General features: G+C 41.1%; 2 protein-coding genes across 7 annotated transcripts in view; one reads left to right on the top strand and one right to left on the bottom strand.

Moving 5' to 3' along the window:
• Positions 1–2,719, top strand: part of LOC143292041 (ependymin-related protein 2-like) — a 9,237-nt gene extending 6,518 nt beyond the window's left edge. For both annotated transcript variants that reach the window (XM_076602212.1, XM_076602211.1), the window contains one exon: positions 969–2,719. In XM_076602212.1, the coding sequence (XP_076458327.1) occupies positions 969–1,063 (95 nt within the window). In that variant the 3' untranslated portion in view covers positions 1,064–2,719. The remainder of the gene's footprint in view (positions 1–968) is intronic.
• Positions 2,720–7,189: 4,470 nt separating this feature from the next.
• Positions 7,190–103,362, bottom strand: LOC143292871 (protein pangolin, isoforms A/H/I/S-like). Of its 5 annotated transcripts, none has more exons than XM_076603517.1 (11): positions 86,370–87,294; positions 86,156–86,225; positions 66,207–66,295; positions 42,058–42,175; positions 36,471–36,561; positions 34,233–34,421; positions 33,045–33,222; positions 26,658–26,841; positions 24,109–24,181; positions 23,446–23,526; positions 12,230–12,368 (listed from the first exon to the last, which is right to left on the bottom strand). In XM_076603517.1, coding segments are annotated over exons 1-11 (1,224 nt in total). In that variant the 5' UTR covers positions 86,520–87,294; the 3' UTR covers positions 12,230–12,367. The 5 variants fall into 5 exon arrangements, with proteins under 5 accessions (XP_076459630.1, XP_076459629.1, XP_076459631.1 ...); XM_076603518.1 differs by having other exon boundaries at positions 12,233–12,368; positions 23,441–23,526; XM_076603515.1 differs by lacking the exons at positions 23,446–23,526; positions 86,370–87,294 and adding an exon at positions 103,083–103,362 and having other exon boundaries at positions 7,190–12,368.
• Positions 103,363–128,479: the final 25,117 nt, after the last annotated feature.

The raw sequence follows: 128,479 nt of genomic DNA, 5'->3' as shown, positions 1-128,479 counted from the left end.
CTTTGTTGTTGTTGTGTTGATTTTTAAGCTGCTTTGTTGTTCTTACTCCCTGCTTTTCTGCCATTCTGTCCTACACTTCTTTTTTTTGGGGGGGCGGGGGGGGGGGGGGGGGGGTGGTGGTAAGGGGGGGGGGGGGGGGGTCTCGTCTTCTGCCTTTCTGTTTGCTCTCATCTTCTCTCAAGCAGTTCCTCTGCATGTCTGTCCTGTTTCCCTGTGTTCTGTCTTCATCTTTCTCGGTGTAGTTTGTATGGTCACCATTTCACTGTACACCGCTTCAGACTCAGTAGAGTGGTGTTTTTCGTGCTTGTGTATAAGATAAGATAAGAATAACTTTATTGTCTCAAATTAGAGATATGTCTCATCAGTATTCTTTTGATGTTGCCGGTGAAATCGCAGTCTGTGTATGGAGTGGTGGACTAGCAGTAACACGTCCACCTAGACCGGCCTTGAGTGCCGGGTGGTCTTGACGCTAGTCATTCGGATGAGGCTTTGATAGGAAAACAAAAACCACTTGCAGGCAGAGAGAAAAAAAAAAAGGAGAAGAAAAAAATGGCAGTGGCGCTGCACTGTGGCGATGCGCTCTTCCTGTGGAGAAGAGAGAATAAAATGTACTGACAGGATGACGATGAAGAAAACAATCAGTAAAGAGCAATAGCTGCAGCAACAGCAACAACAACAACTATGAATGACATTGCTGTTTACAACAAGAGCAACAACGACTAACAGCGATAATAATAGATAATGATGATGACAACGGCATAATGATTGAAATAATGTGATACTTGTTCAATTTGAAATAATGAAATACTTGTTCAGTTTGAAATAATGTAATACTTGTTCAGTTTGAAATAATTGTTCGATTTGAAATATGAAATACTTGTTCAATCTGAAATAATGTAATAATCTGAAATAATGTAATACTTGTTCAGTCTGAAATAAAGTAACACATGTTCAACGTCAATGTGCAGCGTCTGTGGACACCATGGCGACCTTTACCAGCTTCACAGAGCTACAGAACCTGGACATCTTTGATGTACCGCCCAGCTGTTCAGTTCTCATGTGACACTGCTTTGCTGTCTTTTGGTGCTGTCGACACTGATTCCACCACCAACCACTGACTGTTATTCCTCATTGCTTGGGCATTGGGATCTCTCCCAGTTCAATGTTCAACGTGTTCTGCACAGACAGACACATGCACACACAGATACATACGCACTCAGACAAGCACGCGCACATTCACACGCACGCAGACAGGCACACACACTCACACGATTAACCTAATAGCAGGGGAGGTCAATTTTGTAAAACTGATGTCAATTTTTTTTTTAAGAGTTGTTTCCCGTAGATCGCTCAACTGCAGTTTCGATACCGGGGCATCTCTGTCACACAACGCGCATGCGCGCACGCACACGTATGCACATGTTCGCACGCACACAGACACACATACATGTTCGTACAGATACTCACACACACACGCACACAGACAGACACACCTAAACACACACACACGCACACACACACAAGTTCAATCAAATAATATCAAAGGGATCACTGTTTTAAACAAACTGAATACTCAAATTATAGTTGTTTCCCGTAGACCGCTCATCTGCATTTCAGATACTGGACACCTCTGTCACACACATACACACACACAATAAGCACGCGCACGCAAACTCCCTCTCTCCTTCACACACACACACAAAGGCAAAAAAAGAAAAGCATGCACCCAGACATACACGCAAATTATCTCTCTCCTTCACACACACACACAAAGGCAACAAAAAGAAAAGCATGCACACAAACATAGATGCAAACTCTCTCTCTCCTTTATACACACACACACACTCCTTGGAGGAGACTAGCATCGATAAACTTAAAGAATAATTATTTTTAGAGGTGTTTCCAGAAGATTGCAAAGTTATTTCTCAGATTATTGCTAATTTCGTATGCCGATGATACAGTAATATTAATGTGCACAACAGTTAGAAAATGTTATCAAGGGAGACTAATACTATTACTCATGATTCTGAAGAGTTGGTTCCCGTAGACTGAATCATCCGGTCTCCATCTCCATTTCTCTCTGACATGCACATGCATATATATATGAATTTCTTATTTTATATACATACATACACATATATATATATATATATATATATATATACACATATATATATACAAGCATGTACACAAACGCACATACATGTATGCACACACACACACTCCCACATTCAATGCCACACACGTCTGCACACATGCATATGCACACTCAGTGAAGTACAGTCACACACACACACACACACATTTTCTTAAAGTTCATTTCACAGTCCAGTTGGACATTTGCCTCGATGTTTTTTCAGTGCTTAAATTTTTAATAAATGTTAAACTGAAGAACATATTTGCATGTACGCACACACACATTCACACACACAGTCAAATAAATGCATGCATTAATGAAAAACGCTCAGCCAATCTCACAGAAACGCACAGTTACACACTTGACACACTCCTTAAGATATGTACATGCACGCTTTTGTATCTACTCACTCTGACATAAATACACACACATTGACAGACAAGTGCATGCACAGATGTGTGTGTGTGTGTGTGTGTGATGCACATGTCATAATGTGTTGGATGTATGCTTGCATGTGGTTCAGTGTGTCTGCATATACATGCATGTTCCTTTTTTTGTCACCAAGTATGAATCTACAAACACTGCGCCTTGGTTTACCATATGGCTGTCTGTATATATGTTTCGTGTGTGTATGCGTTCATTCTCCGGTTAAAAGTCTCTTGACAAAGCTTGATAACAGATGATGTTCACACACACACACACACACGGATATACATGCATGCGCCAGCACCCTCCACATACACACAAGAATTTGAGCAACTTCATGAAGGTACTTTCTTTTTTTAATTTTTTGTTCAAGTACACATGGTTTGAAAAACAGAAGTGTGATACACAATGAGACATGAAGCCAGTGTTTACAAGCCAACACAGAGAATACCCGCTTGACAGAGTCTGTCATCACTCACACTCCAAAACAAAATCATTGCAAATGATAAGTGGGGCACAAACACACACACCAGATTACACATGACACAGACAAATGATATCTCAACAAAAGCTTTCTCATGGTAAAAGAACCTTCTCTATTAAAGACTGTAACCATCCTTCAAATCTGAAATAGGATGCATGAAAAGAAAAAAAGAAAGAAAAATCACAGAACTTATTACACTTTCCAAAGGGCATCTGAAGTCTGTGGACCTGGAATTAATTTCAATCTTGAAATGTGAGGCAATTCATATTAATCTACATCAAAATTCAAATCAAATCAGACCTGTAGACAAGTACAGATGTCCAACAGCCACTACACTCCTCCAATGAACCGATATAGCTGACACTGTCATAGGTGTAAGACATGTCAAGGCAGTGAAATCATCCAGTGTACACCAATGTTGTTTTTTTTATCTTTTCAAATGACGTTGACAAACCTACTGATTAAAAACAACAACAAAAAAAACAAAACAACTAGACCACAACCATTACATTATCTAAATCAAAACTAAAATATAAAAAAAAGATCTGATATGCCCAGAACTGCCAAGACGTGTGATTGAAGAATGCACCTTGAACCATAATGCATTTAAAGTCCAAATGCTAAATTAAGCCTAAAAAATTAAAAACCTAAATTTAAACATGAATAAATTCATCAGTTTTAAAAAAAGGGAGGTGGGTGTCGGCTCAGAGCAGACAGGAACTGGAAATCCACCACTGTAATGGTGTCACTGCAACACTGCAGAAAAACAAAAAAAATTTATTTCGTCTAACAAACTGTTTTTAAATCAGGTTTACAGGGGATCCACTGCTCAAGATACCTGGCATAACTTGTAAAGAAAAAAGTTCATCAAATGATGAGTGCTTACATCAGCTGGAAGTCTGCCTTCTGTGGAAGCCAACATACCTACAGAATGTTTCAGCACACACACACACACACTGGAATTAGACATCATACTTGGAAATTTGACTCCTGCAAATTTTGACACATGTATACAAATGTACACAAACACATATACTGTACCAGTTCTTGTCAAAAACAGGCCACTAAAATAATATCAAACGGAGGAGGATGAAACAAACTGAAAAAGACAGGTAAGCGTACAAAATGCAGTTCACTCGCTCTTCTATTATGTGACTTGTAAACAAAGGCAGCATTTAAACAAAAATCCATGTATCATATACATCATGTATAATGCACATCACAATCAAATAGATCTTCAACAAATCAAATCGAGTCTTAATCAGTTGGCAAAGAGTTCACAGATTGTCACATCATTTCAAGCATGACCCAGTCAAACAGTCCTTAAAAACAAAAATGACAACAAAAGCACCAAGTCCCTCAAACAAGACACAAGAGGCAGAATAAGAGAGGACCAGTATGTTCAAATGCACACACTTTGAAACTGGATGAACAGATAAATGTACACCACACCAGGTATACACACTGTTATCGCAAGGATCATTCTGGACCCTGTGCTATTTCAATCAATAGGAAAAACTTTTTTTTCCCCTTTTGTATATAACGGGTCACCTCTGACCCAGTGGGTTTTTTTGTGAATTGGAAGGAACAGTATGCAACCTGAACGACCGGGTCATCTTAAACCCAGTAGTATTTTTAGCAAGGTGATCCATCATTACACTGACAGTGGAATTGGAACAATTCAACCTTTCACTTCATTACAACACCAATCAACACACTAGTTTGTATTTCCCTAAATTTTTCCATGGCTGCCGTTTCAAAATCCCAGACCTCTCTGAAACACCAGTGTCTCTGTGTTTCAGACAGTTCCACTGCCCCTAGATAATGCAGTCAGCTTTCTTCTACATCTCCCCCCCCCCCACTTTTTTTTCTCCATTAGTTAATCCTGCACAGCTGACAGGGCTGGTCACCTTAACTGTAAAAATGATAAAATGCACGACACAGCTCCCAAATCATTCACTGTTCTCTCCAGTTCTGATAACTGGAATAGTGGCAAAACACAAGGACTGCTCAACAGTTAAAGCAGCTGTAAAAATGACATAAAAAAGGACTGTACTTCTGATATAATCTATTCAGCTACAGCGAACTATGGCCAGTGTATTTGCAGGGTATCACAAAAATCATTAGTCACCTGCACCCACCAGCCAGTGAGAGAGTCCACATCATATTGCCCAAGGCTGGATACGCCACAATGACGAGGTGAAAACTTACACATTATTTGACAACTTTCATCATAATGTATTAACTGTACATACATAGCAAAGACAAGATCAGAGCAAATGAGTAACCTCTAGGGTTACTTGTGTAAAGCGTCAACATCATAATGCTGATTTGTCAGATATCAACACACTGGCTCACAGACCTACATTACATTACTTTTTACTATGAACAACCTTATATAATCAAATCAATCAATTTTCATATATATAAACATCCTCTTCACATTTCTTCTCTTCTTCCTAACCCACACACTGTTCAGAGATTCATGTTCATTCCAGCTTGTATTTATTAATAATTGTTTAAAACTAAAAACTAAAAGGTCTATCACTAATCAGGAAGTATTGGATTTACGGTAAACTTCTTTGTAATTAATTTCACTTCTGCACACATTTATAACCCATTTATCTATTTTCAATCTAACTGTTTATGAATCAGTTACATATCTATGGATTCTGGAGGGGAGAGGGCATAAATGTGAAATAATATCATATAAACTCTGAACTGCCAACAGCAGCTGAACTGAAGATGTGATAGAAATAAACAGACCACTGCCAGTGAAATTCACCATGCAAATGATAGAGAAGAAGAACTAACACCAGTGTATTTTGGCAAACACGCATAAGTGTTGGTCATTTTGACTTCTAAAGGAACAATTGTTAAGTGAACAGTATAAATTATCTTTCTTCACATTAACAATCCAATATTGTTGTCATCTGTATTGCTATTTCAATATTTGGCCAGCAAATCAAAAGTTTGACATCACTAAATCAAACCAGTGTCAGACTGCTAAACATTTCCGTCAATAATTAGTTTATTGAAAGTTAAGAACCTTTTATCTTTTGACCACCACCAACAACAAAAAACAAAAGATAAATAACTGCTGATCAACCACTTGACCTCTGACCTTGTAACAAGTGTAGGAATATAAATATCTTGTTATCCAAAGAGAAAAGTATAAAAAGTATAAAGCTATACTATGTCTATACCTTTAACTCTCCAGTTTACTGATGAAAGCAAGGTACAGCATGCTTAATAAGTACATAAAATTGTACATGTGGATCTCAAACGTTTGCTTTTAGCAATTTGCAGTTCCACTGCTCCATGGCAGATTTCACACTAAACATAGCTGACACAATTTGGGTCACATGTAAGCTGGTCTATTAATGAGCACAACTCATATACGACTGCAAAAGTGCAAACCTTACAAAATTACCGTGATTCACTGAACAATAAAAACCCTCTAAATACTAACAAGTAAAAAAAAAAAAAGAAGGAACAGTTTCTTTATACAATGTCTTTTATACAACGCATAGCAAAGTTCTAAAAAATCTTATTTTTAAACATTCAAATAATTCTTTTAAAGCAAAAAGATGCTAATGGAAAACTTGTTTCAAATACTTTTGATTTAGGAGGTTTTTTTTTTTTTAAAAAGAGGTCTTAAACACTGTATTCTACTACATATAATGGAAATGATGCAATCAACTCAGTAAGAAATCAACATCTCAAGGAAAGCAAGTAAGTGTCCGCTTTCTTTTGTGTAGGCTCTGGAAGCATGCAGCATGTGGGCACAATGTGCTGTGATACAATCACACCCAAAACTGCCTCCACATGACATGAAACTTTTAGCACCTGTGCCCATTTGACAGACATACGTTGTACCTGAAAATTCTTGGTGATGAAAGTAAAACTCTTAACTATGAAAACCAGTCTGATTCTGTCAGGTAACATATTTTTCTTCCGAACACATAATGCACAGATTACATTTTATTCAAAGACACTTACATATTCAAAGACACTTGTCATATAAGTTATAAGAATAATATACTTGCATTTTTCCTTAACTCACTTCGGACGATGGAACGCTATAGCGTTCCTGATGTAAGACGCGGTTCCCGAAGATGGAACGCTACAGTGGTTTCGACAATTTTTTTTTTTTTTTTTACATTTTCCTCATGGGGTAGCATAACAACCACAGCTACACCAGACGAATGTGTCAAGGGCTGAACTGAAAGTTTCATCGTGAGATTCCGTAACAACACACTCACCAGCAAGCCATTGAGTTTGGCACCCCACATGACAAGCTGATCTGCTTACGCATCGAAAATGGTGTCGCAGGCAATACAAGTGGAAATTTTTGGAGCAAAATAGATCACGACAGTGGCTTTTTTACTGCTACTGAAGTGACTGAAATGCTTCAAACTGAAGGTTTTGACATTGGTGAGGATGATGAAGACTCTGAATAACGAATCTGCAGTGAAGAAAGCTACCAGCAAGAAGGTAGTGACAGTGACTCAGCTTATGAAGGCAGTGAAGAGGGAGGGGGGTAGGCGTACACATGACATGAGGAGAGAGGTCAGTGGGTCAAGTACAGCGAATTTCATTCAGTTACTTTATGTTTTATATATTTTTTGTGATTGTTTTTCCTAACCCTAACAAATGGGTCGTCTGTAGGGAACAGCAAGGGAGAAAACTGTTCGTCCCAGGTGAGGTAAAAGCTATCCTCTTGAAAACTTGCGTTTTTTCTTTTGAAAGCTATCCTCTTGAAAACATGTACGAGTAAAGTAACAACTCCATTTACAACATAAATTTACACTGCTAAACATTAAAAGTGTAAAAACCTAAAAGCAAACTGGTAAAGTACAAAAGTTCAGTAATTGTTCCTCTTAAACAAACACTTCATTAGAAGGAGAATAAAGAATCAAGCTTCTTATCCTTCTTGTTCAAATATGAAAATAAAAGTCCAATTATTCACAGCAATTCAAAGATTTTGGAATACTTCTCAACCCCTGATACTATTCCTTGAAAAAAACCCCAAAAAAAAACAACCCAAACAACAAAAAAACATTCATCAAAACAAAAAGTCAGTTCCCATTTTCAAAGATGGAAAATCACATTTCATTTATTCAGACTGATTATCTTAAGATCATTGCTACTAGTAATCTGATGGCTGAAAAGAATGGCTATCTCAAAAAGAGCTGAATGTTTCCTGGTATGAGACAAAAAGAAAAAAAAAAGTCTAAAGTCTATCATCAACACAAGTTCCTGAGAAAATGTCAATATATAAACTGTACTGTGGACACACTTGCAAACAGAACCAGGACTACACATACAAATCCCATAAGACAGAACAAAGAGACAAATAAGAGTAATACACAACACTGACAATCTGCCTTTTATTTCTGGTGGTCATGGTTTAACTGAAGACAGACTGAATACCTAGAACAATTGGATGCTATTTCCACATCACTGACCTTTCTCCCAACATAATCAACAGTCGCCCAAATTGTGCATTTAAATGTCGGAAGAAACTGCACCACTGTGATCATCATCCTCACTTCTGCTGATGATCAGTTCTCCTTCCTTTGAATGCCAGAATAAAGAAAACAACTTTCTTGTTGTGTGCCTTTTTGCATTATCTATTAAATATCTTATCTGAATTACAACCTTTAAAAAAACCCATACCACCACCAGTACTGATTTTCACATCACCAGTGACTATGTTTGCATCATCAGACGTGGTAGTGATAATTGTTTTCAGTCAGGTTATGTCATAATCTTTATCAATAAATGAACAGGATACATAACATTCTTTAACTAAAACAACCAAAGATCTTCCTCAACTCCCACCCTCCACTAAAATAGCAATAAAAAAAAAATCAGATTACATAAAAGTTGAAACCGGTCTTCACTTTCATCCTAAATTACAATATGCTGCTAGACAACGTACTGGAAGGAGATACTGTATAAATGAATTTCCTTTTACCAAGTAACTTTTAACAGAAAAGACACACAGACACAGACATTGACATACATGCGCAACACATGCATGGACACCATGGATGTGATGATAAGGGTACTTTTCTAATATTTTCTTTTTTCCCAACACAAAAAGTTTGTATTCACACTCATGCACAGTTTTACACACACACACACACACTGTAGCTTAGCACATGAGCAATGCATGCATGTAAGGAGAAGGGCTTAATCTGTCTTAAGAGAGGTCAAGACTTTGACCCCATCACTTTTCTTCTCCTTCAATTCATCTTACCGTATGTATTTTAGCCAAAAAGAACTGATCAAGATGAAAACCTCTGAAAACAGGCAATGTTTATTAAGGGGAATGCCCCCTGGACAATTTTTCTCAGATACAACTATACAGATCTGTGTATCTCTAAAAGTCATAAGCAATGTTTAGGGTACGAGACATTCCACAAAGCCAGAATGATTAATTCTATAGAAGTGGGCACCAATCCATTCATCTGGTTCTCACTGAGTCTTTATAAGCTGTAAGTATTACAGAATACAGAATACTTAATCTTCTCAACAAGAGAAATTCATTCCCAATGGTTCAAGATCCCTTCCTAACTGATATACTCTCCACAACATTCAGTTCTCAGCAATGATGACACTGTCAGTTGTTGAAATGATGACAACAAAATGGTGGTGGCAGCTCTAGCAGAAACAGGGTATAGCAAAGACAGTGGCTGACACAGGTCTGGAGTGGCTTTCTTGATACCTAACCTCCACTTCAGTGAATATTTTCACCTCAAACATGTAATCCCAAATTCTCTTACATCATCAGAATTAGGACAAATTCCCATGATGTGTGTGTGTGTGTGTGTGTGTGTGTGTGTGTGTGTGTGTGTGTTTTGGAAGTTTACTTCAATAGAGATGAGACCCCCTAAGTATCATCTGCACAGTATGCACTCACCACTAGGGAAGCCAACAGTGAGGCAGAAAGGAATGCATTGCAACAAGAGTCATTTCTGGTTAAATTCTCTTCTCAGACCTATTTGCACAGGCACAAGCAATACAAGTAGATGGCGAAAAAAAAAGAAAGAAAAAAAAGAGCTGTACAGAGAATACAGGGTCATCACAACACAACAGTACAGAACAGACCTCATGCAGAAAATTCATGACATGGTACAAAAAATATATGTAACATACACCTATACACTTTCTTTATATCTTAGCTCTTTTCTCATCCATCTGCCATTCTCTGTGATAGTGATGCACACACAATAGTCCTTTAAACTGACATAGTTATCCACAGGCCATGGCCATACCTTAGATTAAAAAAAACAGAACAAAAAAACCCAACAGTAATTAAAAAAAATTACCACACACTTATCTTGACCAAGACTTGATGGCCAGGTAATTGTTAGATAATACAAACTAAAGGAGCTACACTACCATGGTCACTGTATTTCTCTGTTTAAATTTACAAAAGTATGCATTATCAGTCTTCAATCTTCAATAAAGTTTTATATCAACGAGTGCAGTGATTTCACAATGTTTTTCTTACAAAATAAAAACAGATTTTGTATGTGTGTGCAAATCATTTGTTTTTCACAGCACTACTGGTCATCCCATTTTTAACAGTTTATTAATTTCAATAACTAATCAGAAGAAATCAATTGGGGTGTGGGGGGGGGGGGGGGATGGTTTAACTTCACTGAACACTGGAAAATAAATTTTCACCCTTCTAAACTGGAAAATATTATAAAACATTTGCAGCGGTAACTACAATGAACATCAGAGCTGTATTTTACCTCCCCAATATCAAATTTCCACAAATACTCATGCATACACACACTCACACAAAACACATACAAACACAATCAAATGTGCCACCCCAGCAGTAAAATGATGAAAATAAAAATACCAAGAAAAGTAAATAACTTCCACTTCCAGTGGCTATAGAAAAAAAAAATGTAAAAAGCACATGGAAAAAATGCATGAGAATAATGAGGTTAAAATTAGGGGCAGAATGCACAAACTGTATACTCAGTTTTCAGCACACTATGATACATTAACTCCATCATCAGAGTTTGTGAATGTTGATTGCTGTGCCAAGTGTTCATTCACATTGCCAGTGCTGTGAATGTCATTAACAAGTGGATGCAGACTCCAACTCTGCAGGAAGTTTTCTTTTTTTGGTTGTTAAGAAGTTAGCTGTGCAGTCCACAATCCACTTTGCAGAAGTAACACTCACACACACCTCCGTACCGGGATTCGCTCATTTGTCTTTTCTTTGCCTCGCACACTGACTGCAGTCACTCCAGAGAAACAGACTTCCAACACACACTGGCGATTCCTGAATGGATACTCTCAGCACATCACTGCATCACATGCTGAACAACTCCATGTCCTGGAGGACACTGGCCAACAGACACTGCCAGCACTGTTCAAAGTTTGCCTCATCACCGCTCATGTCCCCACCCCCCCATCTCTTAACCACGCCCCCCACCCCACCCCCACCTTTCTTACGCACATACCCACTTCCCTCCCCCCTGAGCCCCTTCCCTCCCCATACCAGTCAACAAGCACAGACAAACGTCTCCACAAATGGGGAACATACTTCAGCCCATGCTATGTCTAAAACTGCGATGTTCCACCAGTCAGAAAAGCTTGCTTTCCATTTCACTGGGCCATTTGTTTAAAAAAAACAAAAAAAACAACAAAAAAAACACACACACAAAAAAAAGAAACACACACACACAGAAGGGACTGCATATTATGCTGGATACTCATGTGTGGTCCTTTTGTCATCACCAACTCCCTGGACCCACAGCACCACACCCACCCCAATCCCCCATCTTTCCCTCCCACAACACATCTCTTGCAGTGGCTCCACCTTCCCCTCCCTAATTCCCCCTCCCCGAACAGCCCCACCATCAGGGTTACGTGCTGGCCAGACCGGGAGAGGACATCGTCAGAGACAGTGCAGCCTGTTCATTCTTCACCTTCACCGGTGTTGACACAGCTGAAGGGGAGGGTAGTGAGGGGGCGGAGGGGTCCATAGAGAGGGTGGAGGAGTGGAAGCTGGGGACGGAAGAGGTGACGGGAAAGGGGAGGTCCATTTTGTTGGTCAGGTCCACCCCCACCTCCTCCTCCCTCTGGATGATGGGGGAGAGGGGGGAGTGCTGCTGGCTGAAGGACAGGTGCCTGTCCGGTTGAGGGCTGTCGACATCCATGTCGTGGGTGGAGTCCGTGTCACAGTTGGACTGATGGGACCCCATCCGTGACGAGCTTTCATCGCAGTCCTCATCTGAGCTAGCCCCATCTTCCCGTAGATACCGGATGCACTTCTTCTTTCGCCTGCAGGACACAAAAAAGACCAACCATCAGAATATAGTTTGCTACATCAGTAATGATATGTACCATGTCAGTCCTGAGTGATATTCAATGTAGAAATGCAAGTGTTGTCTTCTGCTAAAACACTCACGGCAGGATTTTCATTTTCATTCACTCACACACACAGACTTGCAACCAAGAAAAAACAACATAAGCCAAAAAGGCTTCAATCAAAAAAAGAAAAGAAAAAAAAAGAAGAGAAAAAAAGCCCCACTGAATAAAATGGGAAAAAAAAGGAAATAAAGAAAAAACAACAAAAAGCAATTTACTGCAAACAACTGCACTGAAGTCATGAAGATATCACAGTACACCAAAACTATGAAACAGAGTTCAGCCTTTCAAATGTACCTCTGTCACCATTCACTTATTCAAGAGTGTTTACAACTTTTGACAGCAGTGTGACGATTCTGTAAGGACCAATTTTTTTGTGAAAGCAAACAGAAACAGTTGTTTTTAACAATAGTAGTGTCTTCAGCACTGAAATGTTTGATTTCAGAGTAAATTTCTTGGATATATCCTGCATCAGTATAGAAGATTTTCTGAGAAATCGCTACCTTGTCATTCATTTTATTACAACAGGAATCAACTTGAACACTTTCCTGATTCACTGTTAATCTACTTCATCATTTCACAAAAGCAGTAACAGTGATGGACAGTGAAACTCCGTGTATGCATATGCATGTACAAGACAGGCAGAGAGACAGAGACAGAGACAGAGACGAGAGCATGTGCTTTCAAGGCTCTGGTAATGAAATGATCAAGTAAATCAGGTTTCAGTATTTGTTCATCTTACCCTTTTCTCTCTCTCACACAGTGTATCATATGATCAAACACACACACACACACACACACAGAGAAAGACCCAGGTACATCACGATGCAAGGTAAAAGTGAACCTTCACGGATGGAAAAAGAATGGGAAAATGTGAAGCACCACAACCATAAAACATTCAAGCATTTCTGACAAAAGCCGATGCAAAAATGGGTAAAAAAAAAAAAAGAAAAAAAGAAAAAAAAAAGAGATACCATTTCAACAACATTACCAGGTCACAAAACTCAAAAACACACTGTCATAGTGTCAATATCCTCTGGTAAATCGATCTCTCCCCCTCTCTCTATCACAGTGGATTTTTTTTTTTTAATATGAAACAAACATCCACAAAAACACTTTTTCACAGCTTGCAAAACAATGGCTTTGCTGAACACATGATGACACAATGACAAAGCAACACATTGTGATTAACGTGTGCAAGGCAGACAATAGTCAGTCTAGGATACAATCATGTGACAGCAAGCAGAACAATGCCTGGGAGTGGAATGAGGGCACTTCTGTCAGCATATACCTACCCACAATCACACTTCTGACTTGTACACATCTCTTCCCCCCCAACCCCCTCTCCCTTTCCAATCACATTCACCATCCCCTTTTGTTCAGTTCACATTCACCTAGTCACTTTTGCCACAGGACTGCAAAAAGGGAAGGGGTCTACGATAGAAGGGGGAGGTGCTGAGAATACTAATGCTAATACTGCAAATAATTGTGATGGTAACGAGGTGTTCCTTGGTTGTCTAACTTTCTTGCTTGTTTGTGAGATGCTTTTGGAAACTCCTCGGCATCTCCTATAAAGATAATGAAACATCACCAATGAAGAAGTGTGAAACAGACGAACCATCGGATCCTATGAAGATCTAACCACAATGAAGAAACAAAAACTGAAGTGGTATGGGAATGTCTCACGATCAACAGGACTTACCAAGACTATCCTGCAAGGTATTGTACAAGAAAGGAGGAGAGGCAGACAGAAAGAGATGGGTGGACAAGGTCCCTGAACGGACAGGCCTGAGACGGCCAGACTATGGGGCAGAAGAAGAAGAAATACATCAATCCTCGAATAATTTTTTTTCTTTCAAAAGACCTTTATTCTAATTATCATTATCATAAATATTATTACTGCTTATAGTCCAGCTGACCACGCAGGGCCACATCCGGACTGCTCAACAACCCAACTTTATTTTATAATCTCTTTATTATAGTTTGTATCCTGACATTGTCTGAAAGTGGACTTCAAGGAAAACAAAACATCTTTTTTTTTTTGAAATAGAGGTGAGGGCAAGGGGGTGGAAAATTGGAGACAAAACAATGCTTTTGATAATTTCTGGTTACTTGTTACTATTATCCTTTACTTTGTCTTGTGAGCAGCACATTTACAGCTTGAATTTCGCAATAATGTTTCATTTTTCACAATAAGGTTCTAAAGTAGTAATTCTTTGGATAAACAGATTAACCCCATCCCCTCACCCTCTTTCCCTGCGTTCTTTTCCTTTTGAATTCTTGGTAATGAAATACTGTTCATTCTTCCTCTATAATTAGCTTACACAATCATATGTCTGATCATTTTGTGGTGTTATGCAAAGCATGACTGGTGACAATGATGCTAATTAATGCAGATATGATTTCATGTCCACTGGCTCACACTCAATAACTTCAGTTAACTGCCGATTTTATGACATATGCCTGGGACAGAGCTTACTTTAAATCCTTTTATTACGTCTCTTTCTTTCTGACAGAAATATGGTTTGCTTTGGGGCACATAAGCATCTTTGTATGCATACATGTGAGTGTGCCTACATTTAATCATGTGGGTCTATGTATGTATAGGCATACAAGTGTGATTAATATATGAAAACAAAAACAACAACAAAAACTTTGCTTCTTCCTTTGCAATCCAGTCTGTTTTACAAAGTGTGGGTGGGTAGAATTATATCAGAAAATAGCAATAAGAATATTTGATAATACTCTCCTTTTTTTTTCTTTTCAAATTTTAGTACGAGGATTCAGAAGGTTGATCTGGCCACAAAAGACCAGTGTCAGACTGACGGTGCATTGACCTGATCTCAGAAACTCTCCTCCAATCAAATAAGTAATGATTCAGGCGTAATCCCCACCCCCAAAAGAACTATAATCCTTAACAGCTAACATCCTCTCCCATAACCAAAAAAAACCCACAAGAAATGGATCCAACAACAAAACAACGAATATATGTTGTAATAAAAACATATAGAATGACGTAAACACACATTTGGAAACCACTTCCCAAAATGATGATACAGACATATGAATAAATGAAGAAATAAAAAAAAAATACAGCAAATTCATACACAATGTATTAAAAATAAACAATAATAAATAAATAAATAAATTAATAATAAATATTAACATAAATAAAAATAAACAAACAAAAAATAAACAAATCAATAATGAAAACAAGATGTGTACAACCGTGGAGAAAAATCCTGTTCACCAAGATAGCATCATCCTGTACATGATCCCAGTATAATAATCACCTGATAAATAATAATAATAATAATAATAATAAACACCCATTCTCCCCTCTCCAAAACCATCAACAACACGCAACTGACCTGTTCTCTCCCAACCCAGCCTGTGATTATTACAATGAAATGCTGGAATGAAAAGCAATCATGTATGGCATCAAAAGCCCTGACCATTTAAAAGAGAACAAGAAATAGCACAAGATTCCACACTTGGGGAACACACTTCAACAAACACTCATAACAGCATTTTGCATTGTGTTATTTCAAAACACATCAGCATGATACATGTGGAATGCCCCTGTGTCAGGTAAACTTTATGTGCATGATGCAGATGGGATGATGACACTGTCCTCAACCTAAAACCGGCTAGGCAGCATAGGAGAACAGGAAAAGTTGTTCCACTTTGTTAACATTACCTCCACACATCACCAACTACTGCCTGAAGCCTTCTCACTGTAGCCATGTTACTACAAGTTGCTGTCTTTCAATGGTGGAAAACCTGAAGGTACTTGTTTATTTGTGGACAGGAGACACAATGCGTTGCCAGCAGTAAGTGTCACTGTGCCCTGTGATACGGCTCCAACTCTTTTTGTCTCAGTCACCAGGGTTAATTCAGTACTCTGCATACCCACTCAACAAACCATTTTTGTGAACTTTTCAAAATCTTGACCGGACCAACACTGTTCTTTTCCAGAGGTACAAGTACATTGATTATGTGTGTCAGTCTTTCTGTCTGTATATGTGCACACACACACACACACACACAAATCCTATCCTCCCACCCCCAATCCTCCAACCAACATAGAAGGGAGGCTGATAGCCCCATTACAGTATAACTGAGGTTGTGTACAAATCATGTGTTATCATTGTTTATTGTTGCTTACAGTCCAGCTCGGGGCCATATCAGGACTGTCCTACCATACAAATGCTAAACCATGTGAACACGAAAATGTCACATCTACAATAACACGTTCACACACAAACAAAAACAAACAAACAAAAAAATTGCCATGACAAACCTGCTGCACACAGTTCAAGACAGACTATGCAAACTATTTAGCTTGTCATGGCAAATAAAACTAGGCCGTGCTGAGGACATCAGCCCTTCTGCTGAATTTATCATCTCCAGATTACAAAAATCGTAATAATGGAAAAAACAATATTTCAAAGCCAAACAAAAAATACATAATAAAGGCCATATCGTCAAATAAGACTGCAGAGTGGACAGTTAGTGCCTAATCCCAGTGTTTACAATTTCACTACCTAATCACCAGAGCAAAACAGCACAGACAGTACATCACAGACTGAGGAAAAGAGAAGAAAAAAAAAAGTGTCAAGGCTTGCTCAAAAAACAGAAAGGGGAATGGACTGGGAAGGTAGAAAAAGCAGACAAAAGTGGAGGAACAAAAAAGGCAGAAATAAAGAGAGCAATAGAAAAGATGGTATTTTCAGCACAGAATTCCCAGAAGGTGGGGGATACTATTTAACCAGGTGCTCAGTAGCAATTAAGTATTAAGTAGCAAAGAAGTATGTATGTTTAAAACATTTAAGTATCTCATAGTACGTCCAAGTGTTTCTAAACACTGGATTTATTCTACAGAGAGCTTAGCTTTTCCACTTTCAATTGTCTCCACTCAGACAGAAGACAGTACTCAATTACCAAGAAAATTGTATTTCTGAATGAGTACACTGATCACATCTTGGGTGACAGTTTTAACATTAAACTCACGCCAAATGATCTTGAAATGAACTGCATACAACAGTGCCCATCTCCTTGATCAGCCAAATGCAAGACAAAAGCCAGAGTATGATATGTTTCAGAAAACAGACAATCAAATAAGAAAACAGTATTTGGAAAACAAACAAAGAAAAAAGACTTTCATGAAAACAAGAGACTGAACCAGAAAGGATAAATTCAGAACAATCAGCTGACCAGCAATGGAAAAAGATGATGAAAACAGTAAAACCAAACAGGATAATTATGTTCCAGAAAGCAAAGGAAGACCATGAACTACCAAAGAGCCTCGCAGGTGCCACCACACAATTCCATGTATCAGTATTTCTGACAGTATGTGTCTGTATTTTTAACCTTTCTCCACAACTTTCTGTCAGGAAACCAAGGCATTTTAAGTATGGGTAATTTATGACATTGTCAATACTAAAATCACTTGTGGTACAACTCAAGTACTACGACACTAATTGTGGTTTGATGGAAACCTGCAACTGTTCAAAGAACAGCCAAAATAGTGATCATGTAACATTCTCCAAATGTATGCTATAAAATATTTTTCATTCAAAATTTCATTTTTTCACTCAGTCTGCTGTTCCATACGATTACTAACTTATGGCAAGTCCATGATGCTTGACAACTCTGCATAAGCAACTGGAAAACAGGACTCCAAGAACACAGGCTGAATAAGAACTGAAGACCACATTCAACTGTGAAAAAAGCAGAACCAAAAACAAAACCCCTAAAAGAAAAAGTCTGAGACCAAAACAAAAAAAAGTCATAACAGAAATGACAGAAACATTCCAGAAAGCTGGCTGTAGCTGAAAGATAAATGATATACTTGGAAAGAGACTGAACCACAAAAAATATAAAAATGAATAAATAAATATCAAGTAACGGAAACACATAAATGAATTAATAAATAAATAACAAGTAACGGAAACACTACCGAACCGTTTAAGTGAAAAGAGGGAACAAGGTGAACAAAAAAAAAACCCCAGTAATATCCATGAGTACAAACTGAACCAGAAAGAAGACATTCAAATCCTGGGAAATGCCCTAAAAAGCAGAACAGTAAGTAACAATGTCATCACCTTCTTTTCAGCCGATAGTCAAACATATATCAGTGAAACAACACCAAACTGTCAAAATAATATATATATATATTTGACAGACTTGTAACAATACACAACCAAACAAAACACAGGTGGACAAAAACGGGCAGACTTTTTTTTTTTCTCCACAAGATTATGATCACAATATCAGTCCACATTCACCATTTCCAAGAAGACAAACGCTCATAAAACAGGAACAGCAGGTATATCTGGCCACTTGCGGAGCATACCGAACAGCTGCGAGCAACACTAAGCTGGACAGGAAGCCGTTATCCATCTTAAAGCAGGACAGGCCAGAAAACAAGCAAATATAAGCAAACTGTGAAGAATTAAAATTAACAGAGGAGGGAGGAGGAAAAGGACAGGATGGTAAATCTGTTCATGTTTGAGCCACTTCTCCCCCCCCCCACCCACCCAACCTCCCCTCCCTGCCAAAAAAAACAACCAAAAGGTTTAAATGCACATCACAAAAAGCTGCAGAGTCATTTTGGAACTGGGTTAATACACTGGCTACCCTTATCATTTCATCTAAAAAGACAGTAACAGGAAAATGCTCAACTCGTTTATACACAAAGCACAAACTGAAGCTATGAACTTGAAGTCTTTGGCTCTCTATGAAAGCTGTCAACACACTGAGACACCAGTCCACACCAGGACTTCAGTATTCTGCTTTTGCCTACAAAGACTAGGGAGCTATGCACCAGCTGTTGCTTGCTGATAACTGCCATGGATTGCAATCCTGCATGAAGTTAAGGACACGACAATGTGAGAACGGGTATGCGAGTATGTATGAAAACATCATACTATGCTTGGTTTTAAAAAGAGAAAAATCAATTACTGTTATCAACACAAAAGTGAACCTAAACAGACAGTCAAACATACAGGTGTACATATACAGACAGACATGGAAATAGTGGGAAAGGAAAGAGGGGACTGTACAAGGCAGATCACTGAGGCTTTGAAGTGAAAATAAACATGGTATCTTTTTAAAGATTTGCATTAAAAACAGCTATTCAAAACAGGACACTAATAGCACAACATGTGATACAACTGGAGTACCAGTTTCGGATATTTTACATGGTCAGTCTCAGCAAAAATTCCAACCCATGACAACAGACTACACGCTCACACCCAGTCACACCTTTCCTGTCCCCCCCCAGACAATGCCTATGTGCTGGAATGTGACATTCCCTGATTCATTTCAATAATTACACATTTTTAATGTCTCTGTTCTTAATGTCTCCACATTCTATTGTCTCTGTTTTTAATGTCTCCAATGAAGGAAATCTGATACTGCAGCAGTTCCTGAACAAAACATGCGACTGTCATGTTATACAACCGTCTACTGACTGCTGGATCAAAATCAACCTATGTTTAGCAATGAAGAGACCAATGAAAACGTAATAAATGAATGATGACAATAATAGTAATAGCTACATCTATACGTCTTGCAGGGTGGCAAGATATATACAAGTAGCAATCACGTTTCCTATTCTAGTATGACACAGATCAAGTTCACAAGGAATGGTACTGGAAAAGAATGACACAATGCACATCCATGCAACACTGCATACTGGCAAACATTTCTTTTACTGCAATGTGCCACATAGGTCAGAAAGAAAAAAAACTCACAGCCTATCTACTTTTTTTTCTTCTTTTTTTTTTTTGTTGTTGGCAAACTGATAAACACAATACCTTTGCAATGTTTAAAATCCCCTCCTATCCCCACCACCCAAAAAAAGTGAGGGATAGGGGTGTGAGGTGTCAGAGGGGAGATGGTCCAATTTTGTTCACATGTTTCTAATTCAAAATGCCTATAGGAAAGAGAAAAATGGGCAGAGGGGACAGAGACAGAAAGAAAGAGAAATAGAGGGGGAGAGGTGGCAAGAGGTTTTATATCCAACATCCCAATGCAAAGTTCCATCCAAATGATGGACACTCAGAAAAAAACAATTTAGCCAATTCATGATCTGAAATCACAATAATACTGTAATCTATCTCTGCATATTTCCTGGTACTGTCACTGCACAATCACTGGGCATTTTCTTGCAACGTATTGCAACTATAACTGCCCACTTCAGTTAAGAATTTCATTTCCACATGCACAAAGTCATAAAGATTTATAATCAAAATCACTGACAATGTTTCAAGTTATCGATCAACATAAGAGACTTTCTATGACTTCTTTTTAAGTCACAAATGACACTATGTCTCTTATTTACCTGTGTAAATCATGAAAGAAGAAATGTACAATCCCTCCATTACACAGTGACTGCATCAGCCATTGTTCAGACTTTAAGTAAAGACATTATCATAACAAAAGTAATATGTACTGAATAAAACAAATTTATGTCAAACAAGATACCAAACCAGAAAAAACATACTGTCACATACCTCTGAAAATCAAAGAGATTTTAGAATAAAACTAGATTTCTTTTAATTTCTAAAAACTTTTTAACAGAAAATGAGATGTTACAATCTTGACAATACATGTATTCATTCTCAAAAAACTAATGGTGGACCTCTCCACTCTATGAGAAGAAGCGGCCTCTTTTTCAGATGGTTGCAATCAAGTGATGAAATACAGCTGTTTGTGCGCAAAAACCTGTGACTCTGACGTCAAACAGAAAACTGGAAAGACAACCCAAAGAAAAAGAACTCCTCCACCCATACATTAAGCTCCTTCCCATCCCGCTCTCAAAAGAAAAAAATTCTGCTTAATGTCAAAATGCAAAAATGGGTAAACAAAAATAAAAAAAATAAATAAGAACGAAAGATGGCTCATCCCAGATGAGATGAAAAACCAATGACAATGGCTAAATGGGTTACAAAGGCTACAAGAAAGCAAAGCAGATACATAGTAATTGTATAGATATGATAGTGAATCTGACTGGCAGTGATGTTATAGTTGCACGATATACTTCTGATTACACAGGTGACTAGTCAGACCAGTACACATGTCCATGACTGATGATTGTACTTAATTGAAAGCACCTGAAACAACAAAAACTGAATCAAGCCAATGAAGGTAACAAGACGATGAAGATATAGACACAACTAGCAATACCAACATAAGTTTTCATTTTTCTGTTGCATTCCATCGTCTTCAATAAATCAGCAAAGGGTGACTTTAAAAGAAATTATCTTTTTTTTAAACTTCATCCACCAGTTCTGTTACCTTCAATGAACTGTTCAAACAGAGTAGCAATTCATATCCACGCCATCATTTAATGTTCTGCATAGTCTGTTGCAGTAATTTTCACAGATACCACCTTCATCTCAACCTTTTTTTTCATCACCCAGCTCAAATCGCAGAGAGAAATGGACAAGGCAACATGAAGGGTCACTGTCGGATCTGGCAGAAAACTTCAGTCCAACACAAACTCCCAAGGATGCCCAGATTCATTCCAGGTCACCCCCCACAAAGCTACAGTGCCTGGCTGCCATTGAAACCCACCAACCTCATCCCTGGGGTATGCACAAAATCTGACCTGTCATTCTAGACACAACTAGTTATTTATCTGTGCCAGAAGCTCTATAAGACTTTGATTTTTCTATTTAACTATTTATTTTTTTGCAGAGCGTGGTGACATCTTCATTTCTTTCTTTTTCTTTATTTTTTAACTTTAATATTCAATCTGCTTCAATCAGTACAGATTACTAAAAAGAGAATCACAATCACTAATGATAAATTACTTGGTGCTAAATGTCAGTATTTGGTGCTAAATATCAATGTCAAGGAAGAGTTTTGATAATAAGACTAGAATGGAAAAGAGTATGAATCTTTGAACTACTTTTAATCTTGTTACAATTTCTGGTCTGAGATACTGAACATATGGCTGCACACACCAGTGGATGTCTGAGCATGCTTGGGAAAATTATCCAGAATACTGACAGTTCAAAGGAATGTTAAGATGATGCTGAGGTCAAGGTACTTCCAGCTGTGGGAGTTATCACGTTCAAGGAGCATGCAACATTCCAGTGTTGTCATACAGCTGTAAATGGTGTTCTACAATCATTTCCTCCTCTGTACAGCTGTCTGGGTAGTTCAACACTGACTTTCATACAGGTTTTGACAAGAAAAAAAAAGATTTAAGAGAATCCACAGAAAACAGTAGCGAAAACAACCTCACCTTTCGAATCTTGCATTAAAATGGGAATCAAAATCCTTGTAAATGAGCCATGAAAGCCCCCATCCAGGTGATCCAGAGGTGAACAAACAGTGAGAAACAACATGTGGAAAGCCAGAAAAAAAAACAACAAAAAACAGGAGGCAGTACAGAGGCAACCACAACATGACGACAGGTACAGCAATCAAGCTACCCACAACAGGCAACAAACATTCAAGGCAGCAGCCAGCATCACAGTCTCTGCATCTGCCCTCACAATGCAGGCACCTGTGCAATCCCCCCACACCCCATCCACATCCAGTTCCTCTACAACCAGGCCATGGACACAGTGGTTATGGGATTTGTACAGTTATCATTACAAGGAAGGTGACAGGGAGGGGATGGGGATACATTTTAAATCAGGCAGTCCAGGAGGAGGGGGTGATGACCACAAAACAACATGGTACGCATGTCAAAACAGTACAGTGAGCGAACAAAAGAATCCTTCCCCCATCAAGCCCAATGAGGTGAACATGAAGGGGACGAGGGAGGGAAGTACGACATGGATTGGGAGACAGATCAGGCAGGAGAGGGAGGGTGGGTGGTAGTGAGTGGAGGGAAGGGCCACTACTCTGCGCCTGCCCAAATGCCAACATGCAAAGCCAGGCCAGTACGTCCACATGGGAGTATAACTCATGGCAAGCGTTAGCTCGGTCAGCATGCTCCACAAGAGGGCGACCCAGAATACCTTACTATTTTACGTCCGTCGCATTCGTGTTTTGCGCGACTTCTAACTTCACGGTGGACTGATCACAGTTTTCATGCAGAGATGACCTGAAACGAGACAAGGTTTACTGGTGCAAAGAAAAAACAGAAGACAGACACCCAACAAACAATACAAACAAACAAACAAACAAAAAAAACCAAACCAAACCAAACAAACAAAACTGAACACAACTCATTTATAACCTATTCATTCTGAACAAGGGTCATTAACTTCTCCAGTAGGAAACTTGCACAACTGCCAGGAAACTCACCATTCGTGCTCTGGTAAACAAAATTCAACTTTGCTTTAAAATAAAAAAAAAAGAAATAAAATTAAGAAAAGAAAATGGTTTCTCTCTCAGCCACACAATCAATATTCGAACAGCCGTATTTTCATACTGCTACTGATAGCATGTCGACTCTCCACAACCCTCTCCTGAGGCCTGCAGCAATCCAGCGTGTTTACAGCCAACGTTTCAGGGCGTGGGCATTCTCGGAAGATTATGGAGTGGTCCATGTCCTACAGGTAGGTGTGTGTGCACAAAGCCCGAGGCCAGTGGTGGGGGGTATGGGGAAAGGACAAACGGCACAAGGCTAACAGCGGGCAGGGCATGGTACGGGGAAGGGCAGTGAGGGACAGACAGCTCTTACCTGCAAGGCTTGCACCACTGTGACTGCTGCTCCATACCGTAGCGTGCTCGGCACTTTTTGGCATTGGGACATTCTGCAACAGGTGGGATGGGCGGTTATTAGTCAGTCCATTGCAGGCTGAGTCAGAATGAATCAACTTCAGATCATGGCAAAACCACCATTTGTGTCTTTTTTATTTCTTTTCTTTTTCAAATAATCCCCAGATCTCATAGCTGTTTTCAGGTCCCCTTCCCCTTGCACTTCCAGAAACATTGTTTAATATTTTCTTCGTCGAACATGTCTCTGAACCATAACATCACAGATGACATATAATAATATGGACCAAGTGATTCAGACAGAAAGACACACAGAGGTAAAGACAGGAAGACCAATGGACTTATAGAAAGAGAAAGTTAAATGATTGGAAAAAAACATCAGACAGGAACTAGGGGGAAAAGTTAACTGAAAAGAATAACAGAAAAGATTTTTTTTTTTAAATAATAATAAAAAAATAAAAATAAAAAAAAGCTATAAGAAAGACAGTGTACGTGCATGTGTCAAATCATGTGTCAAATGGTTTGGGGGGTGCAGGGGTAAAGGGAAAGGGGCATAAAGACCAACAATCAGTCAGGTAGGCAATAAGAAACAAACAAAAAAAAGATATGCAAGGAAAATATGAATAAGAATCAGACAATGAGATAAGAAAGTGTATAAAGTGAAAGCTAGACAAAGACAAGTCCACAAGAGAAAAAAACAAGAAAAAAGCAAATGACGCAGTTACTTTAAACTACCAGGAACAGACAATAACAGATCTAAGTTTATACGCAGAATTAAAAACAAAAACAAAACAAAAACAAGAAAAAAAAAACCAAAATACTTTATCCCCCTGCAGGCAAATAGACATTTCGATGCTACAAGGGACACTCCCCCATACCCCTAAACACACATGGGTGCATGTGTGCAAACACAAACACACACAAATTGTGTACATTCACACATGCTCACACACTGACACACAAACATACGTGGTGCACATACACACACACACATATGAATACGCACTCATACTCATGCACACGTGCACATACACACTGGTGGGTATGAACATACACACACACATACATACATGAGTGCACACGCACAATGTATGGGTGCACACACACACAGTCATACGTACACAAGCGCGCACACACACTCAGTGACTACACAATACAGAAACACTTTCACAAGTAAGACTTTCAGAGAGAAAAAAACCTGTAACAATCAGTAAATAATTCCAAACAGGTAAAAAACTGTGTTAATGTTCATTAAAACAGTATCATACATTTTGAAACAGATGTGTTTTAAGTTCATGTCATAAATCCCAGCCTTCAGTGGAAACTGCTTTGATTTCACCCAAACCAAAATTACTTCTGCTAGCTGTGAGTTAGAACACCAAAGTGTTTTTCAATCACTGAAAAAGACATTTATTCATCCACAAAAAAAAACGAAAAAAAAAAACGAAACGTATTCGCACAAACCAGTTTTTATGGCAGTTGCTGTCCCTCTATCTCTTTTTCTCTGTTATATCTGTGATGTGTTCATTTATTTACTGCTACAATTCACAAGCAAAAAGCTGATGCTGGTAACATTCAACCTTTTTTTTTCTGTAACTGTCCCATTAACCAAAATGACAAACAAGAAAAAGATGACAACATAAGTTAGAAAATAAAGAATGAATTTACTTGACAAAACAAAAGAAGTCTAATTATCCTGTGAAATACCTTTTTCTTTTTTAATGTGCAGACAGAAATAACAATTATTTTTCAAATTCTAAAACACCAATTTCTTGTTTCTGATTTATTCTGTTAATGCTGACAGGTCTGTTTGTAAACAAAGGGCTGTTACTGGAGTGAGAAAAGGCTGTGTTTAGCCCGCCCATTATCATTCTTTGTGATGTTATAACTGAATCTCTTTATTCAGTTCAATTACATTTCTGAAAATATTGTGAAATATGGTTATTTCATGTACTTTGATCTCAGTTCCTTCACAAGAAAAAAAATATCAAAACAAAGAAGCTGTGAGGATCCAAGCTGAACATGAAAACCAAGATAATCACAAACATAACCCTACTGTCCACGTTTTTGTGTACTTGTGGGGTTTTTTTGTTTTGTTTTTCTTTAAAAGAACTTTAAGGCAATCTGAGCACATAAAATGCTGTTTTTTTGTTTTGTTGTTGTTTTCACCAGTCAAGTCTCTGTGTGTGTGTGTGTGTGTGTGTGTGTGTGTGTGTGTTTTATCCAAACAAAATTAACCTCTACCATATGAAAAAAGAAAAAGAAATGAAAGTCTGAAGAGAAATAACTGAAAAGCTAGGCCACGTCAGGTCACAACAGGACAGAGGGGCAAGAATAACAAAATAATTTAGCCGGAGTTGGGTCTATTGTTGGAAATTTCACCAGTGCACATGATCACATGTTCAAATACCTCCTGCATCCCTCTCCTATCCCCTCCTACCCTTTCGCTCTCTCATTCCCCCCCCCCGCCCCCCATCTTCTCTCTCTCTCTCTTTCACTCTCTCTCCTTCTTACCTGCTGCTATTGTCTTGTTCTCCTGCATCAAGCTGGACTCGGTTTTCTTCCTCTTCTTCTTCTTCTGATGCATGGCGTAGTTGTCGCGTGCCGACCACCCAGGGTACAACTGCATGTGGAGATCCTTCTCTTTACGTGCCATGTCGTAATACTTGGCCTGCTCTGACCGGTCTAATGCGTGCCACTGAAACACCAACGCTCGCTGGTTAACTGGTTGCAAGGTCAGTTACACCATGCCAATCAAACATCAGCCAGTAAACCTGGTTCCAAGTCACTTACGCCTGAGAAACACCAATCACCTTCACTGATTAACTGGGTTCACTAACAAATACTCCTTGTAAAAAAACAAACAAACAAAAAAAAAACGACTTCTTTTTTAAACTGCAAACTTTACTGGTTAAACTTCCAGGGAACCGCACAGTTCTCTTTGTGAAGGTCCTGTCCCACAAACTGAAGGCTGTCAGATGATTCTTATTTTCAAAACTAACTTAGTCTCTGCACAGTCCAGGACTAACATAGTCTATGCACAGTCCAGAACTATCACAAGTTAGTCTCTGCAGTCTAGAACTATTATAACTTAATCTCTGTACAGTCAGGAACTATCATAACTTAGTCTCTGTACAGTCCAGAACTATCGTAACTTAGGCTCTGTACAGTCCAGAACTATAACTTAGTCTCTGCACAGTCCAGAACTATCACGACGTAGTCTCTGCAGTCTAGATCATAACTTAATCTCTGCAGTCTAAAACTATCATAACTTGGTCTCTGCGCAGTCCAGAACTATCATAACAGTCTCTACAGCCCAGAAATATCCTAACTTAGTCTCTGCACAGTCCAAAACTATCATAACTTAGTCTCTGCACAGTCCAGAACTATCATAATTTAGTCTCTGAACAGTCAAGAACTATCGTAACAGTCTCTGTACAGTCTAGAACTATCTAACTTAGTCTCTACACAGTCCAGAACTATCATAAGTTAGTCTCTCCACAGTCCACAAATATCATAACTTAGTCTCTGCACAGTCCAGAACTATCATAACAGTCTCTACACAGTCCAGAACTATCATAAGTTAGTCTCTGCACAGTCCACAAATATCATAACTTCGTCTCTGCACAGTCCAGAACTATCATAACTTAAATCTCTGCACAGTCCAAAACTATCATAACAGTCTCTGTACAGTCTAGAACAATCGTAACTTAGTATCTACACAGTCCAGAACTAGAACTATCATAACTTAGTCTCTGCCGTCTAGAACTATCATAACTTAGTCTCTGCACAGTCTAGAACTATCGTAACTTAGTCTCTACACAGTCCAAAACTATAATCCAGTCTCTGCAAAGCTTGTCTACAAGTTTCCATCATTCCAGCTGCATCAGTTTTGCGTCAGGTATTACCTGTGCCTACCATTCCACTAATCAGACAAATATTTGAAATCAGACAAATATTTGAACAACACACATCTCTGTCTCACCCCAATGTCTACTCACTGTTGGTGAAAGGTGGTGAAAATATAAACAGTGCTATGTGCAATGTTCATTTCTGTTAGTTATCTATCTATAACTAATAATAATATCCTAGATATTTGATATTGGTGCATTGTGATCCATACAAGTATCTGGCAAAAGCATCATCATTTAGATTTCGTTTATCTAATTGTGTCTTTGGGGATCGCTTCAGAAAGAAAACAGAGGTGTTATGATACATAAAACTGATTTGCATTTTGCAACTGTCTTTCTAGTCAGCTATACATCACCAGCTTTTAAAGATAAATATCAAGCAATATGTGAAGAAGAAAAAAAAAAAAAAGTCCAACTGCTCATTTATTCCAATCAAATCCAAAAATTCTGAATTTAGACACAAGCAAAAAAAAAAAAAAAAAAAAAAAAAAAAAAAAAGAATAATCATTAAGTTCCTTTATTAAAAAAAAAAAATTTCTTCACATTTTTCCCTAATTTTACACTTCTTCCTCTCCATCATGTTCTGTTTCAAACTAAGCACCAAAGAAAAACAAACAAACCCACTTCACAGACCCATTTATGAACAAAGAAACTGAAGAGGAATTTTTTTTTTTTTTTAATAGAAAATTTAGATTCATATATACATGAAAATAAGATAAAAGATATTACAAAATGTGTAAGTCTAGTTAGAGTCTACATTTACTTTCCAATGATTCAGAGTTATCCCGTGAACATCTCTATAATTTCCTTTGACTGACAGATTCAGTGAATGCAGACTAAAACCAGTGTTTTGTGACAGACTTCCTCCTCCCCATTCATTCTCCACTCCACCTCTCTCAAGTATTTTGACATGAATGAGAATGATTCTGATAAAAACAGGAAAACCAATTTGTTGATTTTGAAAAGAAAAAAAAAAGACATGTCAGTGCAATGACACGGTAAAGTCATTTATTTTCGCTTCATAATAAAACTTTTCTCTGGTTTGTTTTGTTTTAGTCTGGAACTCCAAAGAAACAAAATTCAAGCATTCTAAGCTACAGAAAACCAAGAAAAAATTTTCTTTGAGTACCATCTTCAAGTACCATAAGCTGGTAAAATGACTGCTGCATTTTGGAAATACACTAAACCATTCACCTTACTCTACCTACTTACAAAGAAACAACAATAGTTTTTTTTAGTGTTGGTACTCTGTAACCTGTTCTCCATCACCTGAGTTAACTGTCTGGCACAATGAATGATCCCCACTCCATTAGCTGTCTTAAATACCAAAACTGGCTCAAGGCCGTGCACTGTGACCACTCCCCAACATTTCCTTTTGTAATAACTACAAGTACTGCTGCACCCTCAGAATACTCAAAGTATCCTTCAGTTCAACGCTGAAGAAATACAGCAAACACAAGACCTTTCCGCTTCCACATCACTGTTATCGAAATAATTCATGTCTAATAATTGATGTCTCTGCTAACCACCTGCCTACCTTCCTTTTCAAAAAATGTTCTTAAGGCACCTCCTCTCTACTTCCTTTTCTAATATAGCATGAAATAAACATTCTCCTCTTTTGAACTTTTTAAAAAAATTTATTATAATATCATAGCAAAGAAAGGGAAACAAAACAATAGGTTGGATAAGAAAAGCTGTTCAAGTAAGACTGTGACCATGGCATCACTCATGAACTACACCATTTAAAAAAACACACAGCAAAATTCCCTCGCTGATGTCTGCATGGCTAAAAAGCTTGTAATCATGATACAATAATTCTTAATCTACAACTAAATCACAGAAACAGCTGTGTCTTTTAAGCTGTGTATAACATACTTCAATGCCCTGAAAGGCCTGTTATCTCAAAGTATTAAGTACAGAAAGAAACACCTTTTTTCTGTACAGAAATTTTGTGTATTATCATCTGAATCACACTTCTTTAAAATCAAATATGAAAAATGTTGATTTCTGGATATGATGAAAGCCTGACTGCAGATCTCATGATCCTTTTAGTTTTACAAAACTGACTTTATCAAACATTTACACTGACTTTATCAAACATCTACCATCTGATACAAACAGAGAAAGGGTTCACCACTACACTTACAAATTAAGTGCTTTACTACTGTTGCTCTCCTATGTGAAACAAAAGAAATCTAGTATTATCATAATGAAATATACACGTTTCTTAAACTCACCAAAAATATATACTCTTTTATTTCTATTCCTTGATTATCAATGCTATTCTGCAAATAAATTCAACAGCCTTCCTTCTTTTTTGCTTGTCTTTCTTTCTGTTGAATCACTGCTACACTTCAAATAAATTCCACAGCTTTCTATCGCATTTCTATCTCTTTCTTGCTGTTGATTATCATTGCTACGCTTCAAATAAAATCAACAGCCTTCTGTCACATTTCTTTCTCTTTCTTTCTGTTTTCCTCCCCCCCCCCCTTCTCCTTTCTCCTCTTCCCCTCCAACTGCCTGTATTACTGATGGCATTGTACTATCATTTCCTCTTTTATCTATTCTTTTTTCTTTCTTTCTTTCTTTTTTTTTTTTTTTTGATTTCCACAGGCAGCAGTTCCCTGAATGTCCGACAGGCGACAGCCAGCGCTGCACACATCAGAAGGAGAGGAAGAGCACACGGAAAGAAAGAGGCAAGGAAATGGATCAGTCAGGCATCAACAACAAATCAACACAATCAACTACTGCAGTACAAGGTCTTCACGTGACGGGCGGAGCAAAAATGTCCTTTTTCTTCTTTGTTGCTGTTGTTGTTGATAATGTTGATTGTCTTTGAAGAAAAATGTCCTTTTCTTCCTTTTATTTCTCTCTCTCTCTTCTTTTCTTTTCTTTTACTTCATTTGTTTATTGGGGGGTGTGGGGGGCTATTTCATCATTTATTATTATTTACTCATTTATTTATTCACTCAATTCATTATTATTAACATTAATATTATCTTCATTATCCTATTATCTTTTTTTTTTTTTTTTTTTTTTTTTTAATAATCATTAGCTTATCATATCTTATTTGATTGTATTTTTTCTCAAGGCCTAATTGTGTTGGATGCTGATGGTCAGGCATATGCTTAGCAAATGTGGCTTTGCGTATATGAATTTGTTTGAACACAGTAACTGAACTGAACTGAACTGTGTGTGTGTGTGTGTGTGTGTGTGTGTGTGTGTGTGTGTGTGTGTCTCTTTTTTGTTGTTGCTTTGTCAATGATGTTGATGGTCTCATCTCTTTTCCTTGACTCTGGATGGTCTCATCTCTTTTCCTTGATTCTGGTAACTCTTTTCACTATCAGTTCCTGTGTTGCTAAAAAAAAAAATTAAGGAATTTATAATGAAAGTTTTAAAAAAAATTGACTCGGTTATATCTGATGACCAGTTATTACTGAGATAATAAATATGTTTGCTAAAGTTGCCTTCTTTTTTTTTTCAACAAACATAATTTACTTCTTACATTACTTATTTACATAATCTCCTCTTTTACTGTGAATAAGTCAACCTCATAATTCAATTAAAGTTTTTTTTTTTCTTTTTCTTTTTTCTTGTGTGTGTGTGTGTCTGTGTCCCCCCCCCCCCCCCCCCAAGGTGCTTTGAAAAGTTATAAAACATCAGACTAAACCAGATGCCTGTGACATACAAATGACATTCAAAATGATTTTGAATGTGTAGTACTGTACTGAAATGCCCATTAAGGCAAAACCCAAACATTGCCATTCAAAACTTTCCCAAAGTGAAACCTCAAATCACAAAATCTTCACCTTGCAAGGGAAGAAACTGCAACCTGTTGCTTCTGGGCTTTTGAAACTTATTTTGCTAAACAAAATGCAACATCACGCTTTTTTTTTTTTTTTTTTTTTTTAAATCAAGCAAATCATATTCAATGTCTTATCTTTTAAATAAAAAAAGTTATTTACTGTTGTGTATGAGTGGTTGTATGTGTATAACATATATAGTTGTGTATGGGTGTGTGTAAAAATTAATGTGCTCACCTTCGTCCTACACAAATTTACTTTTAAACAAGTGTAACTGGCAAAACCACTGGCAATTGCCTTTAAACTTTTTTTTCTTTTCTTTTCTTTTTTTTTTTTTTTTAATAATTTCTCAAGAAAACAGCTACATTAAAAAAAGAAACACCCCGAAAAAGACTTTTTCTTCCCTCTCCCACTAGTTATTATTTAGTTTGGATAAAAAGATCTTTTCCTGCCGTTTCCTCTGATGAGCGTATCTCCACATTATTAAACACTAACTAATCAATATCACACAGACACAATGTATTCTGACACGTAACACTAACAAAGGCTCATTTTCAACAATTAAACAGCCGGCGAAAGAGATTCCCCCCCTACACCCCCTATGGCAACCACCCTACCCCTAACATTCAAAGCCACAGTGCAAAGTTTCCCACCGCATGAACAGCCTATCCCCTGTCATAAAACTGCCACTGGCAGCCCCAGGCTTTGGAAATCTCCTTCACACCCCCAACTCACACAAAACAAACACCTCTATTGCACACTCCCTCGGCCCTGTCAATGGCCTTATCAGTCAATGAGCATCTCTCATCAAACTGCCAACACCCTCTCTCCATGCACTGTCACAGTGCGTCAGCAAACCATCAAAGCCACTGCCAATAAACCCAACTCGCTCGTGGCACAATTCATCTTGTTCTCATCCACCTCATCCCCAAAGGGATGGGCACAACTACACGTGAAACGGGAGAATGCAGATTATTGTGTCTGCAGGGACAATTCCTGCATGTGTTGAAAGAGAAACAAAAGTGCACCTTGAAAATACTTATTAAATTCATCAGATGTGTAAACCTATCTGGCTTAGGGTCACATTATCTCATTTCATTTGGTATCACATCAATGTCTTTTCTTTGGTACTACGCTCTCCTAAATCAAACAGAAGTCCACAACTCACAGACGAAATAATGACTCACCTTTCTCCCCAGAATCTGGTTGATGGCTGAGGACTCGCGCAAGGTGCACTCAGCGATTACCTTTGGCCGCATCTCTTTCATGAATAACATAAAGGCATTCAGTGGTTTCTTGACATAGTTCTTCTTCTTCTCTTCCGCGGCCCTTTTGCTGGCACTGCGCTCCTCTGGAGCCTCCAGCCTGACATGGGGATGGAGGGAGATATAAGAATTAAAAAAAAGATAAACTGAGAAAGACTGTGACAAGCATGCAAATATGGGTGAAAAAAATAGCAAATGTTACACACACAGACACACCCACATTTACACACAGACACACATGCACATACACACATGCTCAAACATACACACACACTCACACATACTTTTACATACTCATTCACAATATCTAACATGCACAAAAGCAGCTCTCTCTCTCTCTCTGTCTTCCTGTCCCTCCTAGGGCCCTCTCAATCAAAATCATGGAAGAATGCACGCAGTTCTCAATTTTTCACTCACTTGAATACATGCTCCTCTCTCTCCCTTCACATGGCACATATCTTTCTCCCTCTCCACTCACTCTGTTTCTCTGAATTTTTAATTCTGAAGCATAGTATCAGTATCAGTATCTCAAGGAGGCGACACTGCCCATCGGATAAATCTATATACGCTACACTACATCTGCTAAGCAGATGCCTGACCAGCAGAAGAACCCACCGCGCTTACTCAGGCCTTGAGAAAAAAATAAAATAAAAATAAAATAAAATAATGCATAAATAATTAAACAAATAAAGAAGCAAATGAATACATAGATCTAATACAAAATAAACAAATAAATAAATATCTTAAAAATAATTCAAAAAAACAAAAATGGGGCGGGTTGGGGGGTATATGCTTTTCCTTGCCCAGACAATTCAGTATTTAAAAAAAAAACAAGAAAAAAAAGGGGTGGTGTGGTGGGTGGACAAAAAAAAAAGAAAAAAAAAAAAGAGCTCATTTCATTACCATCATAAAATACGGTTGTTTGCCTGCTTTCTTATTCTTTTTTTTTTGGGGTGGGTGGGTGGGTTGGAGGGTTGGGGGGTGGGGGGGAGGGTTCTTTACCCAAAGTATTATCATGATAACCTTCTCAGCTTGTCTGTTCACACACACACATGCATGCATGCATGCATGCACACACGCACACACGCATAACGCACACACACAATTTACCTGTCCTGCATACCAGCAGCCCCCATCATTTCAGACTTGTGCCCAGGTAGCATGCCCGGGTGGGCCATACCTGGGTGTGGAATGCCCGGGGGTAGCAATGTGGGATGGCCATAGCGGGATATGGACAGGGAAGGGGGCAAAGACCCTGAGAAGGCACCAGTGGTGATGGGGTACCCTGCCGATCTGTGCCTGCCCACACACTCACACTTTCAGCACAGCCATCAGAGTAACATCTACACAATTATCCCAGTAAAAACACACAAGCATTCCCACTCAAACACACATACACGCAATCATTCACAGATCTATATGACATGTTCACACTTTGTTTTTTCTCAGCCCTGTCCCCCAACTTATGCCTCACCCCACCTCCCTTCTGCGTTTCTGAAAACCAGCAACAGAAAACAAAGCTTTCTAAAAATCATGATGTTGCAATGAAAATTTATATCTTTTAAGTTTTCCTAACCATTACAGGGTACTAGCTGTATCACATCACCATTAATCACTACTTAGAACTGATAACTAAGTCACACAACACAATATTCCATATCTGAAACATTTACACAAAAATTTGATCATCACAATATACAATGGAGCACTGATGAAGGTTTCCTTTCCCACTAGCCTCTGTCTTCTCCACTGTTTTGTTGTTCATCTACCATATTTCACACAACTACATTTATACACTAAACAAAACAGGAACAGCAAGAGCAACTACTCCTCAATGGACTGGGGTTGATAGAGGGGTGAGAGAGACAGAGATGGAAGGACACTGAGAGAAAAGTGAGACTGGTGAAGGAAGCAGGAAACAGGACGACGGGGAGAGAGAGGGGTGAGAGAGAGAGAGAGAGAGAGAGAGAGAGAGAGAGAGAGAGAGCATTGCTCAAGGCGAAGAATCAAAAATAAAAAGATCCACTCCCTTCTTCCCTCAATTTTTTGTAGGTAAATATTTCTCTGATGGGATCAAACATTGAAAACACCCCTGTCAATTGGGAGCCTTTTTTCTTCTTTAAAAAATTTTTCTTTTTTTTTATTTAAGCAGGGCAGCCTCTGCTTATATTCAGTTTGAGCTGACACAGTGCAAGCCTTGCTTCAGGGCTTATAATCATACAGCTTTTGTTTGCAGCTGGCAAGGTGGCAGGCTGGCATATTTATGTCTCCATCCTAAACACCTAGTACAGCCTCCTTGGAAAGGAACATAAACATCTCATCCTCAACTCTCATGTTATAAATAAGCAGGCACTATCCTGCCTGCATTCTCCCCCCTTTCACTCAGAGCACAGAATGACACCACCTTCCCCCAAATCCCTCTCTCACACCACCTCCCTCCCTGCCCCCTTTCCCTCCCCCTAACACCCCCCACACGCCCCCCTAGAAGCTCTGTGCAGCCATCAAAGTGTCAGATGAAAGAAAGAATATGTCAGCAAATGCAAAGAACAACTTCATAAATGCTTACTGATACTTGGAAACATGTTTATTTTGAGTTAAAGATCCATTCTGGAGAAACCTGTTAAATATTAATGTGCACTGAAACTGCACTTGACGACAATGATTTTCCACTCTCACAAGTCTTTGTTATTTTCATCATTTCATTACTCAAAAGATTCTCATCATTTGCATTTATCAAGAAATAAGATGAAACAAAGCGTCAAATGGAATGACATTTACTACATTTTTTGCTGCAAAGGCAGTTATAAATCAAACCAAGGTTTCTGTTGTTGATTTTTTTTGTTTCTAAAATGTTTCAAAGTTAATCACAGTCTTTCCTTGTTTCTAAAACATTATTCTTAAAAACTGAAGAGAACTGGAAACAAAAGTACAAAGGAAGAAACAGTTTAAGCCTTCCTAAAGTTTTGTGCCATACTAAAAAGCTGTCTCCTTTCAGTTCCATTCCATCCCAACCCATCTAACCAGGTTTATTGATGGACTGATTATAATCACATTTATGGCAAAGGTGATGTATCAGAGGATAATAAGTTGTTTTCCCATACCGTAAGGCTTCCTACATCCATCACTGCTCTTCCAAAAAAACAACATACACCATAAAAAAATAACCACCAACAAAGAAATGAAAGAAGAAAGGGGGAAAAAAAAGGAAGGAAGAAAAGTATTGATCACCAACCAATCAACAGTTGTTGCTTTTATTTTATGTCAATTATGTGTTGTACATGTTTTACCTCACATTTAATTCTTTTTTTTCTTCTTTTAAAAATTTTTTTATTCATTTATTCAACTCACCAGGGCACTTGTGGAAAATCTGGCCCATACAGCGGGTGCGGGAACTGGCTGTGTGGGGGGTAGGCTGCATACATGGGGGGCCGAGGGAGACCTGCCCACAACAATGCCACTGCTCATCACAACCCCCCACAGGTTGGGACACAGTGAGACACAAAGGATTAATGACACCAGTTTACATCCCCCATGGTCCTAGGCTACACCATCCTCAACAAACAAACCAGGCAAGGAGTCCGTGCCCTTGCCAGTGACCCCACAGATCATGTATGGCACCATCTGTGGTATTGCTTCAGCTTCACTTTCTGATACTGCGGAATGGTGATAAGACTGGCAATGTTTATTTTACTTAACAAGTAAATGTTTCCACTAATAAGCAGAAATTACCAACCCTACATCCTTCTGGTCACCCACACCTAAATGCAACAGTAAGGTTTAGTTTAACGGATGACAAAGTCAGGCTGAAAAAAGAAAATAGTTGCCACACTTTGGCATACCTGCAATTGTCAAAACTTGACATTACAACACATTCTATACAAATTTAGGCATTACTGTAATGAGATATTGAATGCACACACTCACACACAGTATTGACAGAGTAAACTGCCAGAACAGCAATGATTCTATCCATATATTATAAAACTGTTACTAGTATAAGTCTATTATATATGAGTTAAAAACATAAACCTGATTGCCTCGCTGAGAAACACATACTCATATTATTTTCCAGTTCAGAATCTCTCACAAACCTTTTCTGCCCCATGAGAAATCAAGCAAATAACTAACTGTGACACCAGAACCGGACAATGACTTGTAGTAGCTTCAGGTTCAATGTGAAGATGGCAGCAGTCTTTCTCATTCCTCGCAAAAGCAATCACAATGTAATATTCCATGTAAACACTAAACAGAATGAATTTCTCATCAAATCACAAATACAATCTGACTGATAAACTGCCACCCACTTAATATACGTGTTTGTTACAGGTCTGATTTAATTGATTATTGTTTTGTTGTTACTCATTGATAGTTCATGAGCTTTTGTACATGTAATCAAAATGTGCTATGAGCTCAATTTGACAAAAAAAAGACTGAAAAAGCATTTATTGTTATCAATCCAACAAGCAAACAATGAACAATGCCTAAATGTATCACAATCAGCAGCAGACTCAATGGAACAGAAAAAAGTCCTTTGAATTCTAGATGATGATAACATTGTGTCATTCATTTCAAGGCTATTAAAATATAGTTAACCAATTATACTTTTATACTTGATAAAAATAAACATAAAAAAATCACCTGCACAGTTAGAGTTACTGAACAATTCTGCAACATTATCTAACATGGAAATAAAGTGCCAGACTGCAATGTGCATTTTCTTTCTTGTACATCAACTGATGATCACCAGTGCAACATGTGCAGGGACAACAGTGTCAGTCATCAACAGGTTATTGGTGGGGGTAGGAGTGGGGGAAATTTAAAAGATAGTTAACTTTCATTCAAACAATAACCAAAACAACCAATGTAAAATCAGAACAGTGATAGCTACCAGTTAAACAATAAAAGATCCACACTGAAAGAGAAAAACAAAAACAAAAAAAACATGAAAGCATTTCAGAACAGAAAGTGTCATGACTATATAAGAACACAAGAATACAAGGCAAGGCCTTCAAGACTCACTTGTGATACACTTTAAAAAAATCAAAAAAAATCTAATCGTTAAAATGTGTTTTGTATTTGTTATTATAAAACTTCGCGTTTAAAAAAGAAAAAGAAAAAAAAAGTCCTAACCAGATTCGAACCCCGCGTGTTCGGGTGAGAAGAAACTGCCTTATCCATTACACTATCGTGGCTCCTTAACTGAAGTTCTAAAATTTAACATTTGAACATACTTTTTTAAAGGGCGATAAATCAATTGCTGTATTCGCAGTGAGAATGCTATTTAAATCATATTATTCTGGTGTATCTTGGGCATTCAAAAAATCTTTAAGGGCAATAAAAATTTCTTTTTAATGGCTATCGCCGCAATCACACTGCAACATTTAGCCGTTTTCACTAGATCTAGATAGATGTACAAGTTTAGTTACACCTGCTGGGAATGTAGTACGACACGGTCGATTCAATTTCTCTTTTATGTTCATTCTAGTTTTATAGTTTTAAAGTTGATATGAAAATTTAGTATTTTGTTAAACTAATAACATGTAGAGCCAAGTACAAGTACTTCTAAACATCATAAGAAGTGAAAAGGACTTCATTTTGAGAAAAGTCAAGACTGGAAATTTTTTCGTTTCATCGTGATCAATTCAAGGGTATTAACTCGCATGGTTTACAATTTTTAACTGTGAATTCCCACTGATTCTGTGGATATATTTATGACAGTTTGGGGCATAATCCAGTAAATGATGAGGCGTTCACAAATCTTTCTCTGAATAAATATTTAATGGTCTCCTTCTCCAACTTTCCATCATATGTTATTGTGTATTGTCCATTGAATATAGGATTGAATGGGCAGGTCAACAACTTGAAACAAAATGGCGTCATTCGCGTTCGCGAAGAATATGAGCATGCGCTTTGAATGTGTATAAATATGTGTACGCAACTGCTTTTGCCCATGACCTTCAGGGCTCAGCCAACAGATCTGTAAAGTCCACTTGTCATATTGATTTTAGTATTTTCCGAAAAAGACCACTTGGGCGAGTGAACATAGTGAAAGCCCTGTACACTGAGAGTAAAACACACAAGCTTTTTATGTAATGTTTAAGATGAGAAAGATCAGTTTAAAGTAAATTAAGTCCCCTAGCATTAATTACAGAGTAATTTCCCTTTTTTACTATCTGCACCAAAACATTTGCAAAATAAATAAAACTTCCATGCTTAGCAAAAGAAGTTCCTGTTTGAACAAAAAATGATAATAATGACTGCTCTTGTTGTTGTGTCAGAATATCAGATCAAAGTGCCAAGTTTAGAGAATACAAAAAATATAAATATAACAGTAAATGCAGTTTGCATATAATTTGGCTTCTTTTTAAAAAAAAATTTTTGTGCCCATCCCAGAGGTGCAATATTGTTTTAAACAAGATGACTGGAAAGAACTGAATTTTTCCTATTTTTATCCTAATTTGGTGTCAACTGACAAAGTATTTGCTGAGAAAATGTCAATGTTAAAGTTTACCATTGACACACACACACACACACACACACTCAGGCAACCGAACACCAGGTTAAAACATAGACTCATTTTGTTTACACAAGTGAGTCAAAATTTCATAATAAAAAATATATGCACATGCTCAATGGAGCAAGCAAGCAAGCACTCCCTCACTCACACACAAGAGACACAGACACACACACGTACACATATGAACAGTATGAACAGTACATTTTCCACTTTTAACTCACACTGTCACTGTGTTCGGATGAATCTAAATCAATACATAAATTCAATACAATTGTCAAAGAAGGTTATCAACTCAAAGTGATCTGAGAAGAAGTGGTCAAACCCGCTATATATCTCACACACACAAACACTCACACACTCACATACTGACACCCACATCACCACTGACAGACACATAGAACATGCAGACATACAAACACAGAATATACTGCATTTGTGGAATGCAAATCATGTTCAGGTTGGCTGGTTAATTTCTTTACAGTTGAATAATAGAAGCTGGTGATAATAGACTAAAAATAAATAAAAATGAAATTAAATATATGAGCATACGTCATAAAGGAAATCTATATATTTTTAAGGGGATGTCAGGAGAGAGGGAGTTGAGATAAAGAAAAAAATAGTGGGGGGGTTATTACATGTTCATTTGCATGTATGAGTGGGCTTTTTAATGAGCAAGACTATTTTTACCCAAGGATGCCATTCTCCATTTTTAGGGGTGCTCATGTTAGCATGTTCATGTTTCTAGAACTCAAACATTGACAGGGATTACAGGATCTTTAACACACACATCTTATCTTCTTTATCTCTATACACACAAAAAAAGCTTATTGCAATATCAAGTCTGTATATTTATTGATATATGTTGACCTGGATGACTGGAAAAAAAAAATGATTTCCACCTATGATCCAGGCACCAAAGCCAGAATCAAACACAGGACTGGAAGTCCAATGCTCAAACCACTTTTGCTCCCATCTGTCCAATCACTGTAACTTTGTGGCCTGAGCTGCACTGAGAATATCAACAACTTTCTTGCAAGAAATATTACATTATCCCTTGTCGCTGCCAAACCCCTTCTTTTTTTTTTCTCCCCACAATGACAAAGTGAATCATGTATTGGATTCTTTTAGGCTTTTTTCCCCCCCGCTTATGATCTTTATTATTTGTTGTTTTTTTTCCATGAGTAAAGATACATCTTTCAGAAGATTTTCCACACTTAAACTGTTAACAGACCAATTTTCAAAAATGTGTTTTTAATGTGTAAATTGTCAAGCACAGAAACCTGTCAAGTGATTAATTCAAACTGCTAAATACAATCTCCAAAGAATAAGTCACAGATATCTACAATAAACCACAATGAGTCACAAGAATGTCAGCTGATGAAACTCTTTTCCATCACGTTTTTGGTATGCAAGACATAAAACCATTAACCCACCCACCAGAGGAGACAACACAGGTCTACTAAGGAAACAGTCATTCTTTCACATCCCTTCCCCACCCTCCCTCAGTTTCCACAAGCAAGCCGATGAGGCCATGGGACAGACACTGGCTCTGTTTGGAGCACAATCAACCCTTTGGCTTGCAGTTTTGTGCCCATAAAAACCCTATGGCTGGCGGCAATGATGATCAGAAGGGCCCTGTTGACAGTGGGGCAACCAGGCCAGCTAATTTCATGCTCCTCCTTTAATGGGTCTTCTTCACAATTGCCTGGGAGGCAAAGCACGCACAGCCAATGCAGCTCAATGCATCCCCATAAAAAAATTAACGCTGACATTTATGGGTAGTCGCTAGTCTGTTTACACAGGTCCATCACAGTTCTAGTCAGGCTATATCACTGTGGTGTATATGCAGTGGGCAATACTGGGCATGTTGATAGAGTGGAGAGGGGATAGAAAAATTGAAGAAACAATGAAATAAATATCTGGGGACATGTAACTGTTGGCTTTAGTGGAGTGTGGCAGGTTAATGACTGACAGTTGGGCATAATAAAATACTGATCAGCTATGCCATTATTAGGAGGGACCTCCCTGACCATACACCATACTGACTTTTTTGGGTCAGAACTACTGATTCCTCAGAGATGCCCATGACCCTTAATATTGTGACACAGTTCATTGGTGTTTTAGCAATTTGCATGCATGTGTGCATGTCTATGTGCCTGTGAATGTGTCATTTGTGTGAGCATGCACACATGAGAGAGAGAAACAGAGAGAGGGAGAGAGCACATGTACCAGCATGTGTGAGATGATGAGGATATGAAGACAGTGAAAGCAAAGACGAGGAGGGTTTTTGTCTTTAGTGCACAGATATAAACAAATGTGTACATGCATGCAGGTATGTGCCTGCACATGCACGTACGCACGCACGCGCACACACACGCACACACACGCACACACACACACACACACACAGCTCCTCACCTGTTTTGGGGTCAGTGTGGACGGGTGGAATGCCCATGTGGGCGGGTGGGGGCTGTGCAAACTCATTGTACATCATGAGACTGGGGTACGGAGGTTGCACCATCCCAAATTTGCTGCCCTGCAATCACATAATACAAAGGAACTCATCAATAACACTATCAATGTATTCACAATGTTTGTTGTTGTTTTTGTGTTTTTTTAATGTGTGCCCTCCAAATAATTTTTCCACTTGCGTAAAATGTATTTTCAGTCTAATAACTTATACGCAATGATTTATTTTCAAAACCCAATGATTTCCAGACTCAGAGAGGCTTATATTCTTGTTTTTTCAGTCTAATAGTTTACTTCCAATGATGTTTTTTCTTCTCAAATTTGCAGACAGAGACAGTGATAAAGATAGTAAGAGAGTGTGAATTTGCAAGCAGTGTGTGTGTGTGTGTGTGTGTGTGTGTGTGACTGAAAGACAGGCAGACTGAGTGATCATCATATCTCCCTGTATGCAGTTTATGCTTTGAACACCCTTTCTATGTGAACATGCATATGTTTCAGTGTTCTCACACATTAATGCTTAAGAGAAATCCCATGATGACATTATTATTTTAGCTTTTAAGATAAAATCCATGAAAACAATGCAGACAATAATAAAAGTAATAATGATAAATTCCATTAAATGGCAACATATGACAACAGTAAGACTTGATCACAATTCAAACTTCATTTTCCTTCCTGTATGGTGCAGGATATAACCTCATTGACTATCTCTAACCACCACCACCACCATCCAGTCCTCCCATCCCCCACCCCCTTCCCATTCCCCAGTGATGTTTGTCTTCATAGTTGTTTGCTGCTGTTTGTTCATTTCTGTTTTGTCAGTCACCTGTCTCTTCTGTTTGCTTTCCTGAGACTTGGAATCTTGACAATGTCAGGCTGAAGATACCACTGGAATCTGGCAAGATCCCTTGAAGTTTGCCCCACTCCACCAACACTTCCACCACCCCTGTCCCCAAAACTACTTTGCTGTGAAGGAAATGGTGGTCATGTGTTGTGTGTGCTTGTGTGGTATGTGCACCTCAAAATGATCTTCACCTCCCAGCCCCTTCAATGGACAGCAGGGAGAATGGCTAGGATCATCAATATATGATAAACATCACACACACACACACAATGTCAGAGTTATATATGTAGGTATGTAAACTGAGTGAGAGGGTTGCGATGTTGGGAAAGACAGACTGACAAAGACATGACTCACTAAGAGAGTTTTTTTTTATGTTAGAAAGAATAACAGATTTGGGGATAATAGTTATGCACTTGTGTGTGTCCCCTTTCCCCCACCCGAACTGAAACAGACGGACAGAAAGGAAAGGCTAACACTAGGTAACAGAGAGAAAAACAGAAACTCAGAGACCGACACAGCCTGAGCACAGTGTTTAAGGGGTAAAACTAAAAGAAAGAGAAAGAAAGAACCGAAAGACGAAGAAAAGACTTGGGATCTCAATGGCGGGGGCTTTTTCACTTGGCTACAAACACTCTCAATGACCGGTCCCCGACACCCCGACTAACAGCAGGCCTATGTCGGACCCCCCTCCCAAACATCCTCTCTTTTCACAGGGCCCACCTCGCTTTTTGTGCGTGCGTGCGTGTGTGTGTGTGCGGTTACATGATCATTAATCACACAGCCCGGGATATTGATGCTTCCTGTCGGCTTTACCGAGCATGACAAAAATGAAAATCTGCTTGGCACTTTGACTCGTCCGCCGCCGAGGGGGTACAGGTTGGTCGTCACCTGGCCCCGCCGTGACCGTGTCCAGCGGTTGGCAATACGAACCGGGTTGTAAACTGACAGGTAGTGATGGAGAAGGTGACCATCTCCTCATTAGCCCGCTCAATACCACCTGATCACTGTAATTAGCGGCACCGCGCCGCCCTGCCGACCCTTCCGCCCAACCCGACTCCCCTAAAAAAGTGGACCGCGCCAGGGTGACACACGTCCATCAAAGCGAACTGACTGCGGGGGTACAAGAGGCCCTGGTGTCTGAAAATATGAACTGTAACTTGAATTTGTGGGGCCAGAGCTCTTTTACCGCCCTCCGCCAGCCTGCTATCTGATAAAGGCTCCACTGCAGCCAAAGCAAAGCTCTTCAAATCTTTTATTTTTATTTTTTTCCTTCTTCTTCTCCTTCTCCTTCACCCCCCACCCCTTTACCCCCTACACTTCTGATCTTTTCGCCGCGTTGTTATGCTAGCTGGGGCCTTGCCGACTACACTCCCAACACAAGAAAGGGGTGGGGGGAAGCGGAGAGGGAGGATGGGGGAGGGGTGTACAGTGCAAAAGGGGGGGAAAAGAAGCATGCTGCAAGGTTGGCTTCTCTCAAAATATTTTCCCTTGTGCGCGAGCTCCTGTGATGGCTCATTGTAGCCATGTCTTATTATTTCCCTCACCAAAAAACATCTCTGCGAAACAACCAATGGGGACAAAAAAAGAAAAGAAAGAAAAACGAAAATGACAGAAGAAAGAGAAGGAAAACAAGGGGCGAACTGAAATGAAACGTAGCGTGCACGCGTAAGTCGGTCTGAAGAGATGTGTGTGTGTGTGTGTGTGTGTGTGTGTGTTTATGTATGTGCCGACTTGATTCCTCTCTAGTCGTTTATAGCTCAATATTTACACACCGTGCTCACACACGCCCTTTTTCAACAAAGACTCTCCATCTTCATCCGTGTGTTCATCTGGGTGTGAGAGAGACGGAGAGAGAGGGGGGAAGACAGGCCGGGTTGGGGCAGGATGTACGAAAGCTGTTTAAACTCAACTCGTCCACAACACGTCCTATTTCAGAAATAAACCACAGCAACAAACTCAGATTAAGAATGTGTGTGTGTGTGTGTGTGTGTGTGTGTGTGTGTGCGTGTGTATGCCCAACCGTGAGCGGGCGAGCGCGCGCGCGTGTGTGTGCGTGCGTGAGAGAAAGAGAGACAGACAGACAGACAGAGAGAAATCGTTTAAGATGGATAAGCCAAATACTGCACCACTATCAAGGTAGGCCCGCAACAAGTGAAATCTTTCGTGCTAAGCCAAAACACGAGTTAAACGTTGACAACACACACACGCAGGCACGCGCGCGCGCGCACACACACACACACGCACACACTATGACACTGCATGTAAGTAAATTATTAGCTCGTAATATTTCGTCAAATTCTGTGTCTCTATAGCTTGTAATTTAATGTATACATTGTAAAGTTTTGACACACACTCTCTCTCTCTCCCCTCCTTCCCTCTTCTTTCTCTCACACACAAATCAACAGCCATTAAATCCGGGTTTCGTCAATTGCAGTCACTGATCAACAGCCCCAGCACAAGATACATAATTATGCCCTTTGCAGCAATGGTAGTAATCATATTCACCGTGATATATTCCGTCAAAAGCTTTACGTGAAGATCGTGTAGATACCCAACAGCCATCGGCACTTCCATGTGAACATGTCACCCCTGGACATGCAGCAAAACCCGTCATAATTCAACCACATATAATTATACATTCGCCATAAGAGCAAATTTGTACGCCAGTCACTCGCCACAGACACCAAGTCATTTAATCGTTGTCCTCGTTATTATTACACACTCCTATCTTCCACATCCATCGTCCCCAGGCCCCCTACGTCTAAGCTATAAAGCCCATCGAGGCTTAATCTCCAATCATCACAACGCCTGGTCACTCCGTGAGCCGTAGAATTTTTATAGCCTGGCGACAACGACGACGCCAAGTGTCATTCGAGGCCCACGTCTCGTATTTCTTATCTGGCTGATCTATGTACGACACGGGAGACTCCTTGTTGCGGTTATTGAGATCACTGGCCAGGGGAGAAACATTATAATGCATCAAATAAATAACTGGAAGAAAAAAGGTCAAAAGGTGAAGGGAAAGAAGCGCATAAAGGAACAAATAATGTACGCTCCATGGGCTCCTCTGAAAAGGTGAGGGGGGTAGGGTGATGGGGGGTGGGGGTGGGGGGAACAAACGCACGACACTCACACACACACACACACACACACACACACAGATGGACTGAGAGACAAAGGTCGCGCACCCGTGACTAAAGTGACAAGGGACACACTTTATGCCCACGCGCTGTCAAAAACTGCTATTCATAAACAAAATGTTGCGGGCAGTGTTTTACCGACGCGAACACCTCAAGCAAGATCGGGCAGCATCTGTGACGATGTTTATGGCACTTTAATATTAATTTTCATGGACCACACCATGCCCACGTTTGTCACACCATGCTCACTACCAGCTAAGTACTTTTACTCGTAAATATCTTAAGTCGATTAATCATGGCTTTCACCAGCTCCTCGTTTGGGGGCGAGGATGGGAGGGGGGAAAGGGATGGATGGCGGGCGTGTGGAAGAAGGGATTTATCTCCATCATCTGGCCATTGCATGGGGTAAAAACGCTCTTTCGAACTGGCTTTTGCACACACAAAGGTTCAGTTCCAAACATATCTGCACTGCTTGCAGTAACTATGTAGTATTAGCCCTAAAACTGTTCATCAATTATCAAAACAAACAAATAAATAAGCAGTTGGGGAAAACAAGCGCGTGTAAACTACTATTCAATTACTGGGAAAGGACTTGGCAAATATACATGATAGAAATCCACGGAATCAGGGACTGAGAACAGCGTTGTAAATACTAAACCTTTCCATAACTGGCAGTCAGATGAAGAAGGCCATTTGCCAGACTTCCGGGTTCCTCTCCAAGGTGAAACTTAGCAGGCGTTTCGCGAACATCAGTTACCGTTTCTTCCAATAGGCATCGGACTGACAGACTCCCACTAACAATTTACTAGTGCTCTTATCAACTAAGCTGTATGCCCAAACCTCAAGAAATCTGGAAAATAACACAGTGGGCATTCCTAAAAGACTCGCCAATACATACTCCTTATTCCTGAAGGTCCTATAAAGGGAGTGATGTTATTATCGTCATATCAATAACAACACTAATACAAAATACATTATTATTATCGTTATTACCATTATTCTCATTCTCATCATCATCATATGTTCACTTAGGCAAGCCACGGTGGTAGCTACCTGCTTACCATCTCACTTCCGATGCCCCATCAAATAACTTGGCTTATTTGCAGAGGAGCCTGTGGGTGAAATACGGAGGATGGGACTGGGGAAGGCGGACATGAAGAGAGAAGGTACACAAGGAGTTAAGACAGGAGGTGTCGGGGGCGCACAAAACACAAATGTCTAACGCAGAATTTCCAGACGGCGGGGGAAAAACGGTCTACAAGTGAAACATCCCCCCACCACCCCCTGTTCGGATCTTTCCCCAGAGGCGTTGACAAAAGGGCATGGGTCACACCTTTCTCTTCTTCCTTTTTAAAAAAAAAATTTTTTTTTTTTTTTTTTAATGGTCTGTGTAACCTTCATGAACAGCAACATTTCGCCATGTTTTATTTGTGTATTCATATCAAGTCTGAATGGTGTACATGCAACGTTACATCTAACTGTAAATGATTAAGCCTTACAGCCCTCATCTTGTTTCTGGGTCACGTAAAAAGCTTTAAAAAAAAAAATAATCAAAAGTTTTCGCATCTGCACTCGAAACTTTTCACACAATTTGATTCATTTTCAAGAAATCAAAGGTACGGATGCAATTCTCAGCGTTTTCAGGGTCCATAATCGCCTTTATATTGATTTATTATTATTATTCGTTTTGTATTTCTTTTTGTTTTCAACAACTGCACGTTTTTCACAAGTGTGTCTGTACGTAAAATCACTGAAAATGACCAGGAAGCAATACTCGATCAGTCGCGACACTTCATTAATCGTACATGGAGATCGGGCAACCAACGTTTTTGTTTTTGAATCATCTATTACATGTAAATAAATAACACGAACTTTAACAACACTGACGTAGGCTTGGTCTTTTTTTTCTTAAAGTAGTAATTAAGAACTTTAAAATTATACTGTCTCCCTCCCTTCCTCCCACACCTCCAACCCTTCGCTTTCTCTCTCTCAATTGACGTGATTTTAACATGCATAACACCAACAACCTAATATATAATCAAACAAAATAATAAGTCCATGCTGTTTTACGCTCAGCTAGCTGATCTGAGGTTGGGAAGAAGAAAACGTCAAAAATCAAAACTGTTTATAGATATAAATAAATGAATGATGAACTTTAAAACATAGAAAATAAATATATTAATACATAAATATATGAATGATCAAAACAAATAGCTAAACCGTTATTTTCAATAACATCGTCTTGGGTTCTGGGCTGAAAAAACATGAAACAACATCTCAGCAGTGACAGAAGTTGATCTAACTCGTCCTCGGTTCTTAAAGCAACCGCCTTGAGCCAGATACAACCTCCGATTTTCAGACATGCTGAACTCTTCCAGGCACAATATCTTCACTGCTCAAAGTTTTCTGGATTCGTGCTTGAAATAAAAGCCGCATTACAGGGCGGCTGAATTTGTGTCGAATACTGAAATATATGTGTTTGAAATCTATATATGCGAACTTTAATAGTACGTCTGTTGTGTTGACTGACAGGCCAGCCTGATTTCCACGAAGCGATCGTGTGGATTATTAAAGCCCGTTCGTTCTTAAGAATAAAAATGTAGAATTTACTTCTTCTTTTTTTTTCTTTCCTTTTTTTTTTTTTTTAAATGTCCTTTTACAAGAATAATAACGATTTACATGGCTGTCATCTCGAAAATATCTGAAATGCTCGTCAGCAAGGTATCTTCATCACCAGTATGGTTCACCAGTCACCATTTGTGTGTATTTGTGAACACTCTATGGTGTGATTAGATTGTCGCTGGTCGTGAGTGAATTATGTTCATATTTTCCTATTCATATGTTCAAAACAAGAAAAGAATCACATCTTACAATCTGCGTTCCTATCTATTAACAGCGATTGTTTAGGAGTGGGTGGATTTTTTTAATTTGTGTTTTTATTATTATTATTATGTAACAACAAATAAAACTAAAGAACGGGAAGGGGTGTGTTAAACTATAAAAGCTGACCTTCAATAATTAAGTAAAAGAAAACAAAATAAGAGAAAAGAATGCTTGATCAGCCAGCAAATTTAACGTGTCGTTGATTAAGACATTTCCCCACAGTAAACTAAAAACACAACCGCCGTAATCAGTGTGATTTCCGTGTTATATTGACTATGGCCTCCATACTTCCACCAGAAAGAAAGAAAGAAAGAAAAACAGACAATTCCTGTCATTCGTCAGGAAAAAAAAAATCTCGGCATTTATTCGAACGTGTGACAACAAGAAAATGTACTACTTTTTCAAAGAACGTTTCAGGACACCTATTCTATGCATTCCAACTGCGCGTTCATGAACACTTTGTTCTCAGTAATAATAGTTGTTGCTAGTTCTCAATGACGACTTGTTTTCACTGTCAGTAAACCTACGCAGAACTGAAAATGAATTTCAAGCTTTCATTTCAACCTATACCAGCCTGTTAAACCGGAGAATCCCTTGTTAGGTACCTGAATGTTGGAAGGCAGTATTCTATGCGTGTCTTCCGCTTCATTTCCAGTTTTAAAGTCGACTGCATCCATGATGAAAAGACTAAGATCCATAAAAGACAATATTTTGATATTTTGTTTTTCAGTGACATAAACTACCTACACCGTGACACTCTGTTGTTCTTCGAAAGTTACTTTCAGCTTTATAGTTTTTGTTTTTGGTTTGTTTTGTTTTCTTTCTGTTTGTTTTTATGTGGGTTTTGTTGATATTGTGTGGTTTTTGTTTGTTTTTTCTCTCTTTTTTCTCTCGTTTCTAATGTCACGAACAGTTTCAATTTTAACAAGCTTGCAACTCTATCATTATATTTTGGTGGAATAAACCGTTGTCCACCATCGGTGACAATGAAGAAGAAAGGAAAACTGACTTTATTTTCTTATGGTCCAAAACGTTACAAGCAGTCTCTAATTCGCCAGACAATGGGTTCTCAAAGAATGATAAATAACTATCTATGATATCAGCTCTGAAATTCGTAATAATTTTTTCCGTAAGATCAACGTGTCTGAACAACACACGCGAAACACAATAAACGGCATATCAAAAAACACGAAGGAACAACTAACACCCAACAACTTTCCTGAAAACCACAGAATACGGGTGTATCAATTCTGCCACGAATGAAGAAAAAGTGCGAGTGGGCGCGCGCGCGTGCGCTTGTGGGGGAGAGAGGGTAAGGGTGAGGATGAGGGTAAGGAGAGAGAGAGAGAGAGAGAGAGAGAGACTTTCCACTCTCCCTGGGAAGTGGGTAGAATGCTCTATCACAGTGGTAATAATGCGCCCCCCACCCCCCACCCAAACTTCGTCATTGCACTGAGTTGCCATCTGGCATGTTATTATATTAGCATTCGTGACAATTATTGTGACTATCATGACCACTACAACTAAATCTGTTGCAACGCACCACTGTACTGCTACTAAACGCACTCCCCCTTCCCCTCCTATCACCCCACCCCTCATCGACAAGAATACAGTCAGTCGTGCTGCCTCGCCATGACTTTGGGCTTTTTTCAATGGCGGTTACATTCTGACAGCACCAACAAATCAAGAATGAAATGACGTTACATTCTCTGTGAAACATACACCGTAAACAATAAACGTGATTCATCAAAATGGCCTGCATTGTAAACTGTGGGCAGCTGTGCTTAATTTCACTTCTAAAATACGTGTCGGTATTTCTGAATGCACGTATTTTATAACGAACAGTCCACATCGTGATATTTAAAGTAGTAAACGTGTTTGAATTCGCAGCGATGAGCTGACACCAGTACACGCATGATTTTGAGTGTGCAACTCTATTTCTTTCTGATAGCATATCTGCTTAAAAGCGTCTTGCATGCCTACAGTTTGTGACAAATATCTTCTTCTTTTTTTTCACCCCCTTCAATTATCATTTCCCACATGCTTGCACTCAGCACTCACCCCGCCCTGTCTCTCGCCTTCCACGCTCTTCTCTCCCTCCCACCTCACTAATTAGTGTGGTGTCTGAACACCAAGACAGGTTAATGATTCTGCCCGAAGGAGAGTCTCACTCTAGTTCCCCTGCCACTTACTCTCCTCAGTCGTTAGTCCCACATCCCCTTCCCTCAACCTCCTCACCCCCACCCGCTCTCTGACTCCCATTCGTACCCTTGCCTCTATCCAACGCCCAATTTAAAAAATAAAATAAAATAAATGAATAAATAAAAAATAAAAAATAAACCAAGACCTTCAACTTACAGTGTAAACGACCCTCAACATCCTCAAGCTCTGAAAAGACAATCGGTTTGCAGCAGAATGCAAAAACACCTCCAACACTTCAGCTTAACGGTTCACGCGCGAACTTCTAAACACAAGGACTGATTCATCTACAAGTAATATTGGCAAACTAAAGATAAAAAATTATATATCACATTCTAAAAAATCCTGTATCCGAACTAGTCAATCGACAAATGAGTGCTTCCAGTTTGCCAATGACTGGACAGTATCGCCAGCTGGCTTCACTTTTACTATGACTTCAGATCAAGCCAACAATTATTATAGAGCTATCGTCAGATGACGGATAACGCGACAAGTCGGCGTTTCACGTGTCCGTCTCATGATGATGACTATAATGCCATGATGATGACAAGATGAGGAAACGCTCACCGCACACAATGGCCAATGACATTCCAACTGAGGAAAACAAAAAGGAAATGTTTTCTCCATCAGGAGACAAAAAAAATATATATATATATACCGCGTCATAAGACAAGGGAAGGTTGTTGCTTCTTGTTATTTGGGGGTTGCAGTTGTTTTGTTTGTTCCTTTGTTTTTGTTGTCTTGAAGAACTAATGAACTTAAAAGTCTGTTGAATTCAATAATGGTGAAGGTGAGGTTTCGACGTTCTGAAGGCTGGGGACTGTTTTGCTTCGTTTCGCTTCGTTTTTTGTTTGGGCTCTAAGGACAGAAAACGTATTCAACAGGTTTAAAACATGCATCTCTGTTGCTTCTGTCAGCTTGCGAACTGATCAGGATCCTAATTAGCCCAAAGAGACTGGAGAATACACAACTGTATAAACAACCCTTCTCTCCCGCCACTTCTCTCTCTTCTATCTCTCTCAATTTGTATGTCTGTTCCTGTCATTCACACACACACACACACACCACACACACACCGTTAACACACAAACACACCGTAAACACACGCGCGAGCGCACGTCAGACACAAACACACATACACCCATACCCCCACCCCCACCATCTAGTAACACTTCTAGTGAAAAGATGTTAAACTAAAGATCTCTCCCCCCCCCCCTCCACACACACCATTTTCACTATCAGTCCATCTCCTTAAAAAAGGTGAAGAGTTGGTCCTCCACCCCGATCCTTTCATGTGTTTTATACACATACATTAATAACTATTGTTTTCACGTAATCTGTTTGAATATATGGACGTTCAACGAACATTCTTCAGTCGGGCAATCATAACTAAGATAAGATAAGATAAGAATAACTTTATTATCTCCAACTGGAGAAATTTGGTCAGGTGCATTATCACAACACAGACAAGTAAACAACATGGGGACCATAACTGTAAAAGTCAACAACAGCTTTTACGAATATTATGAAGATACAAATGTAAAAAATATCACATACACCGTTTCATACATACATCCACACACTGCAGGTAATAACTCGTATTCTTAATGTAAAAACAGAAAGAATTAAGAAACATTATTTGAATATAATTATAAACATAGCCTACTATACTACACATTGACTATAACAGACAGACAAGCTAAGAATAGAGATAAATTGCGGAAAACCACAACCAGATAATCAGACAACACCCGCACCCCCCACCCCCACCCACCCCACACACGCGGATTACTTGATTAAACAAGAGTAATAAACATATGTTCTCAAATAAAAGCATTTCACATATTCCCTTTTAAAAACATTGCAATTAATTATCACATCGTAATTATTAAACAGAAATATATTTAGAATATGGACGTTAGCATTAGACATCTTCCATTGTAGTTTTTGTACATTTATCCTGCATATTGCACATTCATTATAACCAACTGTCACGTTTTTAAGCTCAGTAACCCCCCCCACACACACACACACACAACTAGAACAATGTACAGCCTATCATGCACGGACTTTCACACGTCTCACATGAGAGTGCGCGCACGCGCGCGCGCACACACACACACACAGTTCTCAAGAATTTAAAAGGTGGATTGAACGTGGAATAAAAGTCTTCAGAGATCTGGATTTCAACTTAAAACTTCTGTAGCGTCGTCCTGATGGCAACAGTTCATAATACTTTGCTAAAATATGGGTGTCGTCAGTTGCTATCTGCCTGCTTTTTTTAACCACTCGACTTTCATACAGCTCTTGCATACTAGCTCCATCGATAAGCGAACATGCCATGTTCTTTGCTGGCTGGATTTCGTCTCTCCAGTTGGGCAAAGTCATCAATTGACCTCCGACAAGAAAGAAAATATTGTTTAAAAAAAAACTAATTCCTGAATAAAACTTGACCCGTTGTTCATTACTATTGTTTTGTTGGGTTTTTTTTCCCCTGAATGTTTCCAAATTCTTCTCCCATAACATCCCCCCCGCCTTATTTATTTGAACCCTTGAATCTGCATAGAAAACAGTCCTGGTTAACCATATCCCAGATTCTGAATATCAATGTTTCTTAAATTCAATGATAGTTGTCAACATTGCTTCCTTCATCGTCCCCCCTCCCCTCACACTCACACGTCTTTTCCCCAATTCATCTTCTATTCCTATTGCTGAACATTCCGAGCGCGCGCGCGCGTGTGCATGTGTGTGTATGTGTGGTGCGTTGTGTTGTGTGTTCTGTTGTGTTGTGTGTGTGTGTGTGTGTGTGTGTGTGTGTGTGCGTGTTTTGTGCTTTTGTTTTTCAATCATACAGAATATATCTTATGTAACTCGATAGTCAAAATGCTGCGACGTTAAATGATTATATACAGTCATATGTTGTAGATTCGTCATTAACTTTGAAAAACAACAACAACACAACACACACACACAACCTCCCCCACCCACCCCAAAAAAACAACAACAAAACAAACAACCTAACCAAAAAATTGACAGTGCACTGTAACTGCATATGTGCATGTCACTTGTCAATGTGTTTGGGGGAGGAGGGGGTGAGGGTGGGGGCGTGGTGGGTGAGGTGGGGTGTAGATTTGTAACCAAACTATTCTTTCAGTAAAATTTATGACCAAGTTAAACAAATGACTCTCTGCACATCAAACGTTACTATCATCTCTTTCCAGGGAAAGTGTTTTCTGTGTGCGCGTATGTGCACATATGTATGCGCGTGTGTATGTACGCGCTTGCATGTGTGTGTGTGTACATTCATGCGTGCGCTTATGTGAAACGTGACCTGACCAAGGTCACAGCAACGTAGTTAACTGTCCCAAACAAACCCACAAGCATGTTGACACCTCCATCCACTGAACCTTAATTGGTCTGTATCAGGGAGAACCAAGGACCTCACCATGCTGATTTCTGTCACTCGCATTCATCACTCATTCGTCAACTGGGGGGGATAGGGCGACAGCACACCAAACCCCCGTCCATCATCACATTTCGTCGCGACCACACACACAACCACAACAACAACAACCACAACAAAACCCAAAAAATGTCAACCCCTCTCTCTCTTCCCTTTCCCCACCTCCACCCGTGTGGCACAAGGAGGCGCGTGCGCCTTGCCTGCCTGCCTGCCTGCCTGTGGTGCTTGACTCACCAGTTCCAGAAGACAGCGGACGGTGCAGGCGTCGGGGGCCGCTGGCGGCAGGGGCAGGCATAACGGACACGACGGACACACTGACGTACACACCGGCATCGTGCTAGCTTCTACAGCGGCAGCAACTCCAGCCGCGCACGTCGAGCACATGACACAGAGACGCACTGGACAACGCACATGTATACGCACCACCACCACACACACGCGCGCGCGAGGAGACACTTCTGAAGCGACACGGCAAAGAAGGGTGGATGGATTGCTGGTCAACTCAGCACCGAAGGGATAAAGCCACTTTGTGAAGGGGTCATGTTCAGGTCTCCTTTCTGTGTGTGTGTGTGACCCCCTGTTCCACAACTAAAAAAGCACACACACACGCGCACACATATTCCACCACCACCACCACCACCATCGCCAGCAGTAAGCACACGGGGCTGGGGAGCCAAACCGCTTCTTTGACGGCGCCGCGCTTTGCCCACTTTACCACAACACCTTGGCTACGTCCTACGCCCGTCAGTAGCCCGCGTAGCGCCCAGCTCCCATACACTCACAGCAAGCGGCGGGCCGTGCGTGTGGTGGTGTTATGGGTTGTGTGTGCTGGTGTAGCGGCATCGCTACTCACTAAGGCCAGGGCGGAAAAAAAAATAAAGAAAAAAAAAAGAAAAAGAGAAAAAACAAGAAGGCAAGGGAAGGGGGAGAGTTAAGGAGGGGGAGGCTACAAGAACGGGGTGTTAAGCTTTAGTGACCCTGGTCCCCTCCCCCTCCTTTCCTCCTGCCCCCCTCCCCCCAATGAGGGCTGGGGCGATATATCATGTCAAACTGTAAGCTGTGACACTTGACAGATTGGCAGCCCGGGCCATGCACAGAGCCGACGGAGGGCCGGGGAAGGAGGGGGGGGGGGGGGGAGAGGGCAGCCACGCGCACAGGAGCTGGAATGTTGGCCAACATGGACAGAGAGGAGAGAGAGAGAGAGAGAGAGAGCTGAGAAGAGGACAGCGACCGCTGCCACCACCATCTACCTCCCTTGATCCCTGGGCTGGCGCAATGGAACAGTCCAGTGTTCATTGACTGCATCACCGCCACACACACACACACGGGATGGGACAGAGAGAAGGTGGGCGGAGACAACACGGCCCAGCCGTCCCTCTGATCGAAAGGAAAGGAGAGGAGGAGAGGTGTGCACGAGCATTATTCTTATTAGTCGATCAATGAGCCATAGGGAAAACACCTCTTTTTTTTCCCCCCATCCATCCAGCCTTCTCCACACTGGCAGCAACAGAGCGTCATCGGAAACACACAAAAAGAGCTGAAGAGAGGAGAGGTGGTGGGGTATTCTGGAGATGCTCAGTGGATACTGGAGGAAAAGAAGAACCGCTGTCTATGGACTTTCCTCCACCTCTCTCTCCATGACTGGGATAATAATGCTGGTGATACCTGAATCTGTCTTCTCCGCCCCCTACCGCTCTCGGGCTGCCGTCACAAACAACTTCCCGAGACACAGTCAAGTGATCAAGCACGCTTGCAGTGAAAAGGATGTGTCATGTTGGATACCTACCAGCTGGTGACTGTGGGACCCGGAGAAAATATCTTTTCCTATTAAATAGATAAATAATAAGATAAACCGAAATTACTAACAGGAAACAAAAGACTCGCACATCCTTAAAAGTACACAATGACGAGGCAAAGAAAGCAAACCTGTCAAATTACGTTTCGGAGCTGAGGTAAAACCTTTCTGCATGAGAACTGTTAGAATGTTCCAACTTTACGAGAACTATAAAAGGAAGGTATCATGTTGGCCACATCACGACATCAACTGGTGACAGGGAACCAGAGAACTCAATATCCTTTCCTATTAAAAAAAAAAACAAACTGAGAGAAAACAAAAAAAAATAATATATCCTAAAAAGCACCTCATGACAAGGAAAAGGTCTCAAACCTTTCAAATTACGTTTCTGGAGCAGAGGTAAAACCTTACTGCGCGACTGAGAACTCTGAGAATGTTTCAGCTTTACGAGAACTGTGGGAAATATTTCAAATTTAACGCGTTATTTACAGTTACTATTAGCAAGTTTCTCCAACTGAGCAAGGCTGGCACAGGTATATTTTGACTGTTTCACATAAAAAGTAACCCGTTTAAAGCGGTTGCTTCGCTGTTCAGATAATACCATCTAAGACCAGCCACACAACTGCTGTACTTTTCACAAGACACGTTCTCGACAGTTCAACGTTGTGGGGGTGTCTTTTTCTGTAAACATAATCTTTCATATAAAGCATCCAGTTACGAATTTTTACTTTACGGCAACTTTCTTTTCCTCAGTCTTTAACTTTGCCCACAAATGTCTCGTAAATTTCGGTTGTCATTAAAAAATAAATAAATAAAATAAACGATTTCAAACAACTCCAACAACAACAAAAATAGCAAACTGCTTGAACGGGTCAGTGTCCGAAGATTAACAAGAGGAAGGGATCAAAACTATCACTTCTGTCATCATGTTCACCATCACATCAGTTTATTACCCAAGCCAAATACATAAAAATTTGCTATCGTATTTCAATGTAACCCCCGTCCAAAATATATAAAAACAGATACGTCATGGGTGAATGATTATTGAAATATAGAAATACAAACGGGGACAGAAAAAAAAAATACTCGGTAACATACTGTTCTGCTTCTTAAAACGTTTCCGTCAAACACCTCTTTTGCTCACAAATCTTCACATGTATACTGCCCCGAGGCACAATCCACACCACGTCTCTCCAGTTTTGCTAGCGCGCGTAATCAACGCTTCACCACGAATAGAAGGGATTTACCGAACGTCCATCCATCGCAGAAAAGTCAACTTTCTCAACAATCACCACAGAAGATGAGCCACAACCCAATTCCAATGACTATCCCCGAAGGCGGCACGTGCCATACGGCACCGGCACGAGATTGGGGACAGTGCACTGAACAGATCAGCAAAAGCCGCTGAAACCCCTGAAAACGACAACTGCTGTCGGGATGGGGAGTGGGTGGGTGCGAGTGGGGATGGAGGAAGTAGAATGAGCCCTGTCTTTAACCACCAATTATTTTTCAGTCTGTAATTAGAACTCTTTAATTCCACAAAGGCTCCCAGGTTCTCTCCCCCCCCCCCCCCCCATACCCCTACCACTCGCGCGCATATGGAAAGAAATACAAGAAGAAAAAAATAAAATAAAACCAAAGAAATCTATACAAGGGGTCAAGAAATAATTCTTTTAATTTATTTTAAAACACAAAGAACCACGAAATGATGAGGACAAAGATGATGGGTGAAAAAAAGTTTTAGCCAACAGAAATTAATCAAGAAAAAGAATGACAAAGAAACGAAAGCCAATCCTACCACACCCCTTTCTCTTCCCCTCCACACACAGTCTCTCACACACATGCAAGAGAGAGAGAGAGGGAGAGAGGGGTAGGGCGGTTGAGGGGGCGGGCAATCCGCATCAGCCAAGCCATACTCACCACATTCACCTCTACTCCCAGCAGATGACTGACGGTGCCAGAGAGGTCAGAAACAGCAACTGCCAGTCACGCCTCATTAGCACAGCGGTTACGGGGCGACTATCTGCCACTTTCCGCACAACTGACTGTTACACCTTGCATCTATCTTTTCTCTCGCCCCCCCCCCCCCCCCTCTCCTCCCTCAAACGCCACCTTCCCTTTATTTTTATTCTCACGCCTCTTCCTTCTATTTTTCCAGCGACTTTCTATCATATTTTTTTTGTGTTAAATACCACTGTATTAGTGGTGCTTAATTATCAATCTCCCTCTCTATATATGTGTGTGTGCGCGCGCGCGCGCGCGCGTGTGTGTGTGTGTGTGTGTGTGTGTGTGTGTGTGTCTGTGTCTGTGTTTCGGAGACAGAGTGGTTGTTGCTGACGTCCTGTTACCGATAATAGTTCGACAGGCAGACGAGACAGACTAGAGGACAGAGCAACAAAGAACGTGCTGCAAGCTTTTGCTTTTTGAGCTGTGACAGGCCAGGTAGAGGTGACCGCCGTACCATGGTCGTTCCGGCTTTTAGGGCCACCACATGAATGTGTCAAGCAGAGTGAGGCTGCGCCATCTTCTTTCTGCCGCCTGCCAGTTTGTAGTTTGCCAACGCAAGCGCTAAGCACGCACGCATACAGACACACACACACACACACACACACACCCTGTTATCCAAAAACCTGCCCCCTCAAAAAACATTAAAAAAAGAATTCCAAAACAAAAACAAACAAAAATCACCTGTTTTGTTAAAATCAGATCGCAAGTCAGAACAATGCGAGTGTTTACACAGCATGTCATAAAACAGGGCTCAAGCTGTGTAACAATCTCTTCAATACACAAGCAAAGCCAGTAGTTTACACGAGGGGGGGGGGGGGGAACATATATTGTGAAAGATATGGGGGTAAACATTAAAACACGATGTGTGTCAGTGTGTGTGTGTGTGAATGTAAAATAATGTGTATGTATGTGAGGGGCATGAGTGTAAGCGCATCTGTGTGTGTGTGTGTGTGTGTGTGTGTGTGTGTGTGCTTGAATACGAGTTCGGTTTCTTCCACGGGATGGCTAAGGATGACACAGCGTGCGAGCAAATGCACGTGTGTATACGCAACACCACACCTGCCAAACCGTAAGGTCTCGCCCAAGAAAAAGTTATTGCTGTAATGAAATCCCTCAACAATCACACACCTCCGGAGCGACGAGGTGACTGAGGTTACTGACAAGCAAACTAACCTACGGAAAGGCTTGTTTATCGATTACATCAATCTGTGCACGTGAACGTCCGATACCAGCAGTCTGGAGGGCGAGATGGGGGGCGGGGGGCGGGGGGGTATGGAGGATAGGAATGGGGCTGTGTGTGTGTGTAGGAAGTTGGGTGAAGGTGCCACTGAAAATATACATCCCATACACACATCGCGGGAGTGGTAAAAATACACTGCCTGAGTGATTTAAATAATAATAAAAAATAAAATTTTAAAAAGGCCTCTCTCTTCTCTCTCGCTCTCCCCATTATTGACTTATTGTCAAGGCACCCACGTCAATCAGACTGAATGTTATCTCTGTACTTATCCTGGTTGATCGGGTATCGTTCTATCTTCGTGGGCACGCGACAAAAGGCCCACCGTTCCATTCAGTATCACGCAAAGATTCCCTACCGAATAAAATAAGTAGAAGAGTTTTATGACTTGCAGTAAAAAAAAAATAAAAAAAAGGTACGCGCACACACACACTCTCGACTACCCCTCCTCATACATGCACACGCACGCACGCGTGTGTGTGCGTGTGTGAGGAGGGGTAGTCGAATGAGTGAGTGAGTGAGTGTGTGTGTGTGTGTGTGTGTGTGTGTGTGTGTGTGTGTGTGTGTGTGTGTGTGTGCGCGCGCGCGCGCGCGCGTATGTGTGTAAAGGAAGGGACATGTCCTGAAGACTTCCTTCTAGAACCACTGACTCACATGTCAAACTCGCACTGGCGTTCGGTACACAAGTACTGAAATGTACAACAACAAAAAGAGGACATTTATGATTCATCCCTGTCTCACACTTCGATTCTCTCTGTTCCACACCCAATGTTGATATAAATCGTCATTGTCAGCGCGTTTTGCGCTTGGTGTGTGTGTGTGTGTGTGTGTGTGCGCGCGCGCGCGCGCATGCCTGCGTGTGCATGCCGTGACGTACGATCGTGTGAGAGAGAAAACAGGGGCGAGGCTGGGTAAGGAAGAGGAGGGAAGACCAAGGGGAGAGTGTTGGCGGTGGGGGGTCCCGCAAGGTGGCATTTTAGCCCCCTGCCTTTAAAGGAGAAGAACACGGGGGCCCCCTTCCCCAAAACCACCCGTCTCAATAGCTGCCACTGACGCCTGGCCTTTCAAGTGTCACCTCGGCATGCGCACCCATCCCACCCCAACCCCTCCTCTTCACTGTCTCGCCTTTCGTTTCTTTTCTCGTATGTTTTCTTTACTTTTCTTCTTTTCTTTTACGCTCCCGTCTCAGCCTCCTCAGAATTCAGTCAAACCACCCATTCAATCGACCCTGCGTCACATTCACCTCCCCGTTTCCCTCTCTTATCCCTGTCTGTCTCCCCTCCTCCTCTTCTCCAACACACGATAGGTGATACTGTGTAGATGTGGGGTGGGGTGCGCAAAGGAGGTGAGGAAGGAGAGCTTTCAACTCCCTGTATGTGGGTGATCTTATGGTACGGAGGAACTAGCGTCACCGGCATCCTTTATTTGTACGTTTGTTCGAGTCACTCGCGATGATTCCCTTCACAATGGTACGCAGCCAGTTCGTAGTTCTCCCGCTACAACTGTGAGCACATATAAACTGTGACTGGATCACTTGCCATGGGGAGGTGACAGTTCACTGTCATGTCCGCGATATCTGACGACTGATGACTCCGCGGGTGTGGGGATGGAGGGTGTTTACATCGTCCTGTTTATTATCGTATTTTTTTCTATTCTTTGTTGTTGTGCTGTTATTGTTGTTGTTGCTTTGATTTGAAAACATCTATACGATTTTTTTGATTTTTTTTTTTTAACAACGGAAGTATTATTTAATTCTTGCTTACTTTTGTTTTCCATCTGTATCACGTTGTTCTCTGAGACCACCAGTTCGTGTCAGTGTCAATTTCTATCTCCCTCCCTCCCCTTTCCCTCCAACCTCGAACGCTTTGGGCAGCGATGAGAAGAGGGTGTGGAAATTAAAAACAACAGCTGCAGAATCCGAGAGTTTAACTCCTGTCGGTGAGCTCGTCAATATGAAATAGGACTGCACCACTTTTTTTTTTATTTGGGGGGGGTGGGGGGGGGGGGGTCGTTGTTATTCGGGACCATTCATAATTACCCGAAAAGACAGAGTTGGAGAAAAACAGACAGACAGGAAGAGACAAAAACAACGAGTCCACAATCCGTCATCCCATAAAAATATAAAATGAAAGAAGAAAAAGAAAGACGAGCGGTACAAAAATAGCGTGTCGTCTCCACACCGCGGTCTGAGCTCCGACCTACTTTGTCATTTTGAAAACGCGACAACCGAGGCTCGGCCATTGATCCATCAACATCCCCCAAACAAGACGGCACTTCAAACTAAATCCCTGAAATCCTGAGTGATTTTTAAACAACTTTTTTCACTCCTTCCCACCCCCTAACCCCCTCAAACCAGACGTAACAGACCCGCCTCTAACATTGATTTGTCAGTCGTTGCTGTGTTTTGAACGTGTTAAAAAACAAAACAAAACCCTCACGCTTAAATATGCCTACAAAAAACCGTGATGGTAACTCTACACGAGTTGCCATCAACGAGAACCCAATCCCCCCCCCCTCCCCCGCGCCCTCCCCCCACCCCCACCCCTCTCCCTCAGTACGGTCAATTATATATTAATATCAATCAACACACACACGCGCGCGCACGCAAACAAACACACACACACACACACTGTGTTATAACTGTTGTATCACTTTCTTTGACAACTCATTCCATTCTCTTTCCCAAATGTCTCTTCAGTGTTTCCCACCACTGGCTGCTGAACTGACATGAGGAAATCATAAATCACAGCCTGTCCACAAACGTTTGTGTGTATCGTTAAGCAATTTATGTTATATAACCAGCACACACATCCGGTATACCATTAGGGAGTTCAGACTGTGGGTATGAAATGACACTGAAGATGATGAATCTGTCTCCAGGAATAATTATCTTAATACCATAACATGCACAAACTCTCGTCATGTTTGCACACACACACGTCGCGCACTCACACATCCAAGGAGACGTCTCGTTGTAACTTATTTCCTTCTACTGCGATGATCGTTATCGTATTTTGATATATAACATTCAAAGCTATGGGACTGGCGCATGTGTTTAGAAAAAAAAATCATAATAATGAAAAGGCATTCATTTGGTAAAGCATTCAAAAGGTTTTTACAAATTTTGCTTAAAGGGCTCTGTAATGGAGGGGCAGACATAGAAAAAAACGAATTCGACCAGGAAGATAACGTATAACGATAAGGGACACAGGTGCGTACACACACACACACACACACACACACACACACACACACAAAATTATTAACGACGAAAAAAATTTAAGTGTTAACAACAACTCCCCAACCCCCACCCCCCAACCACCTCCAAAAACTCGACTGAGGACCAGCAGCTGTGGCCGTGTCCGCTTAAAAACAATCAAAAAAACCAAAAACCGCACTCTTTCAAGGACCTCTCGCCAACCCCAGTCTCAACATCTGTGGCACACAGCGCCATTGTACAACGAGGGGTGGAAAGGGGAAATATGTCATAATGAGAGAGGGGGGGGCCGGGGGGGGGATGGGGGGGAGAGAGAGAGAATCGAACTGCCTATACTAATGCAGTCAGCAGTTGACACCACGGGGTGTTTGTTTTAATCCCAACATCGACAACGCGTCACAGACCTGCTCGGTTTCCAACGGGGCAGCGATGCATGGGAAAACGATCCTTTTCCACCCAATCGCCCTACCCTGCCTACACAGCTGCTAGAGGTTCGAAAAATCAAAGAAAACATGCCGTCATTAAGTGGTCAGAACCTCCAGCTTTCGACTTCCAAAGCCCCAGGTTCGAAACTGACAGCATCTTGTGGGGAAGGGTAAACAAACTTTTCTTCCAGGTTATAACAATGCTCCAAACCTTTAGTGCGTGTTATGCTAACTAGACTCAGTGCGCGCAGAAGATCAAATCTGCAAAGTCAACCCTCGTTCATGCCCGAGTTCAGCAGGTTATGAGAACATGCAGATTCCGTGTAAATTGTAATGCATCTGTCATCAGTCATCAGCAATTGGATGCTGGTCTCGTGAAGGAAAAGAGAAGACTTCTGACTGTAACGCAGAACTTAATTTTTTTTTTTTTTTTTAAATAATAATAAATCAACTCTTCTCAAAGGAACATTTTTTCAGAAAACTTGTCACCAGCTGAGCTCTGCATACTGGGCCCTCTTCCACCAAAAACTATAACATCACTGGCTCTTCACACACACGGGTAAATGTAAGCCATCTCTGCCTCTGACTGCTTGGAGGCTCCAGTGTCAAGACAAGGAAGACAAGCTAAAAAATGGGACCCCTGAACATTGTATATCTGATCCTACAAATGGTGATATATCTGATCCAGTGTTATCTCCTTCCAACTTCCCGCCACACTGGTGAGACAGACACTGAATGAAGTATCAGTCATTAATGATTAATTCAAACAGGCGTGTCTGTATCTCCATCTACATCCAAGCATGTGATGAATTACTTTCCAATTCAGCAAACTTGTTGATGCTTAAGTCTTTAAAAAATAAAAAAATTAAAAAAAAAAAAAATTATTGGGTTTTTTTTTTTTTAAATCCAAATTTCCTTTTTTTTCTGTTATTTGTCCATTCTGCAAAATCATCTCTCTCTCTCTCTCTCTCTCTCTCTCTCTCTCACAAACACACACACACACAATCTCTCTCTCTCTGTCTAAAATCACATTTATGCCACTGACATACATTAAACTGAAGAGCACACACATTCACACACACACATTCTTTTTCTCTTTCCAGTCTTCACCTTCAAGCATATTTCTGTAATAAAGAAAAAGATACCAAAGTAGAAGAACAAAAGGAATACAATCAGTCATTTTCCATTCAAAATCACAAGTCAAAGGAACTTTCACTGTATCTGAGCATATTTCCAGAAACCTTATAACAAGTCAGAAAAAAAGTACCTTAGTAAGCACTCTGCAAGTACACCACAAAGCATGAACTATGAAGCAATGTTTTGTAATGATATAACAGGTTGCAAAGTTGAATCTCTGTCTCTCCTCCCCTCTTCCCCCAATCCTCCTATAAAGAGGAGCAGACTGCAAGTGCAGTATTCATCCTACCAAGTGACTGATAGAGATACCGGGGCACAATCTGATCAATAAAGATTATCTGTTTATCATCATCTCGTGACACAGCACCTTATGGAATCAAATCATCAGTGTCAGCCACACAAGCAAGCTGACTTAGGAATGATGGCATCTTTTCTTTCATTACTGGTGACAGCATGCTTTATCATAAGAGTAGACTGTTTCGTTGGCTATGTGCACAAAATTCTAATTGCATTGAGAGGCTTGTCATTTTAAAAATAAAATGCATGGGAAAAAAAAAATCATTCATGAACGAATGAGACTGTGAGAATTAAGAATAAAAATGAAGACTGAAATGACGATTTACTTCTAACAAAATTTTGATTAAATTCAACATATGCATATTTAAAAAGTGTACACACACACACACACACACACACACATAAATAATATCATGTCAGTGTGAATGACTTTCACTGATACTAATGATAATCATAATGTGCTGGTTTCTATGCGTGTATACAGATGCAGAGCGTGTTTTATTTTTAAAATGTTATGATTTTGATAGTTTTGTAAGAACTGGCTTTTCAAACAGAACATTCTTCTAAGTGTGTGGCCGTCAACACCCATTCACACTCAAACACACAAACACACTCTGTCTCTCTCAGAGACTCCTTCTCATACACAACCCCTATACACAATAAGGGAGGACACCATGACAGCTATCACAGAGACAGCATACAACACATAGGAGATAAATAAATAAATAAACAAACAAACAAACAAAAGAAAGTCATCCAAATCTTGATAATAAAAGTCCTCGCCCGTCCATATGCCCACATCCATCTCTCCTGGACATTTGCACTTGTCCAGTGAACCCAGAAACAGGATAGGATCGAGGCAATTCAATAGTGAACACAGAGCAGGGGTCCAGTTGGCGTCAGTGGGGCAAGTGGGGGTTGTGTGGTGGGGAAGCAATCATTCAAGATAAATGAAATATAACAAGCTCTGGCACAATCCATAAACTTCCACGAACCCTGTCACACATCACACACACGTATGCACATGTATGCATGCAATTGCAAGCACACATACAGACATGTATGCACACATACCCACATCATACATGTATGCATGTGTGTGAACACGCATAGATACATATTAGATATAAAATCAGATGCAAAAGACTAGCACATGTACATGTGAGAAGGGTTCTAATATGAAGTTCTGTGCAGAGACAATAATCAAGAGCCATCAGCTAATTTTTCTCTTTTTTCTTCTTCTTTTTTTTTCAAATATACTTTATTGGAAAAGAAAAAAGCAGGTTAAGATCCTGCTAAGTGATTACAGAGAGAGAAAAAAAATTTTTTTTAAAGCACATGCACACCAACAAACAGTTCACTCTCCTCACTCTGTCTGAAGGGAAATCAACAAGCAAGATTCCACCCCACAAAAGAACACTGAAGATATATTATCCAAAAGGTCCCCCACTCACCCCATTGGCGTAGGAGGCGTAAGGAGGTAGAAAGAAACCCATGGATCCTGGGGGCTGGCCTGGCCCTGGGGCTCCGCCTGCCACCTTATCTGAAAACACATCATCATCATCATCATCATCATATTCATTATTGCCTGCCACCTTATCTGAAAACACATCATCATCATCATCATCATCATCATCATCATGGGATCAGGCTTCATGCATTGCTGCTGCAAGCAACCTTTCAGACACGCATTCAAAGTGTATCTCGTATCTTGATGGAACAATATTCCTCTGTTCACTTACACACACACTCTCTCTCTTTTTTTCATTCTCACTCCCACTGTCTGTGTGTGGAGAGGCCAGTGACACATCTGTCTCACTGATATTGTGTATATTGCAAAGATAAAGTCTGAAGAGAGATGTTTACATGTCAATATCACACCCCATGACATAACTGTTATGTCACTACCCTCCCCCACCCCTCACCCAACCAAGCCTCCATCCCCCAAGCCCCCCCCCCCCACACACACACACACACTCTTCAGTCTCCCCCTTCCCACAATACACACAGCATCCCATGTTAAAATGCACCCCTTGCTACATATTAATGCTGACAATGACACCACTGAGTCAGTCAGTTCAGCTCATGCAAACCCTGAAATAATCATTCAATATGTCTAAAATACTGAATATGTTTGAGGTAGTGGTGGGAGGTGGCTCTGATTTGGGTAGAGATTGGAAAACTCAGAACCAAAAGCAACAAACAAAAAACAGTGTCTAAGATTACTAAGAATTCTGCTTCATGTTCATGTCCTGATTGTGGATAAAATACCCAACAAGGAAACAAGGGTTCCAGAAAGAGATCTGATTCATGTTAGGCCTATAATTTTTACCTGAAATATATAAATGCAATAAAATTCAATTAACGGGGAATCTCTTCACTATTTCACCTAGAATAGCTATAAGATGCACTGGAATAAGGTTTTCTGATCCATGCACAAAAGCACACTGTTATGAAAGCATGCAACAAACACACTTGCTTGATCAATGCAAACTGCAACATACACCACACACAGAACATGCCATATTTGAACTGTGATTATCATTATTACACCAGTGTGTAGAGGCATAAAAGATAGCTTAAAGTATCAAAGGATTAAACCATGTGAGTTGCCTTCCCCCATGCCTCTGTCTTAGATTTTTTTCTAGAACTTTACAAAGTTAGTCTATGCATATATCTGTATATCAAAGCAGATAAGGTTCGCACAGACACACACACACACACACAGACACAGACACACACTTCTGCACGCTCACACAGACACACACACACACAGAGAAAGCCACCATAACACCAAAAGACAGCTATGCCAGTTCCACTGTGGAGTCCAGTCCATCACCAGCAATCCATTAAACCCACCATAATCCCTGCCCAGACAAAAAGCACATTCTCAGGCCAGACTGCCACTCACAAACTCCATTCCCTCAAGTATGAAAATAATCATCACCGCCTCCCCTCATAACCATTCCATCAAAACATAACCGGCTGTTTGTCTGTCTTGAAGGCCATGTCAGGAGACAGCTAAACCTGACCAGAAAAGTAAATGGGCCCATGAAACTGCCAGCTTCCACATGAATGAGTTATCAGGCCAATGTGGCGGAGGCTTAAGGCTGCCACTGACACTATGGGACGCATCATGTGCATAAATCCCTCAGGGGGGAGTGGAGGACAGTTAAGTTATAACAATTTTACCTGCCAAGTAGAAAGGAAAAGATTGCTGTTTTTTTTTCCCTACTGACTTTTCTTATTCTTATGTCAGCGTCTGTTCTCCACACTTCTTTTTTTTCTTTCTACTTCTTCAAAATCTTTAACACCTCTTCTCATTCTGTGTTTGTGGACTTCAACTCCTCTGGGCTGTTTATATATATATATATATATATATATATATATATATATATATATATGTGTGTGTGTGTGTGTGTGTGTGTGTGCATTCACCATTTTAAAATCAACCTGGCATTTAGGTCATTGCATGTTGGGTAAACATGCTGGTGTTTCTGTAACACAAACATGTTTGATTGTGCTGATGTCATATAATGAAGGGGATTAAGGCACAGGAGGTTGGGGACCTGTAAAAGTTTTCAGCCTCAACCCTCCAGACAGTGCCAGGATTTGAACCACGAAACACCAAACTTCACAATGGAAGTCCGCTCCTATAATCAGCCATTATGCTCCTCCTTCTTATTGGAATTTTTTTTTCTTATTAAAAAAAAAAAAAGATAAAAAAATCAAAAATCAAAAAAATCTGAGGAGTAAAATGTAAACAGCCCAGATCACATGTGCAAGTGCATGTGCGAGCCCACACACAAATGTAAGTTGCTGTCTGCGGCCCAGGATGCAGGATGCGTGCACACACACACATGCACTCTTTTAACTTATGGTAATGATTTGCCTGTTCAACTGAACTGCAAAAGGGGACAGTACTCATGACCCATGAACTGTAACAGTCCTAGACCTAAAAAAACAAGCAGTGTGTTAAACTAAACAAATAAATAAATGAATACATCATCTTAGTCACTGGGTGTCAGGTATCAACAACTTGTATTAAACATCAAAGTTTTACAACACATTTGTCTAAAGACTCAAATTTGTTACAAGGCGACCATAAAATCATATAAACAAAAAGCAAGAAAAGCCTTTTCTATTCCTGGTGCAACAGTATTACTGATCCAGCTAATTGCTCAATATCTCACGGTGCTACATTATAACCAATCCAGCTTTTTTGTTTTTTGTTGGGTTTTTTTTTTTTAATTGCTCAAAATCTAAACTGTTTCTCCTGTAATGTTTCTGGATGGGAAGTGGCATCATAACAGAGTGTATTCTGAGTATACTTTTCACTGAAATCCTTGATGTGAGTACTGTGTTCATGAAAAGTTACATCAATAACATGTATGTGCTAAACTTTTGTTACAATCTGAACTATGATGAGAATGATTTAATATCTGTATCATGACAATTTACTGTAAACAGGCCTGCGTGACATTAAACCTGTATTTCATGAGGTCTGCGGACTCATTAATGTACCTCTCACTACAAGTGTTTGTACTTTCCACTTGAAAGACTGAGGAGAGAGGTGGAGGAGGGAGGGAGAAATAATCTACTCTTCAATTTCTGTCACATAGACAGAAAACAGGATCAATCAATTTAAAAACATATCAAAGTATAAATACAAAAATACAGCCCACATATGTGTCTAAAGAAAAAAAGAAAAAGAAAAAATGTGTTTTACATAAACGTACTACCCAAGAAACGAAAACTAAAAGACAAACGACGCAAACACAAGCAATGTAACGGAACTGGCAACCCAAGCCGTTCAACGTTCCAAGGGAGTTAACACAGTACATGCCTAACTGACCAAAATCATCCCTCGCTTGCCTGCACTTGGCCCGCGAGTGACATTCCCCTTGTTGGCCGCAGTGCGGTGTGAGCAGAGAAGCAGCAACGGCCGTCGTGACGGGGAACGTAAACCCAACTGTTTTCCATTGATTTTTTTTTCCCGCCCTTCCTCTCCCCCCAAAGTGGGCCATTTCTGCCATATTCGTGATGTTTTATGTATCGCTTGGGTCGGTGGGCTGCCGTACGATTTGCATCTGATGTTAACTGTGCTTCACGAGAAGGCCACAAAATGACAAACATCGGTCTCGCCCCGTACTGCTCATTTGTCAACGAGGCTTCTTGAGCACCATGGTCTCCATATACAAAAAGGCAGATCAGACATATGAGTGTTACACATTAATTTCATTATCTACCTAGTTGTTAACAGAGTAACGGGATCTGATTTCAACAAAATGTTCGTTTTATTTTACATTTTCATTCTGTTTGTATCACAGTCAGTGACACACACACGAACTCACTATCTCTCTCACTCACACACTGACTGACTCACACAAACTTAGTGAACGATGAATGAATCTCAATATGTAAAAATGAATAAGTAAACTACGGAACACACATACACAAACACGCATATCACTGTCTGATTTGATGATAAAACAAGATCATTTTCTTCCAGCTATGCTGTTAACAAAAAACAAACTCAGCACAAGCATCAGATTCTGTACAAAATATATAATTTGTTGTCATAGAAAAATTCAATCCAAGGCATAAAATTAACTGCCTTTCAGTTTTAATAGTTTTACTTGAGGCTTCAGAATTAAACTTCATGAGACAAGATTTGATTACCATACACAAGTTTCAGTAACACAACTTTGTGTCCTGAACTGAAAACTGAGATTCCTTAGTTTTATAATTCTGATCCATTTTTATTAATTACATATATTCAAGAATTTAACCCAAAACACAATTTATTGCATATATATATATACACATCAACTATATAGTTATAAGCTGTTACAGTGTTAGAAATCTGACATCCTCCTATTCAATGTAAACACTGTCTGGGTTGGTGTGTTTTGATAACAACTCTGTGATGAATGTATGTGTCATCAGTCTGTGTGAGGCTCTGTGTGTGTGTGTGTGTGTAAAAGAGTAATTGGTTGTGTGCTTGTGTGTTTCCATCCCTGTGTGCAGACTTGTGTACATATGGATGCAACAGCGTGTGCTCTGGTATTTGATGATATTGCACTGAACTGTTCTATAGTGAACTGTTCTATAGTGAACTGAACTGTTCTATAGTGAACTGAACTACGCTGTAAGCTGCATCATACTGTTACAGTACTCACACACTGTGCTGTACTGTACTATGCTAGCCCAGTATGTACTGTATATCACCAGTGGATCTAATCAGTACTGTGCAATGCTAGCCCAGTATGTACTGTATATCACCAGTGGATCTATTCAGTACTGTGCAATGCTAGCCCAGTATGTACTGTATATCACCAGTGGATCTATTCAGTACTGTGCAATGCTAGCCCAGTATGTACTGTATATCACCAGTGGATCTATTCAGTACTGTGCTATGCTAGCCCAGTATGTACTGTATATCACCAGTGGATCTATTCAGTACTGTGCTATGCTAGCCCAGTATGTAATGAATATCACCAGTGGATCTATTCTGGGGGCTTGCTCCCTGTGAAATACAACCACCATCACACTGAGTGCCCCACACCCTCCTAGCATTATTTCACTGTCCACAGTAAAGTTACCATTCTAACCTCAAATTCCAGATGCCTAGTTCTTAAAATAAAAAATCATCAGGAATGTGTGTATGTGCACACCTGCATCAGTGTGTGCATATATTTCCTGTTTGCCCTAATCAATTTCATGTATACACGTATACAAACACATGAAAATCAAATACCCATGTAAAGATCCCATAACCAATGTCAGTGTTCAGTGGGCTAAGCAAACATGAATACACATTCATCATGCACCATCCACTAGGCTGTCTAAACAGTCATGAATACACATCATTAATTGTTAATCAATGCTTATAGTCCACCCGACCACACAGGGCCATATCAGGACAGCCAAACTCTACAAATGCTCAACCACATCAACACAAAACTGTCACACACACACACACACACACACACAAAAACAATATAAGATAAACACAGTTCATGACACATTATCCTAACCATTTAGCTCCTTAAGGCAAATAAGATTTAGGCTGTGCTGAGGAAGCTAGCCATTCCGCTTAATTCATTGTCCCAAGATTTTTTAAAAAAGGAAGAAAAAAAATCTTTAAAAAAAATAAAAATAAAAAACCCCAAAAAAAAAAAACACAAAAAAAAACCACACACATAAAAAAGGTCATGTAGGCAAGTAACACTGCAGAATGGACAGCTAATGCCCAGCCCAGTGTTAACAATTTCAGTACCTCGCTGCCCAAGCAAAACAGCACAGATAGTACATCACAGACTGAAAAAGAGAAAAAGGTTGCAAGGCTTGCTTGAAAAAATGAAAGAGGAATGGACTAGGAAGGCAGACAAAGGAGACAACAGTGAAGGAAGTAAAAAGGCAGAAACAAAGAAAGCGATAGAAAAGAGTTAATTTCTGGCACAAAATTTCCAGAAGGTGGGGATGCTATTTATACTGAAAGACCACCAGCATCCCCACAGGGGTATGAATACACATAAAAGCCCACCTGAAGACATGAATCAACACATGAGTTACAACCCATACATGCAGCAGTCAAATACTGAGCAGTTTTTTTGCCCACACTCTTAACAATAAGTCATTCAAATTGCACAATGCCTGTGAACCAAGTATATCTGTGGGTGTAAATAATCATTTTTTAGTCCCCTTCAGTTTAGCATTGTGTCCTGAAGACAAAATAGTCTCCCATTTTCCAATCATGCTTCTACACAGCAGATACAAGTACGTAAAATAGCGAACAACACAAGTTTTCGAGTTGCTCTGTAATACTATCTCATGAACTCTGTTTTTTTCCTCCATTTCACACATCACAAAATGTTTAAACAAACCCCCCCCCCCCCCCCAAAAAAAAAAAAAAATTCAAGATTTACTGTGAAAGCAATGGTTTTACTACCTCACTTACACCTCACCACACCTCCCCTTCACCTGTTGCTCCACCTGGGACATAAGCCTCCAACATGTATTCTCTAGCCATCCAGGTCCTGTGCCAGTAGCTCCAGCTGTCCCTAGGTGTGACCTGTCATCTTCATATCTGCCTCCAGGTCACAGCACCATGTACTTGCTGGAAACCCTCCTGTCCTTTTCCCTAGCGAGTTCCAGGTGTGGGCTTGCCTTGCTGCTTGCGAAGCATGTGGCAGATCCATCTCCAGCACCTTTGAAAAATCTCTTCTTCTGCAGGTTGCCATCTTGTTCCTTCTCTTGTTTGCTCTTTCATGTCTGATTGTCTCTGGCCAGCGAATTTGAAGAATCCTTCTGAGGCAAGTGTTGATGATCTCATAAATTTTGACTGTTTCACTTTCCAGACCTTCATTTTAAAACTTACTCCCAGATCTACAGTATCAACAGAATTTTCCACTCATGCTAAGAATCTAACATACATTCCTCCAATGAACAGGTCAAACACTGCACAAAAGGACCATTACAAACAATTTAATGTGTCACCTCTGATAGATAAATCAACAAGTTCTGTCTTGTTCTTAGCCCCAATCAATTACTAGGAATTGCAGCAGCAGCTGCAGCAGCTATTGTAGTTTAAGAAAGAAGTAACCCTAATGGAAATTGTGCCACTTGTTTGAAACTGTTTTCATAAAACATTTGTCTCCGTCTGTAGTCTTTGCTTTGAAATAATATCAACCGGTGTTGCTTCTGTCAGAAACAGGATCCCAATTTCAAGGTGACAATGTCTTTTCTCAGTCATAGGAATGAGCCCCTGAGCCAGATTTGTTTGAGTTAGTGATGGAAAAAAAAAAAAAAAAAAAAAAAAAAAAAAAATATATATATATATATATATATATATATATATACACACACACACACACAAAAATCATTACCATATCATCCATGAAAAAGATATGTACAAAAATCATTATCACATCATCCATTCTTGTTGTTCATCTAGAAAGTGGATCATGCCCTGAGACTGAAAGAAAGAAAGAAAAAAAAAAACAACCCAGTCTGTGGAAGATGATGTTAAAACAGAAAAATGGGGTCAGTTACCCCAGCCCTCACCCCAACACTCATCATCACACAATTCATAAAAAAAATTCTCCATGATAAATCTGGGTGTCATACTTATTCTGTCAGGGGAAATGGGGTCACAAAGTATCTGGAGAGACAGGGAGGGGCTGGGACTGGTTGTGACAATGACTGACATGCTCTCTGACACCAACAGCCTGACCACTATGTCAGTCACTGAGTACCAGTTTGGGCGAGGAGGTAAGGAGTGTGGTCACTCTCTTGCCTTGGTCAGTGGAGTCAGCCCACAACTATTTCCGCTTCCTAAACACACTGACACTCCCACAACAAATACCATCCTGTCCTGTCCCCAGGTTTCTCAGTCACATGTCCAGTTTTCTGAGGGACAAGCCCACTTCATTTCTTATGGAGAGAGAGAGAGAGAGAGAGAGGCACCTTACCAAACTGGTTAATCCAACAGATCCACATTGTGATAATGATAAGCAATTCTTCTCGTTCATTAGATCCATGTAGAAAAAGCAAAATATGTGAAAAGGCATTAAAAAGGAAAGAACACTCATACTTGGTAAACACAAAGTGACAGTCACTGAAAGTGAGAAACACATTAAATGTGTTGAACTTCCTGATTCTGAGCTCTTTTCAAGTTCTGTTGAAGTGTGTGATTACTTTTGTATGCGAGTATGCATGCATGCTTGTGCGAATATATACTTGCATGCATGAGCTCTGAATGCATGCATTTGTTATCCTGCTACTATTCCATTCAGTATAACTATTAACTAGGTACGGATACATATGTGAATGGAAAGTGTGTTTTATTCAGTTGGTATATTAATTATTATATCTTCTGCAAAAACTACATTCAAATAAAGTAAACTATATGGTATTCTGCAATGGAAGATGTACCAAGATACTTGTCAAGTTATAATTTGATGCATTATCCTAAGGATTTCTGAAGAACTCAAGAAAATAAGAAGGAAAAAAAACATTTACAACATGGTGGACAAACTCTTCTCATGCAGACAGCTTATGTGTTAACATTAGAAAAAAAAGAAATCCTCAGATACATGTCCAAAAAAATATTCAAAACTAAACATTCAAGCATACACTATCTATACAGATACTGTTCTGTCATGATACTGCTAGCCACGGAACTTCAATATCGTTGGCCCCCGTTGAACAGCGATATCACTGTTGCACAACAGCGTTCAAAATGCCAAAGGAACAGAAAGACACACAGGCATATATATATATATCTACACATGTACTCACAAACAGAAAAAGTATCCTGTTGGTGTCAAATATACCTTATTAACGCAAGTCAAAATCCCAGATAGAAACAGAAAACAACAGAGAGGCACACAGGCATAAATTATAACACAGAAAAGTATTATGTTGGTGTCAAATAGCCCTTTTCAGTTATAATCTTGTTACCCTGTTAAGCTGTCATTTTAGTAAGGATATATGCCCTTTTAACTGATACCTGTGTCAAATATAACTGATTATCATGATAGGTGTATCATGGTGTAGTGGGAGGAATAGGGAAAGTGGGATGGAGGACTGTGAAAAATAGGAAGAAAATATTAATTTAAATCATTAACCTTTGAATCCAGAAAACTTTATATCAGTATCATATTATGGTCAGTATTATTCACTCTATTTGCATGACTGCTTATCACTTTTTGATCATTTAAAAACAAACCATTTCTTTCTTCTCCCTCCTAAATTAAAATTGCTAGTCTCCACATTCAACCCAAGTCCCTCTTGCAAGTATTCATTATAATAATTACAACCCAAAACAATGATCAACTCCATCAAGACAACATCATGCAGTGGACCACTTAAATGGAAGTTTAAATACCACATTACCCTGAATCCTTCCACTTCCAGCATTTATCTTTCACCACAAACTGTGCTACTGCTAACCACTCAAACCCTTCCCTCCACACAACCTCCACCACCCACCTCAAAAACAAAAAAACAAAAATGGACCCCTACTTTGGGCTACTCTTGAACCATACTGGAAAAAATGAGGAAAGCAACAGCGACACTGTTCGTTCCAGTTATCAAATGTAATGATACACACTATATTTGTTCAGTACGAAAATTAACACTCTTTGAAATGTAAAGTTAAAAAACAGTCTGACCATACTACAAAGCCAGAAGAATGATCATATGACTGTTAGTTCTGGTAGTATTTGTAAAATATATCAATAACAGTTAACAGTAACACTCTTTCTGCTCACAGAAATCATCGATTAATCAATACAAGTACACAGCATCAAAAGAACCTGCAAGTTAACAGGTTTGTGAGTGAGAGAGAGAGTGTATGTGTGTGTGTGTGTGTGTGTGTGTGTGTGTGTGTGTGTGTGTGTGTAACTGTTGGTGTGTGTGCATGCGTGCAAGCATGCGTGTGTGTGGTGCATGAGCACGTACATGCATACAAAGTGAGAGAAAGATATAGAATTAGAATGTGTGACTGTGAGTGCATTCATGCATCTGTATTAGTGTTTACCCAGTATGTGCATGTAGCCATCTTCATGTACATGTGTGGTTGCGCACTTGCAGTCATGGGTCAGAGGAGCGGACAAAATTAAAATCATTATATCTGTGGGATTGCGGGATAATTTTTAATGAATGCCAATCTGAATCAGTCTCTTACTTTCGATAACCTGAATCAGTCTGTTATTTTGGATAACAAATCATCACATATGTTGCTATTTGGGGCTATTCATAGTATTTGCATCTGCTCCAGTGCAAAACAATGTCTTATAAGTTAACAGAGACTCCTGTGAGATGTCCTCACATAAAAAGTTTACAACCTTACCTGTGGTCAGAATCAGAGTAACTTTATTATCTCAGTAGAGAAATTAAGTGTGTGATGAAAATTATCTGTGAGTGTGAACTGTTATACATACAGATTACAAACAAAACAGTAAAATTTGGCGTACAACATTATACAAAATCACACTCAACAGAGTCAGCAAAGTAAGCCTGATTAAAAAATATATAAATTCCTCAATTCAAAACACACACATACATGTGTGCACACCTGCTCATATGCATGCACCCAAACACCCTTTTCGTATACATGCACAACATATCAACCAAATATGGTGGTAAAGTCAATACAGATCAAAAATAGTCATTCAGATGCACTTAGCGCACGTAAAAGAACCCAAGGTAACAAAGGGGTTGTTCCTTGACCAAGCAAAATTCTGTAGAAAAACCCACTTCGATAGGAAAAACAAATAAAACTGCATGCAGGAAAAAAAATTTTTTAAATGGGTGGCACTGTAGTGTAGCGACGCACTCTCCCTGGGGAGAGCAGCCTGAATTTCACACAAAGAAATCTGTTGTGATAAAAGAAATACAAATACAAATACAAAGACTTATCTGTAAAACACACAACCAAATTCTCAACAAATAAGGCATATGAGCATCACTTACAGGCATAGAAACATCCAGTTATAAAAACATCAGTTACATCAGTAAGATCAGCATCCTTATATCAAAATAAAGCATCTCAACTTCCAAAGTTAAATTCAAATTCAGAAAATAAAATTGATTTCTCTCCCTCTCCCTCTTCTATCCCCTGCACCCACACCTCTCTCTCTTCCTCTCATTCACACACACACACACACACATGGAGGCACGCACGCACACCACACACACCCGTACTCCTCAACCCAACCCCAAATTTAAATAAAGCCTACACAAAAACATATTGCATCAAAAAGGGGTATTGACAGGAATAAAAGTGTTTCTAGTTCCAACTTCTATGAGATTCAAATTAAAGACTCCTGTAGCATCTTCAAGATGGTAAAAGTTAATAGTATTACCCTACTCAGTCCACTGCTGCTGTCCTTTGAAACCACTTTTGCTTTTTGCGTGACTCACTGTTCGACGAGAACTGCTAGTCGATTTGGTCGCACTCCTGTGACCTTACTGCAGACATTTTCTATCCTGCTCAATATATTTTTACATTTCACACTAATGCTTCTATACCAACATATGAAAGAGAACGTTAACACTGATTCAATCAACATCTGTAAAATTTCTGATGTACTTTATCACTGACACTGAGGCTTCTGAGTTTTTGCAAACAATGAATTCTGGACTGACATATTTAATAAGATGGGTATTACTATTACAGTATTAGCAGGACAGCTTAACTTATTGTCAATACCTGTCCCTAAATATTTATACTCATTTACACACTCATCTTTCACACCACAAATAAAAAGGTCTGACACAGTCATGACAGTGGATGGATTCCTCCTAAATCAATCAACATTTCATTAGTCTTCTGCACATAAGGTCCCAGTAGTTTTCCTTGCACCAGGTTGCAAAAACTTTCACATGGTCAAAGTAAATATTGTCAGAGTGGGCAGTTGCACTACAGTCTCTCTCTGACCAGGAAGCAGCTCTTGTGCTATGTACCTAACAATCCACTGCTGTGGGATCATCTAGTGTCGGGGGTTAGCAAATGGACACTGTTTCATACTGTGCATTGTTTCAGTTTTAGTTTCACAAGTTGATGCGTTCAAATAAAGCCATATATATATATATATATAGAGAGAGAGAGAGAGAGAGAGAGAGATCTGCTAGGCAGAATGGTTTTCTTCATCAGAATTTTGCTAAAAGACTGCTTGTACATGGAGTACATATACAAATGTACCTGTTAAAAAACAAACTTAAACTTGCACTCATGTAAGCATGTGTGATTCTCATCATAATAAAATCAATATTTATAATTATATAGATAGTAATTATGTCAGCGACACAAGAATCCATGCATACTCTATGCCAGTATGTGCATAGTCATGCACACACTAATAAACCTCCCTCACATGTACAGAGTTTGCATTCAAAGATTTCACATGAGGACTCAAGGAGCTACACACAAAGCTGCGAGTCAGCAACATTTCAAATGCATAAAGCCAACTCGTAAGTGAAGATGTCTTCTTGTTGCTTTTCAAGCTGGAACTGTAATTGAATATCTTAAGCCTTTGAAACCTTTCATAAACTTATGTAAGGCCATCTACCTCTCTCTTACAGCAAATCTTGAGAAAGAAAAAAGATTGTCTGAAGACTTCCCAGCATGTGGCCTCAGCAAACAAGAAAGGGGGGCCTTTATGTGAGCAGTGAACAAAACAGGGACGCTAATCTGCCACCTGACAGAGCTCAGGGCAACATTTTGATCTTTTGATTTGGCCTAGGGGGAGCTCGAATTATCTCAAAGAGTCTGTGCAGATCTTCAACACTTGCTGTTACTTCTATACTAGTATCAGGTCAACTTAGCTCTACATGAATTGAGAAAAAGAATAATTCTCATCTTTAGTTTTAACTTTTATTGCCATATTGTCACTACACACAGTGACAACAACAACAAAAACAAAACAAAAAAAGACAGAAGAAAATATTCAGAGACAGGAATAAATAGTAGTAATAAGGAAATAGGTGTGATGGAAGCTGCAGACACTTTTATTTTACATAAATTCAAGCAATTTCATTTAGAACTATTTCAACAAATGTCATTCACTTATTTATAACTTCTAATAAAAAGTCAAATGTCCATTTTGTCCATTTATAACCAACCACCATCACTGCAGTGCATTATAATTAGATACTTTTTTCCCCCCACACATTTGTTAATTAATGTTATCAAAATATCTATAATTAAAGAATACTGGTATACTTTTTTCTATTTTTGATCTTCTCATGGTGATAATTCCATTTGGATTCTCTTATAATGCTTTCTAAATCCTTAATACTTTCTTTTGCTTTTGTCACTCTCGCTCTCTCGCTCTCAATGTCATGCATGTTTTTCTATAACCTTTTGTTATCTTGTGAACATTTTTATTTCATTTCTCTTTGCCCTGAGGGCTGGATGTAAAAAAGCATATATACATGCTTATTCCACTTCCCTCATTAAAAAGGATTCGTTCGTTTCGTTTCTCCAGAAATACAAGTTCTGTAAGCAAACTTCACACAGAACAGCAAAGAGAGACCCATACATTAAATGATAACCCAAATCCACAGTTTCTGACAAGGATTCTAGCTCCACAGTAAACCTCTGCCCAACTTCCCCACCCCACTGTATTAACCTTCATCCACTTGTCAACATCCAATACGATGCCAGGTTCAAAGTGAACTGACTGAAGGTCGCAGCAACAGTGACAAGTTAGTGGTGAGATTCGTGACAGGTGTGGCAGTCACTGGACACCAGCTGTCCTGACAGCAGGGGAATAAAACACAGACCTCAACATGGGCCAGGGCAAACTCCCAAACAGCACTTCACCCTCTCCAGCCTGGCCCAGGCCACAAATCTTGTCTGGGTCTGCCCCATGCTCCTGTACCAGGAGATATGGCTCCTTCACGGCACTAATCGCCTCTATTGATTCCTTCCCCAAACACATCCCTATTGATCGCAAATTTTGGTGGGGGTGGGGGATAGTTTTTGGTGGGGGGTTGGGGGAGGGAATAGCATATCATTCTAGTTGTTGAGTCTGATGTGGATGGGGGTACTGGACCTGGGGGATGTGTTTGGGGGAGAAGGATGGTGGAGAGATCCTACATTTTTCTTCTTTTTCCTTTCTAAAACTTGTTGACTGCCAGTGTTCAGGATTTCTCTGTCCTTTTCCTTTGTCCCCCCCCCCTCCCGCACCCCCTCCACACCCTCCCTCCCCTTACCCCCTCTCTCTGTGTTTCACGCCACTCCATAAACGCACACACACACACACGGAGTCTGCTCTCAACCCTCTCTTCCACCATCATTATGAATCATGCACTCACAACGCATCATCAACAAAGTAATTTATCATGAGAGCTTCAGAAAATCTATGGCATGACTATATGACCATACATAATTCATTCCAAGTGCAAACATATTTAATTCAACACCATAAATATCCTGCACAATAACCGCACAGTAGCGTTTCCCTCCACAGATGCACTTTGTTCATATTGGAACACTACTATCCTGTCCAGTTTTACACAGATCTTTCAAATTCACACATTTCATGATTTCATCAGTCTCTAGAGGAAACTCAACCTTGAAAGCATTAACGTATTCGAACCACTTGAAAGTTGCATGGCAACCCACAGTATGACCCTTTGGAAGCATTCATGAAGGTATCACATAACACCCATCAATCCACATTCACCTTCATTGCCCACATCACAAATTGTTGATATCCTCTTTCCCCTCATTCCACTTTATCTTTCCCTTCTCCCCTCACCCCCACCCCCCAACCTCTTTCTTTCCCAAACAAAGAATAAGCTCTTGTGCCTCTCAGCCCCCATATCCCCCTCCATCCCCCTATCTCAAAATCCCACTTCTGTTGTGACCTCATTACAGGCCACCACCCTCTCCCACTCCCAGCCCCCACCCCACTGCCTTGGCTGGGAAGAAAGCTCCTTAGTTAAAGCACCAGAGCTTAAAATAATCTGCGACTGTCCTTTTATCATGTCAGTGCCTTTTCATACAAAAAGAAAGTAGTACACTGGCTTTTCCCCTTTCTTTTTGTCATCTCTCCATTTCTTTTCTTCTGTCTTGCTTAGTTGCTGGTCAATCATATATATTTTTTTTTCTAAGACAGAAACTGAGAAAGCCATGAATGTTGTTTTTTTTCTCTGTGTCTTTTTCCCGACTTTAAGTTTAAGCAAATAAGTTATAATCTGATGTTGTCCAGTGTTGTCAATGGGATGTAAATTCTACATAAAATGATATCAATAATGACAATACTTGTTTATGCCCTCTGACATGCTTGCTTGAGGTGCTTTTTTGTTTGTGATGTTTCCAGAACTCTATATAATACATTAATTGCATGGCCTTGTGTGATTGGCTTGGCTAAGAATAAAAGAAACTTCTTTACCATGGTGGGAAAAATACTGACCCATTCTGTCAATGATTTGACAAATCAATTATCATATTTTTGTTTGTTTCTTTTTCCATCTGATCTATATGGTGTCAGGAAATAATATGTGTACCAAGAAGTTTCATACAGTCCAGATCTCCCCACTTACTACACTGTTTCTCAACTGCAGTAGCTTCAGTTTTCATATTATTTAGTCAAAAGCGAAAGTAGAATTCCACTTGCATGGAACACCAATGAATTTGCATTAAGAGTGAGTGAGTGAGTGTGTGTGTGTGTGTGTGTGTGTGTGTGTGTGTGTGTGTGTGTGTGTGTGTGTGTGTGTGGTGTTGTTGTTTTCAGTTTAACGTCTTTCCACTTGAAGTGATATTAGAGTGTGTGTGTGTGTGTGTGTGTGTGCGCGCACACGCGCACGTGCGTGCGTGGTTGTGCATGCGTGTGTGAAGATAAAATCTTTTTGCTAGTTTTAGTAGTTCACTGTTGTTGTTTTAAACTACTATCACAACAAAAACCTTTAAATTTCCAGTTTTTCATTGTATGTCAAAATCCTGACAACGTTTACAATCATATCTCTAAGGCGTCTATTTACATTCAAGAACATGTTTTAAAAATATGCATCATGCACATCAAACAGTCTAATTTTATTCAAAAACATGTTATAAAAATATTCATCATGCAAATAACAATGCAAAAATGTACTTGACTTCTAAAACTGATCACACAGATTCCCAGCATTTGTACTTCTCCAAGTTAAAGGGAAAGATGTGTGTAATAAACCTGATTCTTTTTTCCCCCCCTAAGTTGTGTTTTTTTCTTTACCCCCAGACCAAGAAAGAGAAGCAAACACTCACATCAACAAGAAACGTTTCACCTGGGGAGCAAGGCACATCAAAGACACCACTTCAAAGACATGCAGGGCACAAAGCTAGGCGCGTGAAGTGAAATGAGAGGCAGAGGTTATTGCCAACAAGTAAAGAGGAGCATGCTCTTAAAAGAAATTGTCAGACTCCATACCAAGGTTCCTCTTCTCCTTTTCTAATTTAAACATTAAACACTTGAATACACAGTTCTCGCATCTGCACAGTATTTTGGAGACAAGCTGTGGAGCCACTTATTAATATGTGCATGAGCTGTGAGGCACATAAAACACAAAAAAATGAAAAAACACAAATTCATGTAGTTTGTGTGCAGCTTTGTCCTGGTACAACAACTGTCAAAAGTGCTGACCTTTTTTTTCTTTTTTTTTTCTTTTTAATATGAAGCCATCAAAAGTGTTAAATTTTGTTTATATGTATTTTTATCCACAGCAAATAAAATGAAATGCATCCTTTAACCCTGTATAGATATCTATTCCCTTCATCACTGGCATAACTAAAAAATCCCAAGATTGTTCAATCAACTTTTCATGGTTTCTTTTTTCTTTTTTTTTAAACTGCAGCCAAAAGTGTAAATGCTTGATCAGAAACAGAGAATGTCACTGACACGCTTTGTTAATATCAACGTAATTATTTCACAAGCATAATGTACCGAACACCCATTTTGATAAATTACTTGTTCACAAAACTGCCACCCTTCAACCAGAGTGAAGTGTAATAAAATAAAACATTTTCATGAAGTATACCGTTTCAATTTTGAGGGTAATGCACCTGATTAAATGTGTCATTGTATGTACAAAATTACTAGAAATAAGAACAAATAAAAACTTAAACATATTGGTGATGCACTCCAACTGAATGACATCGCTCATGTATCAGTCTGAGGACATTCTAGTGGCTTACAAATTCATCAGAAGTAAGAGTTTCCTCAACTCTCGTCCATCTGCCAATTTCCTTCTGACATGTACCTGTTATGATCAATACAAAAAAATAATAAAAAAAAAAAAGAAAAAAAAAGAGTAGACTTTTCCTTTTTTTTCAAATGTAATTACTGGCTGTGAATGTTTCTTTTATCTTTTTAAACTTAAAAAAAAAAATTTAATTCATCAATTAAATTTATTAATTAATTTAATTATCTATTTATCTACTTTTGAATCTTAATTCTTATTCTTTAAATTTTCTTCTTATTTTCATTCAAGGCCTGACTAAAGGTGCTGGGTTACAGTTAGTACACTGCTGGTCCAACATCTGCTAAGCAGATGTGGTGTAGCAATTACATGGATTTGTTGGAACGCAGTGACACCTCCTTGAGCAACTGAACTTAACTGAACTGAACTGTGAATGTCATACCCGTACACCTTACAGAGCACATCTTGCACCAAATTATCCTTTAGAAAAAGAAGAGGAAAAAAGACAATCCCATGCAGTCCTTTCGTTACTGCTGTCTAACATTACTCTTTCCAGTTCTTCAGAAACAAACTGAAAAAAATGCATGCTACTTTTTACTGTCACTGTCAGAGATGAACAAACAATGCCAATATCAGATTATGATAGCAAACTCAAAACAAGCTTAACATTAACATTTATAAACGCTTCAAACACTTTACTCTGTAACTTATTTTGTCATAAAAATTTAGCTAAACGTCAGTGAGTGTAAATAAATGAAGTGTGACATTGACACTGTGTGTAGCATGCATCATGAACATAAATTAAAAAGTGCACCAAATGACTGTTTATAGATGCATATGCACATGTGTTCACTTATTTCTTTTTTAGTTTTTATCTTATAGTACATTATTGTGCAGACTCATCTTTTTAAAACCTATCTGTAAGTACTCTCAGCTTCCTTTTCTCCAACACCACCCATGTCAGCTCACTTTGGATGTATGAAGAGTGGGAAAGGGAGAGTGTGAGTGGGGGGAGGGTGTTTTGAGAAAGAGTGGCCATGAATGTTTTATGTTACTTGTAATATTTTTCTTTCATGTAAAGCACCCTGAGCTCTTAGTGAGAAAGGGTGCTATACGATGTACATTAGTATTATTATTAAATGACTATTACACACTAAATTAGTAAAAACAGAACATTTGTGTGTGTATTATAACCAAGCATACAAGGAAAGTGGCTAAACTGGGGTTGGATGGGTGTATACACGGTACACATCTTAATTCATTATTGAATATCACTGAATATTTTTTTAAGCACAAGCACAAACACACACAAATAAACAACAAAAATTCACACTAAAAAAAAAAACCAAAAAAAAAACCCAAACAACCATACACACAGAAATACGCATGCGATTATGCACACATTTTCTTTATAGTTAACTGAAGTAATTTTCTTTTAGAGAGAGAGATAGAGATCAAGTACCTACTGAACTATACTTTAGTTACAGTACAAGTACTACTTTTTGAACAAATAAAAATAGCATCTAATTCTAAAGCAAAAATATGTGACAATCAATATTAGTACTTGCTGTTTGTTTTGACAAACTACATTATCATATGATCAGATGACAAATACTAATAAGTCAGATTTTTTTTTTTTTTTTTTTTTTTTTGACATATCCTTGGAGTAGAAAGCCATCAGTTACATTTCAAGAGTAACACTTTGCTGGACATCACATGGAAAAAGAAGAATGAGGAAGACCAAGGGAGACTTTGCACAGAGTGGCTGGGGAAAAAAAAACACAGAAAGAATGGCTAAACCCAAAAAGCAAGCAAAGACAGCAGAGATATGCAACAGAGGAGATTTCTAGTGGCAGCCTTTTGTGTCACAGAGCACAGAGAGAAGTAGAACTTTTTTGTGTTTGTAAAAATATATAACAAGAACAAGAGGGACAACATAAAGAACCCAACACACTGAACCATACAACCTACTTCTTTGTGTGTGTGTGTGTGTGTGTGTGTGTGTGTTGTGCGTGTGTTGTATGTGTGTTGTATGTGTGTGTACTGTGTACTGAATGCAAACATGTGCAGAGTGTAAGTCTGCAAGAACATGTTTACACATAATATATTGTTATCCACACACATGCAAACATTGCCACCACTGACCAATACAAAAACAAAATTCACATCACAAGAAATGCTATCAACATTACACTTAAACAATTTAAAAGACAAGAGGTGGGGTAGGGAGGTGTGAAATCAACTGCACCCATCCTCTTTCTGACAGGCCTTTGAAGTGACTGGGCAGCACAGGGAAAAACAGAGTCGGAGATGGAACATGGGGAAAGAAAAGGAACAAGAGGAAAGAGAAGAAGCGTGGGGGAGTTTGTACAGGGAGGGAGAGCCAGCCCCAAGCCTCGGGGGCGCGAAGTGGCTGGCCCATTGTCCTAAACAAAGGGCGCGCCACACACGGCTCCTTCACTTGCCCCTGCATACTTCCACACATCAAAGCCTCTACCGACATACCTCGGCACACAGCCTCTCCACAACACAACACACTCTCTCCCTCAATGGGAAAGTCAGTTCAAAACACCCCAGAGCTAAATATGTGAGAAGAAGCATGCATGAAATGGAAAAGTCCAGCTGTACCAAGCATGCAGAAAGTTGGTCAGCTCGGTTGTATACAGAGACGGCCTAACGCAACACGCTCGAGTGCTTCAAAGCTTACCATCGTCCACTCCGCTGGCGTTCCCCTTTTCTGAGCCCGAGTAAGTCCCTTGTATGGACGAGCTTTTACACTGGAACAACAGAAAAATGTATTATTCACAACTGCATTCGCAAAAGAAACCGAGCACGATTATTCGAGCGACATAAATCAAACCCGTATGACCTCGAAAAAGATCAAAGGCTCGCTATTCGTTTGAAGAGAGCCGTGCACTCACCTCCTCCGTTTCTGTGACTAAACCCAACTTATCCTCCGAAAGGTTTTCCGATGATCGTTTCTCTTCATCTTTGTTCCCTTCATCCTTGTACACTTTAACTTCATCTGTAGAATAAAAATCCTCTGAGCCGCCTGAACTCATATGCGGCATGGTCAAAAGTTCTTCACCGTGAACCAATTCTTACACAGGACTAACAACCCCCGACACACGTTTGAACCGCCATGAATGCATCACGCAAAGGCAACGTACTCGTTGGCTCTGGACAGAGGACCAATGAAATCACACGTTACATCCATACTTAGTCATGCGCTTGTTCTGGATTTAGTAACAGTAACATGCAGTGTTGTTCTCCTCGCGTGATCCAGTTAGTTCTTTTATCTATCGTTTACGCATGTTTAGGTAAATAAATCAAAAACCATTTTGCTGATTCAAAATTGATGTCACAATCAGGGTATGAACGTCGTCTCGTTGCTGTAGGAAATTTTCTTCTCCAAAGCACTTCACTCGCTGTCTTTCGCACAGTGTGCTGGGCTCTGTTGGCCCTGGCCTATCACACACCGCTGTGAGAGTACACGCTGTGTTCGCTTCACTTTTTCTATCTCTTGGCTAGCACATGGCTACTTCCGCAACACAGAAAACATCAAAACACGTCGACTGATAGCAGAAAAACACGAGTCTTCCCAGGGAAATCAAACACCACCAGCGCGAAACGGTGTGCATCCAGCGCAGAGGACGAAGCTAAACTGACCCGCGCACTGCTGTCGCCGGCAACACTCCTGCTATGCGTCTGAATTAGATGTTTTCAGCCCGTTCTCTTTGATGTCGCCGCCGAACTACAATCTCCACTATCTGGCAGGCAATGGCGTAGTGGAAAGGTCGAGAGGGAACTGGCGGGAACGTGGCTGTTTTTGACGACTGCACTCCGGTGTTCCAACATGGAGAAGCAACTGTGCTGAGCGCCGAGTTAATGATATTTCCATAAAACTAATTTGTTAGGGCTTCGTTGGAGCCACAGGCGTATAACTTGCGGTCGTTTTCCATCGCGGTGCGCCGGCCCTCTTTGATCTGTCAGAACGCCTTTGTGCAACTTCTAACGTCGTAGGGTTGGAACAGAAAGGGGGGTTTGTTTACTCTTCAAACTTCTCCAAACCCGGCCGGCGTCTTGATGGATGACCGCGTCTATTCAGGTGTAGGAAATCCATCACTGTAATTAAGTCTGCAAACTCTGTCGTTCAAACTCAGTGTAGTCATCAGTTCAGTGTCCACTGACGCTCACTGCACGTAAGCTTACGGTCACACACACACACATCAACGGCAGGCCTACACTACGCATACTGCTGGTACTACAGGCCAACACACACACACACACACACATCAACGGCACTGAGGCCTACACTACGCATACTGCTGGTACTACAGGCCAACACACACACGACACACACACACACCGGACACACACACACACACACACACACACACACACACACACACGTGGGCTCACATGTATTAAAAATAAAAAATACACAAGTTTAAATACAGACGCGTATCGACACACACAATCACAAATAAAAGCATTAACTCAGTGATTTCCTCTGCCGATGTTACAATCACATCGACACAGCCCAGTCTCGGTCACTGTCAGTCTCTGTGTCAGTGATATATTACAGCTGTCTTTACATACTGTGTCCTGAAAACAACGGTGGGTAAACTGTCACTATTGGTAGGATGATGGCCAATATACGCCAAGACCTTTGCCGTTGGATACGAAACAGGGCCCTGGATAACCCGAAAGTCCACGTTCACATTTTTTATCATTATTATTATTTTTCTAAAAGTAATGTAACTGTTCTTCTAAACTGTGACAGGCCCGTCACTTTTAAGCACAGTGACCTCACAATAAAAAAAAAAAATGTTAATGTCTCTCGTGTGGCCGGATGTGTGTGTGTGTGTGTGTGTGTGTGTGTGTTTATAATCATGTATGTGTCAGAGAGACTCTGTGTGTATGTGTGTGTGTGTGAGCCGTGCGCGCGTGTGTTTGATCCATAAATTCCAAGAGTACTACACTCCTCGCCTGACCGCGATTCACGTAATTCCTACTCTCTCTCTCTCTCTCTCTCTCTCTCTCTCTCTCTATATATATATATATATATATATGTGTATATATATATGTATGTATATCTTCCCATTATAATTATTCAGAAATACTGTTTGGTTCATTATCATAGTGGCTCAGTCAGCCAAACGCAATGTAGCTTGAAGCGGCCACGTTGACAAACTGAAATCAAACATCACAAAGAAACATGAAGACATTTGACAAGTTTTTAAAAGGCTACTGAAGAACAATGTTTTGTTTAATCATCGTGATAATTCAGGTGAAAATGTTCCGGGCGTTTCCATCAAAAAACCTTAAAAACAAATGAATCTTCAAGTGGAACATAGGTCCTAAGTAAATGAGAGGTAAATTATAAAATGTGCCTGACACATGATTACCAACATCCAATGTTTAATACCGAGGGGGTCATTGCAAGAACGCACACACCAGGGAATGTGTGTGTGTGTGTGTGTGCCAGTGTGTGTGTGTGTGTGTGTGTGTGTGTGTGAAGTATTTCATGAATGCGTACTACTGTTAACTGTTTAAGGGGAGCATTTCATTATTGAGTATCACTTCTCCTTTTAGACCGTGCTCAGGTGAGCATGTCATGCAAGTGTATTACTTTTAAATCAAAATGTAAGTGAGTATTTCATCACGTGAACATGTATCAGCTCTTCGGTTTAATGTGTAGTAATTTTAGTGCATGATATAAATTAAGTCTTTTAAAGTGATTATTCAATGAGTGCGTATCACTATTCTCATGAGCATTCAAGAATGTGATGTCTTTTTAAAGTCTTTTCTCAGTGAGCGTTTGATGAATATGTGTTCTCTTTCAAATGATCTTCTAATGAATAAACTCGTTTTAACCGTGAAATGATTATTTGATGAATGCATATCAACTCTTTTTAAGTGAGCATTTCCTGAATGTGTACTGATGCTTTTCAAGTGAGCGTTTGACGAGTGTTTAACTCTTTCCAAGTGAGCATTAATTTTGATGAGTATTCACTCTTTTAAGTGAGCATTTGATGAATGTGTAATTGTTAGATAAGTCATAGGCCACCATGAACAATCGTTTATCCCGGAGAGAACTTCTGTTCCCGTGCTCCAAACCCTACATGGCACCGGCTTTGTAGTACAGACGATCAAACAGAATGGGGGTAATATACTGCTGCTGCGACAATGAGTCTCGTTGCATTGTGTGGGGGGAAAAAAAGAAAAAGACTGCGATGTCGTTTGCAACAGTTTTACGTGTAATGGTGGGCATAATATAAGACATTACCATTTCGTTTTGTCTGTCTCGGCTCGAATAAACCGGCTGCGTCTCTGTCCAAATAAACTTTATTGACAGAAAAGAAAAGAAATAAAGGAAGATAGAAAGAGGTAGGCCTATTTCGTTGAGTTTGGTAAAAGTGGAGTGGGGTGGAAGAAAAATATGCTATCAGCTCCGACAGTAGAGATCGCTAACAACACGTTTACAACCCATCGATCATTCTCCATAGCCTTCCAACGTCAGTCAGTGTGTGTGTATGTGTGTTCCCTCGATTTGATAAGAACAGTGGTGCGCCACAGGCGCCTCGCCACTCACTCTCACTGCGGCACAGTCGGAGTGAGACTTTGCTCGGCACAGAACTGTTGTTGAGCTAGCTGGAAGTAAATCGTAGAGTTGTTTGCCGCACTGCCAGATGGCCGCTGCCTTAGCTACTGTCAGCTGTTCGTTGGGTCGCACACATAACAGGCCAGCAGACTGTCTGCGATTGTTGCATCACACGGGGCCACCTGTCCTCCCCCTCCAACATCACTACCTCACTCTCTCCACTGTTCTCCTCAGTAGTTACGACACTGGGTGGTTGAATACAACTTTGACATATATTGTGGCGACGCGCTCTCCTCGGGAAGAGCAAAGAGCAGCCAGAATTTCAGAGAAAAATGTTGTGATATATATATTTTTTTAAAAGAAGTAATCAATTGAATACAATACATTCATACCTCACGTGGAGTGCTCGCTTGAAAACGGGGAGCCGGTGCTGATGAGATCCGTAAGTCATTCCTGCATCGTGCCCCACGCCCCCACGACCCACTCCCACTCCCCCTCTCCCGCACCCTTCCTTCTCTCGTGGTTCGAAACCTTCCAATGTAATATTCAATAAGGACTGAGTACTGTTACAACCTTTAAAAAAAAAAAAGGCACATGATTTATTTACTAGTGATGCAGCTGATGGGTTTGCGCGAGCAGCAATGATTTGAATCACATGTGCCTTTTGTCTTGTAAAAAGGAACAGTACTTCATTCCTTTTTTGTAACTATTTTTCTTCTCTTTTCCCCAATCATTTTACTCAGTTTTCGTCACATGTATGTCCTGTCAGCCGTGCAAATGGGTGAGCAAAAGAACAGGAACAAATGTCTGTTGTTTTTCTGCCCGGATTTCTCCGATACCAACTAACATTAATTTTTCTTAATTCCTTCTCCATCCCCCTCCCACCCCCCCCCCCCCCCCCTCTCTCTCTCTCTCTCTCTCTCTCTCTTTATTTATCTTATTTTTAAAATTTTAAACGTGCTTTGCCACATGTTTGGCATTGTGCCGGCTTCAGTATTTCATTTCAGTAAAAGTGACATCACTCGAAGGGGTGTGTGTGTGTGTGTGTGTGTGTGTGTGTGGAGGGTAATGAGAATGACGTTTTACGGTTCCGAGTGGGATGAAACATTCGAACTTTTTCCTTTCATTAGGCTTATTTGCATTGCTCTCTCTCTCTCTCTCTCTCTCTCTCTCTCTCTCTCTCTCCGTGTGTGTGTGCGTGTGTGTGTGTGTGTGTGTGTGTGTGTGTGTGTGTGTGTGTGTCTGTCTGTCTGTCTGTCTCTCTTTTAGGAGGAAGGTTGCAGAATAGTTAAGACGCTTATCGGCCAATACTGACAGACCGTAACTCAGGGTCTGGATTCGAATCCAGCTGTCGCCCTTTCTCCCAAGTTTGACTACAAATTTAAAACAGAGCGTCTAGTCACTGGGATGAGATGATAAACTGAGGTCTCAGCATGGACTTGGCGCACTGAAAAAGAGTGTTGTCCTCTGGCAAAATTCTGTAGAAGAAAAATTTAATACGCTCGGGTTGGTACACAAATAAATACGCATGTATTCAATGCGCTGGGTTATGCCTAACAGATGTGGTGTAGCGTATATGAATTTGTCTGAATGCAGGGACGCCTCTTTGGGAAACTGAAACTGATCTCTCTCTCTCTCTCTCTCTCTCTCTCTCTCTCTCTCTCTGAGATGTCATGCTGAAAATACCAATGGCATTTTCATCTTCTGATCCATAATGACTTGCCAGTCCGGGACGCTAACTACTTAAGCAAACGTCTTGGTTTTGGGTTGTTTTTTGTTGTTGTTGTTTTTTCTTCTTCTTTTTTAAATACAGACTGAAGCAGTTATCGTCAAAATTTGTTTAAAAAAAAAAAAAAAACAATATTAGTTCTCGAGTTTTAATTCTGAGGATAAGCTATAAAGTACGGTGGGTTTAGATTTTTAAAAATTGTTGTTGTTTTTGTTGTTTTATACTCTTGTGTTTTATTTTCCTTTTTTTTTCTATGATGTCTATTCCGGCATACAACATAGTGAATGTGTGTTGTGTGTGTGTCCGAACTTTCTTCTTCCAATACCCCCTACTCCATGCCCCCCTATCAACCCCACCCCCTCTCCCCCACCTCTCTCCTCAGTCATCTCCCTCCCCGAGTCTCCCTCACACACACACACACACACACACACCCTCCTCCGCCACTCCCACCCCCACGCCCCCAGAACCTTTTCAAGCTCCTGCGCGCCCATAGCAACCGTCTCCTCCCGGAACAATGCCATAAGCTGACAGCTTTCATGGGCAGCTGTGACCTCTCGCCAGCTTGGACATGTACCATCAGCCCCTTCATGTCTTTGTCGGCGAGCAGCAGTGAGAGTCTTTTATAACACGTCGCCCTCTTTTTGTTTCCGCTGGTGACGGAGCTAAAACAGTACGCCTTCGAGGTGTTGGTTTTGTTTTGTTTTTTTTTCCCCCGCTGAGACTGTTAAGTCGTGTTCTCTGTGAAGTAGCCCCAGATCAGAATAAACGAATGCGTGGTGGTGTTGGGTTTCCATCGTTATTGTTGGTTGTTGTTGTTGCTGTTGTTTAGCTAGATACACACACACACACACACACACACACACACACATCCACAACACACACACACACACACACACACACACACACACACACACATATATATATATATATATATATATATATACACTCGAACTACAGTGTTGGCCTAGGCGAGGGAGCCAGAGTTTTTGTTGTTGGTAATTGCTTGTTTGATTGCTTGTCTGTTTTCTCGCCTGCCAGTGTATGTCAGTTTATATTTCATTTTCATTTATTTCATATCATTCTTTATTTCTATTCTAGGAGCATGATATGTTTTATATGACAGTACAATTTATGAGACAGCAAACCAGTATGCAGCGGCATTGCACTGACAAGCACGTAACAACAAAACTGTGGAAAGATAAGTTTTCCTCAGACTGGACTGGATTGTTGTCTTGTCGCTGCAAATTTTAGGGAAAGGGTGCAATCGTGGGAGCAGGGTTCGGGGAAGTGGGTAAATGCGGGAAGGGATAGGTGTAGGTCATTGGGGGGGGGGGGGAGGGGCGCAGGGGGGGCGGAAGCCTAAAACCCTTTGTATGTAAAGCAACCTGGGGCTTTTTACTTCTTACTGATTGCCCACGGAGAGTGGGAGAGGGGGGGGGGGGTGCGGTAGTGGAGGGGAGGGGGAGAAGGTAAAAAGAAAAGTGGAAGGGGACAGGGGATGCGTACAGAGTGTAGAAGGGAGGAGGATGGAGATGGAGCATTTTTGCTCCACACGAAGCAACAAACTTCCATCAATGATGGCCATGGATGCAATGTCCTCCATGCTGGCTAATGTCTGTCCGGGGAACACGGGCTGTGGTTTAATTGCGTAGTCAACAACGACTGGCCCTTCGCGAGTGTGTGTGTGTGTGTGTGTGTGTGTGTGTGTGTACTGCGTGCGCGCTCGTGCACCTCGGTTGTGTGTCTAATCTCTTGTCTCGTTTTGGACTTTATTCTGTCAACCAAGAGCGGACAACGTGAGACACGCAATCATATTTAGCGTCCTTCTTCACTGACCTGGACCAAGTCCGGGTGCATCAGTTGTTTATATATCATTGTGCGTATGATCACGAAAAGAAAAACAAAGAAAAAAACAACAGAGCGCAAATGCACTCACCCCCACCCCGAAAAAGAAAAGAAAAACAAACAACAGATAAGCAAACAAACACGCCTTTTGAACAAAGAGCCACGCACACTTTCGACAACGATGTCTTCTTCAGACGAATAAACTAGCCCTCACTATGAAATTAAAATAAAATAAAATAAAATAATAATTAAAAAAAAAACGAAAAAACTTCACAGTAGGCTATGTCCGTCATCATGATCAAACCATCTACCTTATGTGATAGTGTATCTGTACAGCGTATTCTGTTGAAACAGTGCAAGGGAGGGTGGAGTGGAGAGGAGGAAGATAACCAGAACAGCGATGGCCCACCAGACTGGTCATGTGTACAGATAAGATGGGCTGTAAAAGTGCCATATTCAAGTTCTCTGTTAAAGATCACGAGACGAGAATCGAATCCTCTATCTTCGGACAATAAAACCAACACTCCGGCCAGCAGAACCACGTAGGCCTACGAACAAAGACATAACACAGCAAAAAGAAACACGAGGCCAGTCACACAAATCCTGACTCCTTTTGACTTGAGTCGTATACAAAGTAATTTCATATGTTAAAAAGTGTTTTGTCGTGAATGTTTCGGTATATTTGATTTAATAAGTGACGAGTGGTGTTGACTGAGACGCAATGTCCCAGAAACTGAAAACAGTTTAAGCAGGGAAGAAGGGAAAAGAGATATAGATAGACAGAGAGAGAGAGATTACTGCGCTGATACCTACACTGAGAGGAAGTGATTCTCATAGTCAGAGAGAAGAGATACTTAGAGAGAGATGGAGGGGAGAGAAGGGAAGAGGGAAGGGTTAATAAAACACCTTTTCAAAGTTACCCTGTAAATTGTGTGCGTACATCCAAACCGCAGACACAGACAGTCACTCTGGGTGTATGCTGTGTCCCAGCCAGTAAAGCTCGCAGTCCGCGCTCAAGGCGACCTCTTCCGTCCCTTATCAGATGTGAACAAGCCAGTTGTCAGCCTTGGATCTGTGGCCTTGCCCACTAAAACCAGCAGGGGACGGCGGTGAAGCCGCCATTGATCACCAAGGTATTGAACCAGTTATCTGTTCGCCTCATTTCCTTCCTTTTATCTCTGTCATCGTTGTTTGTAATCTGCTGTAAAGATGACATTGACGTGTACGTTCTCACGCACACTTTATAAGCGGCAAACACACATTGACAGCTTTTGGGTGTGTGTGTGTGTTTGTTTTTCTTTTTTTGTTGTTTTTATTGAACTAGATCTCTATGGCCTTTTATATCTTCCTCATCTTTTTATCTGTTGGGAAAAAATCATCTAACAACGGTGTGCGTGGACGTGGGCTCACACACACGCCTGCGCACAAACACACATTATCTGTTCTCACACACACGCCTGCACACAAACACACATTATCTGTCTCTGTCTGGGCTATGGTCTGTCCCTTTCTGTAGTCATGTTGCCAACATCGCAACCAACAGTCTGACTGAGAGCTCACAGGCCGTTATAAACTACGCCGGTGTGCTTACTGCACAAAAAACAAGAGAGGCAAGGCCTTCAAGACTCACTTGTGATACACTTAAAAAAAAATAAAATCCAAGCTTTTTATGTATTGAGTATAATTTCAAAATGTAATGTTTAAGATGAGAAAGATCAGTTTAAAGCAAATTAACTCCCCTAGCATTAATTACAGAGTAATTTCCCTTTTTTACTATCTGCACCAAAACGTTTGCAAAATAAATAAAACTTCCATGCTTAGCAAAAGAAGTTCCTGTTTGAACAAAAAATGATAATAATGACTGCTCTAGCTGTTGGGTCAGAATATCAGATCAAAGTGTCAAGTTTAGAGAATACAAAAAATATAATTATAACAGTAAATGCAGTTTGCATATAATTTGGCTTCATTCTTTATTTTTTTTGTGCCCATCCGAGAGGCGCAATATTGTTTTAAACAAGATGACTGGAAAGAACTGAATTTTTCCTATTTTTATGCCAAATTTGGTGTCAACTGACAAAGTAGTTGCAGAGAAAATGTCAATGTTAAAGTTTACCACGGACACACAGACACACACACACAGACACACACACACAGACAACACAAGTGAGTCAAAACGTAACTTGAATACCACAACACAGAGAGAGAGAGAGAGATGGGGGGGCAGTGTATGCGGCATTCCGACAGGGTGTTACTGACTGATCCCAACTCCTTTGATAAGCATGCTGCCACAGGACACTGACGGTTCAAAAAGTCATCAGTCAGACTTGAAGCACACCCATCCACACTTGTCCTTGCGTGCATGTATGTTAACTTGTGTTAACATCAGCTGCGGCAAAATTCGCAGTGACAGACGTCCGGATAGATTTTATTCATTCAACAACGACAACAGTAGGAGCTTAACTTTTTCATGGGGAGGACCGCGGCACAAGACGTTATAGTCACACTCTGTACGTTTGATGGGCGTTACTCTTTTTGTATTAAAAAGAATATATATATATATCGTGTGCGGCACACTCACTTTTTGCGCAAATAGGCCAACCGTTAAAAAAAAGAAAAGAAAAAAAAGTGGGGGGTGGGGGGGAGGGTCGGTCGGGGAGGGCGGGAGGAGGGGCGTGGGGGGTAGACGCATCGGTTCGGTAAGAACGTTGGATACACACGGAAATCGCACTATTCATGACAAACCAAACACACACACACACACACACACACTCGCACACGACACACGGACCGCACATACACACGCGCGCGCGCGAGCGGCGCACCCGCACACGCACGCACCCCCCCCCCCCCCCCCCCGCCCCGCACCCCTCCCCCCCCCCCCCCCACACACACACATAATACACACGTACAGACACAGGCAGACACGCGCACACACAAACACACACACACACTGACACACAGACACAGACAGACGGACACACACACACACACACACACACATACGTGTGCGCGCGCGCACACACACCTCCCAAATATTGATGCAAAATCGATGTGGCAGAATACCACACAAATGCCACGGATTAACGTTGCTAGTTGTGACGTGGCGAGGATTGTGTCCCGTCCATACGCTCTCTTGGGCCTGCAACATGTTGGCTCCATTTCACGGTAATTAACTGACAGGGGTGAAAAAAAGAATTGCTTTCCAACATTTTGCTATGCATTAAATTCCTAACTGCCGGGGCAGCAGCCTGCTCACATTGTATAAGTGTGTGTGTGTGTGTGTGTGTGTGTGTGTGTGTGTGTGTGCGCGCGCGCGGAGGGTAGGGGAGGGGGTGCGCGCGCACGCGTGCATGTGTGTGTGCGTATGTGTATGTATGTGTATGCGTGCATGCCTGCATGTGTGTGTATATGCATGTGCATGTGTGTGGGGGTGTGGGGATATGGGTGTTTGAATCTTGGGACGTTGTTTGTGGTTCTTGCTTTCATAAAAAAAAATAAAAAAATAAACAGGAAAAGGCATGTACACACGCACGCTCACACGGCAATAAATTAACACCACACATAATATCATGCAACAAGGTAACGCCGAGTGCTTATTAGCCCCTTGCTCCCTGACTGTGTGTCTGTATGTCCTTCTGTCTGTCACACATACTCACACCCTCTGCCCCATCCCTCTTTCTTTGTAATTCCTATCGCCGTCCACACATGAAATCTCTCTCTCTCTCTCTCTCTCTCTCTGAGTCTCATTCCGCCCCCCATCATCCTCGTCAACAAAATACACGTGAAAGCCTGTTCTGTTTCGTGCGTCAATGTGTGTAGAACACTCGATACCACGGGGTTTTTTTTGTTGTTTGTTTGTTTTTTTAAAGTATATTTTGATAACGTGATACATTGTACCATCATACATGCACCTTGCGCAATATCCCCATTGTTCATTGGGACTGCGGCAGTGCACAGTGCAAGGAAATGAAAAGTGGAAGAATAGAACGTGAACGGAAAACCACTGAAGCGCGCGATGCAAGCGAACAATTGGCCATTATGCCCCGGCCGCTGTGGGCCTGAAAAACCCACCCACTTCCTTTCTCAGTAATCTTACGTTGGCAGTTTTGATGCTTCAGAGGAAACCAGTTTGTGTCTGTAAATTCCCAACTATTTACTGATTGCATGATAGTAGTTCACCCTCCCACCCCTTCCCATCCTTTCCAGCCTCTCCATGTCAAGTGACGTTGAAGACAAGTACTTGTACTATCAGGAATTAAGGAAAGATTGACTTGAAAGCAATGTTTAAGCTGGTTGTTAATATCTATTTCTGTTATCAAAAGTTGTTCGTGGCGTCATACAAGTTAGCGGTTCTCGTCTGTTACTGGTAACAATGTAACCCAGTACTGCCTGCCGCATGTGGGACAGATGGGATTCGTTAACCTGGGCAGGTAATTCATCCCAGTAAAGGATGTATTACCTGCCCAGGTTAATGAATCCCATCTGTCCCACACATGATGACACTTCAGCTTTGTGTGACGTCGACATAACACGGGAGGCAACATTTCTCAATAAAATCTAAGTTTTGGCATCAAGCATGGAGAGTATGCACTTGTCGAAATTTGTTGGAGTGACCATTTAAACACCGCTAAACGATGTAACAAACCATACTGAAACAAAAACAGGCTGCCCAATATGTATTAATTCTACTATCAGTTGAATTGCATGTTTGCCGGAAATCAAACGAATGCAAGATTCAAAATTGCCTTAGAAAGCGTGTATTGTGTTATGGTTTGGATATTTACTGGCAAAACAAATTGGGTGTCTAAACTGATTGAGGGAAAAGCTACATAAACTGAGACTGACTTAAGAATGGCTAAATCAGGGAGTTGAGCATGGACGTGTACGCAGGCTTCATACGCAAATAACTTTGTGTCACACTCTGTACCAGTACATCGATATTATGAACACGAGTTGACACTAAAATACATTACAACAAAATTCAGATTTGGGATTTCTGATCTGTTTGTAAATTACTACCGTAAACAAGAACATAATGATTGAGAGACCTTCTTTGAATGTCCTTTACATAGAGATGCGAAAGAGAATGAAGATTATTTTATACTTAACTGCTGTCCCCTGATTTTGATCCCATAAATCAGTGTATGCCAAAACACTACAAGCAACCTTCCCTTTTTGAAACTCACACGATAATGTCGTCCATTAAGGAACAAAGGAATTAGAAAACCATTTGCATAATGCTTTCAAGATGATAAAAACAACTTTACATTGTTTTTTCAGGTTTCATCCATCCAAGCTGCTTTGAATACCTCTGACTTGTTTATTCACACGACCTCTTTATGGTCTACATATATGTGATTATGTATATGTAGTAAAATCATGTATCCGTGTATATGCCCCCTCCTCCCTCTCTCCCTCCCTCATACACACTCCAAACCATGGATTTCGGGACATTCCACATAATTCTAATCAGATGGCTTTGTCATTAAAGTAAACGCTGTCCACAGTGAGAGTTTACTGTCTACTATGTGTTGGGAACAGACAATGTTAACTTACATCTCTCGTCAAACAGGTCCATACACATATAATTTCCAAACTGAATCTATTTTTTTTTTAAATAAAAGAAAATAAAACCCCACTGAATTTCAGTTATAGATCATCTCGTGCAGGTGGACGATCAAGGATTTTCGAGGTAACTTCCTCCTCCTCCCCACCGTCGCCCCACACCTTTCTCACCACACCCTGACGGTCCCTTAACCTGCTACAGGAACTATTAAAACCACGACGTGCTTCTGACGGTTCCACCACCTGGACCCGACCCCCCACACAGCACGGCAGGGATGGGCGAGTGGAAGGCGAGTGGGGGAGTGGGCGAGGTTGGTTGGTACTGGGCACTGAAAATAGTGGGCATGCACTGAACGAGTGCATGGTGAGCAAGCCAGAGGTGGTATTGGGAAAAGGACAATGAGGACAGAGTACGTGTGCTGCGCGTTTTTCTTGTCCTCCGCCACCTCCCCTCTTCTCTTTACCCCCCCACCCCCCCTCTCTGTCTCTCTTGTCTGCCTTGTCCTGTCTGACCCACTACTTCCCGCCGCGAGGCCTGACAGGGTGTTGGAGCTCGTGCTGCTCGCTTTGATAAGTCTGTTGTGGATGTAGACCTTTTGACTGGTGCGTGCGTTGTATGAGACGCTGGATTGGAGCACATTTTGTCAAAATAACTGGTTGTGCAGAACAACATCTCCAACTTTAAACAGCTTTTGAAATAATTTATTCTCTTTTTTCACTGGCAGTTTCATTAATTGTTATTTTTGGACTACGAATCTGAATTAAAAAAAGAAGAAATCAGTCAATCAAGAGGAAGAAATACATTCACAATGGACACTACATATTCTGAATTCATTGACGTGAAGGAGAAATAGTTTGTAATGGTTCATATTAAAATGAAACTTAAAGTTAATATTTGTTTATTCAGTGTATTCATGTGAGTTTATGTGTATAGAAATCGAAGTGAGACGAAGCAGTTTGTTCAGTAAAAGTTTCTGGCGGTTCGTCTTGTCTTCTCCCGCATGCTGGGTGATGGATGGCAGCACTACTTGTCTGTTGTTTAACTCACTCAGTACGGCCAGTCCTCTCTTCTCCTCTACACAGACCCCTCGGATGTCCAGTGGGTGTCTGAATGACCCAACTTTTAGCTTCCGTCGTCAGAATTGTGGTATTCTTTGTCAACATTCACCTCTTCAGTATAAGAGCCTTCCGCTTGCAATATTTTGATGATGGTAACTGGGGTGAAACGCTGTTAACGTCGTCTCTTTCGCCGTTCGTATGGAGAGAGTTAATCATCTAACGCGATTGTCTGTTGCCTTTTTATTCGCTTCAAAAGCTTTCTTTGATACAAACAAAGAATCAGCGAACAAAGAATCGACCCATTTGTGAGCTCACGTGCGCCAGCCTGATCAGAACGTAGTGAAAACTATTTTCATTCGAACAACACGGCCGGGTTACCCGAATAATACGCTAGTCCTCGACGCAATCGTATGTGAAATCATTTCGATCGGAAGGAAGTCATGATTGTTTAAAAAAAACCTCAACAGCAAACCTCAAACAAACAAACAAACAAAAAATGCATACACATGTGCTGGCGCGCTTATTTCGGGTCATAACGACAACGGTTTATTTTACTTTTTTTCGCCAAGATTTCATTTGAGGAAAAAAATGTTTAGTAAAAGACAATCGATGCAGCTAGATATCTCCCGCATCCCGCCTTGTCATCCCCACGTTATGAGAGTCCATGATGAGGCACTGACTATAATAACGACTGTAACAACCCCCCTCACTCCACATACTGACACCCCTGGCAAACACACACACATACACAGAGCTCATGCAAGAGACTTTTGGTCGCCATTATGCTGAACCAAACTTGTGTATGTTGACGGCAGTATTCTAAAAACACGAAGTTACAGTCTACGTTCGTTTTCCACCAACCTTGTTTACAAAACGAGACCAACCAACATACTAACAAGTCAGTTTTCATCACACATTAACAACTCAGGAATCATTTAAACTGCGCATTGCCTGGCCTTTGGTTTGCATCTGATCAGGAAGAAATACATTCATGATAGTCTAAATTCCTTGAGACGCTCAATTTATTCCAAAAGAAAGAAAAATTAAAACAAAAAACTGACACATCGAAGACGAACAGCTAACTGTATTCCTATCTCATCCACACAACTTCTCCACCGACCGTCCCCCCCCCCTCTGTCCCCCCCCCCCCCCCCCACCCTCGTCCCACAGAGGACCGACGACCGTCGACGTATTTGAAGTGGCGCTTGTCAAGTGAACAGAGAATCAGGAAGAGGAGTTTTTAGGACTGACTTCAGTTTACTGTAAATGCTGACGTTGTTTGTTCCGGAAACCTTTTCATTCGCCCTTCAGTGATGTGTGGACAAGTCATGCTGAACTGAAATTGTTCGCTCTCTGTGTGTGTGTGTGTGTGTGTGTGTGTGTGTGTGCCACCAGTGATTCTGGTTCAGTGAGACAGGGAGAGAGAGAGAAAAAAAAAACTAACTTAAAAACAGCGAAAGATTTCATTTATGTCATTATTTTACGGCAACGGGAGCAACATGAACCATGCATAAGGATGGAAAATTTAACTAAACTAGTTTATGTATCCTTCATCCACCACTTTGATGAACAGCAAACCAAAAACACACGTTTTTTCTCCCTTCTTTAACACGTAAATCGTATTCGCTCTCTTCCGAGAAATGACGCGCAACTGAGCGGGGAAATTGCATTTATCTTTGTCAGATCGAAACTGAAGAAACAAGCATACAAATGCTTTTGCTGTCTATGATCACATAACATTTACAAACTCAAGAACTTCAAGATGAGCTTGTTCAATCCCATCTGTTCTGACACGCATTTAAAGACAGTCGTGTTGAGATTTAAATAGCACACCCATGGGTTTGATCTCACACACACACACACACACACACACACACACACACATTTTTTGTGGTGGTGCTGGAAGAGGGGGGTTTTAAGACGATTACCTGTCCAGTCCTGGCATAGAATGTGGAACTCACAACACCAAGTCCGTTTTATGATGAGAACTCTTATCGTAGACCTTTTTGTGGAGTGGAACTTCGTATTGTAATTGATTTGTAACAAAAAGTACTTCTTTTCGTATAGTGTTCTGTCCTTCTTTGCTTCGTACATTTATTTTTGTGGAGTGGAACTTCGTATTGTGATTGATTTGTAACAAAAAGTACTTCTTTTCGTATAGTGTTCTGTCCTTATTTGCTTCGTACATTTATTTTTGTGGAGTGGAACTTCGTATTGTGATTGATTTGTAACAAAAAGTACTTCTTTTCGTATTGTGTTCTGTCCTTCTTTGCTTCGTACATTTATTTCTGTTGAGACGATTTGCACCAACATTGTGTTTAACTGACTCATAAATTTTAACACCGGATGAAAACCAGGCTCAACCGCAATTTACTATTACTGAGTCCACGTTTGTTTAGACGTTCATGGTCTTGCCAGCTAACCGGTCACAGAACGTGGCGTAAATAATCACAACCGACAAAAGATAATTCCATAAAATTAAGAAAATGAGAAAACTGAAGAAACATATCAAGAGGGGGTGTTAAGAAAAGGAGAATTGTATGAAGTGAAAGGATGAGAAACCAACTACGGACGATCTCATACACTGTGACGCGCATCACAAAGAGAGCGAGAAATATATACCGGCCGGCATACGCACATGCAAATGGAGAGGCAGAGACAGATAGACAGACAAATAAACAAACATACAGAGGACGTACCTGTTCCAGAAACGTCAAACTGAAACAAAAGCCATTCATAATGACGTATATACCGGCCGGCATACGCACAAGCAAACGGAGAGGCAGAGACAGACAGACAGACAAGTAGACAAACATACAGAGGACGTACCTGTTCCAGAAACGTCAAATTGAAACTATAGCCATTCATAATGACGAGCTGACATCAGAGAAACCCCACACATATAAAACCAAAACGCAACCTCCCAACAAACCCACACATTTAAAACCAAAACGCCACCTGCCAGAAAAACCACATCTTTCAAACCAAAACGCCCGAAGTCTTTCCTCACATCATTCTTAAAACCAAACGACACGTAGCACTGACGACTATAATTTTTGTTTTCTCCTCACATGGGAGACAAGTAAGTGACAACTGATGCGCAGTCGACTGGAGAACGACAAGTTTCCGATCCCTGCAACAAGAGGTCCTCATCTGAAGATTCTCAAGCACGGTTTGTCTAGACTTCGGGGAATCCCAGTCATCCACTTATTGTGCTACTGCACTGTTGTTGCTTCCTCTTAAGTCCAAGACTGGACTGTGGTTGACTGCTCTGGAAAATTCTCTGTGAGCAAAGCTGGGCTTGTCTGTTTATATGAATACCAAAGCCTAACGAAGTAAAAGTAAACAATTAACACGAAGGAACTTTCTGTGAGGCGGACTTTTCTGAACATTTCCTGTGTTCAGCATAATGCAGGGCTTGTCTGTTGTAACGGATATCAGAGCTCAGCGAAGTAAACAGTGGCGAACGGACTCTTTCTGTCTGGTGGATTCTACTGATAACTTCATTTGTTCATGACCACCAGAGCTTAAAGAAGTAAATGAAACAAAGGAATTCATTCTCTCTCTCTCTCTCTCTCACACACACACACACACACACACACACACACACACACACACACACACACACTTACAAATACACATACACGCGTGCGTATTCACAGAAACCACTGAACGTATTTTTGTAAATCCGAAACAAATTTTCGCAATGGTCTGATTCAGCCATTATTGTTATTATCATCATTATCGTCGTCGTTGCTGTCGTCGTCATCACCGACTGGACACAACATAGAAAATCCCGTCAATGACAGGTTTGCTCTATTCCCAAACTTAGACCTAAAGCGATTTCGAGAATCAAACGAATGATGAGAGAAGTGTGTCCCAAACCAGCACAGAGCCAAACAAAAGGAAAGTAATAACAAGTTCCGTTAAAAGATAATGCACATAGTCTCGATCTCTTTCACTGCCCAATACCACTACGTTCTAAAAAAAAATAATTAAAATAATAATAAATTAAATTTTAAAAAAACGACATAAAAATCACAGGAACGAGGACATTCAAACAAACACGAATACAAAAGTAATCGGACCAGACATCAATTAGTCAAACAATTAATCTATCTGTCCACCCCCTCTTTCTCTATCCCATTATTATTATCATCAGTAGTAGTAGTAGTTGTTGTTATTGTTGTTGTTGTAGTTACGCCTAATCTTGAAAATAAGCCCTGTTTGTTTACTATTAGAAAAACGTATATACCAAAAAGGGAAAATTGAACAAAAGATACAAAACTTTGATACACCATATGAAAAAACAACAACAATAAAAAAAAAACCACACACACACACAGACACACACACACACACACACACACACACACACACACGTTCGCGTGCATGCACATAAGCCATAGTACACAATCATAACAACAACCTACAAATTCTGTAACTAAACACTGACTCACTCACTGATAGCTATTTTAGTTCACGATACTGTACAGATAATAGCAATGCAGTACTTAGTATTCGGGAGGAGAAAATGCGAGTCTTCGACTGGATTTGAAAGATTACTGCGAAGATAAGTGACGAAGATGCTAAGGAAGTTGATTCCAAAGAGTGTGGGCTTGGTAAGAAAGGTTCCGTTGCCATACGTTTTGTTCGGACATGGGGAATCCTAAACCGGTGGGTGTCAGAAGAAAAGCACAGTTGGCGTGTAAAGATGAATGAGACCTGAAAGATACCGTGGACCAGTAGCCTCAATCGACTTGAAACAAAGAGATACGACTTTGTAAGTAAATCTTTCTTGTATTGGGTGGCCAATGTAAAGAATGTAGGAGAGGAGAGACGTGATTAAATTTAGAGGAACGAAAGACACGACGAGCAGAATGGATCTGGACTTTCTGAAGTCTATCAGTGGGGTAGGTGGGTGAGCCAGCAAGAAGGGAATCATAATAATCCAGGCGGGACAGTACAGAGGCAAAGAGGATAGTTTTGGTTGATTCCTCAAACTGAAGAAGACAAATGGATGCTATTCTGCGAATTTCAAAGTAACACAATTTGTATATGTTTGCAAGAGGAAAGAGACTGGTCGAGTATGACACCAAGATTGCGGACGGAAGAGGAAAGGAATGTCGGTGCCACTGAGGGAGAGAGTAAGACACAAATAGGCATGTGTACTGTGTGTGTTGTTATGCTTTTTCTCCCGATAATAATCACAGATCATTTCATTTCCGCCGCTACTAAAATTTGCTTCGGTTATTCACGTTTCTTGATCATTAACTTTATGCTGTAACCTACATTTCGTGATATTCGTAAGTGTTAGCCTGTGCAATATATTGTGATGGTGTTTATGTTTTGGGTTGTTGTTTTTTCCGTCGAAGACCTTCTACTGAATCAATGAAAATACAAACCGATCGCTTGCTCACTACCACTCAACCAGTTACGACGTTAACTGGTTTTCATTCTAGCCAACAACGACTGACAATCATAGGAATGTTCAATAACGAAAGAAGACAGCTGCGTAGAAAATTAACTCATCATATCACATAAACCAGGGAAGAAAAAAGCCCCAAAACATTTAAATGTTTCAATTAGATTATGGCCTGTTTGCTTTCATCGCTTTTTTTGTGTCAATGAAATTGAATGCTGTGAATGATGTATGTGTCAACTTTCTCTCTCCCTGAGTGCACACCCCCTCCCCCCCATTCCCTATCGCCCACTTTCACTTCTCTGTTCCCTTCAACGCCCCAACTCCCCCTTCCCCTTTCCAAACATTGTGTCATTGTCAACTATGAACTAGTTCGTCCTATCCCCGGAGAAAGCAGTTCTAATTAAGGAAATGGAATTGTCCGTTTCGTTTCAATGTCGTCCAGCGTCTGTGGCGATGATGATGATGATGATGATGATGATAATGATGATGATGATTAGTGCCATTCAGTGAATCGTCCCGGATACAACTGAGTCGTTCACTTCCTTTTCGTGCAATGACAGCGGCAAGATTAAAACGAGACTCATCACCATAAGAGTCCACTTTTGGTCTTATTACCGCAAACCTTGCACAGAACGGCGAGTTAATGCCACACGCAGGATGAATGCGTTGTAGAGATGGTTATCGATCCCGTGACAAAAATGCGGGCATTGTTTTCTCGTCATATGATGAGCTGGCGGCTCGTCACGCCATGGCTTCAGAACCACTCAGAAGTCAGAGACGGAAAACACTTGAAATTGTTGTGTGTAGGGAAACCTTTACTTGTCAAAAGTGCGTCTTTAACTGTCTTTTCAGGATTTGTTCCATACAAGTTTATAATCGTTTTCGTACTCACAGTAGACCGTCTCATCTTTATTCTGTTTTTTTTTCTTATGTTTCTTCCCATTTGTTTATTTGTTTGTAATTGTGTTCATGACTGTGGCCGATAGACTGGGAGATGTGACAAACTGCGTCCCATTTGAACTGCATACATATGTGATCCTTAAAAGAAAACACTCATATTGGGGTACATACGCCATACTGTGTTTAAAAAGCAAACAAAGCAACAATGTGTTTTAAAATGGCATGTTAAAGTATTGAACATTGATCGATCCTTATTCGGACTACCTGATCTGCGCACATGCGCAATTATATGTAACATATGTGTAACTAATCTTTAAGAGATACTAACAGAAAAAAAACACCTACGCATACGTTGCCAAAAGAAGAAGAAAGAAAAAGATGCTCAATGAAAAAAAAATGTATGAAATTAGTTATTCCCAGTAGTATAGTTTCCAAAAAAAAAACAAAATGGGGACAGATGCATTGAAACATCAAACGAGTAACTACTCTTGGTCAATTCTACACACACACACACACACACACACACACGCACGCACGCACGCACGCACGCACGCACGCACACGCATATGTATACATGTACACACACACATATATATATCTATATACATCTCTCTCTCTCTCTATATATATATATATATATAGAGAGAGAGAGAGAGAGAGAGAGAGAGAGAGGGGACACACACACACACACACACACACACACACACACACACACACACACACACACACACACAGTATATTTCCCCCTCCTGTAAAACAATAAAGGGTCTCGATCGAATTTTTTTCCTGGACTTTGAAGCGGACCTCACAGCATGAAAAAACCATCGTCAGTCTGATGTCGACACTTTCGGTCTCTCTCACGTAGGCCGGAAACACTTCGTCCCTGTCTCAGCTGTGAAAGCTTGGTTCGTTTCCGGTCCAGGTCAACGGGTCAAGTTATTTCAAGTCATTGCGGTAATACTTACAACAAAGCGGCTATTTTTAGTCTGGTCATGAGCAGACCATGCAGTGAAAGGATGCTCAGTTGGTCCGGAGTCCTTTTAAAACTTCCTAATTTGGTTGGAAAATGGCAATACGAGTAACGTTTGAGACAAACAACAAGCAGGAAGCATCACCCTTAATGGGCTTTCTTACGTACTGAATGGTTGGTTCTTTCTCTCTCCCTTTTTTTTCTGTGTCATTAAGGAAGACTTCCCGTACAGTGTGTGTGTGTGTGTGTGTGTGTGTGTGTGTGTGGTGTAGTCTGGTGTGTGCGCGCTCTAACTTTACATTTGTGTGCGTGTGTGTGTAATGCGGAAAGAAGAAAAAAAGAAACGAAAAGAGGAAAACGGGAAGAATGGCGGCCGCAGTAAACAATTGTTTCCACGAGTTTCCTGAAGTAGGCCAGTTCTCTTTACAACAATGTCGCTTCGAGGAACTTGAAGTCACAGGTCTAGAATTCAGCCTAGAAACAGCGCGCAGACACCCCCTTGGACCATACACGACGACTCAATAGACATCACGTTTAACGAGTTGTCACTTTTCAAATTCTCTCGGATTTTTTTTCTTTCTTTTTCACTTTCCCTTTGAAGACATGAACACTGATGCGTATGCTAAAACGGGCAGCTTTCAAATTTGAAAAAGCTGAGGAAGAAAATTCATAACAAAACCAAAAAATGCATGGCAGAAAGAAACTTTCTTTTATTGCTTTTGTTTGTGTGTAGGAATGCGTGCCCGCACTACGCGTGTGTGTATGTGTGCTTGAGGGAAACGGAATGAGAGAGACAGGGACAAAAAGACACACAGAGAGAGAGACAGAAAGACAGACAGACAGAAGTATGTGAGAGACTGGCTTACACAGAGAAACGGAGACTGGAGAAATGTACATAGAGCCACAGGAAAACTCAAAACAAAAACGAAAAGAGAAACAGGTCAGAAGAAAGAGCAGGCGTAACACGATGTGGAGGAGGGAGCTGGGGTGGAGGGGGTAGGGGGTGGGGTGGTTCCTGACAGTACATTGTCCATACATAGGTCACGTGGAAAACACAATGACAGGAGACATCCTGACAGCAAACGGACACATGGCTGTGACTTTCACTTTCCGATTCCGTTGTAGCACCGATCAGCATGTCCGTCCATCACTGACGTTCCTAGCCGGCCCGTCCCCATCACAGGGACATCGCCGCTGGTAAAAGCGAGGTTATAGACATCACACTGTTTGCTCGCCGCATACACGATGTGCTTCTTTACTTTCTTTGTTGACAGAATCTGTTCACTGGTAGCGCATGGTTTAACCCCTTCACTGATGATATATCAATGAAATAAAAATACGGGCATTACTGCGCTACAAAATTTCCTAAACACTGTTTGTCCCCCCCCCCCCCTCCTCCTCGCTCTCTCTCTCTGTCCTCGTCTGTGTGTCCCAGTCCCTCTCTTTCTCTCACTTGGCGCCCCATTACTGTAGTTCGTTCAGCTTGTGTTTCATGTGCACCCCATTCACTGTATCGTTCGTCAGTCAAACCCTTTTAGTTTTGGAATAGGTCTCAATGCATCAACTACACGCACGGACTAAACTTACATATTTGAGAAGGATCAGGACTTGATGTCACAAAAGCGCTTTCTTTGACATCAAATGAGCATGTGGCAGTGACGCCATACTTGCCCATGCACTCAGCGAGTGTTCAGCCCTCGCCAACACACAGACCCTCTCGTGAGTTTACATGAAAAGCCACGACTTCAGAGTTTTGGACTTCCTCCAACACCACTGCTCACTGCACGACTGCGTGCTTGTGGGCTTAGTATGTGTGTCTGTGCGTATGGTGTTTGTCAGTGTTTGAGTCTATCACAACAATCAGGTACAGCCCGTAATAGATGGACGACCAGGACCCAACCCCTAACGAACGTCACACCCGGAAGAGTCACCACACCAAGAAGAGCAGCCAGGACCTATTCCCCCAGCCGACACCAGGACTTCCCCCTCGGAACGCCAGAGAAACAGCCATGACTTCTCGGACCGCCGGCCATACCTTCACCTCCCGCTCCCTCCACCCCCTCCCTTTGAAAAAAGAAGACAGCCTCCACCCACCCCCCTCCCCCATGGAACACCAGACGAACCTCCCACCCAGCCACGCAGACATCCAGGACTCACCCCATGTTACACCCCATCGAACAACACTGCCATCATCGAACCATGCCCCAAACCCTGAACAGTAACTTGACCTCAAGGCGTTAAGACAAACTCAACCATAACTGCACATGCACATCATAACGCGTGCAAACACCAGTCTGTACATAATTATAACCTTCGAAGATTGACTTTGTCTTGCATTATCTGCGCATCACTCTTTGTAGGATGTTTTTGTGTCTTTGTTTCTCTCTTGGTGTATTTCTCTATCCATCTCTCCCTATGTGTACGTGTGTGGGGGTGGGGGGGGTGAGTGGGGGGTTGTGTGTGTGTGTGTGTGTGTTTGAGAGAGAGAGAGACAGACAGACAGACAGAGGGAGAGAGTAATAACAATAACATGCAGCAACAAATATACGCGCAATTATTTCAATATTTCATACAAAAACAACATCATCAACAACAAAGACGACGTCATTAACAGCAAAAAAATACTCTGGTTTCGCACTTCCAACATGTTACAAGGCGTATCAAGCAGCAGCGAAAGCCTTTTCGCTCTTCCCACGCAGCCCGCCCATCCCTGAACGAAAACGATCAGCGTGCCATCAAAATACCTTCCCGATGCCCCGCATCCGCCCTGATGTTGCCTTTTCAAATTCAAAACCACCTTAACTGCCCGTCATTCGACATAATTCAAACCCCCGTTTTTTCCTCTCTTTGATGTTGGTGTTATATATCAACGATGAACGACCGCATGCTAATTGAAACAATTACTCCCCTCCACCACCACCCCCTATCCACACATATATTCTTTCTCTCTCTCCCCACCCCCTCTCTCTCTCTCTCTCTCTCTCTCTCCTCTTCTACCTGCTTCGCTCGTACCAGAGTGAAAAATGTTCATAAATTAGTTTGTTCATTAATTACAGGCAAAAGGCAAAAACCGGGAGAAAAAATATATGCCACGACAGTGACTGGTTCTTCTCGTAAAGCTCGAACGTTTGGAACGTTGGGAAATATCTAATTAACTCGGTTCAAATTTGTTTGCAGGTCTTGATATATTTCTGTTGGCGATGTGGTCGCAAATCACTTCGCAAACGGGTACGGTGACTTTTCAACCTTGGTCGTTTTTCATTTTTTTCTTTCTTCTTGTTTTATTAAATGTTCATTTATTTATTCATAGTTTAACTTTTTTTTCTTGATTTACTTTGTTTGGGTCGATATTTCCCTTACTGTAGGTTCTATTTCGTAATCAAAGAACATTTTAAATCTGTGCTACATCCAACTGCTACAAATTATTTGTACACATGATACGTATGACTGGCATTAGAATATTGGCGGCTTACATCCGGGCTCGAACAACCACCAAAAAAAAAGTGCAACGTGTTCAGACTTTTTGTTCTTATTCTGCTCTACATATAGAAACACTATTTTGGACCAAATTCATTTGTCTGCTTTTTATCTATATCTCTTTCCTGGTTTTTTCCAGTCCTTTCTGCCTCACATTCTACGGTATTTTTTGTTGTTGAAACTGTAATGTAGCTTTGTGCTAATTGCCTTCTCATGGTGCTTTTTGGATAAGTCTGCTGCATCCAGCCGGCCTCATTGTGCGGTAAGCCATCGATGGCAGGGTGCTGACGGGCCACCCACCGAAGCAGGCTCCACGCTGCTGCCACGGCTGGCCAGTTTACGGGCGGATTCTTAGATTCTGTTGTCTTCTTTTGAAGGAAAATATCAAAAAATCTTTCCACACACGGCATACGGGTATGCTAACACTATACAATGTATTGCACAACAAAATAGTTCAAGCTGAAACAAGCACAGACAAATATGATACGTCTTTTGGGGTCTTTGTTTCACTTTTTGTATTTATTGATATCCACCAAGAAAAGAGTACAGTGTAGTCATTTATTCAAATCGATCGGAAAAAAATCAATTTAAGGCATCGAAAACCAACACTTCAAACAAGCATGACGATAAAAGCACGAGTAAACTATATACCAAAATTGAACAATACAATACAGAGAGGGGGTGGGTGGGAAGGAGGGCAGGAAGCCCCCCGGGGGCTGAAAAAACAACAACGATACAAATCAAAAACGAAAAACAAACAAACAAAAACAAAAACTAACACCAAAGTGTTCGATTTGCAAGCTACAACCAAGTTGTACATTTCCACCCAAACAGCTAAAACAGACGATCCAGAACTTGATCATGCTATGGCCTTGACCGCAGCAGGTCTCCTCTGCAGGCAACACGCACAGTCTTCTGGCAGCGAAGAGATGTACAGCGCATGCTGGACTCCCGGTCAGACAAACACCAGGACTGAACAACAAAGCACACGCCGGCAAAACTTCGTGGAGACGCACAGATTTTTTTTTTTTTTTTTTTTTTTCTCTGTCTCACTCTCTCCCCCTCTTCCTCGCAACCTCGTTTTTATTGATCGCCAAACGCGTCACCCGACGGTTGCAGTGGTGCACAGAAAACACATGTGCTGCTCATATGCGGACGTTCACCCATCCCCCCACCCCCACCGAACCACCAAAGAACTCCAGCACACACACACGCACACACACACATACACATACACACATGTGTTTGCACATATCTACCTCTATCATCAATACCACTGCGGTTATCACGAACCCATCACACACCAACAGTGTGTTTGTTTGTTTGTGTGTGTGTGTGTGTGTGTGTGTGTTGGTTGGCTGTTCTTTCTTTTTCTTTTTTGTTGTTGTTGTTGTTATTGTTGTTGTTTTATGTTGTTGTGTTGTTGTATTTTGTTTGTTGTTGTTGTTTTTCGGGGGTCGGGGTGGGGTGGGGAGCGGGGAAGGGGGGGGGGGTTGTGGCAGGGGATGCACGAGGGAGAAAGGTGGAAGTAGCAAAAACCAGGAAAAGGCTTCACAAAAACACGAGAAACGAAGTCTCTGACGTTCTTTATTGGTTCACAATTGATGAACATAATTACGCTGCAGGAATGGGAGAGAGAGAGAGAGAAGAGAGAGAGAGAGCAACATGACCGGGTGACAGGGAAGTAAAGCGTTAGAAAACAAATCCGCTCGGCCATCATTTGAAAATGTTTTTACAAAGATAATTGATTTTTGAAAGAGGGGCAGAGATGGCAATTTGTACTCTTTCAGAAAGTCAGATGGGTGCTACCTGAGTTCGGAACAAACAGCGTTTGTATACTTTATATCACCACAGTTTTGTCCTGTGTGAACATTCCCCCACTGTAAGTGTTTTTGAAACATCAAATACAATTTAGTGGTGTTCTAGATCTCAGCGGGAGGAAAATCACAATTCAGTGATTGCCCAAAGCTGCCCATAGAGTGCGATATGAAGAACAGGAAGGAAATAGACGAACAACTGAACGCGATAGTAGTAACTAATGAAATATTTCATCTTTGCAAAGCACGCTCAGGGATTCAAAAGGATGCAAAAGTCAAACCGTGTGCACAGCATGAGCCCAGCTGTGTCTACCCAAGCATTGTCAAGCAAAAGAGCATTTGATACTGGGGAACACACACACACACACACACACACACACACACACACACACACACACACACATATATATATATATATATATATATATATATATAATGCAGCATATTGTTATAGCTACAGATGGTAAAAGTGAATATTCAATTCTGTGGGGGATGTTATGCAGTATGTCTTCATAGCTTTTGTGGGTAAGAGTGAATATTCAGTTCTGTGGGGAAAGTAATGCAGTATATCATTATAGCTGTAGTGGGTAAGAGTGAATATTCAGTTTGTAGGAAAGTAATGCAGCATATCATAAAAGCTATAGAGGGTAAGAGTGAACATTCAGTTCTATGGGGAAAGTAATGCAGTATATAATTATAGCCACAGAGGGAAAGAGTGAACATTCAGTTCTATGGGTGAAGTAATGCAGCATATCATTATAGCTATATAGAGTAAGAGTGAATATTCAGTTTCTATGGGGGAAGAACTGCAGTATCACCACACTGCCGTGTCAACACGGCCAGCACAATGGAAAACACTCGCATTAAAGAAATCTTAGAGTAAATCTCTTCTTGACCATTAATTTGATAACCCCTCCCCGCCTCCCACACCACCCCCTTCTCCAGGTCCAAAGAAGCAAGGCGGATGAAGCTCACCCACCTATCATACTACCTCCCGATCTCCCACCACCTCCTCCTCCTCTTCTACCTTTCTTCCTCCCCCTCCCTCCTTCGCCGCCGAGCAATCGCCATCGACACAGAGGTCGTCCCGGGATGACAGGATGGCTGAAGTGACCAAACTCTTTTTTTCCAGCATGCATGGCATGGACCATACATCACGCGGATCCAATCAAAACTACATCAGATAAAGAAAAAAATCGATTCGGCAAGCATGGGCACAAACTGTCATCATTGGCTGACAAACAGAAAGAAACCCAGCTTCCTGTGCTAGGCGTCGGAGGGAAAGAAAAAAATAACCATCAACAAAAGCACAACAAAACAACTGCAACCAAAATGCATCTTCTGTCTGTCTGTCTGTTTGTCTGTCTGTCTGTTTCTCACACATAAAAAAGCAAGAACATTGTCAGAGTGTGAGGCAAGGAAAACCGATATCCTTTTACAGCCAGTATATGACTGGGGATGGTGTCGCGTTATCAAGGTGGCTGATTATGTCGACCTCGTGGCTCATGTTACACGGACGACAGATGCCAGAGCTGCTTGCAGCTGTAGAACCTTTTGCTTCGGCTGTGAACAGCACCGAAACACTCTCACTGCACAGACGCACGCTTTGTGCGTGCGCGCGTGTGTGTGTGTGTGCGCGCGCGTGCATTCGTATGCGTATGTGTGTGTGTGTGTGCGCGCGCGCGCGCGCACGTTCGTATGTGTGTGTGTGTACGTGTGTGCCCGTGCGCGTTCGTGTGTGTGTGTGTGTGTGTGGAGGGGGGAATGTTTGTCGTGCGTGCGTGCGTGCGTGTTTGTAATTGTCAACAAGTTACCATCCTTCCCGAAGGTAATGACGCAGTAAAGTACGTCTCGAACGGCTTGTTTACGATGGACTTTATTACGGCACAAACACGGACGGCTGTTTGTGTCCCCCATGCACGATGTCACATGTAGGTCACCGTGTGCACGTGCGACTTCATTCTTTGTCTCATCCCTCCTCACAGGTGATTCTTACATGAGCTGTCCAGCCTCAGCAACTACATGGCTGGGCAATAAACCAACACAGCAACTGCCAATCAACTAATTAAGAATGAGATAACACGTCGAATGTAGAAGTATCCATCCACAATCAGCTCTGTATTAAGCTGAAAGATTCAACTCATCCACTCACCAATACAAACATTGTATATATTTGAGTATAAAGATGGTCTGTAAATGGGAAGTGGTTGGAAGGAGAAAAGCTGGTTCGGACATGAAGATCAACACAGTGCGGAAAATATGTTGACTGGTCTGTTGCCATACAAAAAGCTGAATGTGCCAGATAAAATAGTTGTTAATCCGTCTCGGTTCATGCACAATGCGGCAAAAAGAGTGGAGCAAAGCACTCTCCATGTTCAGCATGCAGCACTGCTGATTGTTAAAACAGCTTCACCATGCAGACATTGTTGGAGTAACATCATCTTGTGCTTTCGGATCGGCAAAGAAAAAGCGTGCACCAGCGTACTGTCAAGTATCAATTGACCGATTTAACGCGGAAACACTCCTATCCACAACCATTGAAGCTGATCCCTTCCATGTCTTTGTGCATCTTCAACAGCCCTTTGACGAGAATCATTCCACTAGCCTCTTCCTTGTTCCCGGTTCTTGGTACACGATGCGATGGCACGTTTTGCAGGAGACCCAAGTCCTGAGCAGTCTTAAGGGCTTTTGCCATTAAACTCGGTTCTACTGCTGCGTTTGGCAGGAATCCTCGTTGAACAAAAGACGCTGCTTCAACAACACTGATGACACTTATAACCGTGCGGAAAATGTGGAAGCATCGTTGCTGTCTTGAGAAATCGAAGAAGGAGAAAAAGAGAAGGAGGAGGGAGACCGGGGAGCGCGTTTGGGAGAGGGGGCGGGGGTGGGGGTGGGGTCGCACGTGCGCATGGTACCTATAGGTTAACATGCAATATTCTGATGAAAGCGAGAAAATGTCTTTGTGTTCGCACAACAATACAACGTCAGTCATTGCTGCGTCGCAATATTTCCTTATGAATGTAATGGGTCCTTATTACACACACACACACACACACACACACACACACACACACACACACACTGAAATCTCTCCATCTTTCTCTCTCTGTCTGTCTGTCTTTCCTCTCTCTAGGCAACAGGACCCCAATGAGAGACAGTAATGTCGCGATAAACAACGCTCCGAACGACCATTTTATGACTGAGGCTACTGGCGTCGTAACACGGAGACTGATTATGTCGCCTTCTTGCCTCATGTTACACGTTGGCGATATGCGTGCACGTGCGTCACTCTGTCCCCGTCTCCGCTGTCTCTGTCCCGTCTCTCTGACTGACTCTCTTGTCAGATGTGGTTTTAGCCACGCAACACATCGAGATGATATGAGAAATATATACACGTGTTATGTGTTGTTGATCGGTTTCCAGAGCTAATGATTCTTTGTAAATTAGAGTCTAATTAAGTTTTAAAATATTTTTAAAGTCCAAACTCGCGAAAGTAACATCCACTGAAATATGTATCTTACAAACGTTAGGAACTGTTTACTCGTGTAATATGAAAAGGGGGGACAAAAGTGATTGCGCGACAAAATATACAAAGATTTTAACTAGAACATGAAACATGTCTCATGGATGTGCAATCTGCATCCTAAACAGTTCATTTCTGAAGGCACTGAAACAGATCAGTTATGTTTGTTGATTCATACACACACACACACACACATATAACACACACACACACACACACACACACACACACACATATATATATATATGACACACACACACACACACACACACACACATATATATATATATATATATATGTGTGTGTGTGTGTATATATATATATATATATATGTGTGTGTGTGTGTGTGTGTGTGTGTGCAAAGGGAGTTTTTTTCCTTCTTTTTTTTGTATGAAGGGATAGAACAGTGGGTTGATAGTCACACCATAAAGAAACTTAAAACAGCTACCCACAACTTTACACAGGCATGTTTGAATTGACAGCATGGTTCACACGTCTTGAATTGTACTTCATATATGTGGAGTTGATTTTTCTTCTTCTTCTTCTTTAAAATACCTATGCTTATAGCTAATACTCTCCGACTGCAGATGAAATATAATAGATGTGCAGATAAACATCTCGGTTTCTTTAAGAAGACGGAATCCTCCCAAGACCGACTCCTTCCTTCTTCAACAGTCTTTTAAAAAAAATCTTTCACCATAGTTCTTTTGTCTGACTGCTAGGCAGCAGGCGCTCCACAACACAGAATTGATGAACGAATTAATAAATCGAATGAATGAATGAAAAGTTGACACATACGACTAAACAAATAGTTGAACAGGTCTTAGCAGGGGGTTGCGGAGGGTGGGGGGGGGGGTGTAAATACTAAACTGGCATTGAGCTAAAACCGGTTTCAGTTTTTTGTCATTGTCGGATCCGTCTTCGCCAGGTCTGTCTGTCCCTGTAGTTTTCAGCGAACTCTGGATCATCAGAATCTATTTCAGCACAGATTTTAACATGCAGGGTTATTTTTTTCTTTTCTTGTTTTTTTGTTTTTGTTTTGTTTTGTTTTTGTTGTTGTTGTTTTTGTTGGTTTGTTTTGGTTTGTTTTGTTGTGCTTTTTTCTACTACGCCATTGGCTACGTTTTGAACTCGAGTGCTGTTGTTATTGAATGGATATGCCATTTTCCTTCCCGCGTTATCTCATAGTTTGAGGGTTACACAGCCTCTGTAAGCCCACTTTGATGATGATCGTTGAGGACGAGGATGAAAACGATTCTGCTTTGGACACGCATTGCCGTTTGTGACAGCGTATCAGGGCTGTACTCTACACTCCCTCTCCGGCACAATCTGGTGGATACAAACACCTGCCATTTTAACCTAGACAGGAAATATAAACATACTCCCACACCTGCATCCTTGAAGTGGATGAGACATGACACTCCATTCTAGCTAGAGCTGACAGGGGCAGAAGAATTCCACCTTTGTTTGGCTTCTGGGATCGAACCCAGAACCCCGCAGCTCATCATTTCGAACACAGCGTCACAGCGGACTGAAACACTGAGACAAACTATACACGCTACACCGCATCTGCTAGGCAGATTCCTGACCAGCAGCATAACCCAACGCGCTTAGTCAGGCCTAGAGTGCATACATAAATATTTGTGTACCTGTCAATGGGGATTATTCTGCATAATTTTGCCAGAGTACAACACTTATGTTATCATAGGTTCTTTTTTCAGTGCGCCAAGTGCGTGCTGCGACACAGGACCTCGGTTTATCACCTCATGCCAATGACAGGACGCTCAAGTTGATTTTCCAATCAAACCTTAGAGAAAGGGACTCGAACCAAGAACCTCGTGGACACTGTATTGGCAGATAAGCGTCTCAACCTTATGCCACCTTACTACAACTGCTTTGAGTGTATCAGGGGTCTTTGGTGTAACACAGCACACAGCCCCAATTTTGCCGTTTTTAGCAGCTGTGGATATGGCGTGTAAAAGTTTGAAGAGAACAAGAAGGAGAGTTTAACTAAAACCCTAGCGACACAGCGGCTCCTCCGAGAACGGTGGTGAGACAAGGGCAGATAATGAAGGGTGAAGGTGGGGATTACGCTGGCAAAGAGGAGGACGACACGAACGGATGAGATCAGCAAAGACGAGTCAAGTGGCTGTACGAGGTAGTTCTAATCCCCTTTGAAGAGGTTTGTAGTCGGTGCCCCCGCCGTTTTGTTTGCTGCCCACCCGCTCTCGCTTTTGGGAAAAGGTCAGCGGTGAAGAAGTCGTGTTGTGTTCAGTTGAAAAGACGGTGTGTATAGGAGCGTGGCCTACGCACACTCTACTAGATGACATGCTCGTTTTTATTTTCAGTTTTATTCTTCAGATTTCTTCTAAAGTTATTTTTGAGTACTGTTTTTTTCAAGACAAGTCATAAGACGTTTAAAGAGATTTACAAAATCATGAACTTGTCTCTTGCTCCAAGTTTAAACACACACACACACACACACAGATATATATATATATATATATATGTGTGTGTGTGTGTGTGTGTGTGTGTGTGTGTGTGTGTGTGAAATAAAAAGACGTTAGATGAATAATGCTGATAGAATAAAGGGAAGGAAGTTGTATGCTGAGAGGAGGGGGAGGATACGGAACACACTAACATGATGATACGGACAATGGGCCACTTATAACAGCTGCTGACTAAACAAGAGCTTACACTGTAGATGATGGGTAACATAATTAGAATCGTGACGGAATCTAATCTGTGTGTGTGTGTGTGTGTGTCAGTGTGTCTGTTCGCGCGCGTGTGCGTGTGTATGTATGTATGTGTGTGTGTGTGTGGTGGGGGGGGGTGTGCTCGAATGTGTGTGTGTGTGTGTGTGTGTGTGTGTGTTGAGAATGGACAATGTTTTCTTTTTATATAAAATTTTCAAGTAAAAAAAATAAGGTGAAGGGGCAGAGACAGACGCATACAGCGAGACAGAGATAACAAAACCGATAAGAATTGTGCATACTAACTTTTGAAACAACCTTGATTACAAATTAAGGCTTAAAATTTAGCAACCTTCCAGTTTGTTTTGTGTGTGTGTGTGTGTGTGTGTGTGTGTGTGTGTGTGTGTGTGTGTGTGGCAGGCTGTACAGTTCAGGGTTGAGCCCACTGTAATCTCCGTCTTATTCTTGCTCAATTATGTGCAAGCCCACTAATCATATGATGTAAAAGAACGAACACACACACACACACACACACACACACGCTCTCCCCCGCGCCCCCACACCTGTTGCATACTTATATACATCCAGGAAAACCACCTTTCCTGAGGGGGTAGCTCACATTCACATGAACCTGACAAGCAAAAACTCGTGTTTTTTTGTGGTACGATTCCTCAGCAACGTGTACATGAAAAGAGAAACCTTGATTCGCACCAATTAAAGCATGTCACCGGCCCTGTTTACATATGCCCTTGAGACATGGAGCTTCCTGTACCCTCAATGGGCTTCCACATCTCATATAATTATAAAGAAGGGGAAAAAAAGAAGAAGAAAATCAGAAGAAAACTTGAACTGGGTATGTGTGTGTCAGGACAGGTAGGGCCACTCACTGACACCACGCCCCCCCACGCCCCCACCCTCAGGTGGCCATTAAAACGGTCACGGTCAGGGTGGACTGTAACACGCAGTGACGTGGAGTCGGGGTGATTAAAGGATGGGTGGAAGGAGGACAGTGGGGGGTGGGGAAGAGAGGGGTGGGGGGTGGGGGGCGAGTGAACAACTTTGATGACTGGCTGGTGTTTATGTTGTACATCGGTAACATGGCTGTTCAGCAGTTGTCTGATGATAGGTTTCAGTGTGTGTGTGTGTGTGTGTGTGTGTGTGTGTGTGTGTGTGTGTGTGTGTGTGTGAAAACGGGGGTGGGGGTCCATATGAATTATGAACAGACTTATTGGCATTTAGGCCCTATCTTCTCGAATACATATTGTAATTAAGATTACGGTTTCATAACAACAAATACCACTACTACTAGGCTACTGCTGCTGCTGCTGCTGCTGCAGCTACTACTAGAACTACTAGTGATCCGCTGTGTTTCCGTCAAGTTCCCTGAAGTCATGTTACAAATGATGCACTCAAACAGTTAATAATCGTAGGCCTGCATTAACTATGTGTGTGTGTGTGGGGGGGGGGGGGGGTGCACAAGTTCTCATATTGATATGCACATGTATTTGTGTGTCCTAAATTCTACTGTATCTGTGTTTGTGTATGATTTTCGATTTATGTTTGTACCCTATATGTACTGTCCACCCCACCCCCCCTCCCCCCAGTGTTACCTGTAACCCCGGTACACTTGGTAATAAAGACATACTCTATTCTATTCTAACTAGCATCGAATCATGAAACATGCAATCGGTGTATTAACGCAGAAATATCTGTGGATTACTTACGGTGTCACCTACTCTGTTCAAGAGAAGGACATAAGAACTAGGCCTGCTTATTAACTGAAGTCAAGGCACCATACGCCGCTGGAGTTTGCATTGTATGACGTGTTTTATTTCACAAAATGGATCAACAGTTTAATATGACTTGCTTAAGGCGTAAATGCACCCCTTCGTCACAGATCTACCACCACTGATCTAAAAGATCAGTGATCCACCACCCAATCTTCACACACACACACACACACACACACATCCCCCCCCCCCCACACACACACACACACACTCCACCCCTCTCTTTCGTTCGGCCAAAAGATAGTTCGGATTAAGAGGGTCTTATTCAATGCCGACCAAGTCTCCGGCATTAATATGCACGACCAACAACACGGGCTGGTTAAACCATTCTCACAAGCTTTACTTCAGCTTCTGTGTAGCCAACAACCCGGTCTGTCTTCGGCTTCTTCTCTGTGTGTGTGTGTCTCTCCTCTACACAGTGGGTCAGTGTTAATCATCCCCCCAGGCTGGTGGCTGGTGGTGGTAACCCTTGCAGGCCACTGAACAACAAAATGGGGCCTATTTTTAGGTCAGTGTTACAGCCCGATCAGGCACAAAACCCCGCCACGATTTTCCCGCCAACTGAACGAGGGGAATTCAAACGGACCAATCGTCGCTCGGGAAGGGCTCAATGAGTTGGGTCATCCCTCTTCAACAGTGTCTTCACGCCAGGGGAGGAGGAGGAAGGGGGGCTTTCCAATTAGAGGAAAGCTGTCGGCTGGCGTTTTAATCCTCTTTGTCGGGCCGAAGGGCTGGATCTGGCTGGCGATTTCTATCTACGTGGCTGTTGGAGAGGCTGGGCGGGGCGGGTGATGGGGGGAAGATAACGGTGGGTTGGTTTCATTGTCTGTGTCCGTTTCACTCACGCCAGCGATGAAAAGCGAGAATGGTTGATGGCCAGTGTTTCTGGCGGCTAGGGCTGATACAGCTCACAGTGGGACTGACGTGTGGTTTTTGACTGCTCTTGTTTCAAATGCTGCAACAACAAATATACTATTAACATATGAATAACCAAATGTATGATCAGATGATGAATAAGTGAATATTCACGATGAAAAAGACAAAATGCCTCAATGACTGCTTGGTCTTTCAGGCTCAACACAATGCAAACTTCGTCTTTGAATAAGTAGAGAGCGACTGCCCCCAAGTTGACTTCAAATCTGATGCTCTGTCTGTTCTGGAGGCCCTTGCAGGAGACAAACATCCTCGACTAATGGAAAGACACCAAGAAGTTGCCAAGAGAAGACGAGTAGTCCTGCAATGGGTGCCAGCCGACTGTGGGATCACAGGCAAAAGCAGCAGATCAGCCCAGAGCAAGAGAAAGTCAGCCAGAAAATAGCGTCAGCTTCGCAGAGAAGACCCTCGTGAAAGCAATGCTACGACCGAGAACCATGACTAGGAGGAGGGGTCTATCAGTAAGCAGTGTGTGCTTGCGAAATCTCCACCACAGGTGCCTGACACACTATAGCATCCACCCCTTGCTTTTGAGGATGCATACCACCTTCTTGAACGCTGGCAACAGATGGTAGTCATAAGATTGCGAACTTGCCATTGCCGTCCTAATGTCTGTCTGTTCAGGAAGATGAAGCTGGCACCATCTCCCACCTGCTCCTGTAGTCTCGAAGACCAAACACCAGAACACATTCTTCAGTCCTGTCCCCTCTTGAAGGGGCTCAGAGACACCGTATTGCCGGCGACACCAACCCTACTACACACCAGGCTCCATGGCTCCAGACAGGACTTGGAGAGGACGACACCAACCCTACTACACACCAAGCTCCATGGCTCCAGACAGGACTTGGAGAGGACAGCGTCATTAATCAGATGTGCTGGAGTGTCTCTGTGAAAAGGCGAACAAGGAGGAGAAGATAAAGCGTTTAAATAGTCTCTTTTTTATAATCCAGAACAATACACTTAGTATGTTATCATATCAATAAATCCCACAGATACTAATGATGTAAAAAATAATTTTAAAAAAATTAAAAAAAGGAAAAGGAAAAAAAAAACTAAAATGAGGAAAAGGTTGAGTTTAATTCCACACCGTGGTTTTTGTTGTTTTTTGTTGTTTTGTTGTTGTTTTTTTACAAAATGTATTTGGAACAAGAGTAAATCACATTATGGATATCCCTGCTCACTGTAAAGGCATAAACGGGATGAAAGCTGCAAATTTTGCTCAAAATAAAAACTCTCTCTCACACACACACGCGCGCACGCGCAACGCGAACACTTCGACGGTAAATTTGACTAAAAAAACACTTAAGTATTACAGTTACTTCTGCAGATATTAAGTGGCATACAGTGTTAAAAACATAATCATACTACACACAGAGACACAGAGAGAGAGAGAGCACGCGCGCGCTAACTGGCTGCCAACAGCGCCAGAAACACCTACAAAAAAACAAACAAAAAAAACCCACTTCAGCATACACATTGTTTCAAATATCTATCACTATGTTTATCTCTGTGTGTGTGCGTGTGCGTGTGTGTGTGCACGCGCACACGCGCTGTTATCGATAGTTCTTTTGTTTAACGTCTGTCCACAGTGTCAGTATCAGTATCAGTAACTCAATCAGGCGTCACTGCGTTCGGACAAATCCATATTTTCGCTTCTCCACATCTGCTAAGCAGGTGCCTGACCAGCAGTGTAACCCAACGCACAAGGATTTTATTCGAAAATCCACCCCCTTCCCCATCCCACCCATGCCTCGTGTCATCACTCTTTTCACAATTCCTCGTTTTATGTAACTAATGTGTGAGTGTGTATCGTGCACGCCTGTACGTACTACAAGTGCGTGCTCTTCAGCCTGAGCGTGCTTTTCGTGTGCTCCATCATCCTCCTTTTTTCTCGCTCACTCAATAATTCTGTTATTCTGTATCGACGGAGATGCGGTGTCGGTGTTCTGTTGGAACGCACCCGCGTACGCGTGTGCTCGCCTCCACTTCAGCGCGCGTGCAAACACTCTTTTCATTCGCCCTAGCCGGACTAACCTGGCATGGGGTGATTCGTTCTAGCCCTATCGGACAACTGACACACATGGACGACAAGGCAAACCCATTCGTGGTCTGTCTGGGGACTGGAGAAGGGAGTGGGAGGAAGGGAGGGGGTGGTGGAAAAAGAGGTGTGGTGGTGGTGGAGGTGCATGGTCGTTGACTGGAGTTCGAGTGGATGGGAGTGGTGATGGTTAGGAGGTTCATCTGTGAAGAAACATATCGCGTTGTGGCATTCACATGTTAAGGTTAAAACCACCTGTCTTTCGATAAGACAGAATCCTTGAGGCGAGCTATACCTCTGGCGGTATCATAGCCGGTAAACACAATGGCTAAAAACAGCGAGTGTGGAAGTTCAACGGTAAATTTCTGTTGAGTGTGACAAAAACGATTTTTTTTTTTTTTTTTAAGATAGTGGCGTGTTCTTGCTTCTATTTTGAAGTGGAACTTTATAATAATTCAAACGCCCCTGCCCGCCCCTCCTAGTACTCCCAAGCCCCAGAATGCAGTATTCTGAAACTGGAGATAATAATTACTGCAACAAGATTTCGTTTCCCAACAAATGACGCTTTTCAGGAAGACTAGAAATGACTCGGAAGTCGAGAAAAGTTTCCAAAGTTCAAAACCCATAAATACGAAACTATAATTTCACAGCAACATCTCACTGAATAAAAATGAGTTTGAAAAGGGTCAGGTGACGTTCAGTGTGGGTTTTTCACTTCTATTAAAACAAAACTTTGAAATTGTTTATACAGAGAGACAGAGACAGAAAGAGAGGGGGAAGAGAGGGGCTGGTATGCCCACATCCAGGAGACACAGGCAAGCAAACAGAAGGGGAGTGGGGTGGCTCTACAAAACAAAGCTGATATGAACAAACAGACATGAGACACACACACAGAAAATGGCTGAACCAGGATGTGAAGATCCCAGACAGAAAACGACACTGCCATCAAGAAATTGTCGTGTTTCCTTGAGAGCACTGCAGAACTCTACAACATCCTGATTCACTTTCACCACCTCCACCCTCACCCCTTTCCCTCCTCTCGGATCACGACCATCGACGTCGATCATCGCAAAACATGAAGCGACCACATGAACTTTTAGTCAAAGTTTCAAGAACAGCTGAAACGGTTGTCAAGGGCTAATGACAAGCTGGTGATTGATGTATCGGCACTGATATCATGTTAAAAATGCAGCATGTGTCCTCGTCTGTATGTACGGAGAAAAATTAAGCCGGGTGTATCCGTCGTTGACGTACAATTGAAGATGGTAAGATATTGAAGCAACAGGTATCTGTCATGTTTTTCACGACAGCTGAGGAGACGATGAATGATGTGCTCGGTTGGGGTGGGGAGGAAGAGAGAGAGAGGGAGAGAGAGAGAGGTGGGTTTTTTCAGTGTATGTCTGTATATGTTTAGTATTGTATGTATGTGCATTTGTACAAGTTACACACACACACACACACACACACACACACACAGAGAGAATTTGTTCAGATCGCATGTTTCATTCGGTTTAATTACCAAACACTGATTCAGTACTCGCCCCCCTCCCTTTTACTCTCTCTCCATACGCACACCCATCCGTCTCTCTCTCTCTCTTCCTCACACACACACACACACACACACACACACACACACACTGACACACTCAAACGCGCGCGCGAACGAATAACTGAACCCGAACAATTCTTTTCAACGGTGTCCTGTTTGTTGTTAGTCCTTAGAATGTGTTTTGCGCGTCTACGTATAAGTGCGCATGGCCTATGCAAACTTTTGAACCTACTGTAATTTCATTTCAGAACAGCCAAGACAAACAACTAAGTTTACGGGGTATGTAAACATAAAGTGAAAATAAACTACAGATGCTTAGAACGCATAAGAACATAAAACAAACCAAAGGCATCATTTGTGCAGTGACGTGGATAGCGGACTCTCCATTTTCCCAGGAGGCAACCGGTCTTCGCACTCTGGACACCCCGTGACCCAGTGAATACAGGTTGGCAAGGGGGTACCAGCAAAGGCATTTTGTGGTCGCTGAGAGAATGTTTGTGCAGTCTTAACGAGGTCACTGTGTCATCGTTTGGATCTTCGTCTTGACTCTCTCCTCTTTAAATAGATCCTTTATCTTGACAGGTCATTCGTCTGTGAGTGGGACCCGACCAGCGCTATCTCTGATTCGACTATCGTTCAACACATCTCTCCGTCGGTATAGTCCGCGTTCAACCTTCTCAATGGTCATTCAGTTTTAGTTAACTCTTTCCAAAACAGACGGACTCACCACAGATGTGTGAATCGACATGTGAATGAATCCAGTGGGGGGATTAAAAAGTTCGTTCCTGAAAAGAGCGCCGCTTGACTTCAGCGGACTTGGACTTTTGTCGATCTGAATCGAGTTCGTTCCCACGAAAAAATATATTACTGTCACTGAACAAAATGTTTAATAAGAATATTGCCTGTGGCAGAGGTAAGGCCGCGGGGGACAAGTGGCAGATAACTGGCTGAGGCGCGTAATCGGTCTTAGTGTTGTGAGGACATAGAGAGGACTGAGGCGACCGCTGAGACGTCTGACGGATACAAACCTTCGTATTTTATAATTATTCTGTGACTGTGTTATGTACAAGGTACACAGTCTTGTGGTGGTTTGTGGGCGCGGTTTGCCACCGGCCCCTTCCGTCAGTGTCTTGGAACTTGCTCGCGCAAGTCACAGCTGTCTACAATGGGGTAAACATGCCAGAAAGTTACGTTTGCACAGTAGGCTTACGGACCACATCAAGAACAGCGAAAGAGTAACGGGTCAACTCTAAAGGTACAATCCGAGGGCTTCGAACCAGAGTGGAGTATTTCCATGATTTCGCTCTCTTACCGGAGCTCTGCCACATTTTTTTTTTTATTTTTTTAAGTATAACGCTTTTGTTTCGGTTCATAATACAATACTTTTAACACGTCTATTCTCTTACGCTGGAGAGGGATTTAGTCAGCAGTGTCTTAGTTGGAAGTTGTCGTGTAAGCGCATACTCTGAGCCGCTGTGTGTGCAACTGACAGTGCAGCTGGCCACAAGTCAGCACACACAGCTCTGAGGAAAAGGGGGAGAAAGCAGTGAGACAGATCTCTCTGTACCGTGTCAGCCTTTTCAATGAAAACACCGTCCTGTCCTACAAGTGCTGACCACACACAGTCTGGTAATGTTGTGGGAACTAAGGGGGCAGAGGCATGTGTTTGGAGAACTGATAGGGGAGGGAGAGAGAGGGGGAGGGAAGGGTATTGTTGTACAGAATGCCTATGAGAGGTACATACACTGACAGAAATACGTACTCAAACAGTCTGGAAAAGACAGATGGAAAAGAACGTCTGGAACTGCTAGGTATGTTGGGGGCGTATTTCGTTACCTACCCTTTCAACACTCTCTATTGTTTTTCTTCTTCTTCATTGGTTTCGACTCCCACATTCACTCGTGTGTACGAGTGGGCTTTTACGTGCATGACCATTTTTACCCTGCCTTGTAAGCAGCCATACTCCGTTTCCAGGAGTGACACCCTCTCTTTTCGCATTGATTTAACTATCCTCCCGCTCACCCGGCACATCACTGACTGCACTGCCTGACTTCGATTAGATAGTCACTGACCCTTTCCCTGGTGTCTCTATCAGCTCTTGCATCATGAGTACTGATAACAGCGCTTGTACACACACTCTCCCCCACCCCTCTCTCTCTCTCTCACACACACACACACACACACACACAGAGCAAGCATTTGTACCCGGTCCAGCGTCGTGGTCAGGGTGACAGTGGACACACCACCCAGCTTTGAAGTAATTTACTGAGAAAACAAACACTTGTCCTGCCAATGCAGGAACGCAGAAAACATAAAGGAAAAAAATGTCAACAAATGTCTGTCTGTCTGTCTCTCTCTCCCTCTCTCTCTCTCTCTCCCCCACCCCTTTCTCTCCCTTCCTCTCCCCCCTCTCTCTCCATCCCCCCCTCTCTCCGTCCCCCCTCTCTTTCCGCCCTTGTTTCTCTCTCCGGCCTCTGCTGCATTCCTCTTTGTAAGTATGTGTCTATGACTTGATCTCTCTCTCCCTCCCACTTGTCTCAGTCTCTTTCCCCCTCTCTCTCCCTTCCTCCCCCACTTTCTGTTCGTCCCCATTTTCCCCCCAATTAAAAAATAAACATTGACAAATAACAATAATCAATCATGTTTATAAAAAGATTTTTTTTTTAAACGTGAACGCAAAAAACAACAAGAAATTAATATTCTAGAAGATATATTCAAGCAAAAACATACTTTGAATGATAAAAAAAAAAAAAAAAACACAAATAAGATACATATATAAACGTATTGGGCTTCTGCCTTTCCCTCACGTGGTGGCCACAACAGGTGGCTGGCTTATCAGCTGATCCTCTCACCCGGTCCGTAGGGTCTCAGGTGCAAACATCAAAGCGATAAGGAAGCATCGTTTTGACGTGACTTTGTCCTGTTCACGTCAACAGCAGAGTGGGGCCCACATGTTGTCAGTTGAGCAGTCCCTCCTGCCCCCTACCCCCAATCATAGACACTAATATCTCATAGTGCCTATGCCCCAATCAACTCCCCACCCCACCCTCATCCTCCCCGACACCCACCAACAGCAGAGTGGGGCCCACATGTTGTCAGCAGAACAATTCC

This window comes from Babylonia areolata, chromosome 18, assembly GCF_041734735.1.
Source record: "Babylonia areolata isolate BAREFJ2019XMU chromosome 18, ASM4173473v1, whole genome shotgun sequence".
Taxonomy (NCBI): domain Eukaryota; kingdom Metazoa; phylum Mollusca; class Gastropoda; order Neogastropoda; family Buccinidae; genus Babylonia; species Babylonia areolata.
The sequence above is the reverse complement of the archived record's forward strand: the minus strand, read 5'-3'. Positions and strand labels throughout refer to the sequence as shown.

Bases quoted from the DNA above. Each gene is read 5' to 3' on its own strand.
- LOC143292871 (XM_076603514.1), bottom strand. From the start codon at position 86,519: ATGCCGCATATGAGTTCAGGCGGCTCAGAGGATTTTTATTCTACAGAT. The intron at 26,842-33,044 runs GTGAGTCATTAT...TTGGTGTTTCAG, and splicing joins ACCAGATTCTGGGGAGAAAG to TGGCACGCATTAGACCGGTC. The intron at 12,369-24,108 runs GTAAGAGCTGTC...TGTGTCCTGCAG, and splicing joins CAGTGGTGCAAGCCTTGCAG to GCGAAAGAAGAAGTGCATCC.